The 108,015-nt window shown below is 37.7% G+C and overlaps 9 protein-coding genes and 1 long non-coding RNA gene across 15 annotated transcripts; 1 reads left to right on the top strand and 9 right to left on the bottom strand.

Moving 5' to 3' along the window:
- Positions 1-14,057: 14,057 nt before the first annotated feature.
- On the bottom strand, positions 14,058-21,913 carry emx3 (empty spiracles homeobox 3). The gene is made up of 3 exons (XM_057349556.1): positions 21,100-21,913; positions 16,224-16,408; positions 14,058-15,195 (listed from the first exon to the last, which is right to left on the bottom strand). The coding sequence occupies exons 1-3, from the start codon at positions 21,446-21,448 to the stop codon at positions 15,028-15,030; spliced, it is 702 nt and encodes a 233-aa protein (XP_057205539.1). The 5' UTR covers positions 21,449-21,913; the 3' UTR covers positions 14,058-15,027.
- A 4,304-nt stretch (positions 21,914-26,217) lies between these two features.
- Positions 26,218-31,096, bottom strand: b4galt7 (xylosylprotein beta 1,4-galactosyltransferase, polypeptide 7 (galactosyltransferase I)). Its single transcript, XM_057349526.1, has 6 exons — positions 30,504-31,096; positions 29,681-30,010; positions 29,274-29,499; positions 28,638-28,721; positions 28,402-28,506; positions 26,218-28,029 (listed from the first exon to the last, which is right to left on the bottom strand). The coding sequence occupies exons 1-6, from the start codon at positions 30,554-30,556 to the stop codon at positions 27,874-27,876; spliced, it is 954 nt and encodes a 317-aa protein (XP_057205509.1). The 5' UTR covers positions 30,557-31,096; the 3' UTR covers positions 26,218-27,873.
- A 324-nt stretch (positions 31,097-31,420) lies between these two features.
- tmed9 (transmembrane p24 trafficking protein 9) lies at positions 31,421-39,535 on the bottom strand. Its single transcript, XM_057350148.1, has 5 exons — positions 39,350-39,535; positions 38,968-39,068; positions 38,757-38,882; positions 38,499-38,645; positions 31,421-32,966 (listed from the first exon to the last, which is right to left on the bottom strand). Exons 1-5 carry the CDS (start codon positions 39,528-39,530, stop codon positions 32,817-32,819), a joined length of 705 nt encoding a protein of 234 aa, XP_057206131.1. The 5' UTR covers positions 39,531-39,535; the 3' UTR covers positions 31,421-32,816.
- Positions 39,536-40,082: 547 nt separating this feature from the next.
- lman2 (lectin, mannose-binding 2) lies at positions 40,083-45,545 on the bottom strand. Of its 2 annotated transcripts, none has more exons than XM_057349889.1 (8): positions 45,313-45,545; positions 44,726-44,844; positions 44,524-44,641; positions 44,093-44,172; positions 43,178-43,339; positions 41,468-41,582; positions 41,264-41,383; positions 40,083-41,143 (listed from the first exon to the last, which is right to left on the bottom strand). In XM_057349889.1, the coding sequence occupies exons 1-8, from the start codon at positions 45,500-45,502 to the stop codon at positions 40,983-40,985; spliced, it is 1,065 nt and encodes a 354-aa protein (XP_057205872.1). In that variant the 5' UTR covers positions 45,503-45,545; the 3' UTR covers positions 40,083-40,982. The 2 variants fall into 2 exon arrangements, with proteins under 2 accessions (XP_057205872.1, XP_057205871.1); XM_057349888.1 differs by lacking the exon at positions 44,093-44,172 and adding an exon at positions 44,212-44,294 and having other exon boundaries at positions 45,313-45,544.
- Positions 45,546-47,099: 1,554 nt separating this feature from the next.
- Positions 47,100-52,474, bottom strand: pld7 (phospholipase D family, member 7). Its single transcript, XM_057349887.1, has 11 exons — positions 52,038-52,474; positions 50,850-51,740; positions 50,225-50,409; positions 49,968-50,151; positions 49,486-49,600; positions 49,239-49,366; positions 48,859-49,062; positions 48,370-48,509; positions 48,052-48,217; positions 47,876-47,975; positions 47,100-47,646 (listed from the first exon to the last, which is right to left on the bottom strand). The coding sequence occupies exons 1-11, from the start codon at positions 52,038-52,040 to the stop codon at positions 47,441-47,443; spliced, it is 2,322 nt and encodes a 773-aa protein (XP_057205870.1). The 5' UTR covers positions 52,041-52,474; the 3' UTR covers positions 47,100-47,440.
- A 404-nt stretch (positions 52,475-52,878) lies between these two features.
- gpr137 (G protein-coupled receptor 137) lies at positions 52,879-55,424 on the top strand. Of its 2 annotated transcripts, none has more exons than XM_057350049.1 (8): positions 52,879-53,219; positions 53,431-54,027; positions 54,112-54,161; positions 54,257-54,488; positions 54,572-54,715; positions 54,798-54,926; positions 55,103-55,221; positions 55,296-55,424. In XM_057350049.1, the coding sequence occupies exons 2-8, from the start codon at positions 53,683-53,685 to the stop codon at positions 55,387-55,389; spliced, it is 1,113 nt and encodes a 370-aa protein (XP_057206032.1). In that variant the 5' UTR covers positions 52,879-53,219; positions 53,431-53,682; the 3' UTR covers positions 55,390-55,424. The 2 variants fall into 2 exon arrangements, with proteins under 2 accessions (XP_057206032.1, XP_057206033.1); XM_057350050.1 differs by having other exon boundaries at positions 55,311-55,424.
- Positions 55,425-55,589: 165 nt separating this feature from the next.
- Positions 55,590-61,317, bottom strand: syvn1 (synovial apoptosis inhibitor 1, synoviolin). Of its 3 annotated transcripts, none has more exons than XM_057350047.1 (16): positions 61,136-61,317; positions 60,447-60,584; positions 60,249-60,341; positions 60,010-60,162; positions 59,885-59,933; positions 59,565-59,668; positions 59,249-59,375; positions 59,060-59,159; positions 58,893-58,958; positions 58,691-58,807; positions 58,061-58,212; positions 57,766-57,915; positions 57,534-57,668; positions 57,231-57,414; positions 57,021-57,124; positions 55,590-56,686 (listed from the first exon to the last, which is right to left on the bottom strand). In XM_057350047.1, the coding sequence occupies exons 2-16, from the start codon at positions 60,576-60,578 to the stop codon at positions 56,520-56,522; spliced, it is 1,833 nt and encodes a 610-aa protein (XP_057206030.1). In that variant the 5' UTR covers positions 60,579-60,584; positions 61,136-61,317; the 3' UTR covers positions 55,590-56,519. The 3 variants fall into 3 exon arrangements, with proteins under 3 accessions (XP_057206030.1, XP_057206028.1, XP_057206029.1); XM_057350045.1 differs by having other exon boundaries at positions 57,021-57,133; positions 61,136-61,315; XM_057350046.1 differs by having other exon boundaries at positions 55,633-56,686; positions 57,021-57,133; positions 61,140-61,315.
- Positions 61,318-62,549: 1,232 nt separating this feature from the next.
- smad5 (SMAD family member 5) lies at positions 62,550-80,991 on the bottom strand. Of its 2 annotated transcripts, none has more exons than XM_057349849.1 (7): positions 80,859-80,991; positions 72,770-73,500; positions 72,041-72,298; positions 65,780-65,887; positions 65,336-65,557; positions 63,369-63,625; positions 62,550-63,247 (listed from the first exon to the last, which is right to left on the bottom strand). In XM_057349849.1, exons 2-7 carry the CDS (start codon positions 73,170-73,172, stop codon positions 63,104-63,106), a joined length of 1,392 nt encoding a protein of 463 aa, XP_057205832.1. In that variant the 5' UTR covers positions 73,173-73,500; positions 80,859-80,991; the 3' UTR covers positions 62,550-63,103. The 2 variants fall into 2 exon arrangements, with proteins under 2 accessions (XP_057205832.1, XP_057205831.1); XM_057349848.1 differs by having other exon boundaries at positions 65,777-65,887.
- Positions 80,992-86,766: 5,775 nt separating this feature from the next.
- On the bottom strand, positions 86,767-87,887 carry LOC130563880 (uncharacterized). The gene is made up of 3 exons (XR_008964171.1): positions 87,860-87,887; positions 87,080-87,144; positions 86,767-86,880 (listed from the first exon to the last, which is right to left on the bottom strand). It is a non-coding gene; the product is annotated as an uncharacterized LOC130563880 (long non-coding RNA).
- A 3,114-nt stretch (positions 87,888-91,001) lies between these two features.
- On the bottom strand, positions 91,002-101,244 carry tgfbi (transforming growth factor, beta-induced). Its single transcript, XM_057349506.1, has 17 exons — positions 101,111-101,244; positions 100,860-100,958; positions 96,955-97,019; positions 96,702-96,859; positions 96,393-96,557; positions 96,059-96,205; positions 95,827-95,968; positions 95,087-95,299; positions 94,868-95,005; positions 94,648-94,793; positions 94,130-94,266; positions 93,304-93,434; positions 93,021-93,145; positions 92,566-92,668; positions 92,416-92,477; positions 92,226-92,250; positions 91,002-92,050 (listed from the first exon to the last, which is right to left on the bottom strand). Exons 1-17 carry the CDS (start codon positions 101,224-101,226, stop codon positions 91,989-91,991), a joined length of 2,034 nt encoding a protein of 677 aa, XP_057205489.1. The 5' UTR covers positions 101,227-101,244; the 3' UTR covers positions 91,002-91,988.
- Positions 101,245-108,015: the final 6,771 nt, after the last annotated feature.

Here is a 108,015-nt window from a genome sequence, read left to right on the forward strand (position 1 = left end):
CTCCTCTGTTATGACCTTCCCATCTTTTCCTAGTATATTGCTTTGTTTGTTCTTTTTGATGCTCCTCAGATCTTTAACCAGCTGATATGCCTTTTTGCTGTTGTTCTCATTTAGACTGGTTTCTATCGTCCTGCACTGTTCTTCTATCCAGTCTTGTTTGGCCTTGCTCATTCCTTTCTTAATGTTGTTGTTAATGGTTCTGTAGTCTTTGGCCCCTTCTGGTGTTCCTTTGTGTTTCTTCAGTTCTCTCCGTGTGTCACACATTGTGAGCAGCTCTGTGGTCACCCATGGCTTCTTTCTAGGTCTATTCTTTCCCAGCACCTGCGTGGCAGTATCTGTGATGGCCGTGTTGAAGGTGGTAATGACTTCCTCAATGTTGGTGTCATCGTCAAGGAGTAGGAGCGGAGCAAATTTCCCCCCAATCGTCGCTTTGAAGATTTCTGCAACATGTTGGTCTTTCAGCTTTTCCAGGTCAAACTTCAGCCTGGTGTACTGCAGCTTTTTGATGCTCTTGAGATGGAGGCCGAAGGACATCATAATGAGGTCGTGGTCACTTCCTACGTCAGCAGAAGGGGACAATATTGAGGAATGGACTGGCCTTGGCTTCCCACAGTCCCAGAGGGCAACGGCAGACAGGAAAAAATGGAAAAAGTTGGTGGAAAGAACATCAAAGGGCCCCCCCACGACCCTCCCCCTGGGTTACGGGATAGGTGAGGTGAGGAAAAGCTGTAGTTATATTGCTATTACTCACATAGAAGATATGATGTAGCTGCCCAGCAGCATTACCAAGATGGCTTTCAAATGAACTTTCTTGTCTTAAAAGGACTTTACCATAACACTTAGACCGAAAAACATTGTTTACTTGTGTTCACCTGCTACAAACTGCTTAAAACAAACATTCAAACTAGATAATACTGTAGCACATTGTAAACATGACTCCTGGTGGTTCAACAAATTGTTTATTTAATAATATGCTTCGAAAGGAGGGGTGGAGTGAGCTGGTGGTTGCAAGTGATCTTAACGGTCTGTGTGGTGTATTTCAAGTCTTCCTGTGGTGAAAATGAAGTTTTCAATGTTGTTTATGTCTGTGTGGTGTTTTTAGTAGGTTTTAAAGAACTCATCGTATGAGTACCAATAGCATGACAGATTTTTCAGCCTAAGGACGAATGATTTGAGACGTTTAAAACAAAACTAACCCCAGTGTTCACCCCTGTTCATTAGCAAAACAAACAGCTTTCTGCAGCTGAACATATTAACGCACATAATGTATTAACATACACACAGCTAAACTCCAAGTGCCCATTTGCCAAATAACATATAAATATAGAGTAAGTTTAACACTGGCTTTGAATGTTCTATTTAGCCCGTGACTGACTTAGTTCCCTTCGCTATCATATGCTAACGTTTTCCTCCTATATTTACGGTACATGTACGTCAATTCAGACTGTTGATAAATATTACTTACATCGGCAGCTTTGTCTCGTTCAGTCGGTCTCGATCCCTCTTGAGGAACAATTTTGAAACTAATCCTGCTAATCCTAAATCCCAGGTTGATAAAGCACTCCGGCTTGAAGTGATTTGCGCAAACAAGCAGGTTTTTACTTATGGTTTCTGAGGGATTTCCACTAAAAATTAAATAAATCCACTCCTGTCTCTTCCTAGGTTTGGACTCTGTGCAGCGTCTATGTTGCATGTTGTCCACGAACTTTAGCCATGGCGTCACGTACACTGCTTTTGCTTGTGAAAACAACAATGGCGGAAGCGCCGTGGGTGGAATTATGTAGATTAAGGGGCGGTAATATTATAATAAAATCCTGCTTTTACGTCACAACAGGAGTGAAATCTGAACGGCTCGATTTCTCACGTGCTTGCAGAGAAAGGCTTACCAAAACAAAGTTACTAGGATCTTGTTTTTCACGTTTTCTGGGTTGCTAGATGAACGGGGACCCGATTATAGCGCTTAAGCACAGAAAATTTTGGATTTAGGTTAGGGTTAGGCGATGACTTCTTTAAAACAATCCATGTGCAGATTAATCATTCAAAACCACTGTTGACTATTTTCCCCATAAAACTGCAGTTTACCAAAGTCTAGAAAATGCAGCTTCTGACCTGTTAACATCCGCGGCCAAAAATACGCATTGCTAACACGTAGCTCTCGTGTGCATTGAGAAACCGGCTTTAGCAACTGTTCGTATAGCCTATATACCCCTATATGGCCCAAGTTGGTGCGATTGAGGGGAGGCAGGGACTAATTCGCATATTCATAACTCTGCATGAATTAAATAAGGGTGTAGAGTTACAGTCAAATCATTTTAAGGCATGAAGAAATTATTGTCACCGGTAAAAAAAAATAAACGTGCTATTTTGATGCTCAGATGAGTTTTAGGTGATAAAATGATCAACTGCAGTGGGACCAAGTATTTCAAAATGTTTTGTAACTTTGTGATGGTGTAATGTAGGCTAGAGTTATAGGATGGAGAGTACATTTTGGGGGATAAATAGATTCTAATTACACCAAGTCAAAATAGCGACAGATGCTATTTACACTAAGTTTAAATAGCAGTGGGCTCTCTTTACACTAATTGAAAATAGCAGCATTTCTAAGCGATATGCTATTTACACTAACCGAAAATAGCTGTATTTTCTTTGGATTAAGTAGAAATAGTTGTTAGATGCTATTGGTACTTATAATTAGTGGCAGATAACGTTACTATTTGCACCTCAGTATTGTTGTGCATTAAACGTGATGCAATAATATCAGAGTGTAAATCATTATATTAATAAAAATGATTAAAATGATGGCAACTTATGGAGATATTAAAGCCACCTACCACCTACTGAGACACCAACAGTATCCCTAACCTTACTCTAAACGTAAACTTTATGAATTCATACATTTTCAATTTTCCATTCCATTTTATTGAAAACAAATGCCTTTATGATCTGTAATGTGATAGAAAAAGGTAAAAGAGCATTTTCAGCAAGAGCTGGATTAGAACTCCAGTCTCCAGTGCCAAAGCTATACAGACTTTACACCTTACGCCACTAGAGTCTCTGTTTGAAACTTTCTCCATTACTATCACATATTGGTGGGCAGAGCTAGTGAAAATAGTCTCTGCCATCAAGGCGGGCTATTTGTACTCAGTGTAAATAGACACTCTGAAAATTTTTATTAGAGCCAACAGCAAACCTGCAGCCAGTGTGTGAGAAAAGCCAGAGAAAGAGCTCAGCGCTGTTGCTCATTTCACATGCAAAAGTAGCCTTTCTAAAAGACACAGTAGCAACAGAAGTTTTACCGAAAAACCAAAATAATATGACAAAATGTATATTTGATCTAAAATGCAGATCTTAAGAAATCAGTTAGGCCTCACTAAAAAGTTGCAAATCTGTTCTTTGTCTTATCTTTTTTTAACCCAGTTTGTGAGTCTGGGTTACACGTCTGCTAAGTTAAAACAGAAAGTGCCACAAACATGTAAGAAACAAAGCCATATCAACACACACATTTACACACACAAAAGAAAGTCGACATCCTTTCCACACCTGAGGTGGCAAATCTCTCACCTACCGATCACATGCAGGTGCGAAAGAAAATACAATGAATCTTTATTCAAAAAAAGAGTATTCCAGGTGTAATCACGTAAAGTCTCATCAAGCCCAACACAGGTGCGCATGTTCAACAGACTTTCGGATTGTCAGACACTTTAGAAGGTGGATATTTCTTCTAATCACTCCATCAAGCAGCATGAGGAGGAAGAATCCAATTGTTTACTTGCAGAGAGCGTCAACAAGGCTACACATCTGTAACGGGCCTGTGAATGGGTGTCATTTCATTAGGGAAATCAATGCCGCATTTAACCCTCTATAAATGTTCCGCTCGCGCAACCCCTGCGTCTCATTTAATGCAAGCTCTGTGTCATAAGGGAAAAGAAGAATAAAGTGATGTTTACCTATTCACACCTCTGATGAGTGCAGGAGAATTGAATTCATGCTGAGAGAGGAATAATTGATTTGGACGGCAGCCGCGTCGAGAACATCTGGGGTCTTTCTCACACCGACACACCTTCTGATGACATAATAAAAGAAGGCTGAACTGCAAGGTATCATCATTTACACCAATAATTCCCCGTAAATACGTTTCCGTTCCGCATAAATCTTGAAAATATTCCCCTGATGAAATGAATTAGCCTTTTCTTTACAGTTGTGGTGTGACTTTGTTAATCGGATCTTCAAATATATTATTTAAGTCATCTTCAATTATCGGATCGCGCTAAACATTAAATAACACAAGTCAACAGTAGGAGCATCACTTAAACAGAGGCGAACGCGCCGCGATAGCTTGAAGGGGGTGCGTCAGCCATCATTTCTGCCTTAACTCGGGGCTCCTTCCTCTTGCACCCCACTTCTGTTTCTGGCATCTGGTTCACCGAGTAATTTGGCTGTACAGACACCCTTCCCCGCTCTGCTCGGTTCCGTGGCGCTCCCATTTAAAAAGTGAGAAATTATAATTATCAGAATTATGCTTTTAATGATGCGTTAATTAGACTCCTACAGTGAGATTAGCAAGTGCTTATGAATTATTAACTGTGAAGTCTTTCCAGAATTTGTAAAGGCAGGACGCACTAAATTTGCTTTTTGGTGATTAGCGTGCCGGAAAATAACACAACAGACTGTGGTGCATATGCTTATGATTACAACTTTAAGTGCATTTATTTAACTCGATCACACACCGGCAGTTTTGTGCCAAGATTCTGTGTAACCAACTTCGTGGGCAAGAAGCCTCGCGGATTCATACTTTCTCATTAAGAGAAGCATATGATGAATCATTCCCTGCCAAAAGTCTTTTTAACCACAAGTCAGATAAATACAGCGAGCTCGTTCTGTTTTGTGTTTTCGCTTTGATGGTATCACAAGGTCACTGTAATGATCGGTGTGCTTTCTTTGCTAATGCCGTTGTCAACGCTGCTGCTCCACTCTGTCAACGGCAATAAAAACAATCGGCATTCACAGCGCACAGCACCAAACCCCTGTGCAAGCACAATACACGTTAAATAAACAAGCTGTCCCGCAGCCAATCCCGGCCGCGTGTTACATGAGCTAAACCTAACAGAGCATGGTAAATTATTTGGGTAATCCCTAGCTGTAATAACTAAGTCAACTGTTTTGAATTGGAGGAATCGCCTCTGGCCCAACCACAGTGGTCATGGCCGTCCTCTTTAGGCCCGCTTGTAACGCTTGGTGTGAGTTGTCCAAACTTTTGGATGGAAATCGCCCTGCTAATTTGCAGGATGTGGGTAACACCCTCCACTTGGCATGCATGAGCGCACCCAGGAGACTTCACAAAAGACAATTTAAAGCAAAGGAAGAAACCTGCTCTTTGCCGCAGTCCATTTTTAAACAAATAACCCATAAATAACCCATGTCCAAATGGCCAATTTAAACAGCACCCATTGGGCTGAGGCCTATTAGGGCGTACAAAGGACAGTACCACGAGAATTTGGGATCAGGTCACGATTAAAGTTTTCAGAAAGACCTTAGTACCTTATGAGGATCTATAAAGGTTCATGTATAAATATTGGATCTTTGACACAAATTATTACATGGTACATAAAAAATGGTACTTATGCCCATCTGTTGTTTGTGTGCTCTTATTCTCTTATGACTTCTCAGAATAAAATAAAATAAACTCCTTCAATGTGATTTCCTTTGACTTTACATTATCCCTTATATCAACCCTAACAAGTTGATCAAAACCATTGTCCTGCTTATTATGTGGCAACTTAGTAATTATTGTAATTGACTTAATTGTATTTTGTTATGCAAGAAACAAGGCTCCAAAATTGTAGTGCTCAATATACACCCTTAAAATAGAAGGCGATGCCATAGAAGAACCATTTTTGGTTTCACAAAGAACCATTCAGTCAAAGGTTCTTTAAAGAACCAACTCTTTCTTACCTTTTTATCATCTGAAGAAGCTTTTTGCCACAAAGAACCTTTTGTGACACAGAAAGGTTCTTCAGATGTTAAAGGAATCACAGATGTTAAAGGTTCTTTATGGAACCAAAAGGTTCTTCAATGCCATCGAAGAATTGTGAAGCACCTGAGTGTACAAAAACATGTGACCACAAAATGCTGCATTTGACCAATCACAGAAGACCATGCAATACATTGGAAGCTTTCTTTTATTCAAAGGCAAGATAGAATATAACAAAACTGTGTTGTATTCAGAAACTGCTTATGTCAGTTTTTGTCTGACAACGTGTGACTTATGAACCGCATTTTAATGAACCATTGATTATTTGATATCTCCCATACGCTTAACTCCACAGGGTGGCAGCAGGCGTGTTATTGGGCCGGAGGGCAGAAAATAACACAACGCGATGTATTTTATGAAGAGACCTCCGACAAACGCACAGAGCGAATATTCATCAGCTGGTTTTGTTATTGCACAGGTTATGCAAATCAGTCCTCGTTGACTCACTGACTCGTTATAACATTAATTAACACAGTGCTACCTTGCTCAATATTTGGTAACAGAGCCACTGTCTGCGGATGCAAAAATTTACAGGATTCCAATTTTAATGAGGGAGCAGAGCACAGGTGTGCTAATGAAGGGAATGGCTCATTTGAATAAAACCATCCTGTTTGGAAGAAAATTAATTAGCAGAACAGGAGTAAACGTTGACACCTTTGAACAGAGATGGTAAAATTATACCATAATGCAAATGTCTCGTTGACTACAAATTTGCTTTAGCCTTAATTATACTCTGTTAAGTAAAGTCGGTTAATCATCATTAATTATTGTGATATCAGATACATTAGTGAGGTTAGTTACTTTAGCCATTTTAATACTAGCACATGAATGCAGTTTTGCAGTGCATTTTTGTCGCTTTCCAATTGTAAATTATTTAGCTGATTGCATTGCTGCTTAGCAAGAATGTAAATAAATGTAAGTTCAGTAGGAGCCTGATCATTCTGTCTATGTATACATTCCTGTAGCTTATATAAGTAGAAGAATTGCGTTAGCAATAAAAAAGGTCATGGGTTCAATCCCAGGGAACACATACTGTGGATTGAATGCGTTGTAAGGTGCTTTGGATAAAATCGTCTGCCAAACGCAGGTAGAAATGTAAAATGTAAGCAGTCAAAAGTAGTTTTTTCAACTCTGAATGATTGACTTTCTTCATGTTAAGTCTCCATTTGAGGCTAAAATTACTCGACGCTCACCCTGTCTGTCTCAATTTCCCCTCTTGAATTACCATGTTTAAGCCTTATTTTCACCAGACAACACAAGCTAACTGCAGCTTATTAAAAAGTATGATGTGGAATTTTACTGCGACATTCAAGACGAAGCAGGTAATAGGGAAATACCACGTCTTTTCATGAAGGGTAGTGGAACGTAGTCTTAACCCGAGGCCAGATATTAAAACGCTTTTCTGTGCTGCTTAAAGCAGCAATTACTGTAGAGTGCGTTGTGAAGCAAGTGTTAGATACTCAAAAGTCTCTCACACGATAGCTCCGAGTTGAACACTTTGAATACCCACTTGAGGCTAATGCTTTTCATAGTTTGTGTTTCATCCGCTTTGTCATGGAGGGACCACACATTTTCTGCTTCCATTGCAATCCGCGGCTATAAATCCAAAGCTATAAACTCAGCAGGCCTTTAGCCTACAGATAAATGGCACATCAGCATTAAGTTGTGACTGTAAGATGTTTAAATAGACTATGTAAAAAATACATAAATATGCATAAAACATTAACTAAACAACAGTGTAGATTACTAGTATACAGCATTAAACTTACAATAAGTGTTGGGGCCTATTAGACCAATCCAACATTGGGCCATTGATGATTAACAGAGAAATCATGAGCCATTGATGATGTTTAAACCTCTCTGAGATGACTGGCATTGGTCTGTCACTTCTCTGTCATCTATAAATATAAGAATTGATCAATTTAGTCACAGCAACCGGATACCCATGACGCTTAAGACCTGATTTCCATCAAACTTCTGCACCCAGAACCAGACTGGGCCCCTTAAATAGTAATGTGCTAGAACACAAATAGGGGCTGCGTGATCACATTGGAGAAAACCTGCTGTCGGGTGTTGATTCGCGCTGTCTGGTGAGTGCCAATAGGGACGCACGTCAGTTTTATAGCTGAGCTAGGATGAGAGGCGTTGGCAGGGAAAGAAATGCTCCCATCAATGTTTATTAATCATCACCAGTGTATGATACTGTAGAATTGAGGTAGAGAGTGCACAAAGCGGCTCTGGCTACAAGGCGATTAACTTAATTAGTCACAGGTCTGTGTGAGAGCCATGCAAAACTGTTCCTGGTATAAGCAAAAAGCCATATGTGTCACTCTATCAACTGTCAGTCAAAGTCGTCTGCTGGGTCTGTTTTTTCCCCGCTTTTAAACACATGCTGGAGCGTCTCAATCTGTTTGCAAAGAATCATGGCTTGAATTTGCCTAGATGAACCAAAGGTGGGACATGTAACTCACATAGAACAAGTATTTATTAGTGCTGTTTTACTAAATATCACCCTCAGGTAATCACAGCCATGCTAATATTTATTATATTTGGTTTCATCGGATGCATGCGCTATCCCGAAGTTAACTTTCTGCCTGTGTATTTTATGTTTAATTTATATTAATATTATTTTATATTAATATTTTATTGTATATCAGTTTTATGAAAGTAAATTAAAACTACTCGACACTTATTGATTTGCGGAGGTGTACCAGAAGTTTGTTTGTGTTGCTGCCGCTGAAACCGTCTATAATAGCACGTAAGGAAATAGCAGCACAACAATTTACACAACAAAATTTACACAACGCTGTTTTCAACCGAAAACGGAAAACTTTTGATGTGTTTCAGTAGTTCATTTTCATGACAACTGCATTTTGTTGGCCCGAAAACACAAAGTTTTAAAAATGGGTTTCAAAGTGCCGTCATCGTCTTCGTGTAATCTACAAAAATGAGAATATTTGAAAACGGTAATGTCGCACGTGCATATTACGTTTCCATACAAAGTAACATCGCCAATTACTGGCCTGGCATACATAACAATGCAAACCAGCGTTTTTAGTCATTGCACTTTTCTGTTTTACAGTTATTTGTTTTTACCATGTATAATAAAGCCGCTTTTGAAGTCAGAGCAATAATGTTTAAGTGTTGTATAAACTACAAATTCAAGAAATGTCATCACAGGCCTTTATACTTCATGCCTTGTATGTGGTTTTTATTGAGGTGCAAAGATACCAGTAAAATGTATTGTCACGGGTTGCACATTTATGCACTTCCTCCACACATTATGTATGAGCATAAAAAATTGAATTAAAATATTTAAAATACTATACAACTTTGTGAGCAAACAGTAATTACCTTTCAACGCTTTTGTTCGAGGAACAAAGTACCTGCATTTTTTCATAGACTTTCTGACATGTGACTGACAAGATTTCTATCTCTAAAGATGCAATGATTGCTATGATTCCTTTAAACTGTCTTGCCGTCCCTGTCCATTCAGCACATTATTAACTGATGTTTCTGTGTAATTACTCTGTCTGTGTGTTTTACAAACATGCAGACGCACACAAAGGAAACTGGTGTTTTCAAAAAAGCAAAGCAGCGTGTCTGCAATAATTTAAATGTTTGTAATCAAAACAGAAATCTTTTACTGACTGTTTTGGGTACACAAAGAAGGCTCGCCAATCAAAATATGTTTTCAAATGCACTTTGACTTGCAAAATCAGAAGCAATTTGATGTAACCACCGAATGTGCAGGTTTGATTTATCCCATAGATTATTTGGGGGGGTATCAGCAACAGTCATTGTGCATTAATTAAAGCTCAAAACACTGATTCACAAATACCAATCAATTACTCTTCTAGACTTGACTGGCAGTACCCTATAATTGGGTGGCTGCTTTCCTTTTTCTCAAGTGCCCTGCAGCCAATCGGTGCAGACCAAACAGGTGGCAGCAGAGGAAACAAGCTCTTCCAGTCCATAAAACTGGCTAACTAGCCCCTGAAAGTTGCCAGCCTACAATTATCATATCATTTGGGTTGTAAATCACACGGCTTCTTGTCATGGTATCATCAGACGTAGCACTTTTACGCAGCAAATCTATCCCACCAAAAAAGTTAGAAGAAAGAAAGAAAGAAGTCGACAGATAGCAACAGATCTAGTCTCATCCCTCACAAGAAACCATTTCCATCTCAATCATGCGTTGACGTTGGGTTGCAGGCAAGTTATAAATTAGCACCTGTCTGAGACATTGTCCGTAGGCAGAAGGCAAGGCCCTTTCTACTCTACATTGCACAATAAACTCAAATTTAGACTTCCTCCATCTCAAGTTGAAACATCTCCAGTTCCATCATACCCACCCGCATACCAAATTACTATCCTGTCATCAAATGATAGCCCATAAGCAAGGACACACATTTTTATAAGTCCTTTGTCCATCATATCCCTTCGGCTAAGTAATGAATCATTAAGTTAGGTTGCCGAACCTATCTTAGGGTTGCTAAATAAATATGCTAAATACACCATTTATTTTCATTGCTCTCGTAATCACGACAAGTCATATACTAATAGCAACATGTTTACCACTTGCATGGTTATTCAGATGATTTTATGAATGCTTGTGATTAAAGCACATACACCATTAAAGAGTGACACTGTTTATAGGCTGACTAAGGTACTGTATGTTCTCACTCTCTAAACACATGGTAATAGCTGCAGTTGATTCGGCCACAAATGAGGCAAATGAGTCACCGATAGAAAGATAGGCAACCAATCGTTTTTTTTAACCCACGGAGATCGTCATTTCCATAATTTCCACCAACCAAGCACCAAAGTAAACGTATTAAAATTTTAAGTTTTGACAATGACATTAATCATTAAATGATGTTCAAGCAAATCTCACACAAAACATACAAGCAGAAATTCGATTTAAAAAAGTCGACTTTTTAAAAAGAGTGATATATGTGGATATGTTTTTTTTATTCATTTGTTAGTATTTGTTAAATGTTTGTGATTATTAACAGCTGAACAGAAGCAGAAAAGTCAACAAAACTGCTGTAAATGTATAGATATTATATATTATATAGATCATTCATACTCATTATTTATGTACTGAAGTTATTTTATATATAAAGAGTTAATTTATCAAGTTTTTCTTGTGTTATTTGAATGTCAAATGATTAATTGCGAATAATTGCATCCAAAATAAACCCAAAAACATATACATGTTTAAAAAATAGGAAATATTTAGATGTATTTATTTATATATACCAACCATTGAAAATATAAAAATGTTTATTAATTTTTTTATTTTATATTTCTCTCGAATATATCCATGTATGTGTATGTGTTCATAATTACAAAATGAATATGCACAGTACACAGACATATATTACTGTATATGTAAACACAAACTTTTATTCTGGATGTGATTAATCGCAATTAATCGTTTGACAGCCGTAATATATATATACAGTATATACACTGTATATATATATATATTTTGTTTGTTTGTTTGTTTTGTTTTGTTTTTACTTAATCAAAACAACCCAACTACAGTTTAAATGATATTAGTGGGAATGCACGATTTTTGAAAATCTTAAAAACGAATGAACTCTTCATGGTTCATGCTGAATGATTCAAAATCTACAGGGAGAACCCTACAAGCTTGGTAAACTTGAATAACTTTTAATAATTTTAAATTTAATACTTTTACCATTTTCAAATTAAATAAAAATTTAAGAAATGAAGTTACTTAGTCACAGTAATTAGCAACAGCTAAAGTAATAGTTTTGAGTAAGTAAAGCAAAAGAAATCAGTGGAGCGCTTCACTCCTGGCACCGATCCAGATCAAATTACTGCAAGTTAGATTAATTATTTCACTTAACATAGTTGGGAAACATCACAGACTGCTCTCTACACCTACTTGCTTTCAACCATCTGTTCTTTTGTTTACACCTCTTCATATCCATGGCAACAACATGGGGGCAGGTAGCTAGTCGGAAATATTTGTAAGTAACATAGCCCTCATGAGATTAATGAGCATTTGTTTAAAGAAATGAGATATTCTTAGATCGAATCAATGATTTTTCGCTTATTAAACATATTAAACTGTGATACCAACTTGCTTTCTTGATGGAAGCAATATGTCAATAGAAATAATTGTACACTTAATATGGCTAATTTTTCATTAAGGTGTATACTGGGTTGTAGGTCCATGTAATTGAATGTTGCGTCATATCTGTGTTTAATCAACACGGCTTTGCCACGCTTTCAGTTATCTCGAACTTCATCTTATGTGTTTAGCTTAGATAACGTACCAACTTTCACTGTTCATACAGGCCGAGGGTGGATATTTTACATACACAAACACTGTGACTTCAGAGGTTATGTTACATTGTGTAGTTTGGCTACTCGCACATAATTCGTTAGAAGTAATTCACCATCATTTTTGTTTTCATTTCGATTGCATTTTAGATTTTGTACACTGGACACGTCTCTGCTTGATAAACATAGTGTCATATGTACATGCTGGTGTGCTGGCGATTTGCATTTAAACCTTAACAATAACTACTCTGTTCAATGTAAAAGCATGCAACTGAAAACTGATCTAAATACAAGCCTGTCTGAAACAACAGAAACACTCTTGTTTATGCTAGAAGTCTGTGAGAGAGTTGTGTTTTTCATGTGGTGGGTGTTTCAGTTTAAATTAAGCCTATTATATTTCTCTAAAGTGTTGCGGCATACATGTGTGTGTTTTTGTATTTCAGAAGTGTTGTTTCCTGGAGATTCTTTCCTTCGATTTAAGCGTGTATGAATAGTTTGTTCCTACATTATCTTTCACAGTTTATATGCATATCGACCGATAATGAGGCTATGTATTAATGTCTGTGTGTAATAAGGTGATGGAATGTTGCGTATTTAATATATTTATATCAGTGTGGGCCTTGAGGATTAACAGGTGTAAATTACAATACAAAGGCTACATTGGTTAATTTTTACAGTTTGAAACTTCTGAAGACTGATATGTAAATAGACGTTATATACATAATGTTTTTACAATGTGGTAGAGTTTGCAGATAAGTGAACAAACAAGGAACTCTGGCAAAAAATATTTTCAAATGTTATGGTGACCGCTCCAAAAAAGTGATATTGTTTTGTTTATAATTGGTTGTGGTGTGATAGGGTTTGCACTAGGGCTGTGTATTGGCAAGTGCCTCCCGATACGATACATATCACGATAGATGGGTCACGATACAATATATTGCTATGTATTTTGATACGACACACATTTGCGATATATTGCAATACTTTAAATAGAAAATGTAAAAGGTAGTTGTGGTGCATTACAGTTAGAACATGGGCAGTATAAAACTTCTGGTTCATCCGTGCTGTAAATGCGCTGGCGTCACATCCGTGAAAGCACAATAATTGTCATTGTTACTTTTCTTAATAAACTTTTTGTCTAATGCACTGCAGTAGCCAAGTGACTTGTGTCATGACTTGCGAAGCTTACAAACAGCATTATTTTATATAACTCATTACTCCATGACTTATTTTGAAAACCAAAGCACACCCACACATCAGCTCTGAGAGCTCCAAGCGTTCTTATATTTTGTCGCCATGCTCGCTTCCACTTACTTTTGGCCGTATGTATGACATGATTTTTAAAAAATGATCGATAGTAGAGGTATCACGATACACTATCGAAAAAAAAAAAAATTGCGATAACATGTATCGATATTTTTGCACAGCCCTAGTTTGCACACTACATCCAAAAACGTTGATGTTTGTATTTAGTTGTTAGAGGTTTTGTGAGAATGTAGCTATTCAATTATTGGACCGATTTCTGACTAATGATAGCTTTCCGTTTCTGTTCTAACTTGCCCTAAAACACCATTCACGCCTCAATAAGCACCTGTTCTGAATAAAATCATATTATTGTTCCTGTTTCTAAAATGCTCTATACAAAAAATGCTACGCAAAGACACACAATAAAAATAGTCCAAAGAATTATTTAGTTAAAGTTTTTTATTATCTAACAGTTTGCAGAAAAAAGTTAAACACACAACAAAATTAGTGAACAATGAAGGCAAACAGATGAGATTACAGTGCTTACCACCTTAAAGAAAACCCAAAAAACAAACAATCTGCTATGAAGTGCTACAAACCATTCTGGGTCTTAGAGGTTAGACTGCAGTGATTTTCTCTTTTCTCAGTCATGTGAGTGTAGAAAGAAAATATTTCTAGTTTCTCTAGCTCGCTGATATTCAAGAGCCATTGTGATATCAATATTATAAAACAAGGGAAGAAAAATTGTGTTCACACAAAACAGCATGGTAAATCTTCAGTGACGTAAGCTTTAACCCATATGTAAAACACAAAATAAAATTTTGGGTTTGGAGCTCAAATGCATAGAAAAGTATGTTCATTCAGAATAAATAGAACCATTTCAAATGTTAAACTGCACTAGTGATACTCTAAAAAGACAAACCTATCTGACCGTGAGGTTTTTAACCACCTTGAGTTTTACTTAAATTAGTGATATTTCAATTACTGGACTGACCTGTCATTGTTAGTCATAGTGGTCTGTGAAAATCTTTACCAATCTGCTATTAAAAAACATCTAGTGGTGTTTTTATTTACTATTATTTGTATCACCCAACATACTACAATATGATAGAAATGTTTTGACTGATAGTAACTGGCAAGATGACAATTCAAAAAAGGTAGAAAAATGTCTTCACTGCTCTGAGATGGAATGAGATCCAAATGAAGAGGTCCTTGTGTATTGCATACAGAAGTCTTACAATCAAGTCTTTAATAGCAGTTCAGCCGTTGGTTTGTTCTGTTGTGCATGATCAGAAGTCACGGTTAGCCGACTGCATAGTTCTGACTCATTTCCTTAGTTTACAAGTCAAGTTCAAGAAATGTGTTTTTATGAGTTGCAGAGATCCACCATCACGATCGATGGTTTATTACCCAACATAACAGCTATGATATCAGTCTTCAGAAATGACGTCTATGTCCTCGTGGCTGCCCTGCTGAGTGGCTACTCGCCAGCGACTCACATGCTGATTGCCTTTTCTTTTCTGCTGAGAATCTGGCGACTCTTCCTCCAGCTTCTGTCTCTTGTGCTTGGTTCTTCTGTTTTGGAACCAGACCTTCACCTTAACAAGAGCAAAACAGAAACACTGTTTTAGTTTAACAGCTCATCCACAGCAAAACAGTGCAGTCAAAGAAAAAGTTAACTTCATTGTGCGTGTTTATGCAGTATATTTCTGCTTAAAAAACAAAACAAACCATAAGCTGAGAAAAATGAATTATAGAACTTTTCAAAAAAGTTGGAAAGCATGTCTCTCAAATTCTTCTGATTAATATTTTACTATATTTTAAACCCATTAATTGATGTGATCTCTTAATGTGGTGAAGAAAATACGTTTTTATAATCTGTGCAGTGCTACCAGGTGTTACAACATAGTGTTATTACATCAGCCTGATAAAGACAAAACAGTGTGTTAAATAATAGCTTAAAAATAGCTGTAGAAAAATGTACTTAGGTGTTTATATAGTCTTAAATCATCAGTTGTTATTGTATATACAATGGGGTTCAAAAGACCGTTATTTAAGTTCTAATTTTATACTAATTATTTTCCCTTAAAATGATGTTTGAAAATTGTAAAAAGATGATCTATATAAATAAAATCAGTCTCAGAATTTCTTTTTTTTCTTTAATGACAACACACACTCAAGTTGGCATGTGCAAAACCTTATCCACTTTACCCCACCGTGATTTGAGAACGTTCCAGCATACACTTCAGTGGTAGCTTTCTTATTTAACTACCAACCCAGAAACTGTGCGTTATATTTTTGTTATGTCTTTTACATCATAACGTTCAAACGAGACTTCTCATACTTCATGGACCCCACGGTATGTCACAACAGCTATTGCTCAAGCTTAACAATCCTGAACACGTATGCAAAGCCGATTGTGAAATAAACCAATAAACGCATGCTGAACGTACAGTATTTATCTGGTCTATCCCAAGGCGATGCGTGACAAATGACTTCCGTCCTATGAGGAAACTATGTCAGAGGCCTAGATGAGCATATGTGTGCTCACATCCCGCAGTGTCAGCGAGCTCAGTGTGGTGGAATGCAGCCGCAGGGAGTGACCCTGACGCCTCTGGCTCCTTACCTGTGTTTCTGTCAGGCACAGCCCGTTGGCCAGCTGCTTCCGCTCGGCACCCACCACGTAATGATTCTTCTCAAAGGCATGTTCCAGCCGTAGCAACTGCGATGGGGAGAAGGCCGTACGGATGCGCTTAGGCTTGCGGGAGAACGGCCCGTGTAGCAGCAGGTTTTCTGGGCTACTGTCCTCACCTGGAGAGGAGGAGGAAGAAGTTAGTGAGGCAGAATGAGATAACAAAAACACATTTACAAGATTTTATAAAGAATGTAAAATATATTGATCAGTGTATCACTATCCTATGGCAACTATTACTATTACATATTTCCAAATACAGCCACGGGAAAAATTAGGAGACCATTTCAAAATATTTTTTCTCATTTTAAAATGTACTATTTTGTATGTGTTTAGGTAAGACGATAATTTTTGTTTCATTCTGTGAACTACTAACAATATTTTTACCAAATTGTTTAAATAAAAATATTGTTTCTATTTGCATTTATTTGCAGAAAATGAAAACTGGAGAAACGGGTCAAAATAACAGATAAGATGCAGTGTATTTTTTCAGACTCAAATACGGCAAAGAAAACGAGTTCATATTCACTTTTAAGCAATACAACAGTTATATTTGTACATGAATTTGGGAAAAGTAAAAAAAAATGTGTGATAACCTTTTTTTATCACAGTTTTCATGTGTCTTGTCATGCTGTCAGTCTTTCACATTGCTGTTGGATGACTTTGTCACTCCTGAGGTTTGATTTTGTTGAAATTCAACCGACACTTGACTGGAATGACCACAATACATCTAGAAATGTTGATTAAATGAAAATTTGGAATGGTCTTTTAATTTCTTTGTGGCTGTATATTCATAAGCATTCATATTTATTTTTTAGCACTCACATCCATCCAAGCAGGATTGCGTGTCCTAATTGAGAGCCACATGAGTTGATTTGAATAATTCCACGTCGGTTTCATACACGAGTGATGTGAAGTGCGTTCACACCGCATCATTCAGACCAACTGAAGCTTTCTGTGCATTCAAAGAAAAGTCTTTTGGGGAAAAGTCCCCATATGTGGCATTATGCTGATTTTCATACAAATACAAGGCTTTGACATATTGCTCTTGAATCATAGATAAACATCCAAGGTCGAGGGCACAAAACAATTGAGATGAATATATTAATTGTCAGTTAAGCAAATCTAAATCCCCAACATTTGGTCTGATTTTATTCAACGTGCGGCAATAGTAAAATTTTGTCTTTATCGGTTTTGGGGCAAGCGTGATCTTTGCTTCACCACAGACGACATCTGCACGGAAGAATACATTTGCCGTTTATTGCAAACAGACGTAACGATAAAAACATTTTTCATAAACAAATGGATGTGTAATTTACGTGACCACTGCAGTGTTTGGCGAGCCATGCTTGAAAGGAAATTCAGAAAGAAGATGACCGCAATCACGTATAAACAAAATGTTCTTTCGCAGCGGTTACAGGGTGGATTGTACAGCGCGCAGAAGTGACAGACCATGATCTTTTGTCAATGAAAGCTAACCAAAATGTGTCAACGTTCGCATCAGGTGTGCAACCGCAAATGTACATAAGTAACATGCAAACCCCTTCCAATAGATGTTTGTCTCAATAACGACATGTTTTCACAGCATCAACTGTCTGAATTTATGAATGTGGCTGCATGGTTCATGTCCAAATTTGGGCCTTAAAGATGCCCAGACTGCCAGTGTTAATGGTTACAAACTAACATTTTTAATACAACTTAATAAATTCAGTCATCCAGGAATACTTTCAGACATAATGATAATAAATCATCCAACCACAAATTTAGATTGCCTACCAGATTGCAACCAATAAAAGTTCAGTTCACAAGAACCCATTCAAATGTTAACACTGATCTTCAAAGGAAACACGATGATGTACCAATTCCCAACACAAAGGATCACTAATGGCATCACCAGAAGATGAAAAGAGGATTAGAATGAGGCTGCTTGGACTTAAAGTCTCTTTTAAAAACTCTGAAACCAACCCTTCATCTGCAGACAATAGCTTTGAAGAACTAACTCCTTTCAGAAGAGTATGAAGCCATCACACAGAAGCCGTGCTTCATAATACGTCGTCATCAGACTTGGATTTCTTCACTTCCTAATGTGAAAAAGACAAACGTTTGTGTCCAACCTCAACACTGAATGTGTTTGTGGGTATGGGTTACTCTGGTAAAAGCCTTCAATAACAGACTTCTCAATGGTCCCAATAAAGCACGCTCTTTACTTCCATTTTAGTAAAAGGTGCATATTTTCTGTCATGGGACTGTCATTGACAACTGCTTTCAGCTGGCGTGCTGAAAACGCTTTGAACAACCAGAGGCAAAAACAATGGGTGGAAGAATGTAAATAATGACTTGGACGCAACTCGAAGGTGTTGAAAAGCACTCCTTAAACCTTTCTCAAGGTGCACTGAGCGCCAAACCAACCAAAAACGACCTCACCGTTAATGGTTAAAAACTTCGACTTCATTCCGCCTAAGAAAAAAGATCAAGATCTTATTTTGGAGCGCTCAGCTCTGCAGCCGTACTCTCGGTCTGGCATCATCACCATGTGTCGCATCACCTCCGTGTCTCTCTCGAGAGGTGGTGGATCAGACTAGCAGGCCAGAACATTGATGGAGACTCGAGCCTCCTGAAGAGCCGGGAGACCCTCCGGGGGTTTGGACTCCAACACACACTGGCCTATCCAAGTCAAGAAATCCCCCGACGTGAGGAAAAGGGAACCAGATGGCACCCAGATCAGCTTTACTACCATTCCCTTGGCACAAACAAGCTTGGTCTTGTCAGTGCAGTTCTCATTAGAAGCAGGGAGATGGGTGATCTGTAGTGGGAAATAAAGACACTGCACCCTTTGGTCTCTTCTACAGACTGAATGCACTCCGTCACGCTGCCTCTTATATCTGAAGATGATTATTTATTTCTGCATGACTCAACAAAATGAAATATTAGGCTGATTTAAAATAAGGCCTCAAAAAAGGGAAAACGGCAAAAGTGCAATGACACCCAGATATATGCGGAACCTCACTGTTTTTTATTGTCACCTTGTGCATTAGCACAATGACGTCTGATTCAGACTGTCTGACCTCTCGCTCCTGTTTTTACCAGCACCGTAATCTGTTTAACGCACCCAAAACACAAAACTCTGCTCATGTACAACAGCAGGCCGCTCTGGGATCCTGTTTACCTTGTCCCGCATGACAGATCTGAGGACGGGGACACATCTCTTTCCCATTCAGGAACTGCTAAGAGTTAAAACCCATGCACACATTAGCGCTGACAAAAAAGTGACACCCTACTCGATAGGGGATCGTTTCCCACCCAATCCCCTCCTCTGTTTTAGTCTTGTCTAAACAGTAGTTTTCTAGGTTATTGGACACCTTCAGTGAGTGGATCTGTTCTGTGTGTAAACAAAAGAGGCTCTGTCTGAACCCCGGATCTGAGTAATAGTGACAACAACCTCTGGCTTCCACCAATTACCTGCGTAATGCCCCCCGAGGACTGTGGTACAGCTCAGCACCCTAAATGCACACCTAATGTGGCGGGGCTTCCCATCACAGACCTCCAATGAGTTAATAAGCAACAGCAGCCTGAGTTACTGATGCTGCTTTAACAAATTGCCTGGTAAATAGGGCCACCAAATATCAATTACACTTTTTAAAGGATTCTGGATTTTTTCGTTTCATTTTTGTTGTAGTTATGATGTGATTGACAATGTTGTATATATAAAGTATGAATTTGTTTATTATTACAGCTACATTTTAACATTAAGGAAATGCTTGTTGTTTTGTATAAAATGTACAATATGTCGTTATCATAAACGTTTGCATTATCGTATTTTTAAAAGTTGACCAGCCATGTTCTCTATGAAAAAAACTTGCAAACAAACGAGAAAGTTGCCTGTAGCACACTGACCACCCTATAAAATCCCCAGATTTTAAATCTGTAATCATAATTATTTTAACCTATCTACATTATGTATAATAACGTAATATAATTTATTATGTTTTGTGTACACGTGCTTATTTAAATTGATAATAGTGTAGAAATATAGAGCCTCTGTAAGTAAAAAAAATAACATTTTCATACCATTTAAATATTACAATTCAAATTGTGAACAATTTAAAAATCTTTAAATTCTAAAAATGTAAATGTCACGTGAAATTAAGAAAACTCATTAATAAGCAGCAGTAAAGTCGCCTCAATTATCATCTTATATCAAACGCATAAATAATTTGATTGATGAATCACGTACATTCATTCATCTGGACAGTAACAACTGAGAAATGTAGGCAAACATGAAAACCGTTTTAATGTGACTGAATAATCCGCTTTTCAATTATGTGAACGATTGTGGTCAAGAACAATTAGCCTTCCTTCTTACCTAATAATAATATTTATTTAAGAAGTCTTTGCAGCTTGAGTTTATTATTTGGTTATTTAGATCAAAATTGACGCCTTAAATTAAATTTTAATAACACAGAAATCTCTGTTGCACGGTATAATTTGCATCATTCGAAGTAAATAATCGAAAAAAGCAATACAAAATAAAAATAAGCAAAAATAAACAAAATAACTGAGCGTCCCGTGCGCATCACATTAACAATATTTTAAACTATTACGTCAACATTTTACAAACAATATGTGCAATTACGTACTGCACGTATAAATAACCGTTCTTAAAATATGTTGAATATTTTCGTTTTTATCCAAACGTTAAGGCGCATTAAATTGTCAATCTTTTCTGAACTTTATAGGCCTGAATTATTTTCAATATTTTTTTCTCTCATTTCCAACAAAACTGACAAGAGTTCATCAAACTGTCGCTTACCTTGGAATCGGTGTCCGAGATATCTGTTCCTCAGTACCCACGGGTAGAAGTTCAAGGTGTCCCTCTGATGAGGACTGAAGAAAGGCTGTGTGGGAATCTGAAGATGCCGCAGAGACAGGCCAGAGTTGGTGGAATGAGAGGTCGGGTCTGTGAACATCATCTCCGGGCTGCTGCTGTACAGTGTTCTGCCTGAGTTCTGGAAGCAGCTCCCGAAGGGCGATGGATGGATGGATTCAGAAAATCTCAGAGCCGTGGGTCTGATGGGCTCATCCGCGGCAGCACTTGACGAATTTGCGTCTTTGCCCACGAGAGATTCAATCGTGAAGCACTTCTTGTTGTGCTGGAACATTGTGGTCAGCTATGAAAATACTCAGTTAAATAAAAAAGACGGATGCTTATACAGGTGAGGGTCGGATGATCTGCGGGAATTCACTCTGAAGCCGATGATGGGGTGAACCCACGTTTAAAAACCCCACAAAAAACAATTCTTACATTGCCATAGTCCCTCCACAATCCATAACTTCATAAGGTTCCTTTGCTCTGTGAATCTCGTGGGTTGGAAATCCAAAGCTGGAAATAGAGACGAGTTCTGATTCTGTCAGTTTCCAGGACAAGCTTGAGTGATAGCAGTTATAGCCTACTGAAATTAACTCGGTGTTCTTCTCATGCTTGTCAGAATCAACCTAATAAACTGTCAGCTGTGTCTCTGCGGTCCGTTTCGTATATGAAGCGGGCATCAGTTTCGGCGCTGCGAGCTCTTATGATCGATGATCCGTCAGCTTTTGGCTTGTCATGAGCCAACTTCTATACCTGCTCGCAGATCTCCGAGCGAGAGGTGTGGTGCGCATGCGCACATGTACAGGCGCTAACAGTAAATTACAGCCATTTTGTGTTGTGCGAAGTAATTCTGTTTTTAAACAGCAAGCTGATATTATTGGTTTGAAAATAAGGTTTGAAAATATTTTTTTATATGTTTCTTAAATATTATGATAACAGGTAACGCTTGGAAATTAAATCTAATGTGTTATTAAACTAAATATATTATTATTTTAGTCTAATTATGTTCTTTAATGAGTTGTTTTAACCTATGATTATATCAAATAAGATTAAACCCTAGCGAACTTTCTAGGGTAATTTAACCAAACTGTTGGGTTTGTCCATAGGTTATTTGACCCAATCATGGGCAGGAAGGAGTTTCATAAATGTACATTTTGCAAAATATGTTTTGTTTAGCTTGAGGACTTTCTCATTCATCCGAATTGTAACTTAACGGATGCATCATTCGTATATATATATTATTTATAATGAATCACTTTCGTTACATCTATAATGAATCTCGAAATTAATATTTGTTTTTACTACTAATTATTCACAATTTCTTTTGTTTATAAATAGTCTTAAGATAGCCTACTACTTAGAAGATGTGAAAAAGTGCTAATGCGTTTATTTAGTTATTACGTTTCTGACGTTTCTAACACCTTGTAGTCAATAAAGCACTTTCCTAATATTAAAGGTATATAAATCCGTTCAGTTAAAACCACTGTAATCGTTACATTATTATTTTTTGTTGTTATAATTATTATTGTTAATAATAATAATAATAATAATAATGTTATTATTATTGTTGTTATTATTAATAAGAATGTTGATGTTGTGTTGTTGTTTAATATAAACGCAATAAAGCTCATTAAAAGGTATTGCTTGCTAAAGCTATTACCGAGAGCAGATATGTTTGATTGAAATTGGATGAGAATATAGCACTTTCACCTGTGCTTAAAATCTGACTGTAATATAGGGAAAAGCATCCTGGTTTTTGTTTTATTGAAAAGTCGTCATCACGACAAGAGAACACGGGAATCTCAGTTAAAGAGTTTATGAAGGTGTCTTAATGAAGCAGACACAGATCAAGGGAACGGGGCATTGATCTCGCGGCTTGACATGTCTCGAGTGCCTCTCCTTGTCTCATTTGTCAGTTACAAACGTAATAAGTTGTTGAGCTAGGATGGAGACTAATGGGGTGGATCAGAGTCTCGGAAACCCCGGACAGATGTCACCCTTTTCAGAAGGAACAATCGTGGCTCAGGAACCACACAAAAGCCCCCCTGCTCAGGCCTTTCACAATCCACACAGCGGAAACCCATGTGAACCACGCAGGGCACAGACCCCATTGAGCCCCAAAGCAGACCGTCTCCAGCCCTCTTGTGCCTGCCTTCTCAGTCCCTCTGCATATAATTAATAGCTTTCTCTGGCCAATTTTGTCCCCTTTGCCTCAAATACAAATGGCCATTAACATCTATTAATTTTGCCTCTTGCAATTGATTGCAGATTGTGCGCGGCTGAAAGGCTATAACAGTTGGAGTTCTGTAAGCACTCTGGGTGTGAAGGCGAGTTAAAATGTGATTATTGTTCCCCTGCCTGGAACTAACTGGTGTTAAACCCTCTTTGAAAACGGAGAAGCCACGATTGGTTATTTTACTGGTCATTAGTTGATTTTGAGAGGGTAAATGAAATGGATGACCATCAATCAATGATGAAAAATAATCATGTTCATGAGTTCATAAAAAAATTGCTAGATACAATTTAAAAAATCTAAATGCGCCAATTAATACGCCAAAAGGCAACTACGGTGAAACTCAATTGATATTGATGGGCAAATTAAATGTAGGCTAGATAATACATTTTAGTATATATTAATATAAAATATATTAAGCTGCAATCATTTTAAGATTGGTGTTTGCATGGCATCCTGTTACACGTGTCAGGCATAATGTTTATTAAAATTCCAAGGCTAGTTCTAAAACATGTAATGTACTTATACATATTCACTGTTTACAAATAAACATAGTTAATATAAAGGCTCCACAAAAGCATGTGAAGTGGCGTGCCTTTACAAAGAACGCCCTCTAGTGTCTCGACTGCTTAAAAACTGTTCTGTAGCTATTTGTGACAACCTTGTGGTTTGACAGATTTTATTCCATAATGCACCAAAATAATTATCAATGTCTGCAAATTCGTTTCAAGGAAGAAATTAATGTAAAACATTCTAGACAAACGTTATTAATAATAGTCTATATAAGGCATAATCCTTAATGCGATAAATCACCAAAATGATTTCGTCATTTACTCACCCTCATGTCATTCAAAACCTGTATGATTTTCTTCTGCAGAACACAAAAGATGATATTTTGAAAACGTTAAACAACATTGCCCTCCATTGACTTCCACTGTGGACACAAAACACCGAAACGTTTCTTAAAATATAGCCTATTTGTGTTTGACGGAAGTGAGTGTGGATAAATGATGAAAGCACTTAAACTGTAAACTGTTCTTGTAAACTTTTCTTAATTTCTCACATTTTTTAAACATTTACGTTTCAATTAGCCTATGTCGCGTTGCTTCAACATGGACAGAACGTTTATTACTTAAAAGAGAGGAAATTAAATATACAATTATACACCAAGGTAAATAATAGTCGTTATTAACACGACAAAATATTTAAACAATATAAACAATAAACTGTTATCGAACAAAATTATGTGTTTTCGCTTTTACGTGATAAGCATATACCATAAGCATATGTATATAGAAACACATAGAATGCATAAACAGGACATAACATAATGTTTGTATTGAACACAAAGAACAGGACACAGGGTAAAACTTAGAATCTCACAAGGGCATATAAAAATACGCGAATAGTCTACACGGTATGCTTTCGGACGATTATCAATATAAAATAAATAGGCCTAACAATGCCACGAAGTACAGAGGCTGCACAGTCTTGTATGTCTAATCAATCTGTAAATAACCTTCTACAATGTGATTGCCACTACAAACTTAAATTAACATTCTAAGACTGCTCCGTTGGTTTAAGTTATTTCATCTTCAGAACATGTGAAAGTTGTGCACTTTTATAAACAGTCCCGTTAATTTCATTTTAGTGTAATGTTAAATAATGCGTACAATCTGGTATAGGCCTAATAGGCTACTATTAAAAATGTTAAAGATTTGGAAAGCTTCTCAAAGATATCCATTATAGTTACTGGGAACAATATCAGTAGTTAATAAGTAATGTTTTTTTAAGGAAGAAATTAAAAAATACGATTTTTTTAAAGAAGAAAGTAAGCATAGATTCGGACTACAACAATAAATACGGTCAACCGTTTTATTAAAACAAACCGATTCAGATTGGATAAGGAAAACGCATTGCATTAATATCTTCACATATTGCATTTGGATTATCGGTCATTTCAATTTTTACAGTGCCCGATTTGCACGTCATATTGTATCACTCTGATTGATTTTCACACTAAAACTCTTCTCTGTTTGAAAAAAATGAAAGTCGTATATTTTATCAAAAGATTTATCAAATGAAGTGAATAAATTGTTTTTGGTATGACAAATGTTGCCACATCATCATAGATCTGAACAAAACATTTACTAAGTAGATTTAGTTTAGATGAAATCCCACGTGTTGGCTTCATCTAATAGTCTAAAACTCACTTGATGAAATTGATGAGTATAGTCATGAAACATCTGAATTTCCTCTGACCTGAAGGCCAACCTCACATCATGAACTTTGATTTTACTAGCACTCTAAACAGTGCATCTTCATTTTTTCTTGATGCCATTGCTTTGTAGCATATTGTTGCTATAGGCACATAACATTCTTAATATCACGGGGCTGTTGAATGCTTCACTCTGATTGGTTGACAAACGTTCTATGGGTAATTGGGTATGCATTAACTTTCCGTTAAATGAACACCTATGAAGGTGTTCCAGGTCTGCTGACCGCATTACAGTTCCATATCACTTCGCCAAGTTTAAACAACAGAAAGGTTTTAGTGTGGCCTACAGGCCATCACCTCACACAGCACCCTGCTCTTGATCTGACGTTTATAATGTCAAACTTTACTGTCAATGGAAACGTGTGCAGTTTCGTTTCAAAAACAATACATATACGGAAATCAAATAAAAATAACTAAATAGAAAAACTAAATGCATTAATACAGTGCTGTGGAAAAGTGTTTGCCCCCTTCCGGATTTGTTGCATATTTGTCATACTTAAATGATTCAGATCATCAAACAAATTTTAATATTACTCAAAGAAAACCCAGAGTAAATACAAAATGCAGTTTTTAAATGATGGTTTTATTTATTAAAGGAAAAAACAATCCAAACATTTCTGACCCTATTTGAAAAAGTAATTTATTATCACTGGCTTTCGCTTTCTCTCTCTCTTTCTCTCACACCCTCTCACTCACTCACACGCGCGCACACACACACACGTTTGCGCAGCTATCTTTATGGGGACATACATTGACGCAATGCAATCTCTAGCCCGTTACCCTAACCCGAACCATCAGAACTACATGCCTGACCCTAACCCTTACCCTAAACCTAATTATAACCTAAACCCTAATTATAACCTAAACCCTAAAACCAAGTCTTCACCCTCAAACAGCCTTAAAGGGGTCTCTGGAAGTGAGGACCGGCCAAAATGTCCTCACTTTACTCTTCTTGTCCTCACACCGCTGGTCTACAACTCAAACCGGTCAAACTGTATATTCTATCCCTAACCCTACCCCTAAACCTAAAGAGCATAGAAAACTTTTTGCATTTTTAGATTTTTAAAAAATATTGTTCTGTACAATTTATAAGCTTTTTTGCCCATGAGGACCTCAATTATTTTGGTCCCCACGGTGACACGAGTCCCCATGTGTTGGTGTGCATTCAGGTTTAGGTCCCCACCGGGATATAAAAACACGAACACACACACACGCACTCTCATACTCTCACACACGCACGCACACACACGGCTCAAGCTTCCGTTCGCTGTAACGTAAATGAGAAAGTAGTCCTACCATCAACGGCATTTTAAAGACGACAACATGACAAATATTGAAATTAAACATTTTAACAATGCCCTGTGGTGTGGTAACCTTGGTATAAGCGTAATATTGACTCCGGTCCGTTCAATGGCCCGTCGTCAATTATTCCTTACATAGTTTACATCTCCAGATTATAGTTCGGACAGAGTAATGATGTACAGTTTGTTCAGGCATTGGTGTCAGAATTTTATTACCGTTTCACTAAAAGATTTAGTTTTTGGACACAGCTTCATGCTTCCAGTTAAAAAGGTCCTTACAGTCCTGTCAATGTAAGATGTAACCGCATTCCATGCATTCTGAATTACAACAAGTAAAAACTGAGTAAATTCTTTTTATATATAAATACTGAACAATGTGCAAATACAAAGTACCCTTAAACCCATTTGTCATATAATATTGTATTTTTGAAGACACATATCCTAGGAATAATGCTGAAGATTCTTAATTCAAGCAAAAAAAAAGATTTCTGCTGTTAAGACTGAGCAAACACTTACAATTGCACTATGAGGAAAAAGTTCAAAACAGGCCAAACATTACAACTAAAATATTATAAAACTCAACATTGAAAATATGACATTTGGATGCTCATATTTGCAATGTTGCAGATGCAAATTAAGTGCAGAACCTGACATGGGTCAAAAGTTCAGTTCAAAAATGAGATGAGTTGTGCTGCCAGCACATCATTACGGATGAAGTAAATAACACTGTTCTATAAAAATAAAAGCTCATTTCCCCAAAGAGTCAACAATTCAAGTCCTTTTGGTTAGATGATCAAGAAGATTTGTCAAGTGGGACTGGCACTGTCAGTAAATGGTTTGCTGTCACCATAGACAGATACTTGGCACCATTGTAGCTGTAGCTGTACAGGTTCTGCTTAATCATATCAGCTGAACTGGCACCATGGAGTCTGGTTGAGATCACACTGGAGAGAGGTGCTGATGACAGTACAGGGAGCTCCACTGATAGTCAGTTCCTGTCTGGACTCCACCTTGTAGCGGAGGTTAGATAGGCCCCCTTCTGGGTCTATCTTGAACTGCTCCTGGCAGTCAAGAATAAAGGAAAAATTCAAATTGATTTCAAAATCCAATGCTGCTATGCAAAACAAAGTTATTAAAACAAGACGTTGGTAACCTGACTGCTGGTCATTTGAGGCTATAAATAAGCGAACAGAGGCTATAATTGCATTCATAACTAATAATAAAAATATTAGAATAGATGTAGAATATTTAAATATATTACAAATATATTTTGTTTATTTGATCTAAAGCCTTTAGATTAAAATGTTTTAAGGGCAATAAAAATATATAAAATTAGTAAATCTAATATAAAAATATAATATACAAATATAGAAAAATCTGTAAAAATAAGGTACAGCCTAAAGTAGCTTTGTGTATGATATAAGTGTTTCTACCTGCTTTTGTGCAGCGATTCTTTTCTGATCTCTCTTCCTCCAGGCCGGATCATGGATGTGCTGGAATGTTTTAGTTCCTGTAGTAATACCCTTTGGCCTAAAAAGCTGAACAGATTTAACAAATTATGAATAATTTATTCAAATTAAAACCAGATATACACATTACAGAACTCTTAAATGTCAAATGTATATTCTTGCTCAGAAGCAAATATGTTCATCTTTCTGCTCTTTTTTACCTGAAGGTCAGCTGTTTTTAGTCTTCTGAAGAATTCGTCGTCTTCTCTTCCCCATCCCCAGAAGCGATTTGACATTCCATTGCACTTAAGGAAGAAATTAAATGCACATTGAATTGCAGACAAATTTACACTGAAAATTATTTTCAATGTTAAAGGGATCACATGGAAAGGAAAATTCTGTCATGAATTACTCACCCTCAAGTTGTTTCAAACCTGTACATTTCTTTGTTATGAACACAAAGAAAGATATTTGGAAGAATGTCAGCAACTGACATTTCTGGGGTATCATTGACTACCATAGAATGATAAATTAAAATGGTGGGGTGCTCCAGATCTGTTTGCTTTCCTATATTCCTCAATATATTTTGTGTTTAACAGAACTATACAATAATTTTCTACTATGGTATTCAATGGTGCCCCGGAACTGTCAGTTGCAAACATTCTTCCAAACATCTTTCTCTGTGTTCAACCAAATAATACATAGATATTTTTACAGTTTGGAACAACTTGAGGGCGAGTAATTCATGACAGAATTTTCATTTTTGGGTGAACTTAACAGTTGGGTGTTGTTAACAGTTCACACTGTGAAAAGCAAATACAAATAACATTGAAAAAATAAGAATAGTAGTATCTTACCATCTGATAATGTTTCTTGGTGAGCAGCAAGATCCCACCCACATAAGTCTTATAATGATATAAAGGATGAAGCTCAGGTGAGGCCACATGAAAAGGTCCCTCCTCTGGAAATCCATAATCTAGATCCTCATTTTGAGGCAACAAATCCACATCATGCATTGCAATGTAGTCCGTGTCATTGCCACTCTCCATGTGGCCAACATTAATAAGTGAAGCTCGATTAAATCTGAAAGACATGAGTAAAACCACTTTCTGAGATGCTTTAAGAGATTAAACTCATTATGAAGAAAAAAGATTACACTGAACACCACAAACTCATTATTATATATTATACACTATTTCCGCTGTAAAGATGTGACCGCTCATTAAAACACACAAGAAATTTTGACATTTAAAAAAACACTCACCGAAAGTGATCCACTTGGTTTATAATAAATATCCTGTGCCGTATTTTCTTTTTATTGAGGAAAGCGTGCATGTATGGGACAAATATAAGTATCTCTTCGAAGCGTTCTCGGAATGGAACGATGAGGGCCATTTTGTGCGGGCCCCAGGAGGGGTCATCAACAGACGAGGCTTGTCTCTCTACAGGACAGGGCTGGTGAGGTACGTGGCTGTACCCAGAAACCTGATTCATGTCTCCCGAACAAGTCAGCTGCACCCATAGAAGAGACACCAAAACAAACAGTATGCAGAGCCCAAAGAGTTTCCAGATCGTGCATTTCCTCGATAGAAAACTGAAAGCATAAATGCATGTATCAAAACTAAATGGAATAAATCAAGTCAAGCTTTATTGAACATACAGGCAACACTCTTTGCAAGTCAGTGTTTATGGTTATTTGGATGCAGTTTCAGACACGTTCAATTATACATTAATAAAATAGTTAGAATGAGTGTTTTGTATTTCAAACTTTTAGTTAGCTCACAATATCAAGCATTGTAACAGCAAGCTTGGTCTCATTTAAACTCAACACACTCCTAAATGAAACACTATGCTTTATTTATACTCACTAAACATCTCCATGATGCTGTACCCTTGGACTTTCACTTCTTGAAATTATGAAACAAATTAAACATCCGCTAGTAAACTAAGATTACACATTTTACTTTATTATTCACAAAAGAGGGTTATACAAACCCACACACTATCCTGTCTAACGTTAAACGATTAGATAAGATACCGGAATAGATTTGTACTACAATAAGACATACATTAAAGCGCATGCTTACCTTCGATCCTCTTTAAAATACAGCACTGGTTTTCTGCGTGAAGAGTACATCATCTTTGTGCCTTTCAGTGTCACACCGAGGCAGATTGTAATATCTTCACATATAATTCACCGACACCACCAGTGTTGTGTAGGACGGCGTCATCTACGCGTTAAAATCCCGTGTACCATTTCGCATTTCAATAGTCTTTTTGTTTCTCTTCATCATGAATAACCAACGACTTTAAATAACATGATTTCAGTCGTCGGGGTGATGTCTTTCAAGGCCGATGCAACACTAAACAAATAATCTCATAAAACGTAACAATTCGCCCAAATCATTGTTTATTTCTATCGTTTTGTGTCTAATGGTTGTAGTTACACGTCACTCATAACGGTGCGATAAATAAGCGCACAGCACGAGCTGTCTCGTCTAACGACTAAAGAACAAAACAAGTGTCGGAATTACACGTGTTATAAACCGTAAACATGCTGTTTGGTTTCCGCTTATTTTAAACGCCGTGTCAGTGCTGAAAAACATTTTTAAACTTTTTAAAACGGAGAAGTGTGACAAAAGAGGAAAAAAGCACACGCTGGCTGGTGTCGTTTAGTCCGCTCTGGAAATATTTCCCGGGAAACAGTGAACGACAGAGAGTTCCTAGAATTTTCTGATCTGAACGAAGGTGAAAACGTTTAAAAGTTTAATAAAAAAAACCCCACATATATTGCAAAATTAAACAGTTGCATATACAAAGCAAACAACAATGAGTGTTAAAGAAATGTATATACAATAACAAGTGAGGATTTCCAAGATTTTCAGGAAAATGTTTTAAGTCTACCCACTTTGTACCCATAGTTGTACCATAAAAACATTTTTTGTTTGTAAGGTGTCTGGTCCTTTCATTATATTCTACAGACAAATAATTACTTGAGACCTGATTATCAAGGCATATTTAGTGGTGTTTGTATGTTTATTTTGTTTACATCAACATCAGCATTTTCTTGTGGAGACAATTCTGATCTTCACAAGTCTATGGTGGTGGGAAAAGGAAACTTTATGAGTGCAAGCATGGGGTAGATTTCTCACCAAAAACAAAAATCCATCCATTGTCCCTACATAACACGACCCCTACTGAAACCCATTTCCCTGTGACTGCATATAAACGACAATGGCAAAACACTTTGAACCTGTACAACATGAGACCAATGCAATTCAGTGATCAAAACCTAAAAAACACACAGTCCTACGTTTTTAAAGAATATACAACACTTAAACCAAATTTAAGAGATGACACCAGCTACAGTATGTAGAATTTAAAAAGCAAACAAATCATATTATAACATTTTACAGTGTATTCTGGGCAGTATGTTTCTTTAATCTTTAAAGAAAAATAAATAGAAAGATTATCAATTTTAGGGTCTCTACGTTTATATGAGGATTTGAATACAGGAAAAGATCAAACTGAGAAAATATGTGCAATATGGCAAATTCATTTTATCAAAATTTTCCCACAACGGAACAGGGAATTGGTATCATTTATGAAAAAACACAAAACTCAATGGCTTATGCATATTTCAACCTTTTACATTTTAATAGCCACAATTTGCTGTTTATTTAGATGTATTATGCATTTGACACAAATGTACATGTTTTTAAAACCAGTTCATCAAAGTAAATAAGACTGTAGCTATCAATATGCAACAAGGCAAAATACTAATATGATCTAGGTGTCCTTGATCACAAAAAGCTTAAAAATATTGGGAGAAAACTGTATCCAGCATGTAAAAGAAAAAAGAAACATTCACTCAAAAAACATACTTTAAATACCATACTAATTACTGCATAACACAAGACATTTACACCTGCCACCAGAATAAACTAGTTTTTGTTTTTTTCTTTGTATTGTAAATGTTTAGGTAAATAATCCAAGGTCATGTAGAAAAACATTACACTCGCAGTCCTTGAAACAGTTGATAGGTATTTCCATTTTCTTATTTAAATGTTAAATATTATTGTAACAAATTAAGGGGCCAGACAATAAAAAGGAACCACTATAATACAAGGTGTTTTAAATACAGTTAATTACTTGAAATTGTCAGTGGTTTTCACAGGCTAGAACAAACTGTAATGTATATCTGAACAAAAACTAGATTCACATTACAGTGGGGTGTGGCACTGAAGCAAACAATGTGAAAAAAACTCTCAATGCAGGATTTAACAGAAGAATTTAGGGCGGGACCTGGACTGAGAGAATGTCGGGTTTTCAGCAGTCTTGACCTCACAAAAAATGTAGTCTGTACTGTATCAATTAAAACAAAAGCCAAAACACAAGTTCTATACTAATTTCTTGGCCTCAAAGAAGCTCTTGAGATGTCTCATTTGCCAAAATCCGATGGCCACCAGGATGAGTGTCTGGACGATGGACCACCACAGAACCCTCTGATTGGTGCTCTCACTGGTCTGTCTGAAGCGCTCCTCACGATACTGAAAGTACAAAACCCAATAACGCTCAGGAAATACACCAATTTATGCAAAGAAAACTAGTAGTTCCAGCACATCTACATGATCACAGTTCAAGTGAATCACAAGACACTAGAAATGGAAGCCATTAAAGGGATATTTCACTACCAAATCTGAATATCCCCATGTTTTACTTACCCTTAAAGTATCCTAACTGAATATGTTTTCATGGATTAAAGTGAAAAAAAATCTTCTGACTGATTTTTTTTCAGGCCAAGTCATATTCCTTTAACCGACACTATCTAAATAGTCGAAACCAATAGCGTTTTAAAGGGAGATGTTTTGAACCACTTTACGTAGTATTGCCAGTTTGCGTATTTTTAATCTATGAAAAAGTTATTCTTACCTAGACAAATAATCAACCATCTATAACTTTTCAGTGCATTTTGTAATTTATCTTATAAGACCAAACAATGTTTTCTGAAACTCTTAATAATTAATAGAAAAAAAGAACAAAAAAGCACCACTAAAGACCAAACATTTTGTTTGTATTTGTCTCCAGAGTGATTTTCACTTTTTCTGCCTTTTGGCTGTGAAACCATATTCCTGAAGCTCAGAGGTGGGTAGAGTAGCCAAAATCTTTACTCAAGTAAAAGTACAAGTAACTAGAGAAATTGTTACTCAAGTAAAAGTAAAAGTCACTATTTTAAAAATTACTTGAGTAAAAGTAAAAAAGTATGCAATGAAAAAACTACTCAAGTAGCTAGTTACTTTGTATCTGATTATCTAGGCCTACTACATAAAATTAATATTAACGCCAATATTTTAATATTACATTTTAATCAATATTTTTAATTATCATAAGCAGATATCTTTGCAATATACATACAGAACAAAGACTAAAGAATAAACATACACAGAAGAGACAAGCATTTCTGTAAATTTCATCTAGTCCTGATGTCAATGTAGTTTACACAACTTATTTAGAATAATAGACCATGTCAAACTAAAGCATGAACTAAACTCAGAGCATTTCCTAAGATGATCTAGAACATCTGCAGTGCTCTCTTAAATGAAATACACATTTTTGATCAAAGCTCATGTTTTCTCGTGTTGTGTCACGTGTGTGTTGTGAAACGCTCTTACTTGTAAACAAACAGTAAACAGTGAACCACACGCCCATCAACACGTTTTCTATGGCGTTATTATAATGACAAATGTCGCGAGCGCATTATTACAAGGCGAGAGCGCATTCTTGTCATACGAGCGCGCGAATCTCTCCGCTCGCACGCCGATTTCCTTTGCTCGTGCACAAAACTGGACGCGCGCTTTCAACTATACGCTGCTCTCTTATGAATTTTCTCTCCTCTCGCTCAGTGAGCGTGTGCGCACTCAAAATGCGTTCCGTGCGTCCACGAATCCTTCGGTACTCTTGCTCTCGAGAGGTCCTCCTGCGTGTTCCAGGCATTATAGGCTGTCAAAAGTAGTCAACCAATCAGGGATAGGCTTCCACGGCGGGCCAATGAAAATGCGACCTCTTAACTACAGTAGGCCTAATTGTTAAAAATGCTTGATGAAGAGTTGTTTTTCGTGTTCTTTTCTACAAAAGTGTCATGTTAATGTGTAATTCTTGTAAAATAGTATATTGTTAATTGCTGAGTTTCATTCTTATAAAATCTTTTAATATATAAATCTTTTAATGAGTGGATTCTTGCGTGTGGGTAGGTGGGTGGATGGGGGGCACCATGAGGTCTTAATACGCCTCTGGATCCACCACGTTCTCAGGTAACAATTTTAATATATTTGATGCAACATTATTAATCAAATGTATATTATAAATGAACGGTAAGGGAGCGTTTGGTATATTGCATAGTAGTTCAGTTTTATGCCCTGAACTTCTGGAACACTGAATGCAGAACACTTACAGTGTCTGTCTGCAAACGCATTAAATGCATAACCAAATAGGTATAGAATATTATATGATATTTCCAAATGCTCCAGTGCTATTATTGTTTTGATATGTACCGTTACTTGTAGTAAATATTATTTTAGAATAAAGCTAACTTAAGACACCAATCTAAATTGTTCGGTAATCAATTTAGTACTATTTTGACAATATTATGTTTAGTGTAGGACATGCATGAGGACCACATGAACTTGAGGGTGTTGGCCTGTTTTGTCTGAATAACATGGTAGTTAAACTGATGTTTATATGTAGCCTACAAAGCATCCTAATGCCCCGTTCATTTCTAATACACATTTGACTAATAATGTTGCATCAAATATATTAATATTGTTACATGAGAACGTGGTGGATCCAACTTGCTTCGTTGAAAACGTCGAGTCACTTTCAACCAATAAGATGCCATGTAAGAGGTCGCGTTTTCATTGGCCCGCCGTGGAAGCCTATCCCTGATTGGTTGACTACTTTTGACAGCCTATAATGCCTGGAACACTCAGGAGGACCTCTCGAGAGCAAGAGTACCAAAGGATTCGTGGACGCACGGCACGCATTTTGAGTGCGCACACGCTCACTGAGCGAAAGGAGAGAAAATTCATAAGAGAGCAGCGTATAATTGAAAGCGCGCGTCCAGTTTTGTGCACGAGCAAAGGAAATCGGCGTGCGAGCGGAGAGATTCGCGCGCTCGTATGACAAGAATGCGCTCTCGCCTTGTAATAATGCGCTCGCGACATTTGTCATTATAATAACGCCTTAGTTTTCTTCCTTCTGTTCTTCAAATGTATATTTCTGCAAGCCCACGTCTCTGTGTCTGACAGGTAACGCGCATGTTGCTGTGTCTGGCGAACATGTCGCGGGTGTGCGCATATGGCGGGCATTTATCATTGCTGGCAAACAATATGTCACATTTGCAGTTTTGATTGTATAGATATAGATTAATATCCACTTCATCCAACGCTCTTTGTGTTCTGCGTGTTCTTAAATTTCGCGCTACGAGGAGTGAGTAATCCTGCTTCAGATGATTCAGATCGTGCTGCGAACTGAACAAATCATTTGAACTGATTCATTAGCCTATTCAAATGGTTTTGCCCATTGTTCAATTAATGCTTTCAAAGGAATCGACTCGAAAGAATCGATCACTCGGGAATGCCCGTAAAAAGAGACGACAACCTTGAAATAAACAACGCGTTTTAAAAAGCATATTTTAAAATGAAGGAACGAAGGAACGTCACGCAATGTAAGTTATGTAACGAAGTAAAGTACAGATTTTCTATTAGAAATGTACTCAAGTAAGAGTAAAAGTACACACTTTTAATTTTACTTAAAAAGTACATATTTTCCAAAATGTTACTCAAGTAAATGTAACGAAGTGCGTTACTACCCACCTCTGCTGAAGCTTGTCTACACCTGACACTCGTTGCAGTGTTTGACAAGCTACATGACTAGTTTCAGTGTTTGACTAGCTACAGTGTTTGACTAGCTTTTCCAAGGCGACCGTTAAGAAGGTTGCCTATCACTTTAACATTTCCATGGTGACACGGCACTGCTTATCATGTGACACACCGCAGAGCCACAGCAGCTGTATTACTGATTCATTGATTTTACATCATTTTTATTTTTTACTCAAAAAATTCACAAACTGTTAACTATGTCATGAATTATCTGACATTCTGATTGTCAAATAATGTGCATGTGAATGTGTTTTGTTGTTTAAACACTTTTATAATGATCGCGTTAGTTGAGCTATAAACGGGCGCCGCCATGTTTGTTTCTGCCGCGGTCTGAGATCTGTCGGATTTACATCACGTGAATTCATCCACTTCTCTTAAAAACACAAACGCAAGTGCCTGGTGAACTGGTAGAAGAATTGAGTGATCTTAACAATTGCTTACATTGCAGATGCTGTGTCTGATCTGAATAAAACACATCCGTCAAATTACATTTGAGGAGATTGTTATTGCCGCTTCCATAGACATCAGTGTGTATGGGTGCGTTTACACTTGGCATTAACATGCGATCTCGGTGATCCGAACAAGCAGATCGGATCTTCAGACAATCAGGACACAGCGCGTTTACACTTGTCAACAAGTGGCTTCCACATCTGGATAACTGATCGGATCTCTTTAGTTTCCCGCCCATTATTTTAATAAGCCTGCAATTTAAAAATAGCTCCGTTGCGGGGAGATTTCACACAACACTATAACGGGGAGGATGAGCATGTTACAGATTTGATATGCAGCCATGTTGAACTCGAGGCAGCTGTGGGCAGTAAACCTCAGTTAAAATGATTAATCATCATATATGTGAAAGTATAAGCAGAGGACGTTTGTAAAATGACACAAGCTTTTGTACTTGAGCTGTGGCGGGTTTCACTAATAGACATCAACATTAATAGCACTGTCAAAATGGATATTTCTCTTAAACAAACGCATCCATTCGACCTTTGTTAAGACCACGGAGCCGTGTTGAGCAGTTCTTTGATCGATGGATGCACTTCTTGGAGCTTCAAAAAAATCAACACCGTTCACTCCCATTCTACCGCTTGGAAGCAAAATGACACGTGGTATTATAACTCTGACTTTGGGCTGTGCACGATTAATCGCAATTACCAATAAATCATGCTGAAATCGAGCTGGCTCGATTATGCAAGGCTTTTTTTTATGCGTAGCTTGTCCGTGAAGCACGTCTCTGGGATCAGTAGGAAATGCTGCTGGATCTAAAAGCAGTGTGAGTTTGAGTCGCTTATAACGTGCATTTAAAAAAGCAACACCCGTCAAACATGATCATTATAAATATACTTTATTATCATAAAAATACCTGAGGAGGCTTGAGGAACAGTGATAAAAAACATGTCCTTAGGCATTTCCTAGAACTACATGTGTTATGGTCTTCTTCTGCAGTGCGTATTTGGAGTTCTGCACGAGAGCGCCCTCTGGCTTTCGGGTGCACCGTACTTCACTCACAAGCTGTGCATAAATCACGTGATATATATTTTGGTTAATCGTGCACAGCCCTACTCTGACTGGATTATTCTTCCAGAAAAAAAACATATTCAGTTAGGATACCTTGAGGGTGAGTAACACATGGGGAATTTTGATTTGGTAGTAAAATACCCCTTTAAAGTGAATTCTGTCATCCTTTAGTCCCTCTTGTCATTTCGAACCTGTATGACTGACTTTCTTCTGCAGAACACAAAATAACATATTTTGAAGAATGTTGTTAACCGGCACCCATTCACTTGCATTGATTTTTTGTCCATACAATAGAAGTGAATGGAGACCAGTGTTGTTCGGTAACAAACATTTTTCAAAATATCTTCTTTTGTGTTCTGCAGAAAAAAGTCATCAAGGTTTTAAATAACAAGAGAGTGAATAAATGATGACAGTTAAATGAATTTTAAATGACAAATGTAATGAAGTTTTGGCACAGCCCACAGAAAAAAGACAAGGATAATGTTTTACTATGGTTTTCAGTCCACATAAAGGGAGGATTGCAGACATACTAGAATTGTTAACAAACCATAAATTCATTCATCAAAGTTGGTCCACTCAAAAAAAAAATCCAGTTCTCCACTCTCATATCTATAAAACACTCACCCTCTGATAGTTCTGCTCTTTCTGGATCTGATCCACCTGCTCCATCAGCTGTCGCACACGTAGCTGCAACTCTGTGAGCTTGTCTTTGGCTGCAATTTCTGCATAGTTGTTTGTATGCTCACCAACTTGGATATCCAGGTGAACACGCTATATAGAAAACAAGATTTAAAAGCTTAAATGCTCCCCTATTGTAGTAAAAAACAGACAATGTAGTTTCAAGACACTATATGAGACTATGCACTTAAAATAAGAACTTACAAGCATTCCACCGGCAAACAGAGCGAATTTGGAGGAATTCGAGTGCAAGCAGATCTGATGCTCTCCAGGTGTGTGGGAGGTGAAGGTGAACCTGCCTTCTGATCCATACTGACGGGACAGGATCACCTGAAACCCAGAAAAGAAAGCAAATGAGGACGATTAATAAAAACATGCTGGACTAGAAATATTACAAATACAACCTCAAGCTGACCTTCTCATCGGGATCCTTCACTTCCACAAACATTCCAAGTCCTTGAGTTGCAGGCAAATACTCTTCTTTCTGCTTGTCATACAGCTGGGTTCGGTAGTTTCCTGGGTAATACATGACACAGACTTGTGGATCCCACATAGCTAGCAGTTGTCTGGTAAACTTTTTAATCATCTAAAAAGTCTTAAAATATCACAAAGAGTTTATTCAAAGAAATCTACGACGTATTTCTTACTGGTTGATGTAGTTAACTAAGAAGAGATAAAGTCCAGCTGGATACAATCATATTAACTTTACCTGACAAGCTTGCTAGTTAGCACTGGGCTAACGTTAAGCTTTAACGGGAACTGCAAACTTGGCTGTCAAACCTGATTCTCCTACTTACCTATTATCATAGTTTCGTCCGGTATTTCTTCAATGAAGCATTTCTTTTCAGTCTCGCCGATATGAAAATACAACGTAGACACAAAGCTGTTGTAAACATTTAAAAACAACACCAAATAAAGTGTAAACTGCATTCTGATTGCCACCATCTTGACACTGCCGGTGAGAAGTGCACTGCGCATGCGCATACACACCAATGCCACGTTATCCATCGTCTACCGTCGTCCAATCACAAGCGCTCTCACCAGTAGCGAGATGGTTCATGGTTATTGTAGTTTTACCGGTTAACCACGTTGATTAGTGGACGATTATTAATGTCAAAAAATTAATGTTTTGACCATTTTCATACATTATTGATTTGTGTCCGTCATTTTGATGTTACATTTATTATTATATAAAATCGTAGACTATTGTACTTTGTATGGAATTAACATTATTGTAGCTGGAAGCGTTTGAGTTCGTCAAAGTGCAATGTACATTTCCTATTAGGTACAATATATAACATATGCAATGACACGTTTTACGAAAAAACATTTTTTAACTTTATTGTGACTTCCCTACTACCTTACCTATTATGGCAGTGGTTTGATATGTTTTAAGAATAAGCATATAACAGCCCAAACAAAAACAGAAAAGCTCAGTCTTTTCTTTGGCTCTTAGTAAAAATATAATTAAAGACACAATGTATTCTATAGTAGTTTAAAACAATCACACATAAAAACAGAAAAGATAACACTGGTACAACTTATTTATTTTCTCACCAAAGCCACCCTTTTACAGTCAATTGCCTGCTTGTTCTCTAACAAAAATACATTTCTTACTGGAAAAAGTTAAAAGAAAATCAGTGCATCGCAATCATTTCTTATGGAAGCAAAATAACATTTGCAAAGTGTATTAAATTAACGCAAAATGATGTAGGCAGAAACTTCCAAAAGCTAAAGTTTTGTTATTCTGCAGAAATACAATGATTCTCGTTTTCATTTATTATTCCATACAATCAAAAGCACAACTCATTTTGAAATGTGTCCTTTCAGAGGTCCTTATGTGAATAAATCTTGGACAGGTGTGAAAATCAGATTTAGTGCATGTTGCATAACACTGGGACGTAAACATATTGAAGTGTTGAGACCAGATCAGTTACCTCTGAAAATAGCATTTCAATAGATTTGATTAATCTAAGAGGACATTTACAATTGTTTTCCTGTGCAGTCCATTAAAACCCTCTTAAAAATCAAATCATACAGGTTCGTAAAAGAGATCTCCATAGCACAACCAAAGCAAACCAAGGCAAGGCAAACCAAAGCAAAGCAGGTGTTTTCAAAACAATGCTAAAAAACATAAAACCAAGAAAGTTTCAGAGTATGAATGTAACTAAATTAAGTTTATATAGGTCATTCACAAAAATAAACATGAACTATTCAAGACTGCATTGAAAATGTGTAATTGACTATACTTCAGCACACAGGCATCAATCTTACCATACCAACATACAGAAGAAAAATGTCTTTAAAGCTACCTATCCTGCTCTTCAGATGCAAACAAACTTCAATAATATAAACATTTATACAGCTGTTAAAAATTCACATCAATGTTTTCTACCAACAATTTCCAAAGTTCTTTCACGTTCGAGCCGTTTAGTAGAATCTCTTGTTTCTCTCCTGACGTTTCTGAAAGACCACCGCACCCACAACCGCACAAACCACAATACCAAGCAGAGCACATAACAGAAGTAGGAAGACCTTCCAGCCGGTGAGGGGTGTACTTCTGAAATTACCCGTTGGATCGTCAACATTGTCTGGTTTGCGCAAGACAGCACATAGAAGAGAACAAAGAAAAAGAAGAAACACGTCTTCAGTAAACATGACACAATTAAATTAAAAATCTAAATAAACTAAGTGCAGGTCAGCTGTGTTACCTTTAGGAGACTTGAGGAGACTGACACTAGGCTCAATTTTTGTCCAGTCCTGGTTGTCTTCCTCAGCAGTATGTTCTACCATCAGCTGATACATCTTCATAGAGATGATGTCATGGTTGTCTGCAAAGTAGAAACGCTGTGAAGATGGGCTACATGCAGAAGATTATTGCAGACATTTAGGAAACATTTCAAAGCAATGCTTACCAGAAAGATCTCCTGTAGCTGCAGAGGCCCCAAAATAGTAACCAATAGGGAGGCGGACACCCCCGAAATCAATACACTCTTTCCAATCGTTCCTGTCCTCCACATCTACCATAATCTGTCAAAATAGAATATCGCAGAGTTACTTCCATATAAATTACTTTATCTATTAAAGGGCGATCATTTCATGAAGCGTAACCTTTTCTTTCTTTTGTATGAAAGGATTGTGCAAGTTGTGCAAGGATGCGGTAAATGACTATTGCTTGTTAAATGCTAAAAGGGCGTTTCTTAAAGTGACACAAAGCTAAATACATTACCTTAAAGAGAGGGTACCTTGAGTAGGGGTATGTACAGTAAAAGACCCGTAGACCAGGGCCCGTATTATTAAAGCTTCTTAGAATCCTCTCAGAAAGCTCTTAATTTAGCTTAAAAACTTTTACGTAGGAGTCGTAGCTTAAAAGCGATCCTGGACCAATCTGAGAGCAACTTTGAGCAAGGAAAAGACAAAAACTTTTATCTTAGTCAGGAGGCGGGGCTGACCTCATTGCTATGTACGACACAGTCTTTTAAAGACTGGATTGGTTGGTTGGCCAAGAAAGAAAAAAAGAGCACTTTTAAGTATAGGGTCATTAGTTTGAAATTGCACATGTAGTTTTTCCTGTTTTACCGCACTCACGCACACACACAAACACGCACGCACTATATATATATATATTTTTTACCATGCTGTTAATATCAACGTATTTGATAGAAAATGAACAGTGACACAATAAGTTTCTGTAAGTGCTGTAATTGTTTGTGTGATCACTATAGAAGGTTGTGACAGAACCAAATCATCTCTGCTGCAGAGCTGCATTTCTCCAGTTGCTAAATATGTAAATGTAGTGATGTCTTCTATTTCTGGCGCTATGACATTTCTGCGCTGGAGATGTTAGCGTGTCTCTAATAGGATCAGTCACAAACATGAACCCTGCACGATCTAATGTGTTGTGTCTTATTAACTCACTGTCATTCAATTCAATGTCATTTTATTTTATTTGCATTGCATCAAAGCAGCTATATAAGAAAACCAAAACCAAGATGAACAAAAGTTGAACACACACACACAAAAAACAATAACAATAAAAAATCAGAAAATCAGATCAGTAATATGGAAATTGTCATGCATTGCAACACATTTCTTCTCACTTTTCATGTTTTGTCCATTTTCTCTGTTGCTAAAGAAACTCTTAAGTCTCTTAAAAGTCCTCCTCGCAACTCTTAAAATTTTGGACCTTAAGAGCTCTTTTAAGGGATAAGATATTTATTAATTACTTTTTTCTTTACTAGGATCTTTTCTGTAATTTTAAGGGGAAACGCCCACATTTCTAAGAATTTTCTTAGAATTTTGTCACTAGGAGCAACTCTTTGCGCTAAGATTTTTCATGAATACAGGCCCAGATATGATAAATGAAAACAAAGAGTTAGGAATGCAATCAATCGAAGAAAATTTACTTAAGAAAAATTGTTTGTAGTTTTGCCAGCAGAAGTCAGCTTTAGCACTCTCAAGGAGTTCCACAGGCCGACTGCATCCAAAATGCAGAAGTATTTAAGCTAACAGAGTCAACTAACTACGTCATTTCTTGGGTAAATCAAGCTCACATGATTGGTTATCAATAGATAATCACTTAAACAAGAACACAATGCTTGATTTACATTTATTAAGCCTCTTACCGTGAGTCTGCCTTTGGAGTAACGAATAGCAAGATAGGTGTCATGGTCTTTATTTCTGACTTCAGCTGAGCAACCTCCCAATTCAGAGGATCGTCCATCTTTCCCATGGTCATATGGCAGCGAGCCATTATTCACCATTGCAGAAATATAGGGGAAAGAGCGCTGGAGGATCAAACTACATGGATATTATACATTAGACGCATGTTTACTCATACTGTTAACTAGGTATGTAAATGGACATTGTCGAATGGAATATTAGATAATTATTTAGTTATTTCCTAAGCCAGCTCACATAAAGCATAACGAAAATCTTACGCTACATTCATACTGTATGTCAAGTACACAGAATAACTTAAAATTCATAAAAGCAAATTTGTAAAGCTATATCAAGAAGCATTGTAAATATAAACATATATGATATGACAATTTTTTATGAAATGCTTACATTTGAAGCAACACATGATGAACGAAGAGAGTAAATAAAATGACAAAGACGACAATATGATGCAGATGATACTTGATAAAGAAAGCATTGCTTATATGCGGTGTTTGAAAGATTTGTTCAAAGATCCCGAAGTGAAAGAAGATAGTTAAGGTATAATAAAAATAAAGAAATATTCTTGTCTATAAGGATTGTTTTCCTTAGTCTGGCTATAAATACATATGCCCAAGTTACAACAAACAGCTTAAATTTTAAGAAGTCTATAGTTACATTTGTAAAGCGTAATATCACTAAATGTTTGTTAATCTAAGGGGTTTGTTGCAATAGGGAATTTGTAAATGAATAGAAAAAACAGGAACACAGCAAACACAATAAAGGCTCAAACGTTTTTTTTAAACTCAATGAAAAAGCAAAGCTTTCTTTCAACTGAAGGCATGTCAACAAAAACACTGCACATCTCTTTAACAACTCACATCCGGAGCCTCATCGTTAGGGTATGTGTCTATAAAAATGGCCAACCCGTGGAATTTGGCACTACTGCCAAACACAGAGCCTGCAGAGAAAGAAGGACCCGTGAGTACGGCAAACTTACATCCATCCCTTGGAGATCATTACGGAAGGTATCCACAAAAATAGCCAGGCCTACAAAATGGTCTTGATTTCCAAAGACTGACCCTAAATGAAAGTATGATACAATCAACTAAAGACAAAAATGCAGACCACATCACTTGCAGATGAAACACAGACCTGCACATGGAGTACACACATGTAGACTGCGTTATAACATTTATATATATATAACAAGCACAGGAATATAAATGTTTCTATGGGGTTAACACACACAATGGCACTTTATGGACCTACTGTATTAATTCATTTCCCATTTATTGTATGGTGGCCTTACCAGAATGTAGTCTCTCTTTGGTATACCATATAGCAAAACCATCTCCGTGAAGATTCTTCTTTCCCGACCCATGAACTTTAAACTGCACATGCATCTCCCAATCCTTCAAATAGCACGGCTGCACAAAGAGCGAATACACATTTCATGGCAAAGTTTGTCTTACAGTTTCGTGTCGAAATATCTGCTAGGCTGTTTTACTTACCACTGTATTCCAGATGGATCCTTGTTTGCTCCGCTCATCCGGGGTCAAGCGCACATACTGACTGGTAACTAATGTACTCCCCCAAAAGTCCCATTGACTTGAGGGACTTGTTCCAACACCTGTATGCATGATCATATACATTTTGCATGACATAAATGTTTGAACGTGGAATGCAAATAAGTTACAGAGGCAACCACATACTACAAGTGATGATAAAATCAATGCAACTAGAGATCATGTAGAACCAGACAAAAACTAGTTAGTCATCAAACTAAGCTTTCTTTACAACCTGCAGACGTTATTAATACATTCACTTGTTCAAATAAAGGAGCTTCCCGTTTGTTTGTCTTCAGTTGCGTTACTGTAACGTAACTACTACAGTTCACTGACACTCTACTTAGTGTCGCTGGACAATGGCGTACTTACTTTAGTATATATTCATCATAAAAATACACAACCCGTGACATTACAGACAACATAACTGGCATCCTATTATGAAAACTTAAATGCAGCATTGATAGTGTGGTGATGATAACAATCCACAACCGGACCGCGTAAACCACAATACGAGCACGTAGCTTACTCACCCTGATACGGTTTAATGAGCGAGTGCTCGCGCTTTAAGTGCTCCGCATTTCCGTCGGTTATGTCTGAATATACAGAAGAGAATTGAAGTAAACATAAAAGTAAGAATATTCTGTGACACACGGGCATTTTACGAGTCACACTCGGGTGAGAGTGAAGCCATAAAGCTGACGGGCTTCTTTTTCGTGCCATTTGTTAACGCCTTCCTTCCTCCTCGTGTCTTCACTTCCTGCGAGAAGTAACGGGCTGTGTTTTAAAAACTAGTGGGTGGCCTATGTAGACAGCTTGTCTTTTAACGTCATATGTGCGTTTTGAAGCGGCTGCACTTTGACTAGTTTTGGCGGGATCCGAAGTAGGCTAGGTAGATTTTGGGAATAAATAGTTCGAAACGTGTGTTTGATGCGTACGAAATATAGTCTTGGTAGGGTACTCACCAGGTTTTGAGTCACAGACCTCCAGTCCTCTGCTCTTAAGATAAGAGAAGAAACACTTCTCAACATTACACTCACTTAGTAATTCACAAAGCAGAATGTGTAATATTTTGACTAGGAAATATTGTATGCAATTTTTGTTAATATTGGCTGCATATTGTAAATTTTGGTTTTGTTAGCACCTAAATTTCATTCAAGTTATATTTACGAAGTATGTGTGTAAATACATTCAAGTTAACATATGTTTGCCTTGAATTGATATATATGTCATGTAAATAATTTAATAAATATATGTTAAAGGTCAAGGGAATGAAATTTAGCGGCTTCTAGTGGTGAGGTTGCAAATTGCAACCAAGGCTCACTCCACCCCTCACCCCTCACCCTCTCTTGTGGCTGGCACAGAACTAAGATGTCGTCACGTTTTCGCTTCTTTGCCGATGGAGATGACGTATTTATGAAATGAGCTCTGTAGAGCTACTGTTTAGTGCTTGTCCGTTTAGGGCTACTGTAGAAACAACATGACGAATTCCATAAGGGGACCCACGGTGTATGTACATAGAAATAGCTCATTCTAATGTAATAAAAACACGTAAGGTCTTTACACACATCTGAACACATAGTTATGCATATTATATTGCATTTTTCTGTCCAGAGCCGTTTCTTGCTATATGCGGACAATGCGGCTGCATAGGGCTCCGCAGCCACCAGGGAGCCCCCAAACTGCAAGTTCAGCCTCATATTTTATTATATTTTGGAGAATTAAAAGTACCTGTCTTCATTTGCATGTATTGCATGCATTCATTTGCAAAGCATGTAAGTGTTCATGGGGTAATCAAGTCAAAATCACCTTTGGGCTGGGCTGTCACGTGGTAAGTGATGTCTGCCTACAGGTCTGATTGACAGCCGCCCATCTTCCACTGAAGTGATGATAATAACGGTAGACGCTAATTACAATGTCATCGAAACGTAACATGGATGCTGGTCCATTATATACTTATTTATTTTAGTTTAGTTATTCATTTTTTACTGTTTTGGAATGGTGGGTTAAAGCTTTTTTGTTATGCCACCTCAAAGTTTACATTAAATATTTTTCAAGAACACACTGTATCTGTTGCATTTATTAATGTACTCTAGCCTGCTTTCCTCTTAAAATGTAACAGACTGCTGCATCGTCACAGAATATATGAAAAAGTTAGGAATCTCTACCTCAGAGTTTGAAAAAATAGGGGCCCCCAAATAGTATCTCGCATAGGGCCCCCAAACAGCTAGAAACGGCCCTGTTTCTGTCAATAGATCCTCCAAACAAAGTACACATTGGATCTTTAATATCTTAAAAGGAAGACAGAGAGTAAGCAGGTAATAAAAACTGGTTTATTTTAAAAACTAATGTTACAGCCAAGGCATCTATTATAACAATAATTAATTTACATGCACATGTAACCAACGTCAAAGATCAGTGCTTGCCCAAGGAGCTTGTCCTTATTCCGGCAAATGTCACACAATGCAAATATACACATAATGAAAAAAACAAACAATAAAATGCACAGCATCCATTTAGCAAATACATACACCATGAATAAGTTAACAGTAGGCAGCAATGCCGCAGGGAAGACTTTTTGTGTTTGAATGAGTTCATGGTTTTTGATGTTTTTATTTTTTAAATGAGAGTGCTTAGCAACATACAGTTAGAGAGAGTGTATTATGTAAGCTTTATTCCACTACAATGTTCTGCGTGAGCATCGGTAAGGGTTTGGGCATATTGTGAATGCCAGTCCCTTTGGAAAATATTCTTTAATTGGCTCTGAACGGTTTGTTGGCCGTGCCTTACTGCCGAACCTGTCTGATTCACAACCAGCCCAACCCCTGCCGTCTGGGTGAAATAATTCTCGGACCAGTTGGAGGTTCCTGTAAAACATAATATAACACTCACTCATCAGAGGAATATTATAAATCTTTTTTTTTTAATTTACAGTGTTAATGTAAACATGTTTGGCTTATGCTGTTGGCAGGCGTGTTTGATGCCGTGCCAAACCTGCGTTCTAGTTGCAATATGTATTGTCCTTTAAACAAGCATGTGTCATGTGTGAAATAATGTGTGAAATGTTGCTTGTGTAGGGGGGAGAATCAAACATACCAATGTAAACAACTCTATCAGTCACCATGTATTTGGCGTGGTTGACACGTGCAAATGGAATCCTCTGCTGCTCTCGTTTTGAAGGCACCTCAAAAACTTTCTGTGAAATGAAAACGCATAATCTGTGATACTCCAAACAAACATTTGGAGAGTGAGAAGAACATACAAAAACATACGGTATGAATCTTGCAGCTCAGAGGGGGTTTGTTGAGGACCGATAAAGACTGGAGGAAGACAAACATGGCACCAGGAGAGTGACTCCAACAACTGACCAGCAGCTTCACCTCAACACCTCGCACACAAGCAGCTTCGCGAAGGGTCGAGTCAATGGCGGGCCAAAACCTAAACAATAGTGACCAAAACTGTGATCTGAGCAAACCTCGTAGCTGAGCTATGTCCACTTTGCTCATACAATACGCTCTACATAAAAATTTGTACAAATATTTTAAAATAATTCTTGTTTTCCTGTTTAAGACTGTTGCAGTTGAAATTACCGAACGGGTTCTGTGAACTGGGAAAGTGGAAGGTAATCCATCACAGACACATAGATGAACTTCTCAGCATCAGCAATTATTGATAGGATACTAGAGAGGTCATCAGAACGCCCATATGATGATAAAGCAGGAGGGGAACTCTAAAAGAATAAACTGAATGTCATGTAAAATATAGATCATAGAAAGTCAAGTAAAATATAGATCAGAAAGATCAATCTTTCTGCACACACTGAAAATGCATGCGCCAGACATGAATCAAACAGGACAATATGACTCACGTATAGTATACACTCTACACACTGAAATGTAAAAAGATGAAGTGAAAAGTTAAATCATTCCTAAAACGTATAACATTTAACTGGTGATTTAAAAGGATGAGTGAAATTTGAAATCGATTGAACTGAAAATGGATGATTATGACAAGACATGCAACAAAAGATTATGAACGGTGAACGAATGAAGTCAACATGTGAGAGTAACACAACTCACAGACAAATAGACACGTGCAGGGACATCGTTGAATTTAACAGCTAACGGGTACTTAGCACTGGAGAGGGCAGAAAACCGGGCCGGCCAGAATGGAGGTAGAGATTCATTCTTCTGAGCTCCAATGTCCCAGTAAAGGTCAAATATCCGTGAGGCGTCTTGAGCTAAACAGCTGCAGTCTTCCACAGATACTCCAACCTCTTTCACCTGAAAAAACATATTCATTTAAGTTATTGACAGCATATCTCTTTTTAGTTCATTTTGGCTATGTAGTAATTAACTGTAATGTATACTAGATCAATTACCAATTACATTATATATTCATGTATATATTTCTCCACCCAGTAGTAACATGATCCCCAAGTTGACAGTTTTAGATGTACCTGGGTAAGAGATCTCCAGTCCATGTTAGCACTCCCTACATACATGTGTTTCTTATCCACAACCCATAGTTTGGTGTGCAAAATGCCGCCAGTGACACTCTGTAGATCAATTCCCCTGACTTCAGCCCCTGAGACAAAACACAAAGCAGAAGCGCTAAACCAAAAAGTTACATGACGCCTATTCGTGACATACATGACGTATACATCACATGCTTCATACAAAAGTGCAACAGGCATTTGGTTTTACCTGTTGCTACCAGTTCGTCTGTGTCTGCGATATATGGCTGAGGGGCTTTTACAGCGATCCTCAACTTCACTCCCTTTGGTTCCAGCTGCTTTAGTTGGTTAAACACTTCTTTGCCCTATAAAATAAAATAAAATAAACTCAAATGCTTTCCCATATAAACACTATCAGTGGTCAACAGAACAAAACAGAAACATTCATTCCTAATGCAAAGTAGGTCCGATCGTGCAAATGCAAATGGTTAGTTGACGCATAAATCGTACATGTGTCCTATGGTGTGACAGCAAAATTTTAGAAAACAAACTGTTAATATTACATTGTTTTATAGTATTAATATGAATATTTATCATATAAAATAGCAACAAGAGAGATTTATCTACATTTTTGCCATCACACCACAGGACAAATTTGCATATTAGCTTGTCAACTACCCAAATGCAAATTGTGCTCTTTCGCCTAAGTTGTGTGTTTATAAAATTCCTTACCTGTGCCGAAGAGGGCTCTGTAAGGCCCAGGTCTGAGTCTCGGAGGGTGAAATAGAACGCAGAAATGTGGGCAGAGCTGTTTGCTCGGTTTAGTAAGTTAGTCCACGCATCTGAGATGCTCGGCAGGTGAGGCGACCCGGAAGGGAAGTACACGCCCTCCGGGAGACTCTCAACAAGAGTAAGCCTGATAAGAAACGCCCATTTAAAAAATTGCCATTTTATTTAGAAACAAATGCACATATCAGATTTTTTCTTACCTACAGTCAGAGGTGCATGTCTCTTGTGGCATCCAAAACGATTCCAGCCAGTGCAGCTCCAGTTGTGACATTAGGTGCGATACTGATTTAGGGATTCCATACTGCCAGATGTGCAGTCCAAATCCACCCAAGAGAAGAAGAACGGAGGGCAGGAGACAGAAAACAGGACAGCTCCTTCCTTTTTTCTGTATCAAAGTTAATTATTAAAGAGTTACTGTTGAATTATGTAAACATCTCTGTGAGACAAAGAGATCCTCGAGACGTGATGAAATGACTCTTTGAAATGTGACTGTTGTATTTCACACATTCCCTTCTGTTGAAATTTGAGGTTTGTTTGATAACATAACAACTGCATCTAAGCAACGAAACCTGAATGCCTATTTTTTTGCAACGCTTACAAAACAAATGTAAATCAAAGTGAACAGTCCTGAGAAAGGTATGAGACAAGGATGACACTTATCGCTTAGAAAAGTAATACCACGTCTTGACCACAATTTAGGGTGTTATTCATGTCCATAACCCAAGCGGCACATGAGTTATGTGTTTATTTTAATCCCTAAACAAAATAATAAGCAACAGTACCAATATGTATGTAATCCTGTGTTATTAAATAAATGCACCCTACCTTTGAGGGTGCGTACATTCTGGTTTTGCTTTGTTTTGCATGACTAGCATCTTCTGCTTTGATTGTCTTTCTAGTTTCTTTCAAGCATTTTTCTGACTCTTTACGATCTGACGGTTTCTGCCTTTTAGCACTTTCATCTTGCATGCCTCCATCAACCTTATCTGGAACAGTGCGCTGTTTCACATCAGTCTCTCTGACACAATTTTCTTCAATCGGCTCCGGTTGGTATACCGCCTCTTTCCCGCTTTCCTCTTCGAAGTCCTCTATCAAACTCTCTCCACAAGGTTGATCAGACGTTTCTTCATGATCAACGGAGGAGCATGAGCTCAGATCCTCCAGGACTGCGTCCTGCGTTGACATCTGTTCATCTTCAGAAAGGGTCTCTCCGCTGGCAGTCTCAAATTCAGAAAGGGGCTCTGTGATGAGATCAGAGGTGACATGTTTCTCTTTGACTTTCCTGAGGGGGGGACGCAGCAGTGCTGATTTAACCTCATCAGCGTCCACTGTATTCTCAGGTGTTTGATCAAAGGCATGATCTCTTTTCAGAGCTGAAGGACTGGAGGTGGAGATATCACCTTGAGACAATACATCAGTACTGCCTGTGTTCAAATGTGCGGATGGGTCGGGCAGTGCTGTTTCTCTCCCCCCATATACTGACATTTTCACTCGTCCAGCCTCTGCTCGCTCTTTTTGGCCCGGCTGGCTGGATACATCCATCTTCGGCGATGACTCTGCACTTTGTACGGTGACTCGCTTGCGGGCCAAGGCGCTTTGAAAGGTAGGAATGCGGGACAATGGTGGTCTTCCTGCTTTGCGTGCTTCTTCTCCATCCTCTTTCCTCTCGGATGTTGTCTTCTCGTTCTCTTCCTCACCTAGCAAATTATCAGGATCCTATAACGAGTTGAATGCATGGGAACATATTGTGTGTCAACATAACTGTTATTATGTGCGTGTGCAGACGGTCATTGGAAATACTACATCACTAAAGGTCTAAATATACTAGACATTTACATGTAACAAACGATTCATGACATAAACATTCGTTTTAAAGTTGTTAAAAGATCGGAAACGATGGCGTTGTTCAAATATAAATGTAGAAACGCCCCCCAAAAAGCAAATTGTCGCCTTTTTAGAACACTTAGCAAGCAGTTTTGTTCCCTGAGCAAGCACGAAAGCTACGTTACTCACCATGACCACAGCCGAGAGGAACCACAACTTTTCCGTAACTAGAAAAGCAGGTTATAAAATAAATATTTCCCAATCAACTATCTTACTAAATAGACGAAAAGATACAATAGTTATCGGTGCTTTCAGTCCAACTGTGTGGTTAGAGAAAGGTTTTTAAAAAGCGATGCTGTCTGTGTCTGCGACGTGGCTGCAGAACTACACAGTGCGGTACAGTGAAGAAGAAAATAGAGCGAGCGAGCGAGCGAGAGAGAGAGAGAGAGAGAGAGAGAGAGAGAGAGAGAGAGAGAGAGAGAGAGAGAGAGGAAAAAGTGAGATAGAAAACCTCGCCTACTTTACACCATCCTATGAGTTCATGTATTTACATAGCTACTTGTGAGTCACAGTCTCTCAATGTGCACAAAGCCGCTCCTGCGAACCATTATATCACAACGATTTACGTGATAGAATACATTATGAAGTGTTTATCGTTAACAGTAACTTTTGTAACTTATAAAATCAATCAAGTCATTTAAACCAGGTTATTAAAAAAAAACTTCAGATATCGTGTAATCAAATGTGTATACCAAACTGACTGGCAAAAATGAGTTGACTGTAAAAGTTAAACTAACCGCCGTTTCTTTTCACGCACATACACACGCACGCACGCACGCACGCACGCACGCACGCACGCACGCACGCACGCACGCACGCACGCACGCACGCACGCACGCACGCACGCACACGTTGACGGAGCGCTTTCTCTACAGGCGAAGCGCGGTAATGCACCTCAGTTTACTGTTCGCTTTACCAGCATGAACCGCTAGATGTCGCCAATAGAGATGCGTTTCTTTGATAGCGCACTTCACAACAAAACTCAGCCTGACGGAAACGAACTCAACGATGAGCGAACGGATTTATCGGATTTGTTGATGTATACGTTATTTGGAATCTGAACGATATTTTCGTACTGTTTACAGCGACTGTTTAAAATGCGCGTCTTGGTTTCTTGTCATTTTTGCGTGCCAGTTGTGATCTAGTTAATCGATTTTAAACTTAACTTAGCAACGTTAGCTACGCAGCTAAACACTTTAACGTTATAAAGCATTTTTAAAGCGCATGACACATTAAACAGTTGCAAGCTGATTGATTTTTCGGAGTATATTCAGTTTTCCGGATGAACAGGAGGTTACGGTGATAAACTAGGTGAGTCTGTCATCATCGCGCTTGGTTAACGTTGAACTGCCACTTCTGTTTATGCGCTTAATCGGTTAAGAGATGAGAGAGCTAACGTTAATGTTGTTATTTTGTAAAGCGGATGAGTCATTATATAATCAGTCGAAATATTACAGATGTTTTAATGTTGCGTTTTGGCTGTGACTTTGTTACGTTAAATACTTTCGTTTTTATTTTGCAGATGCAGATGACAAGGGAGATACGGGGAAGTTTTCTGAGAACTTATTACATTTTCGACGTGTTTTGTTGTTGAGCAGAACAGTCGTTTTATCAGTGACACAAATTACATTTCACACGCTCAGGTCCAAATATGTCAATCTTTTTTTGAGTTCATTGTTAATAGACATGTTATTTTAGTTTTTTTATGATGATTATTTTAAGCCACAACGTAAACAATGCAGTTTAATAACGTTCATCTTTTTTACAAATCGTAATGCAAGATCCAATTCCACCTTCCCCTATAAAAAAAGCAGTGGCCCCATCAGTTGAACTGGGTGTCACCGTTTTTTACACCCTTCTTTATGGGGGTCTGTTTGTAGTTGTATACATCCAGCTTTGGTTACTTTTACTCTATAGACACAAGCGATGGAGCTACCAGAGCGTTTTTCTTTTCCTCTGCCTGTTCTGGGCAGGCCTCCGCGCAACCCTCTTCTCATTTTATTTTCGTGATGCCCTTGCGGCCAACCACCTGCCCACTCCGGCCTACTGGCTTCTCTATTGTTTCCCTGTGTGTTTGCAGTTTTTCACTTTAAGCCTATTCAACCTCTACTTCACTCAGGTAAGACGAGTAAAGTTCACTCTACAATACAGTATAATACGTTGTTTGCAAAAGTCAAACATTAACAATGTTTTATTTTGACAGGAATTGCTTAAAGTTAGAAGCTTATTCAACATGGAGCCCAGTAAAGGACTGTGAGTGCATTCATGTACTTGTATATTAATAATGAATAGTTTAAAAGTGAATATCTGCACTAACAAATGAATGTGTGTTCAACTTAAACTTTCAGATTGGTGGCTCGCTGTTTGTACATATCCATGAGTGCCATCTTCCTGTGTGTCAACGTGATTTGTGCGAGCCTCGAGGAGCGTGGAGGTTCAGGGGATAAAGCGTGGAATCTGGTGCTGGTTCGGGTGCTGGTGAACGACCTTCTGTTTATTTTGGAAGCTGTTTGCCTGGCTGCATCTCTGCTCCTGTTGACACGATTCTCCTTCTCCACTATGCCTTATCTAAGCCTAAAGGTAATGCATACTTTGAAAATGATTCATCTAAAGTTATTGAATCGAATACTATTTAGTCTATTCATTTTGTTGTATTCTTATAGGGGCTTTGCCGGACCGCAGTTCTGGGGGCAGGCGTGATCTTACTCTTCTCTAGCAGGGCATGCTACAACCTGGCAGCGGTGTTTTTGTCACAGAATCATAAAGTAGAGGCTTTTGATTATGACTGGTACAACATCTCTGATCAGGTATGCTGTAATCACACTTCACCGAGCACAGATGAATGTGTTTCTGGACAGTTTGTGATGTTCATTGTTTTTTGTTTTTAAGGCTGATCTTCGCAGTGAACTTGGAGATAGAGGCTACATTATCTTCGGAGCTGTGCTTTTCATTTGGGAGCTGCTACCCACCACATTACTTATTATTATCTTCAGAGTTCGCCAGCCTTCTCGAGAAAAGGTTTGTTACTGTATTTAATTTATTTACAATAATGAGATGCAATAGTCTTAATAACATAAAATGTATTCAAAGGAATTTCAGAAAACATGCTTATTTTTGAAGACGTGCATTGATGCTCTAACGGGTTCAGGTACAGACGACACGCTGTTAACACGCTTGATTTGTTTATATTTCAGAACTGCACACCAGCTATTTGCAACAAGCGTAACTCTCGATCTTATTTCTTTGATGATCCTCGCGGAATGGATGGTGACAGCGATTCTCTCTGGAGTCACAGCATAAATCCAAATAACAGGTAGTTTGGTTACCTAAAATCAATATTCTTGAAGTCTTATTGAATCAGTTATGTGAAACAAACTCTCCTAACAGCTGGTTTGGATCTAGTGAGACGACCCCACTCCTCTTCAACAGGACGGAGCAGGGCAACCAGCATCACTCTCTTTACTCAACTCCACAGACCTGACCCACAGCTCAAAGCTGCAGAGATGTGACTCTGATCCTCTCCGGCATTACCTCCTCCTGTTGAGTAGCTCAATAGGTATTCTTGCACTAATATTAGAAGCACCTGAACTTCTGAAATTGCACATTGACTTTGTAAAGCTGACCACAAAGAGACTGAATGCTCATCAAAAGATAACAATCTTTTAACAATTTTTTTAATGATTGATTGGTGAATTGTCACCACATTTATGTTTTATTATATTGTATCTTTATAATGTAGTAATTGCATTTTCAGATAGGAATTGTGTTTGGGGATAATGACATTCCACTTTAAATGGTGTTTAAAGGGATCAGTAATTTTTGGTATTAATTTTGTGCTGATACTTTGAATATATTTTAATAATAAATTAAACAACCATGTAATTGTATATATTTATGGGATTCTCACTGGACTATTGTGCCATCATAAACACAAAAGTAGTCAGAAAGCAACTTCTCCATTACATTTATGTCAAATTAATAAAGCTGATGTACTGTTCATCAATATTTTTGAGAGAGTAAATAGATGTCAATCTATTCTGAATTATTCTCGTACAGTTTATTTTGCAGTATGTACAGATCCTCCCAATAAAACACTTTATACATTATGTACAGAAATTTAATTTACTCAGATGTTTGGTTTATGAGCTCTCGAGCATAACCCAATCTGATCTATGAAAAATCAATCACACAGAACTAGAAATAATAAAAATACCAAAAAAAGGGGAAAACATCAAATTTTAAGGGCACACGAGAAATCCACAGACCTTGTTCTTTGAACACGCATCCTTTAAATTAGCCGCTGAGAACCAGAAATCAAATTCAGAACGTAAAGTCTGACCAGATACTTGAATCAAACGTGACAGCTGACCTTCAGGATGCAAGCTTTTTCATCCTTAATTCTTGTCGCTAAATTACCCAGAATCCAGTTCTCTACCTGAGTATCTTCTGTACACATGAAGGTGTCTTGATGTGCCACACTTAAGTAACATGTAAGAACACATAAGCTTTTCTTGAATTATTTGACATCTCAGCATGCCAAGTGCCCAGGGGAGTCAGTGAGAAGCATTCCTAGGGTCAGAAGTCAATTGCATGGTTTTATGGATGACATCATCAGTGGTCAGGGGTCTGAGCAGTCTCCAGCTTGCGGAGACGACGCCTTCTCAACTCGGCGGCACTTGGCTCACCGTCATCTTCATCACACTTTCCCTCCTTTTCTTTGTCCGCTTCTGTGGTGGAATCTGGTTGGGAAAAACCAGTAGCTCCATTTACAGATCCAGCTATGAATGAGAAGAAAAAAAATCACATTTAACAGAAAATATTTCCTAAATCAAGTTAAATTGGCCACACAACTCAATTCAATGCTATCAAAACAATTGAGCAAGTGCCAAAAAAGAATTTCATTTCACAATATGTCCACAACAGTGTTTTACATAACATTATAAAAACATTGACAGTAAAATTTCAATATGATTTGATTATGTAAATTAAATGATTCTAGGAAATGACACTTCAATTCAAATTCAGACAATAAAATGCATTTTCAATTCAGTTCCGAACTGAACAGCCCTCATTTTATACAACGGCACTCATAATCATAGTTTTGCTACTTACTGCTTTGAGTCTCATTTTCCTGACTGGGGATTTCCGAGTTGTCGGTGGAGGGAGAGGACTCCTCATTCGCTGCTGCATTTGTCTCACCTGTGTTAATTTCTGATCTAGGAGGACTCAACAGAAAGTTGGAAATAAAAGTAAATATGGGGATTTCGGTGGTGGAAACTCCATGTGCCACTTGCTATAAAACCTCAAGCGATGTTTGCATACCTTAATGTAGCCACCGTGCTGAGGTAGTGGTGAATGTTGAGCATAGCAGCATCCAGCAATGTGTGGATGTTGTGAAGGCACTGCAGTCTGGCTTCTAAACCTTGCCTGCCCTCCTGCTCCAGTTCTCTGAGCTCAGCTTCTGACATGGTGGACAGAGATGATGGTGGAGGTGGCATGGATGACACTAATAAACGTGGAGAGAAAGCGTCAACGACAAGTCTGACATTCGAAACCGGCATTGCTCTTGTAGCTTCAACCACACATACAAGTGTTAATTTCAGACCATTTGGATATGACACATACTGAAGGGTGGAGGAGGAGGCATCGGCAGCCATGGGGCTGATGGGAAAGGTGGTGGCATTGAAAATGGGAATCCAGGCATGGCTCCCGGAGCGGGTGAGGCGCTGTCTGCAGGAGGCTGGGTAGAGCTGCTGGCTCCTGATTTTACATGACAGATGGAGAGAATTTAAAAAACTTCCAAAGACAAATGAGTGTTGCACTTCCCTAATAAATAAGTAGAAATTAAGTTTCGTACCTGCTCCTTGCGTCTGCGCTTCATTTGCGCTGGGCTGTGGAGGGTCAGTGGCTGCCTGAGCACCAGGGGGAGCAGGTGGAGGTGCACCAGGGAAAGGACCCCAAAATGGGAACATTCCCGGAGGAAACTGAGGCATCATACCTGGGGCAACTGTTTTATTTTATAAAAGAAACTGTTCAGCTGATAGTTCCATGCTCATAACAATGCAACATTTGGCAACCGAAGGGTTTTTTAATGGTTGCCAATTGGCATCCCAGCATTTAGTATTTTTTGGATCTGGTTCTCAAAAGCCTACCATTGACAGGTGGAGGGACAGGGGCAGGAGCAGCAGGGGCGGGTGCCTGCGCAGGAGCTGGAGGAGGAGTCTGGTTTGGCTGGGATGCTCGAAGAACATCCATACGGCAGGTTGGACACGTCTGCTGTCTCTGGAACCACGAGCGAAGGCAACTACAATGCGAGGGACCAAAGTTTTTAAGATCAACACCAAAAACAGAGAAATGTACAGCTGCAGAAATAATTAAGAGACCATTCCAAATTTGCATAAAATTATCATTTCTAGATGTATTGTGGCCATTCCAGTCCAGTGTCTGTTGGTAACCTCAGGAGTGACATAAAGTCATCCAACAACAATGTGAAAGACTGACAGCATGACAAAACTGTGATCAAATTGAGGTTATCACATAAAAAAATATATATTTTCTGTTATTTTGACCGGTTTCTCCAGTTTTCATTTTCTGCAAATAAATGCAAATAGAAACAAGATTTTTATTTGGATTTTGGGAGAAATATTGTTAGTAGTTCACAGAATGAAGCAAAAATGATCATTTTACCAAAACATACATACACATTTTACAATCAGGAATGGTCTCTTAATTTTTTCCGCGGCTGTATATCTTAAATGTACTTGTCAAAAGTGGACATGAACCTTGAGTGAAAGATGTGGTTGCAGGGAAGTTTCTTAGCTCCAGTCACCATCTCTTCACGGCAGATGATGCACACATTGTCGGCGGCCTGCAAGTCTTCAGGGGTGGCATCGGGATAGCTAAATTGAAATTCAAAATAAATTACTAATAAATATTCCGACTTATTTTTGGAGTTTTGTTTTCTAGTATTTCAGAGATACTCACAGAGTGTTCATATTACGGATGGCTCGTCGAGACATGATGGCGTCTGTTACAGCCTTCTTGAATTGCCTAATAAAAAGCAAAAACATTTGCATGAGTAAACAAAAACGACCGAATGCTAGTGTTGACAAGCGGTGGTGTGCACACAGTGGAAACAGATGATCACTCACCTCATCGCGAGATACATGGGCCGAATGGCAAACAGAGGAAATGTGTGCACTTTTATCATTATGGTCATGAATGCCATATACAAAATCACCTTGATAAAACCTGCATAACAGATATAAATCCATTATGCACCTAGTCTGTAGGTGAGGCTATTTTCTATTGTCTGTAGGTGTGGTTTTTCTAGGATGTACCGGTAAAGAGCTCTGTGTACAGCATGTAGACAGCCTTATTGTCCCATGGGTTTTCACTTTGGAGGTCAACTGTATGTAAAGTGTATTTGATGAAGGTGGTGAGAACCATAGTCATCAGTATCGCATACTGAAAGAGATAAAGAAGGCATGTACCACACATTATAGCCTATTGTAAATCTACTTCTCTAAAATATTTATTGTTCTGTAAACTGCTGAAATAACCATGTGATAATGTTTTGCACATTTGCATAACAGGATTTTTACATTTTCTGAAAAAAATACGTGGTGCCCAAATCTCATCACTAACAACGCTCACCTCAAATCCGAACACCAGCTGCACTGATGCTCCTCTGGTGATGATGCTATGGCACGCGTGATTGACAAACATAAAGTCTAAAACTCCCAGCAACACCACCAAAGCTGCACAAGAGAAAAAACACCAATGAATTTGAACACAAACTCCAAACGAGGTACTAGTCTAATACGCAGCGTATGGATCAAGACACGACAGTTAAACAATTTTGCATGTCACAAAGCATTTTCGAAAGTAGTTTTATTTTTAAAAAGAGGAACTAAAAGATACACTCAGAACCAACCACAGCGTAACTTAATACCTTACATTATATATTTACTCACAGAGAACTCGGAAGTGGAAGACCCAGGAAATATTTGGACTCCTTTCCATCTAAAAATTAAAACGAAAGTTAACCACCACTCAATTTATTTCAATATGTTAACGTCCCCTTTAAATGTTCACTCACAAAGTCCACCCTGTCTTCAGCCAGCCAGTGGAAGCACTTGAGGAACAGCAGCAAAGTGAACAGGGCCACGAAGCGAGGAGAGAAATCATCCCTGAACACCGTGAAGGCTAAACATGTCTCCGTTACAGCGTACCAGGAGCGCTCGATCAGGTGCTAAAGAATATTAACAGAACAGTGAACATGGGAAAATAAAGCCTTTATGGTGATAATTCAAACACGCTACCTCTCTACAAACCTACCTCCATTTCAGCAGCTCTCAGCTGGCCGAAAAAGACCTTCCGCATTAATTTTCCCAGTAGGAATACCAACACGAAAGCCTGAATGTATAAAACCTGCCAGGGAAAAGCAGCCAAGTCAGATTACGATGTGTCCAACTGCTTTTTCTACTTTTTTTATTAACATTTTTTTATTCTAGATTTGTTAGTAAAATAACTTACTGCCATACTAGGGCTGCTTTTGGTAAGGTATACCACAGTCGGGTAGAACTGGTTCTTGAGGAAGTAGGCATGGGCAATTACTGCGCCAGTCAAAGCCAAACTGGTGGTCGTCACGAGTGCTGCTCGCACCATCTTGTACTACAGAGGACACAAAAAACAATGAACAAATCATACTTATGGAAGAGTTCAGAGTGAACCAATGACATAGTAAGTTGTAACTATACAAACTTTATGACACTCAAACATAATGTTGACAGATCATTATTGCCAGCATACCTACATCCTTATGATGCTAATAAATGTTATTTACATTGGCATTTAGTACACTGTACTTCTTCTGGTAGACATATTGGAGTACGGATATGCTAAAAAAAAAACTATTGTCTACTTTAAATATACTGAAAGAGAAAGTGAATAGTAAAGCTTTCAGTATGCAAGTTATTTTATTTCTTTAAGGTTTGCCTGCAGGTTCTGCTCGATACGCATTTGCTAAGCACTGTAGCATTACACAAAAGCAAAGCATGATCCTATAACGTTTTTAATTCATTTACAATATTTACATTACACATGAACCAAAGCATGTTTTAATAACCCGACCATGTGTTGACAAGTATTAAGTTGGTAGTGGACTGGCCGATTAGCTATAGCAGTCCTTATTTGACGTTAGTAAGTTACATGCTATGTCTTACCTACCGCCGCAAAACTCCGCTGTATATGTTACGTTTGGCTTTCAATAACTGCGTATTGTGTCTAGTCTTCCATCTGTTAGTATCTTTGTGCTTCAAATCTCTCGTAGTCGACTACCACTTGTCGGCTACGTGTTTATTTCTCGCTTGCTCTCCAGTAGGACACCTCACTTCCGGTGAGTATTCATTCCTACCAGTAGAGTGAAGACAGCACAGCAGCTGCGAGACTGCTGAACCCATCGCTATGGTTACGCCTAGAGTTTCCGTTTCAAAATAAAAGCCAATATTGTGCGATGCAACTACTGTATCGTTTAGGGTTGTTAAATTTTCATGACGGTAATTACCACATTTATGCATTTTGGCATACGCCTTCATCCAAAGATGCAGTGCAGTCAAGTTAGGCAAACATAGTAACTAAAGTTGAAAAAGCACAAAATAAAAAATGCCCGTATTTATCATAAATTTACAGATAACAATCACTGAAGTGATTTATTTTGGTGGAAAATAAGGTAACCATGGTATTAACGTGTTAGGGTGTGTCCGTGACCTTTAACATTCAGTAACATGATACATATTGTACATTGCGTCTTGGGATTAAATGTGTTCTAAACTGAACAAAGTCTTTCGTGAATATTGGCCAACAGTTTATTTAATATTTACACATAGAAAGAAATTTTGAGAGTGATTATAAGTTTCCGACAGAAACTTGTTTTGCATCGAACACGCGCGATTTGAAAAGCACTATAATAAAAAGATTTTTAATGCTTAACACTAAAACATGTCTGAAAAAACTAAGATGTTGTCAAAACTAACTTTTTATGAATTTAAAATGCGTACTACCAAAATTATATCATCAATGCCCAGTAGGGTGTACCAAATAACAGACAACTTGGTCTGTGGCGTCAGTCTCATTTCTTCCCCCTTATTTCGTTCAAATCCTGTGTATTTTTCCTCTGTGGAACACAAAAGATTTACAAAAAATGTCTTCATACCAGTGTTGCTTGGTTACAAACGTTATTTAAAATATCTCGTGTGTTCTGCAAAAGCCAGTCAGTCGTCAGTCATACAGGTTATGGAATGACATGAGGTTGAGTAAAAAAATAATTTTTGAATTATCCCTTTAAAATGTACATTTTCTATACATGGTCTCAATCATTCACCACTAGCTGAAGTACAAATCCACCATATCTGCCAGCTGGACCTATGGATATATTTTCTGTAATTTAGGCGTATAAATGTTGCATAATACAGAAAAACAAACACGGGTGCAAGGTCATACTGCACTAGTCAACACAGCCGTGCAATTCAACAGTGACACACTAACATGAATCACGCAAGACTCAGCATGTCAACCCTCAGGTTTAGTTTTTCAGACTGTGAAGTTGTTGTTAAGACAGACATGTCAAATGACCATCGATTTATCAGATAAAAGAACTTTATTTAAAAGCAGTAACTGTGTTTTGCCTTGAGGCAACAGAAGCTATAAAAAGAAAACATTTGAAATGAGCTTTGAGTCTAACAGTAAACATTATAAATGAAAAATATGCCTTGTGAATAATGAATTAGACAACACGGCAATTAAAAAGATTCTCACAGAACTAGGAAATTGCCTTTTTCAACTGCGAAGTAGTGATAAGTAGTGAAGTAGAGATAAATGAAAGCATGTAATTTCATCTACTAGATTACCTACAGTTAGAGAAAATCAGTCATACGAGCATCATTTTAAAACAATTTTATGCAAAAAAAAGGCAATTGCTAAAGCAGTAGTTAGTCCATTTTGTGTCACTGCCTAGAATGTGCTTGTAGCCCCAGTTTATTCTTCTCGTTCTGACCATTTCAGTGTGAATCAGTAACCCTTCTGCAGATAGTGTAAACAGTTCAGCCCTTAAGACCTCTTTATCTGTCAAAAGTGAAGAAGTATTAGGAAAAAAAACTTCAAAAAAATCCTCCCGGCCCGTAGGGGGGCCATCATTACGAGACAGAAGAGATTGGGTTCAGTGGAGAACCCATTTGTGTTAGAACTTTATCCAGCCACTGGAGGGGACCGTGGAGATGCACTTCTATCCAGCAGGGGGTGCTTGTAACATCTTGTCGGTGATACTCGGCTCCCCAGCCCTGAATAAAAAAAAGAATTAATCGGTACAAATTCTGAACTAAATTTAAGTATACAATCAAACCCACAAGGTTTCAACGCAGCTGATCAATGCATAAACAGATTAAAATGTTACCGGCTTACCTTTACAAAGCTCATGCGAATGGTACACATCTTGGTAAGCTCATAGACGGCCTCAAACCCGTGGTTGACAGACTGAGCAAGCAGCTGAGCAAATTCTTGGTTGTTGAAAATCTTAAGGCTGCACCCGCTGGGGATTTTGCAGACAGTTGTAGGATGGAAACCATGGTGATAGTTGCAGTTTCGGCTCTGGACGAAGATGCTGGTGTCACTGAGGCACTCGGCATACACTTCACCCCCAACATAATACAGATGGACACCTGAAAGTTTAAATACAGGAGATGTACTTTTTATAAAAACAGACTTTCAAAAAAGGAAAAAAAAATCTAAATCATGATGTGAACAAAAGTTCTCCTAAACAGATTATAGAAAATCAATCCCTTAACATGCTTGGGCTTGTAGGCTTATTTTCCAGTCATCTATTTCAAGAAGTGAATCCCAATACAGCTAAACAGAGGTACTTGATCCACTGCTATTATTAATCGCACACTTATAAAAACTATGCCCGTTACACATTTTCTTTCATTTTTAGGTGTGGAGATGAGCACTGAGCAATTGTTGTCATGCTTGGTCACATCCTGCCAAGCACACTAATAATAAAGCCACTGTGTGGTGTTGTTTTTTTAGCCAGATTATCCATCATCATGACATCAAAAATTATTTTCGAATAAATGCGATAAAACTAGGGGTGACCCCGAATCGGAGCCCGATTCGACTGATTCGAACCCCGGAGCCTGATTCGACTACCAATCTCACAGTCGAATCTTTGCAGAGGTGTTATGCAATGGGGATCGTGTCATTTGGTTATATGGGCAGTGGCGTAGCAGACGGGCATGCACTGCGCTATTTATGATGTAAAGAAATGGGACATTTTTAGGGTTGGGTACCGAAACCCCCGGCGCATATGAGCGTGAGGTCTGGCTATGACTCAGCGCAGGATCGCGTCTTCTGTGCTGTGAGACCGGTAAAGAGAAGCAGCACGTCCCGCACGCACCCGCAGATGACTCTCAAATGAATGTGTACACCGTTTCCAAACATTTGTCACTAACTGAATGTTGGGCATTTAAATATGAATTAACACCTTCTCTTTAAACGCACGTAGTCCGTTACTTAGACTGAACTTTGCGCTGCATGATAAAAAAATTATAATAACCAAAATCACCATATATAGCAAGCACGGAACTGGACTTTTGGAACTGAAAGCAAGCGTGCGTGTCAGGGGGACGGAGAAAGAGTGCGCAGGAAAAAAGGTGAAAGGGACTTTTTGATTGTTTAAATGGTAAGATGCTTATTGCATTCCTCCTTTACATGCGGTAAATAAAGTCACTTTATTGGTAGTTCATTGGTTCATTGAACGTGCTGTATTGCCGTTTGTAAAAAATAAATAATTATTATCCAGTAGTTTTAAGAATAGTTTTGAGGCGAGATCTGGTCTTGTATTGTATGGCACAGCATTGATACGTGATGTTTAAGGAAAATTAATTTGAGTATTTGTGGCTTGTGTTTTCAAAATGTTCCCCTGCATTTCAGACATTTTGCCTAAACACGTTTATTTTGCACATTGTGACTTGATTCTGGCTTATTTCGTTCATTTATTATAAAGGTATATTCTGTTCTAAACAAATTCTGTAAATTAATGTTTGATTGTTTTTTGGTGCATCAATGTTGCGCTGTACCCTTAACCAACTGGTGTCGTCCACATGCACATGCGCGCACACACACACACACACACGTCTGATTCGACTATCAGTCGACTATAGGCAAGACGTGACAATTCTGATTCGACTATGTAAATTCTTAGTCGGGGACACCCCTAGATAAAACACAATGCAACTTCCTTTTAAACTGAATAAAGTTTGTGATAATACCCACTTTGTAGGTGACATTCACCTCCCACTCATCTTCTCCTACTGGGTTTCCAAGACAGGGAAAAACATACTTTAGCAATAAGCGAACAACTGTATGTATACCTTTGCCAATATGACGGCGAGTGTTTTCAATCGTAGAGTTGCGGTTGACATTAGAGAGTAGGCCCAGGCAGAAGCGGTTCTTGTTGTTGGATGGGTCAGTGAAGCCATCGACCAGCACGCTGGTGGAGGAAGCGTGGTACGCCTCTCCCACACGATTATTCAGCTCGTAGTATACAATAGAGCACCAGTGACTGGGCTCCTCATACTCCACTGGCTGCACATCTGAAAGATGAAAATAAAAGCAAGGCCTTGAGCTCAAGCTGTGCATCGTTTCAACTTGTTCAGATAAGTTCGGCTAAAAGAAACACACTAGTACAAATAGGTCTACTGAGCCAGGGAATGCTAAGATTAGGTCATTGTGTAGTGATGTTATCTTGAGGATTCACGAAGCTTTAAAAGACCTGAATCTCTACTTTTAAGTGGACAGCAGGAGTTTCTTACCACCTCTAGGCATATTCTGAGGAACCATGCTGCTGCCAGTCTCCATGGACTGAGACCCTTCCTGTCCCATCTGCTCATCAGGAGGCATGTAGGCAGGAGGAGGGGTATCAGCTGGTAAAAAGACACCATAGAGAGAAAGAGAGTGGTTAGGCGAGAAGACCGACTGCAAACAAATGGGCTGCCACTGCGATTCCCTTGAGCCTGCCATTCGCTGAATCTTTACAGGAAGCTGCTTTGCATCTTATAGAATCCTTCCAGTGTCTGATTTCACAAATCCTTACAGATCAAATCCAGCAACTACCTTTTCAGTATATACAGTACATGCGCCAATATGTAACTGAGGTCATGCGAGGTCACTTGAAGCTAACCGAGAATCCTGCTCAAACATGGAAAACTGTGCCTGTTTCATCATGCTTTATTCATATATAAATAAAATGAAATGGTGAAGAAATTAAATCCACCAAATAAGAAAAAGCACATCCGAGCACACAGGAAATATTTGGATGCTTTCACACAGCTTTCAATACCTAGAGAATCAGCAATGTAAGGCAAGTTTCTCTGTGCATATCTTTTTTTGATATCTTTATCAGTTAAACGGTTTAAAAGGTATGTTTATTTTTTAAGTTAAATAATATTATTCATAATTTATTCATAATTAATAATAATTTAATAGTAAGTTTTTAAATAACTATTAAATCATACAGTATATGTTTTTAAGTTTCCTGTGTGGTGAAAGAAAAATATGGTATACATGTTTTAACTCATGGGGCATGCAGGCGCGTACGACCAGGTGTAAATGCCCTCCCAAACGTTTTTGAGACAGATTAAAATCCGATCACGCAAGTCACTTGACGAAACTGGACACGTGTAATTCATCTGATTGTTGAGGCCACATTTGTCAGGGCTTTACTCCTCCAAACGGAGTGTGTCACTGGCAAGTTAGTCTTGCTCAAGCTCAAGTTTGTTGTTTTAAAGGTAGATCACGCTCACAAAGCGCTGTGACATTCTCTGTCTTCCAGGTGTGTCTACACCGCAGCGTAATGAAGCTCAGCAAAGCAAAACTAACAGCAAAGCTACAGCAAAGGAATTTCGGTGCTAGAAATCAATTTCTCCTTTACATAAACTTATCTCATGGATGCTTAGCATCGGCAGCCTCCCGTGTGCTTCCCTTCCTTCTTTTAGACGTTACATTTAAAAATACGAAATAATGTAATAAATAGTAATAAATAATGTTTTTATTTTGCACGGGTATAGCAGATCGGATTCATATCTGTTTAGCTAAGACACATTTATGTGGCCATGTGCCCTTTTGGATATTAATCCTGGCTGGTGGAAAGCAAATGAAATGCTAGGGCTGTCACTATTATGAAATAATCGTGTCATCGCGATTGTTTGACCTCATCGTGATGGTTTCAGATTAGCGACGCTCATATTGACCGTTTAACTGTTAACCGATCGTTAAAATTTTGACCGGTTAATACTATCAGTTAAACGATTTAAAAGGTATGTTTATTTTAAGTTTAATAATATTAATAATATTTTTTAATAATAAAAATAATTTAATACGTTTTTAAATGACTATTAAATTGTACATGTTTTTAGTTTTCAGGATGGTGAAAAAAAAACATGCTAAGCATTAACTCACGGAGCGTGCAGACGCGTGCGACAAGGTGTAAATGCCCTCCCAAACGTTTTCGAGAACGTGACGTCACGCAAGTCACTTGACGAAACAGCACACGTGTAATTCATCTGATTGTTGAGGCCACCTTTGTCAGGGCTTTACTCCTCCAAACGGAGTGCCACTGCAGCCTTGCTCAAGCTCAAGCTCAAGCTCAGTTTAAAATGTAGACACGGGACAATCGCGCTCACAATGCGCTGTGACATTCTCTGTCTTCTCGGCGTGTCTACGGCTCAGCAAAGCTAATAGCGGAGCTACTTCAAGGAATTTCGGTGCTAGCCATCAATTTATCCTTTACATAAACTTATTTCATGGATGCTTAGCATCGGCTGCCTGTGCGCTTTGGAACCTGTTTATTTTATGCTTTGGATTCATATTATTTTAGTTTTTCTCCATTGTCCAAAACGCTGCAGGTTCGTGAAAATGTGATAATATGTGTGTGAATGCAGGTGCTGTTGTTGATGTATTCGTTATGCTGCTGTTTGCAGCAATGTGACAGAAAAGCCAGTGATAATAAATTATTTATTCCTTGAATAGACCTACTCTTTCAAAAGTTTGCTGATAGAAAGATAGAAACTATCAAAATACATTTGTTATCAGTTATAAGCAGCATGAAGAGGAAAACGAACCAGTGGGGTATCAGTGCATTTATTAAAGCATTTTGTTTTTCTAATTAGTTATTTATTTATTCAATTTCAATATATGTATTTCTTGTTTTGAAATGCTTTATTTATTGAAACAAAACTGCACACGTTTCCATTGACAGTAAAGTTTGACATTATAAACGTCAGATCAAGAGCAGGGTGCTGTGTGAGGTGATGGCCTGTAGGCCACACTATAACCTTTCTGTTGTTTAAACTTGGCGAAGTGATATGGAACTGTAATGCGGTCAGCAGACCTGGAACACCTTCATAGGTGTTCATTTAACGGAAAGTTAATGCACACCCATAGAACGTTTGTCAACCAATCAGATTGAAGCAATCAACAGCCCCGTGGTATAATAGACAATTAATCGTCAGCCAAATTTCATAATCGTGACAGCCCTATGAAACGCGCTTCCCGAGGCATTATCTCTGCATTCCCGTGACATCCGTGCCACCTGAAAGGGTGTTTTCTGCCTCGGGTCTAAGGGCGTTTTCACACCTGTGTATCGATTGCTTTGTTCCGAAACCGGGGGTTAAATCACTACAATATTGAAATTTATTTTAGTTCGGTTCGCATTCACAAGGCAATATTTCCAAACGGACCAAACTTTGTTAATAAAAGTCACGTGCGAGTAAACTCTCCTTCGATTGGTCAGAGTGCATCTGTTTATTTTCGGGCCGGTAACGCGAGTGATAATGAGCGAGCTGCGCGTTGTCTCACGTATCTCACGGCGGAGCTCGGGAAGCATAAAAGGAGGAGAAGGACGAGAGAGAACCAGGCCTGGATTTTATGTTATGTTTTATTGTGTTTGTGTGGCCGGCAGTCGACTGTGAGGGAGCTGTCAGCACTTTACTTTCGTTTTGTTGTTTGTTTATTTTATTAAAAGTTTGGTTTAACGTTCGCCAGTTCCCGCCTCGTTCCATCCTTACTTTGAACATTGTTACAGGGAGCCATTAGCAAAACAATCCCTTTTGCGTCACGCAACGTTACATAATTACCCATCATACATTGTGATACAGTCTGGTTCGTTGGTCCGTTGGGTCGGATGGCTTTCACACATCTACCGAACCGCTCCAGAGTTCGTTTGCAATCGGGTCGAGACCACCTTGTTCAGGCGGTCTCGGAGCGATTGTTTTGGGGCGGATCCTAGCCCGATTGCCGTGTTCACATATGCCTAAACAAATCGAACCAAGAGAGAAAACGCACCTGGTTCCGAAACAAACCCTTATGTGTGAAAACGCCCTAACTGTCAACAGGGTCCAGACTGTCCCCACAACACGTAAAAATACTTAATTAAATAAAAACTAGCCAAGCTTTGGATGGAGGTAGGCATGCTATTTTTATTTGACCAAAAAACTTCCTGACGGTACTTTGTTTTCGTTTAGTCTTAATTTGTTACTTATTTAAGTTATTTTTGCCCGTTTATTTCATGCTTTTGATTTATATTATTTTAGTTTTCCTCCATTGTCCAAAATGCTGCAGGTTCGTGAAAATTTGATAATGATCTATTCGTTATGCTGCTGTTTGCATGTTAAAATAAATCTGCAAAAAAAATGTTTGTATTTTTAACATGTCACAGACCCTCGTCAACTGTAGCTGTGTCTCATTTCGAAGTCTGTGTCCTCCGGATGTCACATTCAAAATAAGACGCAGCGTGTATTTTTATTTAATGTCAATTTAATATTAAAATCTAATCAGTTAACGGTTAATGCTCGGATAACAAACATCGGTTCTCGGTTAGGGAAATTAAGTGAAATGAGCATCCCTAATTACAACGGCCACTTTAAACAGTTTACATTGTTGTTGACACATGAGATAAAGCTTTGTGAAAAAATACTACATTTGCCGAGTTCGCATTCTTACAGCATCACATACTTGAGAAGATCTTGAATTTTCCAGAGACTGTGTGAAAAATCTAGCAGATTCAGACAAGATTAAAATAACAGTGATCTGTGAAACAATATCTTTAACTACCTCTAAGTAAGATTGTCCTAATAGTGCTATGGACGATTTGAATCATACATATAGTACTATAAGCGAGGTTCAGAGTATCACTAGTTCCTTAAAAAAGTTGCTGCCAAACTGATGTCATTTATTATCCATTCTCCAATCCCAACCAGCTGTATTCACAATGCACATGCCATCGAAATCCTAAAGCAGGGCTGTACAGTGCGACATATATATAATTTATTACAAATACATTTACCATTGTAGCATGTGTGCGATACTGATTTGCACGTGATTAAGGCAGAGCCGCTTGTTTGTGTGAGGCGTTGTCGAGGTGCTTGTTTGTGTGTGATGTAAATCAATGGTGCACCGCTATTTTAGTTGTTTTTGCATTTAAAACTTGTTTTCCTGCTGCAGTGGGTCCATATTTAGAGCCCTGTGATTTCCCCGATGTGGAAACAGGGAAGGAATAGTGGAGGCGCTATCCAGATTTTTAAATATGTCGTCCTGCTTGTTTTGCGTGAATGTGAATGAGCTGCACAGTTTAACACATTGCTACACGCGTGTGACGCTCGTGCATTTGTCTGCGTCTCTGTATGAGGACATGAACTCCATCTCCAGAGCTGATCTGAGAGTTTATTTCAAAAGCATTTCTCTGTTGGAGTAAATAAATCTCAACACTCTTTGCGACAACCCGTCAAAATAAAAGTCTGGTAACCTTGAACATCCAGATTACAAACATTGTATTGTATTATAATATTTACTATATGATAGTATTCTAGTATTCTAGATAATATTTACTAAATGATAGTATACTAGCAGTAAATTGATAAACTATAAACACTAGAGTATACTTATATATATACTGTATATAATATTTGTTTAGTTCATTATATATACGTATATATGAGTTTGATCCCAAGATGAGATAACAAATATTTTCAAAAATCATGTTTTTTTATTGTGCATTCCAATTAATATCAATAAAACTGCAGTTGGTTTATTTTGATTTAAGCCATAATAACTCAGAAAATACAGCTAACTAACAGAATAAAAGAATAAAAAACATGATTTTTGAATCTCATTTTGTAACCAAACTCTTCACATATATATATTTTTTTTTTTTTTTTAAAATTTCTTTTTTTTTTTTAAATGTTGTATTTTTTTTTTATTTTTCTTTTTTAATTATTTTATTTTTTTTTTTTTTTTTTTGTTTAATTTTTTATTTTTTTTTTTTTAAATTATTTTAAATTTTTTATTTTAAATTGTAAAAATTTATTTTGGGTAAAACTAAATTATATGGCCCTAATTTACCCAACAGTAACATTAATGTCCTTCTTCCGTTACCTGCCTATTTATGTGATAAACTACACATAAATATTTTTTATGTACATATTTATTATTTTTTCTAATATAACAGATGTTTTATACTTGTGCTACAACTGTTTGGCCTGTGCTACAAAACTTTAAACCTCTGTAGCACAAGTGCTACATGTAAAAAAAAGTTAACGTACAGCCCTGTTAAGTAACATATTTATCTAAAGACAGAAACCCAAATGCAGATGCTGAGATGAATCTAACATTTTCAAAATAAAACCAGCTTCAGTTGTTAGCCACAGCGCTATAAAACATTAGCTTTCTCTCTGCCTGAGTGCATGCAGTTTACGGATGCAGGCATCAGCATTTCACTCACATACAGAATAGTGGGAGTGCAGGCCAGTGCCAAGTGACGGGCAACAACTAGCAGGACATTCAGTGCATTGAAGTCATTGGGTTTTGGTGTGCTGCCTAGTTGGCATTTCTATTGTTTCCTGAAAACAATCTCCACTGCGCAACTCAACATCATATCTCAGGTTATTAGTGAATATCAAAATAATTCAGTGTGTCAATTCTATCTGGTATTGCGGGGCAACAAAAAGTCAAAACGTATTATTATCAGGGCATCTATAAGCACGATTTAGGACTGATGTGGTCTGTAAAGTCAATATATGTACCTGGTAGCTGAAAAGGGCTGGATGGTCCAGAGCTTGCAGGCGAGTTGGGGTAGGTGCCGCTGCTGGCAGGAGATGAAGGGTAGGGTGAGTTTGGAGAGATGGGGAAGGAGCTTCCTCCACTGTGCTGCTGGAAGGATTCTGGGAAGGTGGCGTTGAGGGGCATGTGAGGCTCATTGTGACTCAGGTTCCGGAACTGTACCAGCAGGCTGTGTTGAGGGTTGAACTCGCTGTGTCGTGGCACCAAAACAGGGGGGAGCACTGAGAAACGACACAATAATATAAACATCTAAACACGTCTTCTTTGATTTACATATTTCTGTAAGAATTTGTAATCCTTGACAGCCGTGTGGTGATTGGCTGGCTCTGGCTGCAAGTTAATAGCTAAGGCAAAACAGATCAGTTTTCTAGCTTCAACAGAAATGTGTTGTCTCTCTAGAGTGACATGTGATATCTGCCCTTGAAAAGTTCAATACATTGCACATCTAAGTCTAAGCGGAGGGTAACAGATGTTGCGGAGATCAGAAAACCTCAGGAGGCTAAAGATATACGATAGTCAACCAAGTCTATACCAGTGGAAATGAAAAGTCAAATATTCTCTCAGGGGATTGGCATGTATAGATACATACAGTATATATGCATGTTGTACTAAAACATAATGCATATACTATTTTATGTATATTTACATTTGCCACAGGCAAAAGGCATTGCAGCAGAATGTTCTTTACTCACCTGGACTTTCCACCCGTTTGTAGTGATAGGGGTTTATGCACACTTCTTTCTGCTTGGACCCGAACGGATACTCGCACACCTCCAGGGGTTTGAGCTCGTGATGGGACTGCAGGTCAGGCCAGCGCCACACGCGGCAGTAGATGACGTGGGGGAGGCCCTTCCTGTGGGACACCTGTAGCCGTCCGTCCAGCGAGCGGGGGATGGTGACACATTTGCTGGGCTGCCCGGGACTGCTGAGGGCCTTCTCCAGGTCCTCCATGGCACCTTTCTTCTTCTTCAGTTTTTTCACCAGAGCATCAACGGCCTTCTCCGCCCATTTTTCCTCCTCGTCGCCCTGCTTCCAGCCCAGCAACCGCTTCACTGCCGGGCTGGTGAAGGAGAACAGGCTGGACATGGAGGTCATAGTGCCAGGCTGCACCGGGAAGCAGGATCTGAAGCCGTCTCGTCACGCAGTGTGCCAGAAAGATGATTATGTGCGCGTTTGTGTGTGGGGGGTGGGGGTAAGGACAGGCTTAGCCTTCCACAACCCAAGGACAGGAAGTTGAGGCAGGACGCAGCTGCTGGTGCTCAGGGTTCAGGAAGGCCTGCAGTGAAGTGGGGGGGGTTGAACTGGGTCACAACTACGCTGAGAATTAGTGTAAAGGGCAATTTAGGGAGTATGGAACTGCTATTAGATATTAGAGGCTAATTCATGCCAGGTTGTGCTCCGAGGTTCAGGTTTTAACCAGCACCTGCAAACACGAAAACAACAAAAAGATGTAAGTTCGCATATTAAATACACCAGACAGTTCATGACCAAAGTCCTGGCTCAAAATGAGGTGGTGCCATCCTGATCTTGTACACATACAAGTAGGCCTACAGTACATTTAAGTGACTTTGACATATTAAAAGTTCTAATAAAATTAGATTAAAATGACAATTATTAAGTTATATAAAACATTACTTTTATTCAACTAAACAGAAATATTATTTTTAATCAAATAAAGCTTTTTTATAATTTTCAACTAACTTTTCAGCCCACAATAGACAGCTGAATTAACCAGTCTTACTAAATGAGCAAAGCTCATTCACATCTTGCATTCTCTGTGGTTCACTTTAAATGATTCGATGATCTCTTATATTCGCTAGTGACTGAAAAGTTCAATAGTTTAAATGAATCGGTTCAAATGAGTCATTCGTGTGTGAGTCGTTCTAAACGCAATGTGCGTTCATACTGGCGAACTCGCTGTTTACAGTATACACTGATTCAACGATCCAACTGCACAGCTAAAGACATTACAATGATGTACATCATGTTAATTTAAGAAATCTCAAGAAATTAAACATACTTGGATGCAAAACAAACAGCCGTGAAAACACAGCTAGCTCTTGTTCTGCAACTCTTTTCAGCATCTCAGTTTTGCTGATAACGAAACAGCGCCTCCACTGTGGCGTAATGCCGCAACTGCAGTTACAAATGACAGTCTGTTAAATGCATGCAGCATTTCTTGTGAAGACACCAGATATAATTTTGGCAAGAGTCTGAGGCGGCACGAGATTTGACGGAGGCGGCCGCCTCCAATTTCTCTATGCAGGAAAAACCCTGTGTATACGAGAGACATGTTAAATTTAAATTTTCCACCCAACAGGACAATTTAAAATGATGTATTTAATCACGATTAATCACATCCAGAATAAAAGTTTGTGTTTACGCAATGTATGTCTGTTTATTGTGCATATTTATTTTGTATTTATAAACACATACACTTAAAAATTTAAGAAAAATATAAAATAAAACTCAATAAATGTTTACATTTAACTTAAATTATATATAAAAATTATATAAACATGCAAACTTTTCCCAAATATATACATGGACACATGTATGTGTTTATAAATAAAAATTAAATATGCACAGTACACAAACATATATAATGCAAAAACAAACTTTTATTCCGGATGTGATTAATCGCTTAACAGCCCTAGATGTATTAAAGGCAAAATGTAATTAAAATGGTTAAAAACTTATAAAGGGGCAGAGAACAGGGCAGAGAGACAAATATATTTCTGTTATATATATACACAACCTAAAAGCTTGACGTTGACCAAAAAAATATCATAATGAACCAATTCTAAACATGACAAACAACCCAACAGCATTTGTGTGCTCTCAATTACAAAGAACTGGTTAAGATTGGCTTGTAATCCGAGCTAAATAAGTGCAAATTCTGAGTAAAATAAAACATTAAAATCACTTCATCCATTTATCTTAACCACAATTACAAAGACCTAGCGTCCAAGCGTCTCACCCAAAGGATGTGTGCAAAAAAGCAACCTCCCATTCACAGCTATAAAAACCACACGCTTGCACATCTGAGGTCTTGTAGATAACTGTTAGGATGTACCCATCTGCCATGTGTTATGGTGAACTACAACAGAGTTATTGTGTTGGATCTATAAGCAACAGCCTCCCCCTGCCCCACCCAGGGAGCTCCCAGGGCGAGAGGGAGCAGAGCTCAGCACAGCTGTTGAAAATGTTGTACGTAACCAGGACAGAGAGGATATTAGACCTAAGAGACGCTTCCTGCAGCCACATCCCTTCCCCTTGACCTCTTCAACTGACAAATATCAGAATATATTTAGAATATTTATCAAAATTTTACAATTCAAAGCACTCCCTACTCTGACCGTTCACAATGTTGTGAACCTTAAAAAAACAAGGGATGCACCGATATGTACATTTTGGCCGATAACGATAACCGATAACTCTTTAACATTGGAATCCGATAACCGATATATTGGCCGATATACCGTATATAAATATCAATATAAAATTCCGTAAGACTGAAGCAAAAGGCAAAAAGTGGACAACTGCTTTTATTTGAAAACATTGACTGCAGAACACAAGTTAACAATTAGTTCTCTTGTTTCCCCTGAAAATCATGTACCAAGCCTACTTTACACTAGTTAAAGATTCTTTAACTTTAAAACTTTCTGGTAAATTTTTTATTTAATAAACAAATTATAGATGTTCTTCCAGAGCAACCCAGATAAATGTTCTTAATAGCCACATGTCTAACAGGTCTCTCAAGACAGAAAACATTCAGACAGCCGTCTGATTCAAACAATATGCTTTTGTTCCTATAATTTACACATTCATAAATATGCTGTATCTACATACTATTCCTATATCAACATTGTTTTGCTAATAGCAGTATGAATGGTCACGACAGAAAGACAGTTGCCTACTGTACAGTTTTTTAAACTGTGAGCAGCATACAGCTGAAGAAGTTTAACCAGAGGAAATGATTTATGATTTATCGGCTTTAATATATCGGCCTAAATTTTATTATCAGCCGATACAGATAACATTAACCCTTTTAAATCGGACGTGTCGTCGCTGACACATTCTACCAAGCATATTCATTTTACCATAACTCTGCAACCATTTGTGCCATCAAGAAAATTCGAATTACTCCTAAAAGTAGACAAACTGTACTGTGTTTTTGTGGAGAGCGGCAGGGGGAAAATATGAACAGGTAGTTACGGAGCTGCTGTTTTCGCGGAGCGCTCTAATAAAATTAGCAAACAAAACATGGCAAAAAGGAGATGCAAACAGAAGAGGCAACTGGGATGATTTTTGACAATGAAACGTGTGATGTGGGCCTGTGCTTGCAATTAGACAGGAACTGCTTCAGACACCACCACATTTAAGTGAATAAGTGAAATGGCCGAATAAATTTTACTGAACATGACGTGTGATATGATCAAGCAGCAACCAGAGCAGAGCGAGAGAGGCGCGCTTTATTAATGCAGCAAATATGTACGTTACAGTACATTCTTTCAGCAGTCAGTCATACGCCTAATATGTGCTATTCAAGAAGGGAGAGGGCTAAAAAAAATGTTTTAATTTAGCCTACTTATTTTGCTCAATTTTATTTGAAGTTATATTGTATTATATTGAAAAGCAAGACTAAATATAAAAAGCATTTTGACCATTCAGTTTAAGCAATAGTGAAAAAATTAGAGGCTAAATAAATAGAATAAATACGAAAAGCCATGTTCGGTATCCGGCCAAGTGTTTGATTTTTATTCTGCTTCGGCCAATAATTTTTATTTCGGTGCATCCCTATGTGTTACGGTACTTCTTCTGCAGCATATATTTGGATTTTCTGCACAAGAGCGCCCTCTAGCCTTCAGATGCAGCAGCATTTAACCGTACATCACTGATGAAATGCGCAAAAAAAAGAAAAGATATCGCATGCAGTTTATTTCAGATTTATCGTAATTGAATAGGTTCTTTATTATAAACAACTCCCCCTCAAACACATTATGAAAAAAGACAATTTTATGTGTTTGTCACAAACTTTCAAAGCACAAATTTCAGTCAGTTCTGTCAGGTATGTCGCGTGAGGTATCTTTATGAGTACATCAGCTTGGTATCGGTGCATCTCTAACTTCCATTGTATAAAATGTATTTAATTCTGTGGAACACAAAAGATATTTTGAAAAATGTCTCAATGGCTTTGTGTCCATACAATACAAGTCTGGGCAACAACTTTCATCAAATTATCTTTTTTCTCTGCAAAAGAAAGTAATTCAGGTTTGGAATAACATAAGGGTAAATAAATGATGAAATAAATGTTTTACATTATTTCGTTTATATGGTAAATGACATTACAAATGCTGTTAAAGAGTATGAACTTCAGCCCAGAACATACCTTTAAATAACGCTGAACACATGAAAAAATAAAATCATATTGTGATTAACAAAAAGCAGGGGTCTCAAAAAGTCTTGCTTATCAGCAGAAACAAGCAATCAGTTTGTAATAACCACACTTTGCCTTTATTGTTTTGGGACTGATGATAGCCATGCTTTAACAATAGGAAGTACAGGACTCAGATCAGCAATACAGAAGCTCAACACACACACACACTTCCCTGTTCCATATCTCCATCCTGCCTCGATACTCAGCTGCTCCATTTGGAAAAGGAGAAGCAGAGAAAGCATTACCCATATTGATTTTTCTAGGAGTCACAAAAGCCTCCCACTTAAAGCTTTTACTCTATGTAGCAATCTTTTTTCAAGGCCTAGATGACATCTTGCTTTTAATAGTCAAGAGAAATTGTCTGATGTGATGTGTGCCCATAAAATCAAAAAAGAATGATGTGCTACATCTTATTGAAAATAACATTATAAACGCACCACCACTAAAAGATCAGAAAAAGTGGATCTTCAGCTCCCTTGTAATTCTCTAGTGATATATGCATGAAAATCAATGTAATTTGGAAGATTATGCATCAATAGTTTGAAATTAGGTTTCAACATCATTATGGAGCCACAATTTGACAGTAATAGAGCCTCAGATCAAGGAGGAGGTGCTTTTATTCCCTGCTGGATCTATTAATATATTAAAATTACTGTTGTGTGCAGTCACAATGCCTCTGGTGGTCTTGGTATCTTTAAATCAAATTACAAGTATAACAGCCAGGCTAAAAGAGCCATCAAACAATTCTGTGACAGGAAACATTATGGAGTTGAGACATAATGCATGCAAGAGAGCGAGCAGTCTCGCAATTTTATTATGTAAAGATGCATAAACGCTGATCAAAATGTCTAGATATAAAAAAAGTTTCTTTTTTATCCAAAATAAAAAGGGGATCCGTCACACCCATCGAAGACAAAGATGCAGTGGCTCAGAGGGAGACTGTTTATGTGCTTGACACCATGCAGCCCTCTTCATCTCTAGAGCCTTACATCATTGACACCAATAGGGATAGCCCATCTTCTTTCTGCGGCACATACACAATTACCACCCTATTATTACGGAGTTGAATACAAAAAAATCTGAGAAAACGAAACTGTATGTCTTCTGTGTATAATATATCCAGTTTAATCGATATTTTCAAGTATCAGACCACAGCACAGGATTGACACCAGATGCGTGTGCTCACATGAACATCTATGTGACAGATGTTATATGTTGGCAGACACACAGAGACTCTCAATGGGAACAAATTCTGCTATTGCAGGAAGAAAACAGAATTCCAACAACCACTGCAGAAACAAAGCATTTCTTTATGCCATTTCAACGTAATAAAACGCCACTGCCTCACCCATCAAGAAACCCTTCCAGAAACAGAAAAGAGTGATCTTATCTCCAACAACGCCTTAACAAACTGGCTTGACCATTAAAGGGATCGTTTACACAAAAATTAATGTCATTCTAAACTTTCTTACGTGGAACACAAAAGATGATATTTTGAGAAAAAAAATCTGTTTTTCCACACAAAGGAAGTCCATGTGGACAATGTTGTTTGGTTACCAATATTTTGTTTCTTCTTGTGTTCTATAGAAGTTGAACTATACATTTTTGTACGCATTTGAAATCAAAGTTAGCTATCAGATCAGTTGAAAATTATCTCATATTTTTGACGGAAGAAAAAGATGAAATTTATGATTTTTTTGTAGGTGTTGCTGACAAACAAAGCAAGAAAGCCATTTACGCAGTATAGCAGTAAACTGAGCATTATTGCGCTTTGATAAATCACAATATATCTTCCTTTGCGAGTAAAGAAAGAATTTTAGTGCCAATAGCATAAGGATGCTGCTCTTAAAGATACTCCGATAACAAGCCGATAACCTATCTACACCTCCTCTCTGTCAAGGTCAAAAAACAAGATGATGACTTTCAAGAGCACTTTCTACAAAAAACAACTAATTATAATACTCATTAAAAGTCATTCTAAAGGCCAGGGAAAACAGAAATTGTTGAGTAACACTTCACAAAAACAAGGTTACCTGGTAAAACTGTTCAAGATCACCATATCAACATTTAAATAAGTCCTCAAAGAAAACCATCTAATCTCCAACAATTTCCATCTTCACAACTCCTCAAGCACGACCGTCTCCAAGGATGATTCGCCCATCAACTTTAAAAAGGTAAGAATGATTATTTCAACCGATGATAAATGATAAGTATGACGCCAGCTGAAATGTTTGCAGATGAAGATCTATATAAGACTTTAAAATGTAAACTTCACACTCAGATAGATGATGATGATGGCAGCAGGTGAATGATAAGCAGATATGTGACAATGGTTTCAATTGGTTTAAATAGGTGTCACATAAAGAACATGTTCAAGAATCAACTTTACTGCCAAGAACTGTGGGTTTGCATGTACAAGTAATCTGCTCTGGTACTGGTGCATAAATGACAGAGAAATACACAAAATTTAAGAGTATTAATAAAGCTATTCAGTCCCAGTTTTTTTAACTGAGTTAAACTGTCTGGGCATTATAAGGCAGTTTAGTTGGGTCGAGTGAAAGCAGCACACTAGGTTCTGTAACTACGATGCCCAGAAATGCTGTCTAGGTGGGCAACCCACTCGGTGCTGAGACGCAGCCAGTAAGACACGCCACGACACGCACATCTCTCCACATAAGAATGCTAAGTCACTTTCTTTACATGAACATGAATCATACTTGAAACACACAGTGTTATAGTTCATCCTCCTGGTGTTTTGTGGTAAATGTTTGCGGTTTAATATGAAATCAAACAGTTGACTTGATCAGCTCAATAAACGAGAGGACTGAGGCTAAGCTAAATTAGCCGCAACTTTTAAGAATTCCGTTTAAGACACGAAACATTCACTTAAAACCCACGCATCTGTTGCTATTCACAAAATTGGCATTTTGAATAATGGTCACAGTTCTTACGTCATAATACTATATAACTTTTATCGTTAATTTATTTTTCTCTGTTGTGTAAAACTTGCCGCTAGCCAAGTTGCTACATGGCGAGTTAGCAGTTTAGATTTGCAGTTTGCGGGTTCACGCATGTCATTAATTTAACCTTACCAATTATACTGAACTGTAATAGCTCTGTATAACTTATTTAAACACTCTAAATTGTTTTTCTCAGAATAAAAATACCCTGCGTTCATGTGTTCCCTCGCCTCGTCTGTACAAAAAGGGGAAAACAACAAGGAAACTTTTCAATCACTTCTCAACCCCCCTGCGAAAACCACCATCCCTGCTGGATTAAAGTTGTTAACTGACCACTGAATCGTTTTTATCGGCTCGATGTATTATCATAAGATTGCATACCTTTCATGAAATGGTGTAGCGTCTCTCGACCTTTGCTGTTTTACAGACACCGACATGAAGCACAGTTTTTCTCTTTATTCCTGCCTCTCTTTCCCTTGTCTATCACCCGTCCTGGCGTCAAACAGACTGGAGGCGAAGCACATTAGTGCATATCCATCCGCCTGTTTGACAACTACCACTTTTCTTCCTCTCGAGCGCCACTGAAGTGTAAGCAGCTCAGTGTCCGCTAATGCAATTGAGATGATCAAAAGAACATATTGTGATAAATGGACTGTAGCGTTGTGTCATGTGTTTTGTTGGATGACAGTGGTTTGTACACTGGCTAAGGAAAATATAAATGGCTAGTTTTGCTATTTGCTAAACCTTCAAAGCACACTGAAAACACAATTGGACTGGAGACATTAAATGCAGGGTGACCTTGGATATTGTAAATTATTGTAATGTTTTTTTTCTGTTTTCAACAAATATATTGCTACCTATCTAATCCAATATTGGTCAAAGTGCTTAAATGCCTTGATGTTTATGTTTTCTCCCTGTTTACATAGTTGTGTTTGGTAAAATAGGTCTATATTACTTCATCAAAGGGTTTTGTGCTTATTCCGTGTTCATTGTCTATTTATGTAATAATTATCAACACAACAAACAGTCTAATTTGGGTAAATCGTGTAAACAGCACAAAAAAAAAAACAGGCGGAAGGATACAACTGGTTACTATGTTTTGGTTGGGCTGTACTACGGTCACGTGACGTCACGACAGTTGGCTCCACTCTGTCTGGCTTTTAAAACTTCACTGTTCGAGCAGCCAATAGAGAGCAAGTTGCGCGGTGCTCGCTTTCTCGCGCTTACACTCGAGCTCCCATTCAAATTCATTAGTTTGCCCATCTAGATGAGGTGAGGAATATTAAAACCATGGGCATGCCCTATGGAGACAGATCAGTCTCAATAATAATACATTTACAAAACACAATTCATAAATTCACAGCACAACTCACATTCACAAAATCAGATTCGTAAATTCAAAACACAATTCATAAATTCACAAACATTTTCCCCAAATGCTCACACAAATATATCTCGCAGAAATAAATTCAGAATGTTTTCACAAATATGTATAAATCATGTTCTTGAATCACTTTCCAGTAAACATTTGTGAATGTTGTAACATGTATTTATGGATTGGTGAATCTGCATTTGCAAATCGTCACACGTGTGTGGGTTGCTTTGAATTTGTGTGTGGTATTTTTGAGACTGTCCTGCCACGGTGAGATTCAAGCGTAACTTTTTTTTAAGGATGGCCTGTTCAGCCAATCGCGTTGAGCTTTTGATCCACCAACCAAAACGCTCCTTACTGAAGTGACTCGAGAAGCTCGACGCTGCACAGTATTGTGCAGTGTGCCTGCATCGGTTCAAAAACAGAGAGGGGAAGAGAAGAGCACACTCAACAAGTAAGTAACGTTTACTTTTTATACCTGATGCCACTCTATATCTCATAAAATATTCATAAAGCTTGTTTTTGTTACTGAGCTGGCGGTGTTGAATTGAAGGTAAACATGTTTGAACTGGTGTTTGTAAGAAGACTGTTGCAGTTACCAGAGCCTTTAAATTTCAGTCGCCACACTTTGACAGTCTGTTTGAGCAAACCCCTTAAGCTACAGTATTTGCAGCCAATTCTAAATATTAACACATTAAATGCACTGATACATAAATCTGAGAAAGCTGGCAAAATATATGCTTTCAGTGACGGTCCGTGACTTCTCTTCCGGGGAGGCACGAATGCGTAGCTCATCAAACCATGTATGTAGCCCGTCATTTGTGTGGCTCGTAATGTCAAAAATATGTTTTAGTCGCGTCTCAAGAGACGCTCGCATTCACAGCATACTCGTAAGACACTCTCTTAACACTTAACTATAATTACACACGAGACTAAGCGAGTATCTAGCAAACGCGAGCACCTCTTTTATAATAAACCCTCTGGACGCATCTAAAGCAGGCACGTATTTTGACATGATACGTGATTCTCCAGTAGGGGTTCAATCTTCAGCTGGCTGGCAGGAGCTGCCACTGGCAGGTCACGTGACCCGGCACTCCAGACACTGGCAGGTCACGTGACCCGGCACTCCAGACACTGGCAGGTCACGTGACCCAGCACCCCGACACTGGCAGGTCACGTGACCCGGCACCCCCGACACTGGCAGGTCAAGTAACCCGCCACTTAACAGCTAAACAGAGCCAGAAGATGCGCCGATTTTCACGCGTTCCCACAGCTCTTCTGTATAGAAATTTGCGTTTGTTCGTATGGATGTGTTCTTGTGCATGCACATCATTTTGTGTGGAGTTTTTGCATTTTAAAGCCCTCAAAGTACAGTGAGAACAAGTGGCAGGTGGCAGTTGTACTGTCAGCTAAACAGAGCAGGAAAAACCACTGGCTTTCACGCGTTCCCACAGCTCTCCTGCATAGAAATGATTTATTCTGCATGCATGAATGCTTGCACTACAGGCTTCCTGCTGAGAAAAAATGTCAGATAAAAATTGTGGAGACTTCTACAGTGTAACAATTCATTGGCCAAAACACAGTTCTTTGAAACTATTAAATTTTAAAAGTGCGTTAAGTGTTCGTGACATTTTTACCGGACTGTAGTTTTATGACATAATAAAATATGTTATTGCTGTGCATGTAAATATTTTATCTGGTCCATTAAGATTATGCTATAGGCATTAAAATAGTCAGTTAAATTTTTTGTTTTTTTGCTAAAATTATTGCCCGTGTCTCACTATTTGACTTGGATTATACATTTTTGTTAAATAATGTTTTTGTGGCTCAGTGATAGAGCATTGCATTAGCATCGGAAAAGTTTGTGGGTTCGATTGCACGGGAATACTAATGCTTGAATCCAATGTCACTGTGGATAAAAGCGTCTGCCAAATGAATAAATGTAAATTTAACAATCTGCTTTATATTTTTATTTATGTAAATGGCTGTACATATTACTACTATTGTGGTGTTGCTTTTTTGTTGTCAAAAAAATTGAACTAAACTATAAACAACATAGGCCTATTAATTGCAGCTATTCTCCAAATATAATCAACAAATGCGTTTTCCGTTCCGTTCCGTTAGCGTTTCGCTACGTCAGCTTAAAGTAGCTACTTTTGTTCTAAAAAAAACTTTGTGTCCTTTTACCAACACACTGCATGCTTTCGATTCAGAAACTTGGGATATTGTAAGCTTGTTGTGGCTATAGCTTATTTTAAGTAATAGCTATAGGGTACAACAAGTATTAGGCTATAAATCCCATACCTTATAATTCCATTGTTTTTTGTATACGTTGGTTTTCTTTACTGTACACTCTAAAAATGGTTGTTAAAACACTCACAATATGTTATTTTTGTGACAAAACATTTTGTGTTACTTTAACCTAACATTTATTTTATACAAATCCACAAATCCTTTTTTCACAAAGGATAAAACTTATCTATAAAACTAATTGCAACCGCTGTTCTGCATTAAATTAATTAATAAAGAAATTATATTTTTCTGTAAAACTTATTTTTCATCATTTTAAATCCATATAATAACCCAAACTAGTTTTTCATTTATTTTTTCCTCAGAATTTCTCTCATTGTTTCTGAACCATCTCCAGTGCAGCCTTGATTATCAATGGCAGGTGCCAGTGTATAAATATTGAACACGATTAATAAAATCTTAAGAGTGCTTTTCCACAATTGCGCCTAACCGTTCTCGTTGCTTTGCTTAATCTCTCAACTGCTTTGGGCCAGCTTGTATGTAGGCCTAAATTGATTTTTTTAGAATGTAAACGCAAATACATGTCAGGCGTCACTCGCTGCCTTGGTAACGCAAGAGACTGAGCTATGACTTGAAAAACGTTTTCGTTTGGCACCCCCCAGCTTCAGCTGTTAACCACTTAACCATTATCATTGTTAATTTAAAATTATTAAATAAATTGAATTGAATAATCACAACCGAGTAATCCTGAGTGGCAACGTCACTACACGCATTCTATCAGCACGATTCAGCATAACAGATTAGCTGTTATGATCAAATTTAATTCATAATCGTTAATTGTTTTCCCAGCCTTTTTTAGCTGACAATCGTCTTCTGGAAGGCTATTTTTCTAAAATATACACGCACGATGTAATTGGAGTATGACAGCCAATGGCGTGTCACAATCAACGATGACGTAAAGCTTCTTCCTAGCTAGCGGTTATATGCCACCTGCCAGTTGTTCTCACCTTATTTTTAGTGCTTTAAAATGCAAAAACTCCACACAAAATGTTGTGCATGCACAAGAAGACATCCATACGAACAAATGCAGAATAAAAAAATATTTAATTTGTATTTATAAGAGCTGTGAGAACGCGTGAAAGTCTGCGCATCTTTTGGCTCCGTTTAGCTGTTAAGTGGCTGGTCACGTGACCTGCCAGTGTCGGGAGTGCCGGGTCACGTGACCTGCCAGTGTCGGGAGTGCCGGGTCACGTGACCTGCCAGTGTCGGGAGTGCCGGGTCACGTGACCTGCCAGTGTCGGGAGTGCCGGGTCACGTGACCTGCCAGTGTCGGGAGTGCCGGGTCACGTGACCTGCCAGTGGCAGCTCCTGCCAGCCAGCTGAAGATTGAACCCCCTCTCTGATTGCATGTAGTTCACGCGACGAACACATATTTTGACATGACGAACCAAACACATATTTTGCATTTTTGCCTCCCTGGAAGAGAAGAGCCAGAGCGATCATCCAGCTGTTGCTGTCATATTTTGGAGAAAAGACGTTCGGGAACGAAAACGAAAGCAGCAGCAGCAGGTCATCTTCATTCATTTTACTGACTGGGAACACTGCAGCACGCAGGCCTAAAATAAACACAATGTTATCGTTGTCGTCCGCTGGTGTGGACGCAAATATAGTTATAGTTATAATATGAACGTTCCGGCCGTTTAGACTATGACAACCTGTCACGTCTACTTTGTTTCGCCATAGTTTTAAAACGAACAGAAAATCTTTATAACAACACATTGTCTAATGTTGTTTTGCGACGTTGTTTCTGGATCTGATTCTGCAAAGCATGCATCTTTCACTCAGACCCCCACATAGCACACGCACAAACCAGTGGTGCAGTGTTTACAGACTTTATTTCTTCAGAAAAGCAATAGTGAGTAGTGACATTTTGAATAAACAGCTTTCAGTGAAAGGAATGGGTTTAGTTTAAGAGAGAACGTAACATAGAATACATAACATAGTCGTAATTATATACTAATGCTTACATATAAGACATCCACATAAACATGCAAAACAAGTAAATATCAGTGGATGCAAGCAACAATAAATACATTTGGCAGTAATTGCAAAATAAATAAGGCAACAAACATTTCATTTGTTAATATATCCAGGTAGTAGATGAGCCTTTCCTTGAATGGAAAGTCGTCACACTCATTAAACCTCTTACAGGTAGAAAAAGGAGACCAGAAAAGGCATAAACATGAAAATAGCCATTGCATCCTTTTAATTTTATGCCAGTGATGATAGTAAAAACTAAATGTCTCCAGTACAGCAACAGTTACCTAAAAAGTCAAGTTAATTTAGTAAGTAACCAACTGTCAAGCAAATGTAGCAATGTAGTTAAACATAAAATATTTGTGACATAGTGAAGTTGAAATATGTTCCATGGGTATGTATCTGTTTCACTTGTTTGTCTGGTCTCTTGTCTTTGCATTATTATTAATGTATGAATTTATGATATAAAACTGTCCATATTATATCAAGTGCCTCAAGTGCTTTACATCATATTAATATCTGCTTTAAAAATTAGTGAAAATGTGTGGCCTTGTATGTGATAGCACTTTGGCACTTGACAATGAATTTATAACTAATTTCAGACAATATTCAATTCAATTCTATCTTACAGGCTAATCATCAAACCACCCCACCAGCTCCAGCAACTCCACCAGTCCAACGACCCCACTGAGAAACTGCATCACTCTACCAGAAAATTCATCACTCCACTCATTAGCCATCCTGCTGAAAACAAAGACATACACCCGTTAACAAGCCACATTTAAGAGTGAAATAAAATAATAATAAGCTTATGTCATTTCAGTCTCTGTAACAGACTACCTGCTTAATAATAACAATAACGAAATAATAATCGGTCCTACTGTACATGTGTAGTGTTTGTTGTATTATTTGCCTGTATTAAATAAATAATAACAACACCCACCACAACTGAAACTTGAGACTGCATGACTACAGGAAAATCTCTTGCTTAGACTTTTCTATCAGCTCCTATTAAGGAGAGAGAACAATGTGTCAGAGGTTTAAGTTGTGTGGCACAGTTTAAATTCATCAATGTATCTAAGTTTATTGTTAGTATAGTTAACTGCAGTTAGAACATATAAATCTAAGTAGCTATTATCTACCAATACACATTAACTAAAGCTGACTACTACTGGATGTGAGAGATCAACTAATATGTTAAAAAGACAAGAAATGCAGTCATTTCAGCAACAAATGTGGTCGAAAAATACTGAAATAAATGTGCTTTGGTGCTGAAATTCAATATTTGAAACTATCTATCACCACAAGTCATATTCCACGCCATTTCCCTTCTTTCATTAACATATCAAAGCTTTAAATATGCTTTGTCTTGCGAATCGCGATGACATCCTGAAGAGGTAAAACATTGCCAGCATTTAAAATATAACAGCAGAGGATCCAACGCCCCCGAGCCCCAACTACAATATTTAAAATTACTCTTATTTTATCGCTCAGGCATACGTGTCAACATCTGTTTAAATGTTTTATTACGTGAACCGCAAGAGCAAAGTTTGTGGCGACTGAAATTTAAAGGCTCTGGTAACTGCAACAGTCTTCTTACAAACACCAGTTCAAACATGTTCACCTTCAATTCAACACCGCCAGCTCAGTAACAAAAACAAGCTTTATGAATATTTTATGAGATATAGAGTGGCATCAGGTATAAAAAGTAAACTTTACTTACTTGTTGAGTGTGCTCTTCTCTTCCCCTCTCTGTTTTTGAACCGATGCAGGCACACTGCACAATACTGTGCAGCGTCGAGCTTCTCGAGTCACTTCAGTAAGGAGCGTTTTGGTTGGTGGATCAAAAGCTCAACGCGATTGGCTGAACAGGCCATCCTTAAAAAAAAGTTACGCTTGAATCTCACCGTGGCAGGACAGTCTCAAAAATACCACACACAAATTCAAAGCAACCCACACACGTGTGACGATTTGCAAATGCAGATTCACCAATCCATAAATACATGTAACAACATTCACAAATGTTTACTGGAAAGTGATTCAAGAACATGATTTATACATATTTGTGAAAACATTCTGAATTTATTTCTGCGAGATATATTTGTGTGAGCATTTGGGGAAAATGTTTGTGAATTTATGAATTGTGTTTTGAATTTACGAATCGAATCTGATTTTTTGAATGTGAATTGTGCTGTGAATTTATGAATTGTGTTTTGTAAATGTATTATTATTGAGACTGATCTGTCTCCATACATGCTCTATCCATCTGACTGCCTGTCTGTGTGGCAACATGTAAATCAGGATGCGTAATTGTTGAAAGCTCACAAGAAATCACGGTTCGTTCTCTAAATAGTAACACACAAAATACGCTAAATATGGGTACTGTATCTAAAAGTTTTGTTGTTCTTGTTTGTCTATTCCAGAGCTTCTGTCATCACATCTCACATCATCAAGGTTCATATGCCGACACATCCTAAAGTGATCACCAGGGGTCAGTCTTTCTCTTTATCATACCTAGTTTTGAATCACAAAATTCTATAAACGCCTTTCAATTGATATAACCTACCTATAAGTGCCTGCCATACATTTCAGATAACAACAACATGCAATATCATTCTTTACATTTCACCTCACATAATAGATTTGAACTGTCTGACGGCACCAAAACAAGACACCTACTGTAACCAGAAGTGCCAGAGACCAGTTGGTATTAACCAAACAATTAGTCCTAAGTATAACAACAAGATGTTTTTATTAAGTTTGATGTCATTTAGTTTTACATTTCCACAAGAATTTCCACCTTCATTTTCTGGTCCTCACGGATTGTGTTCACACAACCTTTCACAAACTGTGAGGTTTATGAATACAGGAAACCGGGTTCCCACTGGGTGTCCTACATGTGATATAAGGGAGCCATTGTCAGTCAAGCCAACCCAGCAAAAGGCCAAATCAGAGGCCAACGTATAGAGCAGGTCATGCATGCTGTCAAAGTCATCCATCCAGAACCCAAAACATATGTGTCTATCTCAGCACAGATCTTTTTTATTATTCATGCCACTCTTTCGTGAACCAACCGTAAAACATACTGTTACTGTAAACCCCTCTGAAATAAACACATGCTTCAATCTTTCTAAAAGAGAACCGCTGCATGCAATATAAAGACTTAATCTGAAGCTTATGACTGCATGAAATGACTGTCCTGAATTCCATTAATGTTCAAATCAGACTTCATTGTGCATTTGCAAGTCCCCAAGCCTCCATTATTTTATCCCTGCACACATATAGCTGCTCTCTGCTGGATAGTGCTTTCCAGGACAGTTGTAGGATTTTGATTCGAAGAGAATGAAAAAGCACGTTGTATTAGGGCGTTAATGGCTGCACATGTGTTTCACATTAGATGGGTGCTTCACACAAAAGGACATCTTACAATAGCCATATGTACTGTGGAGACACAGTTTTGAATGAAGTGTACAGATGTATACATTTATTCATGTATTTTTGTAAAGCATCCTTGTTCAACTAAAGCAGAATTGCAGAAAAATCACTATTGATTTCGCCCGATTTACCAGAAGTGTATTTGGAGCTCAATTTGCCTTGTGAAGTGATAGTTCACCCAAAAATGAAAATTCTGTCATCATTTACTCACCCTTTTGTCATTTCAAACCTGTATGACTTTTTTTCTTCCGCAGAGCGCAAAAGAAGATATTTTGAAGAAAGTTGTTAACCAAACAGCAGCGGCACCCACTTCTGTTGTATGGAAACAAAACCATTGCAAGAATGGGTGCCGGTTAACAACATTCTTCAAAATATCTTCTTTTGTGTTCTGCAGAGGAATGAAAGTCATACAGGTTTGAAATGACGAAAGGGTGAGTAAATGATGACAGAATTTTCTTTCTTTTTTTTTAAATGACTATTCTTATTTTTTCATGAAATATTGCAGCGTTTATAGTGAATAGCTTATCAATGTTGGTCATTTCTTTTTAAAATTCACGTACCCTCATAATCTTCAGTTGAAATCTGAAAATTCACCTCCGCCCTGAAATGATACATCACAAATGAAATATATATATTTGACTTGACATTCATTTCTATGGGCAGGTTCAGTCATTTTTAACTGTATTCAGCAGCTGTTTCAGAGAGGAGACGGTGTTTTCAGTATCTTCCAGCACACTGACCTTTGATTGCTGTAATAACTAAACTAACACACTGGACAAACTCAGAGTGTTTGGCAGTCTGTCAGCAGACTCCAGCAGCACTAAAACTCAATCCCCTCTGCGACAAACAACCGTCTACCAGTGTCTCGGTCGACGAGCAAAACGCTGTTGAGTGTTTCATTCAGTTCTCTGTCAGTTGAGAGAGGGCACATATGTTTCTCTGTTGGGCAGCTTGAGACATCCCATCCCTGGTGAACAGGCTCTGTTTGCCATCCTCAACTGTTTCCAGCATGTAACTGTGGTGATATAACAAGCGCAGTAAAGCAAAATGGCAGTTTTAAACAACAAGCATTTTTCCATATGAGGTCATTAAGGAAGAGTAAACCAAATCCATTTACACCAGTGATTGCTAACTGGTGGGTCACAGCCTAAAATGGGTCGCAGGACAGCTTATTTCCGAAAACTATAAATGAAACTATGTAAGATGAAAGTAAATACATTCCAGACTACAAGAAATATAGGCTCACTCTTGAATGATAAACATTTTTGGTACTGTGTGGGGTCGCCACTTGAGGTCCTGTGTGTGGGTCCTTAAAGAGATAGTTCAGCAAAAATGGTGATCATTAATTCACCCTCATGTTGTTCAAAACCATTTATTTATTCTTGAAACACAAAAGAAGATATTTTGAGAAATGTCTAAGTGGTTTGTGCCCATACAATGGAAGTCAATGGGGGTCAATGTTGTTTGGCTTCCAACATTCTTTTTTTTGCATTCTGCAGAAGAAACAAACTCATACAGGTTTGAAATTAAATGAGGGTGAGTAAGTGATAAAATAATTTTGGGGTTTTTAAGAACTAGCAGCAAAATATGCTTTTCAGTGAGAAAGAAATGTGGAGAAATTATGCATGTATAATAAATAAATGGGAACAAGAACTCTTTTAAATTATCATCTGAATGAGACGTTTAATTGCCACACATAATAATCACCACATGAAAATCCACCACATTATAAAATCAGTTTAGTGAACAGACAAATTGTTTTGTAACACCAAAGCAAGACAGAGCAAACTACATTCAAGGGCATTGACTAATTATACTGTATGTAAACTCACGTGGCTACAAAATGGTCATTTTATTATGAAATGTGCAGAAAAGACCTTTGGTTCCTCACAAAATATTTTTGGTAAAGTATACAACAATTAATCTGCACAGGTTACATATCACCTGGATTTACATTATAGGAAGAAATGATCTGAGACTTGATCTGCATGTGCCCATATTTTAGCTTAAACCATGCAAACATTCTACAGGTATATCAAATACTCATTAATAAAAAATAAAAAAATAAACATGATGAAATACAAAATGACAACAAGATGTTAAACAAAAACCATTAACATGAACCAACCACTTAATCCAAATAATATAGCATGAAATTCATAAGTCGAATGTCAAAACATATGAAGTGCCATAGCGAACTGCTGTCGTGAATATGTCATAAAGATTTGAAAAAACTGCTTTCCATCCAAGGGTCTTTGGCATTTGACTTAATTCCTATCCATTTTCAGCTCTTTGTTGTTTGTTGACTGGATTTTTACAGTCTTTGAACAATCTCTCCACTGCGTAAAATAAGACTATAAACTGGATATTTGCATCCTCTTAAAGTGGAGAAGATCAAAATGAACTACTCAACATATTTACTGGACACGAGACATTGTTCTGCTGCTCTTACTTCTCCGAATCTTTTGGAAGAGATCTTCTGTAATGTGGCAAGAAATACAGAATGAATAACAGTATTATATCCAAAAATATATTCAACAATTAAAATTATTTGAGACTTTACAAATAAATAATAAACCAGAAACTGTAGGCTATTACATTTTTGTAGAAAGAAACCATAACTGATTCTTTGTAAGTTAGTAAACAATACGTACCACTTCTCATAACCTCGGATCCAACCTGGGATTGAAAATGGGGAAGAAGTTACATTTTGTTTACATATTGCCATTGACAATTAAAACACTTTTAGAAAAAAAACAAAAAAACAAACAAAAAAAATGTTAACATAAAACAAGCAAAATGTTGTTTCAGAACTTATCTATGGAAAAAATAAGCATTACTAACCTTAAAAGCAGGGGCCTGTCTGATCTCAGACCTGTCAGCCTGGTCACTTGCAACCTTAGGAGCTAAAAGAGAATTTCACATGATGTTCTTATGACGTTCTGAAATAAACTTTGTTAAAGCCAAATTGTTGGAAGAAAACGGCGGGCTTACGCAGTGGCTTTACGATTGTATCAACGGCATGTACAACCCCATTGGTAGCCATCATATCACTCTCGACCACAGGCAGTCTGTTGACGTACACGGTTGAGTTACGCTGAAAGAGAAAAACACTTACAATAAATTCACAGTTATAAAATGAAAATAGTTTAAAGAAACAGTTTAACAAAAAATTAAATTTCATCGCATTTTGCCAGTCTGTGGTCACTGCTATCTGTCATTATTCTTTAACAAAAATGTTGTATGTCTATTGAACAACACAAGGGTAAGTAATGATGCAAGAAATGGCTGTTTGGAGTGAATTATAAAGGCATTGAATTATATCATCTTCCATTGTCTATACCTCTTAAACATGGGTTAATACCTTAATTTAAATTCTATGGAAGTGAACAATTCTTTTTCACCCAACAGACACTAAGATGATATTAATGGCATTATTGAGTTCTGACCGTGCCTAACTCCAATTTATCTCCTGCAAGAGGCTTCAGTCTGGTGTGTGAGGTCACTGCGCCGCTGACCAGAAACTCGTCACCAATGTGGTATTTCAGAAGGTTGGCCAGCTCCTTGGGATCTCCTATGTACAACATCACAGGAATACAACAGATGTACTGTAAGCAATTCCAATCAACTTTGTTACAACATTCCCATAGCAACAAATCCAACCATTTGTGCCTAAACATCTGCTTTTCTAAAACACATGGTGATATGGGAGCAATTGTTGAAAGTCAGTACTCATGAGTTTGTTGAGGTCAGCTTGGGGCATTGTGCTGAAGGCAGTGTTGGTGGGGGCAAAGAAAGTGTAGGTCCCTTTTTTGTTCAGGAGCTCTGTCAGGCCTGCTCTCTGAATGGCGCCGACCAGGGTGCTGTACGGATGAAAGTTCATTAAACCATATGATTAGAGGTATATCCCCAAGCTATAAAAACAGCAGGACTGACAGCTCAAATTCCACTCAAGACTATTAAATATCTGATGAACACTTAGCCTCAAGTAAGAACATGCAATGTGGTCATTAGGAAAATTGGTTTTGAGAGGTTTTCGAGAGGTCTTTGAATGTGGGTGAGAACAGCAGCTGCATAGTCCATTTCAATAAGCCTATGAAAACAATTACTCAGTTTTCTGTGGGAATTTGTTTATGGTGCATTTCAAATAAAGATGTAAGCTCATCTATCTAGCTATCTTATAATAAACAATTTTCCGGCAGCTAGTAAAATATCTTAAAATTAAAAAATTGTAAAATAAAATTACATGTTTTTCTTGAAAATGTGTTGTCTTTTTGAAAATTTGATGTTTTTTACCGTATTTTAAAAAATATGTGAAAAATCAACAATTCTGTAAAATTACACTTTTTTATATTACATGTAAACATCTCTAAAGAAAAATAACAGTAAAATTCTGTAAATTTAAATTACATGTTTTTTTTACAGTGTACTGTATGTTTTGTACTAAAGATTATGCTCTTCTGTTTTTTATATTCTTTTAGCCACTCACAAGAACCTCTAGGCCACGTTTAACACTGCACGGTAAAGATTTGTATTTCTAAGGTTATTGCCTTCTCACCTAAACCGATCATCTGCTTTCAGGACGTCCATAACGGTCCCCATGGGAGGCGTCAGGAGCTTATCAACGATGAACATAGTTGCATAGCGGCCATTTTTGTCGTGGGCGGCAATGCAGGCGTTTTCAATGCACAGGTTCTGTAAAGTCCATGCAAGTGAAATAGTTACTGGTTGAGAAGATCAGCACAGTTGTTTAAAGACTATTTTTTCTCACAAGTCAAAGAAGGAAAAAGTTAAGGTGATCCAAAGGAGAGGTTTCCGGTGGTCTGTGAATATCATTACAAAGCAGAAATGTGAGAACTCACAGAGAACTGAATCTCGCTTACCGCCAGCTACAACATGACTGGAAATAAAATTGTGACTCATTTGATGGATTGGAAGGGGGAATGTAAAAATTCCCTTCCTCACTATTGTGTTTTAATGTTAAACTGTTTTCTTCTGTATAGATAGCACTATTTTCTGTAGAAATGACGGCTTGGGTTCGTTAAATTACATAAGCATGCATACTTCAACACTTACATTTCTGTACACAAACACTCTAAGCTTCAATCCATCAAGTGTCTCCAACTCTTGCCCGTGGTAAAGGCTTTTGGAGGAAAGCTTCCCCTTGAGAATGTGGTTCCTCATCAGTTTCTTCATATCAGGTGTCATTGTCAAGCTCTTGCCTACACACAAATCATTTATTATTAGTACAAATAAGATTCCGTTTCAGTTTTTAACGAAAATAAGGTGATCCAACCTTTAAATGCATCATTCAGGGGGGCTAACAGTGTCAAAGCCTCCGAGCCAATGAGGTGATTGTTAAGACCAGCGTCGGTTAAAAGTTTTGAGGCTGTGGTAACAACCGATCCTTCCGCAAGCTCCAGAAGGGTCTTGGCTGGTAGACAGAAAAGTAAAGTAAGTTTACTTGGTTAAACATCCACAGCATTTTTCAAACCGTGAGTGTTTTAAAGATCACCTGAATCAGGAATTAGGAGTTCGTTGATGTAGTGAATGACTCCATTGGTTCCAAGTTTATCTTTTTCTTTGATGATGGCTTTGCCGTTGAGGGTCATTTGATCTCCATCACAACCGACCTCAAGCACAGTGCCCTGCAAGGTCTCCAGAGGCGTTCCAGCCACGATGGACTCGGAGCAGTGCAGGTTTTTCAGAATGTGGTAATTCAGCAGATCTAAAGTTGATATGGGATGTGTTATTATGACTGGAAAACTATAAACTCAAAAATATAAATGATAAAATTCTTTAAAGCTAAAGAATAAAAATGTCTATTTATCTATATTCTCTAATGCACATCTCTGGTGTTCTTGTGTATAATTCTTTAGTGAACGTTACTTTTGTAAAAAGTAAATGTAATTGTGTTTGTAATATATTATGAAAATGAAATATGTAGAGATGCACCGATATATTGGCCAATAATCGGTATCGGTTTTCACACAGACGATGATCAGGGCCGATATATCCTGTCAATCAAAGAGGACAGGAAAATGCAATGATTTGTGCTCTGTTTAGAAAATGTTAAGAAACATCACCAGTTTGATGTTCAATGTTAATAGTCTTTATATGAATGAATAACATTCAGAAAGTTAAGAAATATTAATTTAATCTTCAGAATCGGTATTGGCAGATATCAAATAAGTTAGCTCCGCCCCTCAAATTCCTTACTTTCTGACCCTCTAGTCTACCTTATAGGGAAAATACCTTTAAGAGCAACTGGGTCTCCCAAAATTCTGGTCAGCGTGTTTGGAGGAATCTTCTCGAAGGCTTCATTGGTCGGAGCAAAGATTGTGTAAGAGCCCTCACTTTCCAACAAACTGGTAAGACCTGCTGCAGCAACGGCAGTCTGGATCATAAGGAAACATTGAGTATAAAAGTTGAACACATGTTTAGTCAGCAAAACTCCTCCACCTTCCCCATTAAAAAAGAGATCTACCCGCAGAGTGTCCAGTTCATCATCTGTGTCAATCATAGAGTTGACGTTGTTTGTGATGGCAGTGATTACTCTGTCCACCACGTGTACGATTCCATTGGTGGCCTGCTGGTCTGTCTTCACCAGTCTTGCACAGTTGACTGTCACTATCTGCAACAAAACATATGGCCTGAGAAACATTGCTTCACGACTTGCAAATCATTTGGAATAAACACAAGTCAACATGAGATGCTCGAAAGCACTAACCAAACGTAAATTAAACAACATATTTTCGGTGAGAAAATCTAAACAAAGCGGATTAAAGCAGCAGATTGATGGCCGGCCATCTTTTACTCACTCCGTTAGAATAGTGGTTGATATGAACATCAAAGTCCTGATACATGGAGGTGAAGGCAGCTCCGTGCTTTAGATCATCTGAAGTCAATCGTTTGTTGACCATGTGGTAGTGGAGAGCATTGAGGAGCTCAATGTTGACGTTGCTCACCAGGGCATCCAGAATTTCCTGCAGGTCATTATGAAATATTTTATGGTTTGTAAAGCACGTACAATATGCCAGGGCACAGAATTTCTGATAATGACTTTGAGAACTGTAATTGGCTGAGAATGAAAAGCTCTTTTCATGTTCTGGATGATGTTAAAAACTCACAGTGGGAAGTGCAGCCCAAGCCTCATTGCTGGGAGCAAAGAATGTGAAGCTGCCAGGACCTTCAATCTCTTCTTGAAGTTTCGCTCTCTCAGAGTACATCTTAGTCGTGGTGGCTCCAACCACACCCAGGGTTTTGTAGATGTTCACTAGAGGTAGAGCTTTGAAAAAAGGGATTATTTTCAAGTTTGGGTCGTTTCTTACTCATTTGTTAAAAATAAACTGCTGTTCATTAACCGAGATTAATTATTTTTACCTGCTGGACAACCCTTTTCTCCAATAACCTTCTCATAGCCGGGGCAACACTCATAGCTGATCACCCTGCAAAGTAAAAAAACCTGATTTTTTTAAACGGAACAGAATAATAAAATCATGACTTTCACTATATTTTTTACTGACAACCGGCCCTATTTTGAGCATTGGTTGCAAAAACAAGTTCAGAACATGAATGGTAAGTGTTTTAGCTTTCAAATGATCAAATCAAAGGTAATAAAAATGCAGACCTTCCGGCCCGTCAATGGGACCTGTTCATTTTAAAGAGTTAAAGAATGATTGGAAATGGGAGTTCATTGCATGAAAATCAAGTCTATTAATATGAAGGCTGCGTTGGAAACCACTATTTTATACTGTCTTTTAACTCACGTGGCTTAAGCTACACTGTACATCTTTATTTTATTTTGTGCCAGGTATTTCCATAATAAATAAGGTTCTGCTTAAATTGCTCTTAGAGGGTCATTAAATCTAATTTCCTTTGGTAGCAGAAGAATCCAGAGGTACAGCACCGGCCACAGGAAACTCCTGAGGGAGAGCTCGAAGAGCAGCACTGCCGCCAATATAAATAATGGGAAATTCCGAGGAACCACCAGGCAAAGGTGCAATAAATGGGAGACTGAAGATTGACACATCTTTTTATGGATGTTTCCTTCTCAGAAAAATATTTAGATCAATGGCTAATGTAGTAATTTTTTCGTCGAAACCAGCTCATTGCTAGCAAAAGGTAAGGGCAATGGTTGCTTTTTTGTTTTTATGATAAAACAATTCAATTAAAAGTAAGTTACATGAAAACTCAAATACAAAAGTTCATATTGTCGCTGTCCTGTCGCAAAATCTGTGTTTTTCAGAAAATGGAACAAACAAAACACAATATTTTTTACATAAATAAATACTGTGTTGTCAAAGTTGACAAGCACTTTTGAATACTTTTTTATTGGTTGTACATTTGCGAAACCCATTGACAAAAATAATAATAATGATTTATGGCGAAAAATAACAATACAAGGTTTAAGAAGGACAGCAGCGATATGAGAAAAGACTGATTCTTTTGGTTTTACTAGTGTTTAGGTTTTTTATTAATTCCTAAATAATATGACAACTATTTTACATTCTACAGGAGGTCTAAGTGCTTTCAGGAATTTGGATTACTACCTCCCATGGGTTGTTCCATTTCCAACCAATTCCAACAAATTGTTAGCATCTTACAGTGTACAAAAGTAGAAAACTAGAAGGTAAATCTAAACAAAGACAACAATCCTGACATTCAGGGATGGGGTAGACTTGTAAAACACAGCTGGAACGCAGACTGAAATGATTATCAAAACAGATGGTAACTCAACTCCTGTTTGTTCTCTGCCAGCATAAACAAAGATGGTAGTCATGGATTTATGACAAAATAAACAGCTCGCCAGCATAATTTATGTATCGTGCACGTTGAACTTTCAAGTGGTGTGACAAGATGTCGCCAGTAAGTATTGTGAAAGTTTTATTACCGCAAATTGTTACTATACTCAGAATATGGAAGGACGGTTGATTCACCATTTTTGGATTTTCTAAAAATTCAGTTTTCGGTTTCACTTCCCAAAATATGAAGGACCCAAAACATGATTGCCTTAAGAACATTTAACAAGAATTAACCGTTTTGGGAACTGGACATAAATTCAACATTTAACACACATTTTTCTAAAACGTATAGTATAAGCATTACCAGTTAACAGTTTTACTGCATAATATAACAGATATACAGATGGCAAGTAAAATGAAGGCACTAGAGAGTTATTGGTAAAAAAAGTTATTGGTCTCTCCTCAAGTGACCTGGAAACATCATGTTCCACAGCATTGACCTTCATGAACCAACCATACAAAGAGTGCAATTGTTCCCACAAAACTCCTTCGACCCCAAACCTTGAAACCCGAAAACAAACTCTATAAATCAAGTCAACTTCAGTCTGACAGAATCCAAACTTCTTTCATCAGTAAGCTACATCCTTTCACCACAAGACATTTTCACATACATGACACGAACAGAAAACTCTTTGGAAACTACTGAATGATTTGTACAGTAGCCTATGTGTTTAGGGATATTAGATCCTCAACAGGACTCCCGATTGAAGTAATTTCCTAAAAACATTCAAGCACCCATAGCAACCCTGACTTCCTCTCTGCATTCTTGAGAATCGCAATAAATGAAATACTGTTTAAAAAACAGGAAGATTAATAAAAAAGTCCTTCTCTGTCTCACTTTGAAAATCTCATTCCTGATCAAAGTTTTGAAAGTGTCACCTCTGTAACGTTTGAAATCATGACTCTTAAATAAACTTCTTAATCCTTATACAAATCTTGTGTTGCAAAAGCAATAATGTAAAACTAACTTAGCATAGCATTATATCCAAACATGTTTTTAAACAGATAATATTAAACATCCCCATAACAGTTTATGTTGTTGTTCTACCGACTCTGCCTGCACACCTTATGTAAGTAACCTAAATTAGTTACATAATATGTCTGTTTATCTTGCAATTTACCTTTACACACAAATAAACATTCCAGACTCCATGACAAACTCCAGACTCAAACATTATACAGCATAACCATCTTGACCTACTACATGCTTATTAGCCACAAATACAGTCTCTCTCTCTCTCTCTCTCTCTCTCTCTCTCTCTCTCTCTCTCTCTTTCCCCCAAAATTATAAAACTGTTCCAACATACTTGATGGAATTGATTGTGTTTTGTTTCTTATTTCTTCCTTTTAATTTTTGATTTCTCATTACTTTACTATTTCATTGGGATATTTTGAGTAACGTGACCATCACTGCATCATTCAATTTGTCGTTTATATCTTCATTTACTGTACGCTTGTCCTTTTATTTCCATATGAAACCTGAAGATGCTGTACCTCCTCAGCTGTCTATGTAATGTTCAATGTTCACCAAATAATACTTTTTCCCTCTGGGGGCATTAGGTGGATGTCAGTCAAACAGAGCCTCTATTCAACTTGTCATCCAGTTCCAGGTCCTGGCGCATTGGACGGCTTTGAGTCAGAAAGGCAGTCAGATTTGTCAGCCTATATGAATGAACTGTGCATGATGTTAAGCTATTTAACCCCACAAGGACTGAAACCAATTACCAAGAGACATATGGTAGCCATTACTGCACAGCGCTCTTGTCAAGTTGAACTCAAATACCCTAGCCGTTCCATTATAAAGCTTTTGGGTGCAAAAAGAAAATTACGTTTTCGATTTGTTAGTAAAATTAAGATGTTCATTTATCCAGATACATAGAAAGTTGAAAGACGTTTTTTAAAGGAAAAGTTACTTTTTATTGTGGCACAGCCAATACTTTACACTGCACTACAGTACAGGGTGGTTTAACTTATTTCTATTTAGGCTTATTTAAGTCTACTTGAATGTTTAAGAAGTCAAGGTTTTTACCTATAATTAGTCAGACGGTTACCTCTCTCTTTATATCTCAGTTCTTAACCAAACTTAACCAAACGAGTCTACACAGTGACCCAGAGAAGCCCTAAAATCCCCAAACAGTGTACTATTCAGACTTTTTACAACTGTTCTTTAAACCACACCGACAAACTAAAAACACAAACACCTGACTCAAAACAGTCCAATCTCAATTTTGGTCATTCATCATACAGTGACCAATCATGACAATTTACAGTAAATTGAATTAAAAAGGTGATCGCAATCTTTTAAATTTCCAGTCAATTTATTATTCGTTATTAACTTGAAAATTTTATTTGGCTGAAGAGTCTCTCATCTGCAAATTGCCAACTATTTTTCAACCCTAACAGAGAAATGCCATAGCTCACACTGACAGACAGACACTTTTGCAAAGATGCATGTTTGAATAGCAGATATCTGCGGTAACTCACGTTGGTTTGCCGCATATTTTGCGGTGATACCATTGCTTGCAGTTGGTGAAATACTTCTTATCCGTTCCCTGCATCTTCTGCATAGCACAAACATTTGGGCTGCAAAACACAAATGCAAATGTTAACGTCCCATTCATTGACTAAACGTCAGCGGGCTTCATGCATTCTGCACAACTGCAGAAATAGTGAAACTTTTCAATAACAATTTCACGCTCGAGTCCCAGTTTCTCGTTGTAAAATGTGGTCTTTACCCATGAGGTCTTCCACGTATTTTGCTGTGCTGAAGAACCGCCTGGTAGGGGGATTTTGAGGCAAAAACGGTCGCGATGAAAGTGATAGCCAAAGCGAAAAGAGTTAAGCGCTTCATCTCGGACCCTCCGCGCGCACCCAGACCAGGGCTTCGTGCAGCAGAGCCTGCGTTAAATACTGAGCAAAACCCCTTTTCAGGGAGGAGCTTGGGAGGTCCAGCAACATGACACTTCGTTTATAGAGTTTATAAAGATGACAGTCATCACAAGGTAAAGATAAATGTTATTGAATTATAAAACGTATTAATGACGCATTGTACAACTTCCTGGTTACATTATGCTCATGCTCATTTTTACACAGTTTTAAACAGTTATTTACACGAAAATAATTGTAATTGTCATTTAAAATGTAACCAAGCTTCTGTTGTGAGTCTCATTAAAATTAAGTTTTCAAACATTATATAATAATACCTTGAGGAACTGACACTATGTCTCTTTATATGAAGCAGTAATATGAATCTGTCTAAGGAGCACCGAAGAAGAGCAATCACATCTCATGAATCAATGTGAAATGGATTGTTTACAAAAAGGACAACTTAAATTAAAACTTGGAGGCTTTTCACATAAAACTTAGTTTGTCAAAGTGTTATGTATGGACTTTTATCCTAAAACAAGTGGGACGCATGAAGAGAAATCCACATGCAAGTTGTAACCACACACAATGTAAACACATAAAAAAACCTCACAAACACATCTCTTTCTTTTTGTATTTGTGTTAGCTGATTGAATTTACTGTGCTTATTTAAGCCATTTCCTTTACATTCAAACAGTCCCTACTCAACTTATGTTGCTTTACACAAAAGTGAATTATGTGCTCAAGAAATGCAGCTACTCTAGAAGCTGTTTTAAATTATGGTCATGAATAAAAAGTCCTGAGGGAGACATTTTTACCCTTACTTTGTGCCTCTCTGCCAATGCCTAAAACATTTTTGTCCTTTAAAATAACACTTTAAACAGCAATTCACATTTCACTTTCCTGTCAGAATTCTGAGCACTATTCATTTTATAAAGTGATAAATTAACACAATGTTCCCTGGTCGGATGAGCTTACTACACATGAAAAGGTTGGAACAAAAAATCTTTTCAGTCAAAACTTTTCCTTTGTCAAAACATCTGCGACGCCCACCTTTGCCTTCAGTAAAATAAAACATTTATCAGCCTTGTGGGCTATACAAGAAGGTTTTTTAAACATTTTCAGACTCGCATTCAAACCACAGATTTTTCATGTTGTTCTTAAAAGATTGATAATTTCTTAATTGTTTCCCTATGTTCAACACTGCTGCCATACAAATGAAATTGCAACCTGAAAGTCTGAAAAACCGACTTCATTCATATAAAGTTAACAACTCCTTGTGTATATGTAGTATTTGCGGTAATGCCCTCAATCTGAACCTGATTCCAATAAACATTTAACTGCACAATAAAAGAGGTCAGGTTTTTAATGCAGATGGATGACATTAGAGAAAATGGAACCATAAACTTGTAATATTTCTCCTAGACATGGTGACATTTAAATACCTCTTGCAAAGGCTTCAGTATCCAATATGGAAGTAGTTTAGTTTTTACACGACCCCAAAACCCTAAACAAACTAACACATGTAGTAATAAGTCTTGCAGAGAAACACTAAATTAAATAATTTTTATGAAGTTAAGAAGTATTTGTTTCATACAGAAAGTCCAAGATGATTTACCATAAATGTTGCAAATGAAATATGAATGATTGAAATGTCATGCTCGGCCAGGTATCATTTTTTTATTTGTACTGTAGGTGTGACTCTTGAGTCTAGTTTTGTCATTCTCCTATAATTCTACGGGATGATGGTTAAAGACTCCTCATCTCCTCAGGATGGCCCAATGCTCCATTAGCTCTGTGGTATTTTGTTGTGAGCAAAGTGTCAGTGAGGAATTTTCCCTCATTGCCCTGCATGTGAAATAAAGCCTTTCTTTTTTATTTTCACATTGTGTTTTTAAGTTTATTGAATAACAGGAACATCTACTGAGTTCACGGGGTATTTTCAGATCTGGATTTTCTTTCCTTACATAAAACCACCAGGGATCCAGGATGCAGAATTTTGCGGTGGACCGCTATGGGACGGATGTCTGCCACGTCGAATATCATATCATACATGCAGGATGGCAGATCTAACTGTTTAAATAAGAGATCAATCTTAAATTTGATACATTTGTATCTTTATGTAATTACTCTTAAAAGTGTCTTAAAGCGATACCCAAAAAGAAAAATTCTGTCATCATTTACTCACCCTCAAGTTCCAAACCTGTATAGATTTTGTTGTTTTGCTGAACACAAAAGAAGATATTTGGAAGAATGCTTGTAACCAAACAAACATAGTAGTCAAACTGTTTGGTATCATTCTAAAAAATATCTTCTTTGGTTTTCTTTTGGTTTTTTTGGAGTGACATGAGGATAAGTAAATTATGACGGAGTTTTCATTTTTGGGTGAACTATCCCTTTTAAAGCTTGGTGCTTTTCCAGACAGTAATTATATAGATGCTTTGCTGTTAATATATTTATTACATTTAAAGCAAGCATTTTCAATTAAATGTGTTCAACATAAATAACTTAAAGGCAACGTTAAGCATCCTCAGATTTTGCTGGATTCCAAGTTTCAAAGTAAAAACATTCTCTGGAGAACCATTTGTAAATTTCAATTGGGGTTCAGGAAGCCAGAAATATTGGTCACCAACCCTGCTCCTGGAGATCGACTGTCCTGAAGATTTCAGCTTTAACCCCAATCAAACACAGCTGAACTGTCTAATCAAGGTGTTCAGGTTTGCTTGATAATTACAGACAGGTGTGCTGAAGCAGGGTTGGCGCTGCAGTCTGCAGGACGGTCGATCTCCAGGAACAGGGTTGGTGACCACTAATCAGTTTTTTCTATCCCTCTGTTCAAATACAATAAATGTAAATCTTTCCTGTTTTGATCTATGGATTAAAATACAAGCTCTCTATGTTGCTCTGATGGTATGAGAATTACATTTCAGTGAATTTCATTTCAGTGAATGTGCATCTACTGTATTTGTGCACCAAAACATGAAAAATGTATGAAGGATAAAGTTAAAATACAAACTCTGCACTGATTTACAATCTGATCTACTCACGTGAGCTTTATTCCATGTTTGTTATTCTATGTCAGAGTTAAAATATGGCACATTACCTTGTTTAGGTCTGTTTCTTCAATTACTTTTTATGGCCGTGTCCAGGAGTTGCCATGGGGTCAGTGTTAACGTTCAGCTCAGCCACAGCCACACCCAGGGACATACATTCCTTTGCACTAAAACCTTCACAGGGAGAAGATATTTCAATTTGTCCTTTGAATTTTGATACTTTAGATGCCCAGTAAACAGAAAATAGTCATTTTTGCATTCCACATCAAGAAGTTTGATGTTTTATTCCTGCTCTTTAAATGCGCTCACTTAGCACTACCTCCCCTTTAAAGCACCATGTGTTCCTCAATGTTTTTCGTACTTTGTCTTTCCCTTTTGAATCATTAGTTCTTTCCATTGTTGATCCAGCACTCAAGTGGCAACAGAAATCATTTGAATTGATTAAAAAATATCCATGAAGCATCCTTTTCATATCAAGCCATGCGGAGCGGGAATCTGGTAACCTTAAGGGGGAACAATTAAGTGTGTGTGTGTGTGTTTTTAACTTCCCATGGGGTACCGGTTGTCTCCATACCATCTGGCATTGCTTCCTTTGTCTATGCTCTGGTTAACTGAAGTTAGAAAACCATTTAGGAAAGGACAGAGCATTGACCCTGGACAAAAGATTTTGAGCAGTGTTTATGAGATATGAAAACACTGTGCTTTGCTATATAAAGATATAAAGCTAAGCATATAAAGATTAAACAGATGGCATTGTGTAACAATAAATTCATATGGTTCTTCCATAAATTGAGTGTAATCTTTGCAATAAACAACCTGAGAGCATCATTCTGGTCCAGTCCATGAATTGAATAAATAGGTCAGCTGGACTGGACAATGATGAGATGATTTAAACCCTCGTCTTAAAAACGGTTGCTTTATTTTTGCATTTTTCTTGGACTGCGTAATCCAGTCTGTGTTTGTGACACTTTTGTAGAAATATTGCTTTTAATCCCATCCATCATGAGTCCTAATACATCAAGTGACATTTTTTTGTGTGTACAATTGGAAAAGTAATGCACATGCCATTAGAGTTGCTCATTTTTGTTTAGATAGAGGGACTGTCATAGTTTTTCTCTTACTAAAAAACTGTTAATGGTGCTGTAACAGAGTAGAAATAATCCCTAACCAGGAATAAGAATATGCATGCAGTATTTATAAAGATTTAAAAGACTTGCAGGTTTCTCAGCAGCAGAAGTCATCATATTGGGTAAACTTCTGTAGGAGTGAATGGGAGACTACCACAAATATATTTTTTTGCATTCTCATTTACTCAATTAGCAAAAGAAAAACTCAACGATAGTGTTCTCACTACTTTCAACAAAATGAAAAAAAGTCAAAAGAGAGAACGATGTCAACTTTACCGTGACTTACGCTGTATAAAAAAACCCTGGCATTAGCGTTAACTGTTTTTTGTCATCTGATGCAAAGGTAATATAATACATAATACAAAGTATAGTGTTATAATCGTACATACATTTAAAAAAAATGAAAATATAAAATTTTTTGAAGGATTTACGATTGACCGTTAAACACATCATCACAGGCTTGTGAAAAAGGTCCATAATATTAATGATGCTTTTAAGATCTCATATGAGATAAAGAGAAAAAAATTATGTTTGACACTGATACAAGAATAATGACTATTGGAGTTACATAAAAAAATACGTTTATAATTTTTGCGAATAAATACACTGAAATTACAATACAGTGTGTTCAAATAAAACATGTAGGATTGTGTTGGTGCCCGCTTTGCAACTGACTCAGGATCAGGTTTCAGGTAGACAAACCTCAAGGGAAAAAGGTCAACAAAAAGTCCTCTTGCAGTTTCTTAATGTGTTTGTACGAGTGCTATAGAAAAGTTCAACAAGACCAAGGAAAAGTTCAGCAGAGCCACTCATGCTCAATGCACTTCATACCCACTTAACATAAACCACAGTATTTTTGCAGTGGCTGCAATGCTTGGACGTGTGAGATGTGTCATGTGCATACATCACAAACTGCCCTGGTTTAAGCCCACTGAATCAGTCTAAAGTGAATCATTGTGCTGCTAAACCACACCATAGATGAGGAGGGCCTGTGTGATCCGATGACCTTGCCACATGAGGAGAACACTGACTCATTTTGGGACATTCCAGCAACACACTCAACAAAGCCTGTAATGTCTGGACAGCTGGAGATTACAAGGCTAAAAGCAAAAGATGGATGTGGAGGCGACCACTGCTGACATTTAAGGCCAGTTCACACAGGAGATAATCACGCATCAGGACAGCTAATTTAATGTGGCGTTGTTTCAATGTAAATACAGCAGTGAAGAGCACATGTTGCACCTTGAAATGCAGGTTCCAAAAATGCTTTTATAGTCTTATGTCATAGGAAAACCTCTTGTAATTTAAAAAAAATAAAAAACCACCAACGTATTTTCACTTTCACGCTGTTGATGAATGATAGAACTAATAATAATATGTTAATTTCAAGAACATATTCAAATTCCAAATAATACATAGATGACCGAATTGTAAAAAATATGTACATTTACATTAAGATTAATGTTCTCTGATGTTGAAAAAAATCTTTATAGCCTAATTAAAATTGTATAATTGTAAAATTGCCTATATTTTCCAAGGGGTTCATGAGTGCCCTCTTGTGAACAATCATTGTTTCTTTTAAACTTTTACTGTAAATTCTGCTAAATTACAATGAATTAATGATATGCAATATATAATTGTGACCGTCTGTGAAGGCTAAAATCTCAAAATCGAATTATGAGAAAAAGAGCATCAACGTTTTATTTCAACCATTAATTTGAGTATGATTTCAATTTTTGACATGCCATTACTCAATATAGACTTTATATATATATGTATATATATATATATATATATACAGTATATATATATAAAGATATCAAGGTTATTTCGTGGAATATTCTTTACATTATGTGGGATGATTCTATGTAGAAAACAGTAAATCACAAAAAATGACTTTAGCTGGGTTTTCACAGACTGGGTCACAACTGTGAATACAACAGTTTAATATAAAACCTGCAATTGTATCTTTGTAGCCTTTATTCTAATCAAAGAAACTATTAAGGTTTATTGACCAAAATGTAAAATGTTAGTTTTATTTCTCAAATTAAAAGGATCTTTGAAGGCTTGAGAAAGTAAAATACACACATCTCATTCATTGGCACCTGCAGACATTTTTAGAGCGGTCTTGTGCATTTATTTATGTTAGTAACACTGGTTAATTGAGGTCCAGTGCTTCTTCATGTGCACGATTCAAGAACTAAACCACCCAATACACTAGTATCATTTTATTGTGCATTCTATGTGGCACATGGCCTGAAATAGCAATCTGCAAAAAGCCCAGCAGCTATAAATTATTATCATTCTGCCTTTCCAAACTTACGAATGCAATTTCTAAATGTCAAATTCAAATATTTTCATTGTATTAACATTCCATCAGCATCCAAACACAACATCATTCATTTTCTTTCGGGGAAGTTTCAGGTTGACTTAACAGTTCAATTGACATTTAAGGGTCTGAATTTCTGGAGAATATTTTTGCATCTGAATTTGCTGTGCTTCATGAAAATACTTTTCAACAAAACTTTTTTGCAGGCTTTGGAAGGAATCATCTATCCAAAAAAAAACACAAAAATAGCTGCCCAAACCTGAACT

This window comes from Triplophysa rosa, linkage group LG13 (genome assembly GCF_024868665.1).
Source record: "Triplophysa rosa linkage group LG13, Trosa_1v2, whole genome shotgun sequence".
Taxonomy (NCBI): Eukaryota; Metazoa; Chordata; class Actinopteri; order Cypriniformes; family Nemacheilidae; genus Triplophysa; species Triplophysa rosa.

Coding starts and splice junctions, on each gene's coding strand:
- pld7 (XM_057349887.1), bottom strand. Junction 50,152..50,224: donor ACATGCACCTCTGACTGTAG/GTAAGAAAAAAT, acceptor GTTTCTTATCAG/GCTTACTCTTGTTGAGAGTC. Junction 49,367..49,485: donor AGACGAACTGGTAGCAACAG/GTAAAACCAAAT, acceptor GTTTTGTCTCAG/GGGCTGAAGTCAGGGGAATT.
- tmed9 (XM_057350148.1), bottom strand. CDS start 39,530: ATGCGCAGTGCACTTCTCACCGGCAGTGTCAAGATGGTGGCAATCAGA. Junction 39,069..39,349: donor GGACGAAACTATGATAATAG/GTAAGTAGGAGA, acceptor TGTATTACCCAG/GAAACTACCGAACCCAGCTG. Junction 38,883..38,967: donor TGAAGGATCCCGATGAGAAG/GTCAGCTTGAGG, acceptor TCTGGGTTTCAG/GTGATCCTGTCCCGTCAGTA.
- emx3 (XM_057349556.1), bottom strand. CDS start 21,448: ATGTTCCAGCACAACAAGAAGTGCTTCACGATTGAATCTCTCGTGGGC. Junction 16,409..21,099: donor TCTCGGACACCGATTCCAAG/GTAAGCGACAGT, acceptor CCTCCTCTCCAG/GTGAGGACAGTAGCCCAGAA. Junction 15,196..16,223: donor TGTGCCTGACAGAAACACAG/GTAAGGAGCCAG, acceptor GCTCTTGTTAAG/GTGAAGGTCTGGTTCCAAAA.
- b4galt7 (XM_057349526.1), bottom strand. CDS start 30,556: ATGATGTACTCTTCACGCAGAAAACCAGTGCTGTATTTTAAAGAGGAT. Junction 28,722..29,273: donor CCAAGAAACATTATCAGATG/GTAAGATACTAC, acceptor TTCTTCCTTAAG/TGCAATGGAATGTCAAATCG. Junction 28,030..28,401: donor GAATCGCTGCACAAAAGCAG/GTAGAAACACTT, acceptor CTTGACTGCCAG/GAGCAGTTCAAGATAGACCC.
- gpr137 (XM_057350049.1), top strand. CDS start 53,683: ATGCAAGATCCAATTCCACCTTCCCCTATAAAAAAAGCAGTGGCCCCA. Junction 54,028..54,111: donor TCAACCTCTACTTCACTCAG/GTAAGACGAGTA, acceptor TTATTTTGACAG/GAATTGCTTAAAGTTAGAAG. Junction 54,716..54,797: donor GGTACAACATCTCTGATCAG/GTATGCTGTAAT, acceptor TTTGTTTTTAAG/GCTGATCTTCGCAGTGAACT.
- tgfbi (XM_057349506.1), bottom strand. CDS start 101,226: ATGAAGCGCTTAACTCTTTTCGCTTTGGCTATCACTTTCATCGCGACC. Junction 94,267..94,647: donor GAGTGTTTGTGTACAGAAAT/GTAAGTGTTGAA, acceptor TGGACTTTACAG/AACCTGTGCATTGAAAACGC. Junction 92,051..92,225: donor ATCCGAGGTTATGAGAAGTG/GTACGTATTGTT, acceptor GCCACATTACAG/AAGATCTCTTCCAAAAGATT.
- syvn1 (XM_057350045.1), bottom strand. CDS start 60,578: ATGGTGCGAGCAGCACTCGTGACGACCACCAGTTTGGCTTTGACTGGC. Junction 60,342..60,446: donor AAAGCAGCCCTAGTATGGCA/GTAAGTTATTTT, acceptor TTTCCCTGGCAG/GTTTTATACATTCAGGCTTT. Junction 58,959..59,059: donor CCCATGTATCTCGCGATGAG/GTGAGTGATCAT, acceptor GCTTTTTATTAG/GCAATTCAAGAAGGCTGTAA.
- smad5 (XM_057349848.1), bottom strand. CDS start 73,172: ATGACCTCCATGTCCAGCCTGTTCTCCTTCACCAGCCCGGCAGTGAAG. Junction 72,299..72,769: donor CAAACGGGTGGAAAGTCCAG/GTGAGTAAAGAA, acceptor GTCGTTTCTCAG/TGCTCCCCCCTGTTTTGGTG. Junction 63,626..65,335: donor TCGCCGTCATATTGGCAAAG/GTATACATACAG, acceptor TTAAACTTTCAG/GTGTCCATCTGTATTATGTT.
- lman2 (XM_057349888.1), bottom strand. CDS start 45,502: ATGGCACGAAAAAGAAGCCCGTCAGCTTTATGGCTTCACTCTCACCCG. Junction 43,340..44,211: donor ATGATCTCCAAGGGATGGAT/GTAAGTTTGCCG, acceptor TTGATCCTCCAG/CGCTCTTTCCCCTATATTTC. Junction 41,144..41,263: donor TCTCCTCAAGTCTCCTAAAG/GTAACACAGCTG, acceptor TGCGCAAACCAG/ACAATGTTGACGATCCAACG.